Below are 138,711 nucleotides of genomic sequence, written 5' to 3'. Positions count from 1 at the left end.
AACTCCACGTACCCTCCTGCTTAAATTTAGTTTATGATTTTGATTCTTCACTGGTTTGAATTATTAGAAATTTTACATCATTGGGGCTGGGGTTTTGGCTCAGTGGTAGAGTATTCACCTAGCATGTGTGAAGCCCTGGGTTCGATCCTCAGCACCACATATAAATAAATGAGATAGAGATATTGTGTCCAACTAAAAAAATAAACATTAAAAAGAAGAAATTTCACATCATATTTTCTCTTTTCAGCTCATCCTGTAATATTATCACCTCGTTTAATGTTAGCTATAAGTTTTTCAACAGAGGTAAAATTTTCTAGTTAGTAGTCTAAGGCAGTGCTGGTGAGTACAATAACTACATGTGGATGTTTACATTTAAAATAGTTTCTCCTCCACGTCTGTTGGGCCCATGTCCATGAATTCAAACAATTACAAATTGAAAATATTTGAGAAAACAATTCTCTGTATTGAACATGGACAGACTTTTTTCTTGTCATTATTCCCTAAACAATACAGTACAGCATCAGAACATTTACATTGTATTGGGTATTATAAGTAATCTATAGAAGACTTAAAGTATATGGGAAGATGTGCATAGGTTATATGCAAACACATTTTATATAAGATACTTGAGAATTCATGTATTTTGGTGCTGGGGGTGTTGGGGGATCCTGGAACCCTGGGGATACTGATTGATGACTGTAATTCAAAAATTGAATTCCTTGTCACAGTGGCCACATTTCAGGTGCTCAATTTCCAGATAATAGAATGTGTCTGGCATTGTAGAAAGTTCTATAGACAGTGCTGGCCTAACAAGGGGATCATTAGTTTAAATGTCTGTAACTGCCTTTATGTTAGGGCATGGAGCTGAGTAATTGTATCAGAAAACAGTCTGATCCACAAACCCCAAACTATTTAGCCTCTGGCCCTTGGTGGAGAAAGGTTGTTAGTCTGATCTGAAGGAAGAGCACATAGAGCAAAAGTTTAACTATTATGGTCATATTACACCAATAAGGTATTAAAAAGCATTTCAGTCATTATTGGGTCCATCATGTGTACGAGGGACTGTGCTGTATGCTGTCAAGATGAGGAGGGTTTAAAAGACGTAGATCCCGCTATTATGTACGTAGAGACATACTCATTAGCTTATGGAGTTTCTTCTTTCCTTATAAACATAAAATTAAAATTCAAGCCATGCCAACTCAGTAGAGATCAGACTGATTCTGGTTCTAGGACTTTAAATTTATTCATTTGATGGATATTTAAGTTTAAATCTATAATAGGTGTCAATGGTTATCAAACTAGGTTATATAATATTCTATATACCTTCAGATATGTTAATGTTTTAGAATTACAAAAAATTAACATTAATTTATATAGATATGAAACTATGCCGATTTCTAAATTAATTAAAATGTATTGTATGGACATACATATATTCACATATGTTTACATTTACATTGCAAACACTTTAAAAAGAACAGCTTTACTGAAAGTATAATTTTATAATTTGCCCATTTTTAAAATATACACTGAAGTGGTTTTCAGTATATTTACAGTTTGCAACCTTCACTATCTTAATTAGAGAAGATTTTCATCATCCCAAAAAAGACATTTTGTACCCATTAGCGTCAATCCCCATGCTCCCTTCACCCTGCCCCAGCGCCTGACAGTCACTAATCCACTTTCTGTCTCTATGAATTTGTCTATTTGGGGCACTTCAAATAAATGGAATCATACGATTTAAAATTTTTCAGGAAAAAAAAATATTGCATCTTTACCGAACATATACAGACTTTTTTCTTCCTTTATTCCATAAAAAATACTGTATAATAACTATCTACATAGTATTTATATTGCATTTACATTGTACTCATAATGTATTGGTTTTTGCAAGAACATGGATAAATCTGGAGAACCTTTTGTTAAGTGAAATAAAGCAGACATAAAAAGACAAATTGTTATGGTTTACATACGAGATATCCCCCAAAAGTTCTTACCCAAAAGCTGCTATGTTAATGCAGGAGGTGAAATGATTATGAGAGCTGTAATCTAATTGGTTCATCGTGGTTTTAATGGACTAATTGGGTGGTAACTCTAGACATGTGGGGCATGGCTGAAGGAGGTAGGTCACTAGACTTGTACCTGGAAGGATTAAGCTTCCCCATGATCACTACCCCGCCCCACTCTTGATGTGGAGAGCAGTGACTTGGACCAGAGTCTTTGACCACCTCGGAGCTGTGGCTATACTGTTTCATGAAAAGACATGGAATAATAACAGTCTTGACCTTGAGTTCAGACACCAGCTACCAGGGACAGAGTTCTCAGCATAACAAGATAACCACAATACTTTGCAAGTGCTGCAATCTTCAAGCCTGTCTGCTTTGCAGAAACTTTCCCACAAATAACATTTTGGTGATTAAAACCTATATAATAAATGTACTGGGCTAGCTCTGGATCACTGTTTCTCCATCTCTGATGGAGAAAGGGTGCCAATTAGTACTACCTTTTGCTTTATAAATGTTTGTGTGTCTTTCTTTATCCCCCATCGGCCCTCGCTGGACTCTAGGGGTTTGGCCGTGAAGGACGCAGCACTCTCTCTCAAATCTCTGCTTCCTGGCTTCCATGAGCAAAGCAACTCTCCTCTGCCTTGCTCTTCTGCCATGATTGCTTTGCCTTATCATGGGCCCAGAGTGATGGAGTTGGCTAACCATGGATTGAACCTCTGATACCATAAGCCAAAATAAGCTTTTCCTCCTCTGAGTTGTTCTTGTTAGATATTTTGGTCACAGCAAGGAAAGCTGACTAACACAAATGGTTCATGATCTCACTTATATGTGGGTTCTAAAAAAAAGAATTGAACTCATAGAAGTGGAGGGTGGAATGATGGTTACCAGAGGCTGAGAGAGGGAATGTTGGGGAGAAACAAAAAGTACAAAATTCATTTAGGCAGAAGGAATAACTGCATAAGATCTATTTATAACATGGAGACTATGGTTAATAGCAATGTATTGTATTCATTAAAATTGTTGAGATTCTAAGTGTTCTTACCAAAAATATATATATATTAAAAGTATGTAATATTTAAATATATTAAAATATATTAAGTATATATTAAAAGTATATGTTAATTAGCTCAGTTAGCCATTCCACATTGTATACATACTTCAAAAAAACCTGCTATGAGCCGGGTATGGTGGCACACACCTGTAATCCCAGTGACTCAGGAGGCTGAGGCAGGATCATGGTGAGTTCAAAGCCAGCCTCAGCTAAGCAACTCAGTGAGATCCTGTCTCTAAATAAAATACAAAATAGGACTGGGGATGTGACACAGGGGTCAAGTGCCCCTGAGTTCAATTCCCGTTACCAAAAAAAAAAAAAAAATGCTATGCATAATAAATATAGACAATTTTGTCTATTAAAACAAGATTGAAAACTTTATGTTAAAAATAGATTAATAAATTAATTAATTATAGCTTATTTCTTTATTGAATCAGCAGAACAATCACCCATTGAGTCTCTGACCAGGTTCAAAGCAAACAGGGTTGACCTAGGATGACCATATAAATAATTGGCCAAAAAGGAATGCTACCAAATTAGACCACTAAATAGACAAACTTGGGGGCTGATTACCCAATTTGAATAGCTGTTCCTTAATATGTTTATAATATTGCAATAATTGAAATATAGCTTAAGATACAATTTATTTGTTCTATAATGCAAAAAAATTCAAAAATATAATAAAGGCAAAGGCCTTAGTATGTTTTTAAAAAAAAAAATCTGTCTGCTAAGAATTACCAAGAAACCCAGTTGTTTCTTATTAATAGAATTTCAACATCTTAATTGTAAAGGGATAATTTTAACTACTTTGTGTGCCTTTTTTATGTCATATTCTATTTTTTAGACTAGAACAAATGTTAGAATTATTTCATCAGTTCCTCAAATGGCATTCCATCCTTTATATAGTAGTTCTAAAAATGAAAGTTTTTTTTTTAATTCAGCATTTCAAATGTGATAAGAATGTTTCAGGCATTTAAAGAAAAAATTCCAACCAAAATTCATATGGAACCTCAAATGACCCAGGACATGCAAAGCAATTTGAGTATGAAGAATAAAACTGGGGGTATAAACACTTTGTGATTTCAAGACTCCTAAAGCATAAAAAGTAAAATGAAGAACCAATAAATTAGACGATATCAAACTAAAAAGCTTCTTCCCAGCAAAGGAAACAATCAAAAGATGGAAGAAAGAACTTACAAAATGGGAGGAAATCTTTGCCACTGCTCCTCAGATACAGCATTAATCTCTAGGATATATAAAGAATTCAAAAAATTTAACACATACATGCACTCAAAAAACAAATAACCCAATCAATAAATGGGCAAAGGAACTGAACAGATTTTGAACAGAAGAAGAAATACGAATGACCAACAAATATATTTTAAAAATGTTCAGCATCTCTATCAAATAGAGAAGTACAAATTAAAAGTACACTGAGATTTCACCTCAGTTCAATCAGAATTGAATTGCAAACATCCAGAATACAAGTAGCAATAAATGTTGGTGAGGACATGGGGAAAGGGGTAAACTCATACATTGCTGGTGGGACTGCAAACTGGTGCCACCACTATGAAAAGCGGTATGGAGATTCCTCAGAAAAGTTGGAATGGAACCACCATTTGACCCAGTTATCCTACTCCTCAGTATATACCCAAAGTCATAAAATCAGCCTACTACAGTGATGCAGCCACATCAACATTTATAGCAGTTGAATTCAAGCTATGGGACCAATATAGGTGCCCTTCAACAGATGAATGGATAAAGAAAATGTGGTGTATATATACACTATGTAATATTATTTAGCCATTAAAAAGAATGACTTTAGTAAATTTGCCAGTAAATGGATGGATCTAGAGATGGATCATGCTCAGTGAAATAAGGCAGTCCCAAAAAAGCCAAATGTCAAATGTTCTTTCTGAAATGTGGATGGATAGAAGTTCAGTGGAGCAGACAAAGGGGAATAAAAGGAAGGGGGTGGGATTAAGAAAGACAGTGGAATGAATCTGACATAATTTTCCAATATAGATATATGAATATATCACATGAATTTCCACCTCATGTACAACCACAAGACTGGAATCTTAATTAAAATAAGATCTATTCCATGTTTGTATAAACATGTCAAAATATAGTCTCCTGTCATATATAACTAAAAAGAACAAATTAAAAAAATCAAAAGTATATGTATTATAAAGTTATAGTTATCACAATAGGATGGTTCCAATATAAAAATAGACACATCAACCAATGGAACAGAAGAGGAAGCTCAGAAATAAACCCATGCACATACAGTCAGGTAATGTGCAGGAACACACACTGAGGAAAAGAGAGTCTCTTTAATAAGTGACATTGAGAAAATTAGATATTCACACAAAAGAATTAGATTGGACCCTTAGTTTACACCATACACAAAAAAAATTAGCTTGAAATAGATTAAAGACTTAGATGTAAGGCCTACCAAGCAAAAAAATTCTTAGAAGAAAACATAGATCATTAAAAAAACTCATCAACATTGGTTTTGGCAACATTTTTTTTTTTAGATATGACACCAAAAGCACAGGCAACCAAAGCAAAAATAACTGAGCAGGACTATGTCCAGCTAAAAAGCTTCTAGAAAGCAAAGCATTCAGCCAAGAAAATGAAATAGCAACCAATGGAACAGGAGGAAATATTTGAAAATCATATATTTGATGAGGTATTATTGTCCAAAATGTATAAGGAAATTATACGACTCAATAACAAAAAAAAAAAAAAAAAAAAAGTCAAAACTCAAAAATAGGCCCAGGGCCTGAAATGACGTTTTTCAAAAAAAGGTACATAAATGGACAACAGAAATATAAAAATGGGCTCAACATCAATAATTATTAGAGAAATACAAACAAAAACCATAGTGAACCATTACCTCAAATCTGCCTGGGTTATTATTTTCAAAAAGACAAGGGATAATAAGTGTCATGTCATCAATCATATAATAAAAAAAAAAAGAGTGTAGAGAAAAGGGAATCCTTTTACACTGAGGTAGAAATTGGGGTGTCAATTGGGACAGCCATTATTTGAAAAAATACTATGAAAATTCCTCAAAAAATTTAAAGTAGAGCTACCATATGACCCAGATCCCATTTCAGGAGATATCCAAAGGAAATAAAATCAATATCTTGAAGAGATATCTACACCCCCTATATTCATTGCATCGTTATTTAAAGTAGCCAAAATATTCAAACAACCTATGTGTCTGTCAATAGACATATGAATGAATAAAATATAACAGAATATACATGTATATACATATATGCATGTAAACATATATCTATACATTTATATATACATAAACACACACATATAAAGTAGACTGATCAAAAGCTAAAGAGAGGGGCTGGGGGTTGTAGCTCAGTGGAAGAGCACTTGCCTAGCATGTGTGAGGCACTGGGTTCAATTCTCAGCACCATATATAAATAAATAAAATAACAATCCATCAACAACTAAAAATTATTTTTAAAAAACTAAAGAGGGAAAAGTGAATAATGATATGTCATAGAAGCTTGGAAATGGTTTTACATATTCCTGGAAATCCAGAAGTCCACAAGACTTTCCTGTACATGATCAGGAAAGACCTAAAAAGACTCTAGACTCTCCTTTCTGGCTGAACTTGAGGGTCTGTGCAGGCAAGAAATGAGACTTAGGCCTTTTTGTAATCTTCCTGCTGAGTATTGAAGGTAAACCCCAGCTCATATGAAGAGGTCCTTGGCAAACATTAGGAGATTGATTGTCTCGAGAAGTTTAAGAAAATCTTTGTCCATTCACTATCTGACCATACACTGAGACTTCAATGGCCTCACACAAAAAATAATATAGACTTTAAATAATTATTTCAGAAAGTCACTAAACAAACAAACCATACCTACAATAATAAGTAGCAATAATAAGAAGACCCAGGGATAGAAGAAGAAAATTAGATTTCCAGAGTTGCCACATTATGTTATTTAAAATGTCCTGTATTCAATAACAACACCACCACCAACAACAACAAAAATCACAAAGCATGTAAAGAAACAAAAAGTAACCCATACAAAGGAATGAAAAAGCAACCAATAGAAAAAGAAACAAATGTTAGACTTACTAGACAAGGAGTTTAAGTCAGCTATTTCAGATACATTCAAAAAACCTAAATGAAATAATGTCTAAGGATACAGAAACTATAAAAAGGAAACAAATAGCTTTTTGAGTTGAAAAGTACAATAACTACAATGAAAAACCCACCAAAGGAGTTTAACAGCAGAAGAGAAAATTAGTGAATGTGAAGTTAGGCCAGCTGAGATTATTCAGACTGAGGAGCAGAATCAAAGGCATTTTTGTTTCAGTCCTGGGGATTGAACCCAGGGGCATTCTGCCACGGAGACCCTACCCACCCAGCCACACACACACACACACACACACACCCTATTTTTATTTGATTTGTGACAGAATCTCACTAAATTGTCCAGGGCTGGCCTTGAACTTGGGCTCCTCCTGCCTCTGTCTCCAGAGTAGCTGAGATTACAGATATGTACCACCACACTCATCCAGATTAAGAAATAAAAAGAAAAAAAAAAAAAGAATGAAGAAAAGTTAACAGCCTAACTGACCTGTGGCACACCTTCAAGCCTATTCACATACACATGATGGAAGTGCCCAGAGAAGATGAGGAGAAAGGGAAAGAATGTTCAAAAAAATAGTGACAAAAAAATTCTCAAGTTTAATAAAAAAAATTATACAGGAAGTTTGACAAGCTTCAAATAGGATAAACTTAAACATATTCACACCTAGACACGTAATCAAACTGATAAAAGACAAAGACAAAAAAAAAAAAAGATTTTTTTTTCCTAAGACCTTAACAGATTTCAATTTGATTCATATAGTCCTGTAAATCAAAACAGCAAACAAACAAAAATTGTTTTTGTATACTTAACCATTTTTTTAAAAAAATATTTATTTTTATGTGGTGCTGAAGATCAAAACCGGGTCCCGCCGGTGCTAGGTGAGCACTCTCTACTGCTGAGCCACAATTGCAGCCCCTACTTAGCCATTTTTAATAATCCACACAATTTGGGAGCTATTTAGGCAAGCAAATATTTATTAAGCAAAAAGACAGCATTAAAACCCCTTAGATTTAGAGAGAATGCTGTCAAGTCTTTGGTACACATTTATTTGTAAATGAAAAACACAAACATTTTAATATAATATACAGAAAAAGCATTAGACAAAATCTAACACCCCTTCATGGTAAAAGCTCTCAGCAAACTACAATATAAAATAACTTTCTCAATCTAGTAAAAGACACCAACAAAAACCTCAAAGCTATATTGTATGTATGTATGTGTGTGTGTATGTGTATACACATGTGCACACACATGTGAATATGTGTGTGGCACTGGGGACTGAACTCAGGGGCACTCTACCACTGAGGTACAACCCAACCCTTTTTGATATTTTTAAATTTTGAGGCAGGGTCTCATTAAATTGAAGAGGCTGGCCTTGAATTTGAGAGCCTCCTGCCTCAGCCTCCCAAATCACTGTGATTATAGGCATATAGCACTGTGTCCAGTCTAACCTCATAGTTAATGGTGAAATATTGGCAGATTTCACTCTAAGATCAGGAGGAGGACACAGTTGTCTACCTTCACCACTTTCATCCAACATTGTACTGGAGGTTCCAACTAGTACACTTAATCAACAAAATTAAATAAAAGGCATCCAAATTAGGAAAAAAAATCCAAGGTTGCAACTTTATTCGATATACAAATAACATTGTTGTTCTATTCAACAACAATGAACAATCCAAAAAATGAAACTGAAGAAACAATTCTATTTGCCATAGCATCAAAAAGAATGCAATGTTTAGGGGGAAAAAATTAACAAAATAAGAACAAGATTTTTACAAAAACTCCAAAACGTTGCTGAAAGAAATCTAAGAACTAAACATATTTATAGATCCTGTAGTCATGGTTTAGAAGACTTAAGATGACATTACTTTCCAAATTGTTCAACAGATTCAGGGAAATCCCTATCAGAATTCCAGCTTCTTTGTAGAATTCTACTTCTTTGTAGAAATTGGCAAACTGATCCAAAATACATATGGAATCTCAAGGTACACAGAACAGCCAAAGCAATCTTGAAAAAGGAAAACAAAGTTGGAGGGCTCACACTTCTCAATTTCAAGGCTTCTTACAATGTTAAAATAATCAATATAGTGTAGTTGGCATAAATATGGATTTATGAAATAGAGACACTGAAACAAACCCATGTATTTATAGTCAATTGATTTTTTTAATATCTTTATTTTTAAAAAAAATTTTAGTTGTAGCTGGACACAATAACTTTATTTTATTTATTTATTTTTATGTGGTGCTGATGATTGAACCCAGGGTCCCACACGTGCTAGGTAAGCACTCTACTGCTGAGCCACAACTCCAAACCCAATATCTTTATTTTTAATTATTTATTTTTATGTGATACTGAGGATCAAACCCAGGGCCTTACAGGTGCGAGGCAAGTGTTCTTCCACTGAGCTACAACCCTAGCCCTGGTCAATTGATTTTTGACAAGGGTGCCAAGTCCATTCAATGATGAATGATGAATGATTTAATGAAAGAATGATCTTTTCAACAGATTCTGTTGGAACAATGGATATCTACATGCAAAAGAATGAATTTGAACCTGTCCCCACACTATTCACAAAACCTAAAATGGATCAAAAATCTAAACATAAGAGCTAAAATTATAAGACTCTCAGAGGTGTAAATCTTCATGTTCTTGGATTAGGCATTAGTTTCTTAGACATGATTCCTAAAACATAAGGAACAAAAGAGAAAATGGATAAATTGGACTTCATGGAGTTCATAAAGATTAAAAACTTCTGCACTTTAAACAACACTCTCCAAGCAGTGAAAAAAGAAAGAAAATCAACCAATGGGATGGGGGAAATATTTGGCACACCATAGATGTGTTTAGAATAAACAACTCAATAATAAAAAGAATAATAGCTGAATTAAAAATGGGCAAAGGAGCCAGGAATGGTGACACAATCCTGTAATCCCACCTGTTCAGGAGGTTAGGGCAGGAAGATTGCAAGTTCAAGGCCCATGTGGGAAACTTATCAAGACCCTGCCTCAAAATAAAAAAATAAAAAGAGCAAGGGATGTAGCGCAGTGATGATACAGAGCCCCCTGGGTTCCGTTCCAGTACCACACGCACACACAAAAAAAGGCAAAGGACCTAAATAGAATTCTCTCCAAAGGTACACAAATGGCCAATGAGCACATGGAAATATATTTAACATCATGACTTGTCCAAAAAAATAAAAACCTCAGGAAAAACTTCTCCTTACCCTGTAGGATAATTAATCCAAAAAGTCAATAACAAGTACTGACGAGTGTATGAAAGAATAAGGATCCACATACACAGCTAACAGAAATGTAAAATGGTGTAGTCACTGTGGAAAACAGTGCATCTGTTCCTCAAATGACCAGAAGTTCTACATATAGACCCAAGAGAAATGAAACATAGCCACACAAAAACCTGTACACAAATGCATATAGCAGCATTATTTAGCCTGAAGGTGGAAACAACCCAAATGCTCATGAATGAACAGACAGATACATAGAATATGGTATATCATTTGGAATCTCATTTGGCAATAGTAAGTCATGAAGTACTGATACTTGCTACAATATAAATAAACTTTGAAAACATCATACTAAGCAAAAGAAAACAGACAGAAAAGGCCGTTTGTGCAATTCCAGTGATGTAATATACCCCCAAATAAGCAAATCTATAGACACATAAAGTAGATTAGCGGTCACCAGGAACTCAAAGAGGAGATATGAGAATAATTGGGATTGACTACTGATAGGTATAGTGTTTATTTGGAGGGTAATGAAAATGTCCTGGAATCAGATAAGAATAACAGTTATACAACCTGTGAATATTCTTAAAAAAAAAAACCCACTAAATTCTACTGTTTAAAATGGTAGATTTTTAAATTAGCTCATTATAGAGATACATAGCATTGGGTTCATTTTGACAAAATCCTACATGCAAGGAATTTGATATCCACCCCTTCTCCCCTTTCTTTCCTCTCCCCCTTCTCCCATTCTCCCTCCCTTTATTGACCTGCCTTTTTCTTATTTACTAATTTTTAAAAATATTGTTTTAGTTGTTGATGGACCTTTGTTTTATTCATTTATTTATAAGCAGTGCTGGGAATCAAACCCACTGCCTCACACATGCAAGGCAAGCATTCTACCGTTAAGCCACAACCCCAGCCCCATATTTATTGATTTTTTATTGGTATTTTCTACATATACAGAGAAATGAAATTCCATTTGGTACATTTATACATGCATATAGCATGAATTTGTTAAATACATTCCATATTTTCTCCCCTTTCCCATCCTTCCTCCCTCCCTCTCATTCTCTCCACCACTATCTCCCCCCACTGCCTTCTTTCCCTTATTTTGCTGTAGCTTTCACATATGAGAGAAAATGTTCCACCCTTGATTTTCTAAGTCTGACTTATTTCACTTAGCATGATGTTCTCAATTTCCATCCATTTACTGAAAAATGCCATTATTTTCATTCTTCTTTATGGCTAAGTAAAACTCCATTGTGTGGATATGCCACATTTTTCTTGATCCATTCATCTACTCTTGAGCATCTGGGATGATGTCATAATTTAGCTGTTGTGAATTGTACTTCTATAAATATTGATGCAGCTGTATCGTTACAATATGCTTATTTTTGTTCTTTTGGATAAATACCAAATAGTGGGATAGCTGAGTCATATGGTGGTTCCATTCCTATTTTGGGGGGAACTCTCCATACTGGTTTCCAGAGTGGCTGTAGTCCTACCAACAATGTGTCAGTGTATCTTTTCCCTGATATCCCACCAGCATTTATTATTTGTGTTCTTGATCATTGCCGTTCTCACCGGAGCAAGATAAAATTCCAGTGTAGTTTTGGTTTGCATTTCCCTGATTGCTAGAGATGTTGAACAACTTTTCATATATTTGTTGGCCATTTGTGTTTCTTATTTTGAGAAGTGTCTGCTTAGTTCTTTTGCCCATTAAATGGTGTGTTTTATGGAATGTAAATCATAATTGCAAATAGATCTGGAGCTGTAGCTCAAAGACAGAGCACCTGTTCAACATGCTCAAGGCCCTAGGTTCAGTGCCCAGCATAATAAAAAAATAATAATAATAATTAATCAAGACTTTCACAGACAAAATTCTAAAACTTGATAGAAGGACATAAAAGAATTTCTAAACAAATGGAGACAGTCCATGTTCTTAGGAGGAAAAAAAAAAAAAAACTCTGTTATCCTAAAAGATAGCCTTTGTTCCCCAACTCTATGAACTTTATGAATAGTCAAAATTCCAGCATGACATTTCAGGAAATTAACACTGGCTCCCCAAAATATGCTTAACAGAAACGTTTATCTTTTAGAATATCTTTGAATAATTTGAGAATTGGAAATATCTAAATTGATAAGTTTTGGACATTTGGATTGGATCTATCTGGTTTTGATGCCTTATTAATGGTGGCTTTTTAATGGCCTTCTCAATAATTAAGTTTTGCACATTTTTTTTTTTCAGTTAATGTTGGCAGGAAATTTTCAGTTACTTTTGCCAGGAAATCATTTTCTCTTAGTGTTCAAATGTAACCATAATATTCTTTTATATTAATTGAAATCTCCCTATGGAGATCACCCAGGTTTCTGAGATTATTTCTCTGTAATACCAGTCTTGTCAAAATACTGCCTTTTAAATGTATTTTCTACTCCTCATTGCTGTTTGTGCCATTTAAGTTTTTAAACTTTATTGTACTGCTTTCTAGATTCATCTGGTCCATCTTTTTCTAGTTTCCTAAGGTGGAGCGAGGGACCGAAGCTTGAGTCAAGGCAAGACAGGAAGTGGAGAGGTGTCTGGAGATATGTGGCCACAGTTCCTCCTGCTCTGTCACGTGACTGATCACCAGTGAGAACTGTGGGTTAAACTTCACATTAAAAGACCCCTGGCTATTCCCTATTTTTCCATCTTGAGCTCTGGCACATCTCTTGACAGAGCAGTAGACAGATGGTTTGGGTTCCCATGGAAGACTTTATTCTGAGGAAGACTCAACTCTATGGCCAATACCTTAATCCCTATGTCATAATGCAATTGTGAATTCATAGCTTTCCCCTCACTCATATTACTAGTGGCCAGGCCTTAGGAGCAGAAAAATCAGGACAATTGAACCATCTAGAGACAGGCCATGGGGATTAAATTTTGTGTAAGATACATGGTCAGATCTTCCTATGGGGGTGATGGGATATGTGGGTATCACCCTGGGACCTTACACATCTTGGGTGGGGAAAAGGACACTTGCAGCCGTGCGTGCCTGTGTACAGAGCCATAGAAAGAAACAGCAGTCTTAACTAATGGATGCATTTCCCATTTTATCTGCATGACAGAGTGAAGGCCGTCTCATTTTAATTAAAACTAAGAAGAAAGATAAGAAAAAAAAAAAGAAGCAGTCACTGAAAAAGACAGATAAGGTGGGTAGAATTCCACACAATTGAGAGAAATCCAGACCATTTAGGACATGAGGGTGTGGGATTCTGCCTCTTATGGATTCAGAGTATAAACCACCCAGCAATCAACTCAATATTGGCTCATTTCCCGTCTGTCCCCTTATTAACCTGGGCTCTCTGGGTCTGGCTCTGTGGCATAGAGAGTAATTGGAAAGAATGGCATCCGTCAAAGGATGCAGGGACTAGAAGCAGGAACGCGAGGACCTGAATTAGAAGGTAGAATGTTCCAAATATAGGAAGACTGGGAGACACATTATATGGTGAAGGTGCTGAAAACATAAGACAGCATGGGCTGAGGCTGTGGCTCAGGGGTAGAGCTCTCACCTTGCATGTGTGGGGCACTGGGTTTGATCCTCAGCACCACCTAAAAATAAAATAAAGGTATTATGTCCACCTACAACTAAAAAATAAATGTTAAAATAAAAAAAGCATGCTTGTGGCAGAGAAAACTCAGCCAATGTGTTTTGAGATAGGAAGTATTCAAAGAAAAACAAGCTCGGGCTGGGGATGTGGCTCAAGCGGTAGCGCGCTCGCCTGGCATGCGTGCGGCCCGGGTTCGATCCTCAGCACCACACACAAACAAAGATGTTGTGTCCGCCAATAACTAAAAAATAAATATTAAAAAATTCATTTAAAAAAAAGAAAAGAAAAACAAGGCTGACGTGTTGGGAGGCCAACCTCAAACCCAAAAAGTCCGGAAGAGAAGGATGGAAACAAAGTCCCTCACCTCCTTCCTACACCTCTCTATTTGCTCATTGTTTTTCTCTTGATCTATTCACTAGTGAGGTAGTCAAGAGAAGGACACTGTGACTGAGGCTGAGGTCCCAAGTGGCAGTGAAAGATCCCAACCAGGTCTCCTGGCTCCTGGTTGGTGTCCTGCTAACTCCCCTGAACTCTCCAAGAGAGGGCTGAAGGGATGACAAGCTGACATTAGGAAAGAGAACCCAGGCCCCTGACAACGTTCCCTGAGTGGTCTCTCTTATCTCCATCTAGAAAAAGCAAACCAAGGAAGCCATCAAGATCCAGGCCTGGTGGCGGGGCACCCTGGTGCGCCGGACATTGCAGCATGCAGCCCTCAGGGCATGGATCATCCAGTGCTGGTGGCGGGCGATACTTATGCGGGTGACAGAGAGGAAGCGACGGACGGCACTGATTGACTTTGCATGCAGAGAGAGGGCAGTGGTCAAGCTCCAGTCTTTGATTCGCATGTGGCGCATCCACTGGCGCTACTGCCAGGTGCTCAATGCCATTTATGTCATTCAGTGCCATTGGCAATGCCACAACTGCCAGACATGTGCTTCCCTCCGGGGCCACTGTGTGATCACCTCCACTCACCTGCAGTTCCACATTGAGATCATCAACAACTAGAGACTGGCGGAAAAGGGCACTGTGTCTCCTGTCCCCAGTAAACATCTAACCTGGTCTTTGTCTGTCTTATGGTATCCCCAGATAATTGGAACCTTGAGACTTAGGTCTTGCTTGTTCTCCCTTGGAAAAAAAATTCAACGGAGTTTCCTCCATGTGTCCACTGACCCTGGAATTGGATTGGAAATGGTCCTATGCTGCTTACTCTGTTGTCAAAACAGAAACAGAAGTCCCAGTCTTCCCTGACATATGACAGAGCCAGAAATCCAAGTTTTCCCACTCCTAGCCTCATTCCTTTCTTCCCACCCAGGGATGGAGAAGACAAGAAGACATCCGCCTGAAAACTCAGCATATATGGATGAACTACGAGCCTTTTCTCTGTTTGCCTGGGATCAGAGTTGATTGCAGACTGGGGTGCCTCAGTTTCCTCTTTTGAAAGCATCTAGAGAGAATGCCAATGTATTTGGCTGACTCTCCTGGGAAAAGTGCCATGTGGGCCCAGATGAAGGATAGAAGGTTGGCTTTAGTAGTGGATGGTCCTGGGGCCGGGCATGCTAATGAGGAGGTGATGACTCTGGTGACTAGTGAAAAACAAGTTCACGGCACCTCAATTCTTTCTTTACAACTCCTTATCCCAAAAGTTGTACAACAAACAGTGCTCCTTCTTGTTGTCCCTATTCCCTGGTCTTTTCTCAATTCTCAGTGATTTTATCATTGACCAAGATGATACTATCAAAATCTTTCATTCTCACCTCAAACTATTCCTGCTCCCCTCCTCAGCCACTCATGTCATGGTCATACCAAAGCAGCACTATTCACCAGAACCTTCTGTGATGATGAAGGTATTCTTTTTTTTTTTTTAATATTTTTATTTTTCAGTTATCGGCGGGCACAACATCTTTGTTTGTACGTGGTGCTGAGAATCGAACCCCGGGCCGCACGCATGCCAGACGAGCGCGCTACCGCTTGAGCCACATCCCCAGCCCAATGAAGGTATTCTTTAGCTGCCCAATCCAATATGGAAGCCCCTAGCCACATAAGGTTGTGGAGCTCCTAAAATGTGCCTAGGGTGGCTGAGGAATAGTCACTTAATTTTATTTAATTTAAATTTAATCACTTGTGGCTAATGGCTACCCCCATTGAGCAGTGAAGCTCTACACCTCATCATTACCAATAATAGTCCAATTTGCTCTATTGCTTTCTCTAATGTTCCATTCTCTAATTTCTTCTTTTCTACTAGTTTGCCTTTTCAATAACCTCAATAGAACATTTCTTCAGATGTGATAAGTTCTTCTGATCTATTGACAGTTCCATTTTTTTTTACAGCCATCACCCCTGACATGAACTTGGATATTTTTTTTATCTAATTCAGACTCTGTGGTTAATTGTTGTAATCTCTCCCCTGCACAATTTGAGTTCCATTGGTTCTCTACCCCCACTCCCACACATCTCTCCCTCTTCCCCCCCCCCGCCCCCCTGCCATCTCTATCTCCTCTCTCCCTCCCTCTCTGTAAGCATGTATGGGATGAATCCAACCATCTCCCTGTTCTATGCCTGCAGAATAACAGAGCATAGCTTTAACGAAACAACCATAAAGCAGTCTCAGTCTATATTTAGGACTTCATATTTTAACTGGACAAATTTCCCAATAAATTTCTCACATGCCTGCATTTCCATTGTATGGGTTGAATAATTCATACCATCTCCTCTCCAAGTTCTCCCCTTGAACTTGGTTTATAATGTCACCACCCACTCAACTGGAGAAATGGAACAGACTAGATCCCCTTCTTCCTAACAACTCATTCTCCATCCCACTTGCATCTGGACCACCCACACTACATTCAATGACCAGCTGAATAAATGAAAGGCCTTTATCATTGGTCAATGATAAAATCACCCTGCTGCCTTCTCAAGTCATTTGATCCCAATTACAAAGCCCCACTATCCAAAGTATCAACCTCTCCCATCTTTAAAAAATACTTCCTAGACCAATCTTCATTCTAGTTCATAACTTCTCCTCATAGAAAAAAAAAAATGTGCTGCCATTAGATCTGTTTCTATTCTTCCTATTTTTTTCTCCAATCCATTTTAGTCTCCCTTTCATTCCACTGGGACTGCACTGATCAACATCATGAATGTTCCATCTGGCCAAATCTGATAGTTATTTCTCTGTTCTTACCTTTATGCATCCTCTCTGAGGCAGGGTGCAGAGTTGACTGCTCCTTCCTTATTGAAACATGATTTTTTAAAAGGAAAAAAACAGGAATTACACGATTTCATCTATATTATTTGGGGGTGGGGGTACCAAGAATTGAACTCAGGGGCACTTCATCACTGAGCCATGTCCCCAGCCCTATTTTCTACTTTATTTAGAAACAATCTCACTGAGATGCTTAGTGCCTCACTGTTGACGATGCTGGCTTTGAACTCGCAATCCTCCTGCCTCAGCCTCCTAAGCCACTGGGATTACAGGCAGGCACCACTGCTCCCAGCTAGAATATATTAATATATTAATTATATTAATATTAAATATTAAATATTAAAAATATCTCATTAATATATTAATGAGATATTTGTGAAAGTAGAATCACAATATTATTATATCTTTCAAAATTCACAGTAATTGCTGGGCATTGTGGCACATGCCTGTAATCCCAGTGGCTCAGGAGGATCACAACAAATATATATATATAAAATTTGTTGTTGATGTTGTTCATTCTATTTCATGTTCATTCTATATCATCCAAATATGAAGAGCTTCATTATAATGAATTGAATCACATAATTTTAGAGTCTGAGAAGTCCCAGGATCTGCCATCAATGTGTTGGGGACTCAGGAAAGCCAATGACATATTTCAAAGGCCTAAGAGCCACACAGCCCTTGGTGTAGATTCCTCTTGTCTGAAAGCCTGGGAACCAGGAACACTTAGGCAGAGAACTAATGTCTCACCTCAAGTAGTAAGGCAGAGTTAATTTAACTTTCTTGCACATTTTTGTTCTATTTAGGCCCCCTGGATAGATTAGATAATGGCCACACATACTAGAGAGAGCCATTTGCTTTACTCACCAATTTAAATGCTAATCTCTTCCAGAAGCTGCCTCACAGAGACACCTAGAAATCATGTTTTACCAGCCATCCCATGGCCCAATCAAACTGACACATAAAATTACCTAGTATATATGGAAAGTCACAAGCCCTGTGTTAGCTAAATAATCTTTAGAGGAAAAACTAAAGCAAGAGGGATAATTCCTCTACTCGATATTGGGCTTAGTAGATAGTTACAGGAGTCAAAAAAAATTTGTTTTATGAAGGGATGGTCATGTAAACCAATGGAATCAAAGAACTCGGAAATAAACTCACACAAATATACTTAACTGATTTTTTTTGCAAAGAGGCAAAAGTAATTAGATGGAAGAAAATGGCATTTTCAACAAGTGATGCTAAAGCAACTGGATATCCATACACACCCCAAAAATAAACATTGACCTAAGTCTCACCATAATGCAAAAAAAAAAAAAAAAAAAAAAAAAAAAATCAAAATGGATCACCAATTTAAATATAAAATGTAAAACAATAGACCTTTGGAAAATGCAGTATGTTTAGACAGAGTTCTTACACTTGACATCAAAGCAAAATCCAGAAAAGTTGGACTTCATCAAAATGAAAGACCTTTTGCTTTATAAAAGACTTTGTTAAGAGGATGCAAAGGCAAACTATAGGATGGTAGAAGATATTTTCAAATCCCATATCAGATGAAGTGCAAGGAAAGCCAAAAGGAGATAGAGGGAGCTGCAGAAGCAAAGCAAAGACTGCTCTTGGAGCTGCCAGCTTTATTTATATCAACAGGTTACAGTAGTTCATTGGCATGGTTAGTACATATTGTTCATTGTATCACAAGCAGGTTACAGAGTTAGCAACACTATACAGTTTATTCCTTAGTTATATACTAAGTTGCAATGTGCAATGTTAGGAGATTTGTGTAGCCCTCAAGAAGGTCCACTGTATAAAGTTACTGTTATGTGAACAGGTTTAGGCTCAGTGAAACACTGTGGTTGTCTAACAAGAGCCTCTTCATATAGGGTATTATCATAGCAGCTGGAAACAGAACCAAGATCTCTGGGTCCGCAGCAGAAGTTAGTGGCCCTATGCTCTTCAGTCAAGATAAGAAAGGAAAACTCAAGTTTTCTGGGGGTTTTAGATAATGTAATCCACATGACGATATTTCCAAGCCCCCTTAACGGAAAAGTTAAACTGATGTCAAGAGGTTTAGAGAAAAGTACAATGACCCCTGGTGCTTATCTGTTTGTAGGCAGGAACCTTTGGGCCATTCTAGATGTTGGTGACCATGATTTCCACTGCTGAAGGCATTGTAGATATTGGTGGTGCCTACAACATCACCACTTCCTGAGGGTGTATGACCATCCACAGATAAGAATCTGAGCCATAACAGTGGCAATCACTCCTGCCTAAACCTCAATGGGTTATTCAACAAAAGAAGCAGTGCATACCAAAAAGAAAAAAAAAGACATACTTTGTTAATCCAGGACTAGTTACAGATAAAAATATTACAACTCATAATCACCCATAATCTAATAGTCCAGTTTGGCTCATCAAAAAAAAAAAAAAAAAAAAGGCTTCCAGAGCCTGAAGACTAATAATGGACCACCTCAGGTTGCATGCCAAGGCCATGTGGACAGGAAACCAAAGAAATACTCCATATATAGTCAAGGAAAAAATGTTGCCCTAGAGGTACCCACTAATAAAAGAGAAGCCCAACTGCTACTAGGCCTCTGTGAGTACTGGGAACAGCATGTACCCTACCTTGGGTGTTCTTTTGGCTCCCTTAGACAAGGTGACCAGCAAAGTCATCGACTATAAATAGAGCCTTTGTAACAGCAGGCCTTGGAAACCATTCCATAGGCCATGGCCCATGCTTTGTCTATGGAACTTTTAGAACCTGCTAGCCTGATGGAATGATAGGTGTCCTCAACATCCATGCATGATGACTGCAGTTTGCAGCAACAGAAAACTGTCACTGAGGTACACCAGCCTCTTATATTTTGAAGGCCTGAAGCAGTCACCAGATACACTCCTCTTGAAGAGCAGTATATCTGCTTGGTTTTGGGGTACTAGTGGAGACTGAGCACCTTACGGCTAGAGCCCCACATGGAATGCTGCAAATTTACCTGTCCGTTCTTTGGGTACACCCAAATCCAACCAATGAAATTGGCCAGGCTGCCACATCTTTCTTTTTTAGGGGAGTATTGGGGATTGAACTCAGGGGCACTCAACCACTGAGCCACATCCCCAACCCTATTTTGTATTTTTATTTAGAGACAAGGTCTCACTGAGTTGCTTAGCGCCTTGCTTTTGCTGAAGCTGGCTTTGAACTCACGATCCTCCTGCCTCAGCCTCCTGAGCTGCTAGGATTACAGACATGCACCACCACACCTGCCCTGCTGCCATATCTTGCCACATTTTTACTGACTATTCCTGTTGGAAGAATGGCAACTGAGTGACTGGATTATCAAAGGATTCCTTGTGTGGAAACAAGACTATGGCAATAACTTATTGCCTGGAAGGGGAAAAGGGTGACTTGTGGTTCAGGCCACCAAGACAGGGCCCTCTAACTCTTATCTGAAGGTGATACTTCTCCCAGTGCCCCCCCCCCACTCTATGGGATCTCAAGGGGATGGCAAATAGAACCAAGGAGAATAAGAGTGCTAGGGTCCCTTCAGTGACACCAGGAATATGTTCTCTCTCCAGTTAGGTGGGCAACATTATAAGACATGTCAGGTTTACAAAGCTGGACTAGATGACTGAGCCCCAAAGTGTCAAGCAACAAAGATAATGGGTGTGTGCAGAGGTAGTTATCTCAGGGCTGAGACAGACCGAGACAGACCAGTATACACCAAAGCAGCTCAATCCCTGCCCAATAGGTGGAAAACACTTGATACCCCAGGAGAGAGAGAAAAGGGACACTACCCTATCAATCTGGTCTTTCAACAGGGACATTCCAGAGGAGACCTGAAGTGCCTTCTTTAGGCTCTTTCAAGCTGTGGCTACCTCTGGTAACCTGATGAAATCTTGAATCTCAATCCATCACGGTGCTCTCTCATCCTGTCAGTGATACACCTGTGCTATAGTTTGGATTTGAAGTGTTCCCCAAAGGTCCAAATGCTAAAGGCTTGATTTCCCAGTCCACAGGGATGGAACCTTTAAAAGGTGGAGCCAAGTAGGAGGAAGTTAGATCTTTGGGGACAGGACCTTTAAGGGCCCCAGTCTCTCTTTCTCTTTGCTTCCTGAGTGTCATGAGGTGAATAACTTCTCCCACCATGTGCTCCCACGAGGCACTGACTCACCATAGACCAAACAGCAATGAGGCACTCTGGAAAGCAGTATGAAGATTGAAGGTTCCATATGACCCAGCTATCCCACTCCTTGGTATAAATCCAAAAGGTCTAAAATCAGCATACTATAGGGATGCAACCGCAACAATGTTTATGGCATGCAATTCACAATAGCCAAGTTATGGAACTAGCCCAGATACCCATCAACAAATGAATGGATAAAAAAAAAAAAGTAGTATATATACACAATGGAGTTTTGCTCGGCCATAAAGGAGAAAGAAATTGTGGCATTTGCTAGTAAACAGATGGAACTGAAGAACATCAAGCCAAGCGAAATAAGCCCAACCCCAAAAATCAAGGATTGAAGTTTTCTCTCATACATGTAAGCTAGACCAAAATAAGGGGGGAAATGTGGGCATCCCATGAAAATAAAAGAGATATCAGTAGAGGAAAGGAATTGAGGGGGGAGGAGGAGGAGGGGAGGGAAAGGGAAGAATGGTGGAATTAAATTGGTTAAACTATTCTATGTACACATGAATATACCGCAGTGAATTTTACCTTTAGGTTTATCTGTAATGCACTGATTTTTTAAAATTATAAGTAAAAAGAAGAAAGACTAGTGGAACAGAGGAAAGAGAATGGGGAGGGAGTAGGTGAGGGGAAGGGAAAGTGCTGGTGACTGAATTGAGCAAATTATATTCTAAGCTTGTATAATTATGTCAAAATGATCCCCTATATTAAAAAACAAAAAGCAGTGGAGCCAATCAACCATGAACTGAAACATCCAAAACTGTGAGTCAAAAATCATCTTTCTTATTTTTAAGTTGATTGTCTCAGGTATTTTGTTACAGATATATAAAGTAGACTAACACAACCAACATTCTAACATCACAGTGTATACCAAGCCCTGGTTTACCAAGTGAGAATTTGGTATCTGTTATATGGGAGGGAACCAAAGATGCCCTGTTTTAACCTGACTCTGGCAAAATGCCATAACCACAACTAACGAAACCTTGCTGGGCTAGTACTTTGATGTGTCATGCTCCTTTGATTATATGGACAAGAGGTCTCCCAGGGCTGATGATGAAAATGACTAGACTATTGTTAGTCCTCTGTGTAGGATCTTCATGAGCAACATTGTATGGGCTTATGCAACCATACCAAAAATGAGTCTTGGCCAGTGAACACCAATGCCTCCTTACCATGAATAGGTTACTTAAAAATGAAGGGCACCTCAGGGCTCTTTCTTTCTCTGTAGGCAATCTATATGCAAATAGAAGACAGAAAATCTCACACCTGGAAGCTGGCAGACAGTGGGATCCTGCACATCAGGCATACTGGGGATGCTCCTAGGTGTCACCTCTGGGGAGGAGTCACACTGTTGTGCCAACAGCCTAAACCTAAATACCAGGCTTATTAGGACCTGACAGTAGGTGTGTGACTGATTCTGGTTTTGTGTCCTTTATGAGAGCTTCGGTACCAAACATAGGAGTCAATGCCCAAGAAAAAAAATATAAGAACCCACACCTGACTATGGCAGACATCCACTGGCACTGCCTTGATGCCCAACAGACATCCCTTAATCACCTCAGGAAGGTTGTGTTAAACAACAGAATTTCTCTAGACTTTCTTTTAGCCCAGCTGACAGAGCATTAGGGGATTGAGCCTCAGCGTGAGTTTAGTGGGACAAATCACATTCAAATCAGCAAAGAGGTAATCAGCACAATCTAATAAAGGCCACACATGAAAGGCCCACAACTAACATACTCAAAGGTGAAAGTCTGAAAGCTTTTTCTCTAAGATCAGGGTGAAGGCAGGGATGCCTTTCACCACTTCTATTCAGCATAATTTTGGAAATCCTATCCACAGCAAGAAAAAAAATAGAACTGGATTACATCAAAATTTAAAACCTGTATATCCAAGAATGAAAATAGTAGACTAAAAAGGCCACCCACAGAATGGGAGAAAGACCTTTGCAAATTATATATACCTATCTGATAAGGTATTAAAACCCAGAATATATAAAGAACACCTACAAATCAACAGGAGAAAAAAGTCCAAACTTCGGGGAAATGGCAGCTGGTTGGGCTAAGTGGGTGGCAGCAGGCAGTCCTGTGATCTGCAGCCAGGCTCAAGCCCTGAGGATGAAGGGGCAGACTGATTGGCATGAGCTGTCATCTCTGCTCCTCTAGCCTGAAAGTGTTTAAGCTTCTAAAATGTCATCTATCAGGCAACTAGTTTATGCAGTTACTTGTTTCCTGAGTGAGCAAAGTCAGATGGATGCTTCCCACAAACTGAAAGTCGCGATTCAGTGCTTGCGGTTTTAAAGATCAGCCCAGAAGACACATATCTAGCAGTTTCCCAACCTTTGACAGAAATGTTTACAAATCCTTCTGTAAGAATCACATTCTGTGGATAAATTATGGTATATATATATCATGGATTTTACCAAAGCATAAAAAAAGAATGACTTTATGACATTTGCTGGGAAATGTGTGGATCTGGAGACTTATCATGCTAAGTGAAATAAGCCAATCCCAAACAACCAAAGGTTGTTGTTTTCTCTGATTTGTGGAAGCTAGCCCACAAGGAGGGTTGGGGGTGAAGAATAGTAGATTAGACAAAGAGAAATGAAGGGGGAGGGATACAAAAAAGAAAGACAATGGAATCAATCTGACATAACTTTCCTTGTGTGTGTGTATATATATATATATATCACAGTGAATTCCACCATTGTGTACATTCATAAGACTGGGGTCCTAATTAAAATAAGATATATCCCATGCTTCTAAAATTACATCAAAATGGATTCTATTGTGATTTATAAAACTAAAAAGAATCAACAAAAGAAAAGAAAGAGAATGACATTCTGGCTCTCTCACACCCAGTGCCTGAAGATGTGTGAAAAGCTAACCAACTAAAAGATAAAGGCGTGCCCAGCATAGTGGGTAATCTCAGCTACTTGAGTGGCTAGAGGATAGTAAGTTTGAGACCAGCCTCCACAACTAGATGAGATTGTGTCTCAAAATAAAAAATAAAGGCTGGGGTTGTGGCTCAGTGGTAGATCACTTGCCTAGCATTTGTGAGGCACTAGGTTCGATCCTCAGCACCACCGAAAAATAAATAAAATAAAAATAAAAGTATTGTGTCTATCTACAACTAAAAAATATTTTAAAAATAAATAAAATAAGTCAGGCATGATGGCCTATGCCTGTAATCCCAGCGGCTTGGAGGCAAAAGATAGGAATTTAATCGAGGCACTAAGCAACTCAGTGAGACCCTGTCTCTAATTTAAAAAAAAAAATATATATATATATAAAATAGGGGTAGGGATGTGACTCAGTGGTCAAGTGACCCCAAGTTCAATCCCTATTATAAAAATAAATGAATAAATAAATAAAATGGGTGGGTGGGGGCTGTAGCTCAGTGGTAAAATGCCACTGAATTCTATCTCAGGTACTGAAAAAAAGGAAGAAAGAAAAGATAAAGATAATAACCAATCATAGGCAAAAGTGCCATTGTGAGAGCTTTGGGATTCTGATAGGAAGTTGTAAAACCCCAGTGGAACCTAGGACCTAGGAAGGCCAATTTGAGAGGGTATCCTTGTGCAAGTTCACTAACTGTAATGCCAGGTTCAAATCACAAACATCCCCATTCCCCTCAACTATGGCCATATTCAGACTGAATCTTGTCATCAGGATCTGTTGTACATCATGGTAATTATAGTTAACTACATATTGTATACTTGAAAATTGTTAATAAATTTTATTTTCTTTTCAACTAAAAAAAAAAAAAAAAGAGTATGCACATTTGAAAGTTTGCTGGATATTTCCAAAGTACCCTTTCAAAGATGCACCAGTTTGTACTCACTTTACATGGGGTTGTAAGAAGGACAAATGATCCAGAATTTTGGAATTGGGTGAATAAATATTTAATATTAATTAACAAAAAATGTGTGGATCTGGAGACTTATATCTTATTAAAAAAAAGATAATAACCATATGAAAGAAGGAAATCACACTGCTGCAGTGGATCATTCCACACAACAAAATGCAGTTTCTTATTGCAATAGAATCGCTGCCCAAAGTGAATTAATTTACTACACAGATGCAGTAAAGATTATGACAAAAACAAGATTATGAGAAAAACAATAGCAATTGATTCAAAGTATAGCAAAGGCCTACAGGAGGATGGCGTTTGCCCTCATTGCCATGAATAAATTTGAAGAAACAGTTATAATTATCAAAAGCATTATATCTTGACCTTGAAAATGATTCCCATAAGTCAAATCTGAACATAGAACAAAGGTTAAGAGAGTTAACTGCATTGAGCTTTGATATAGCTAGCTTGATAAATGATCCAGTTTTCATTAGCATGGCAGCAAGTTTAATGCAAAACCTTCAAGTTCAACAACTAATGTCAGGAATGATGACAAATGCCACTGCATACCTGTTTCTGGGTTTCAGAGCCTACCCAGCCTATCTGGGACTCATCCATACGGGACTGAAAGTTTGATCAGCAGATATCACCACAGAATCCTGAATTTATAGAGCATCTGAGAATTATATCTGGAGCAGATCATTCAATAGGAGCACTGAAGAACACTTGTGATTTGACCAGGGACCCTAGCCCAGAATGCAAAAAGTTTGTGACTCTAATACTCGCTATAGACAGAAGTGGAAAAAAAAAAACACATAAACAAAACAACAATAAAGCACTGTATCTGAGGCTTAAAAATAATGGAGGAAACCCTCTTGTATACATTCTTAAAGAACACATCTATTTAAACAATAGGCTTATCACAAGCAGATATGAACATGCAGTGACTCTTTTTGAAAGGAAATGATCAATTGCTTTCAGAGCCAATATATCACTGAGATATCATTCTATTTTCAAATTTTTATCATCATATTTGTATATTAGACTTAATAGCAGAATATATATATATATATATATATATATATATATATATATATATATATATATATAAATGTGTGTGTATATATATATATTTTTTTTTTCTTACAGCCCAGGGCTGCCTCACACATTCTAGGCAAGCACTCAACCACTGAACTGCATCCCCAATCCTTTTATTTTATTTTATTTTATTTTTTAGACAAGGTCTAGCTAAATTACCCAGATTGGCATTGAACTTTCAAACCATCTGCCTCAGTCTGTTTTATGGTCAATACGAAACTGTTGGCAAAACTGCTGAAAAGAAGAGCTAGTATAAGCTGGTGCACTATCAGTCTTTTTATTATTTTTTAGTTGTTGATGGGCCTTTACTTATTTTTTAATTTATATGTGGTGCTGAGAATTGCACGCAGTGCCTCACACATGCTAGGCAAGTGCTCTACAACTGAGCCACAACCTCAGCCCATGCATTAGCAGTTTTAATCTTCAAAGGACAGCCTAATACTGCAAAAGTAGCTAGGCAATGAGAAATAGCATGTTGAGTATTTTCTTTTGCATGGGCTGTGGCAAAGATAAATCTGGAACAAGTATCCACAATTACATGTACATAACATTGTTTGTCAAATTGAGGAATGTGGGTTACATTCATTTGCCATAACTGATTTGGTGGTCAATGAGGATTTACCCCAGATGGTAAAGATGGAATGTGTATAACACATTGTGGGCATTGATGTACAATTTGACGAGCTTGTTCTCTAGTAATATTTAATTTTTTATGCAAGCTAGAAGCATTATTTTAAATTTAATATCATGAATCATAATACAGCATAGTTACCATGCAAGTCTGGAAATAGTTATGTTTTAAGATAATGGATTGAAACAAGCCTTTTGGTTTCTGACCTCTTAATAATATTTAGCTACCAATGTGCTCTTACTTTTTTAAATTTATATATGACAGCAAAATGCATTACAATTCTTCTTATTTGTATACAGGACTATTTTTCATATCTCTTGTATATTCATACCAATTCATGTCTTTATACATGTTCTTTGGATAATAATAATCATCACATTCCACCATCATTTATAATAAACTAGAAGCATTTTGATGATGCAAAGAATGTGAAGCATGTGCACAGTCATACAAAGACATTTACTGACAAACAGCAACCAGTTTACCAATCTTATCGTTACCTGATGATAAAGGTCCTGGGAGATTGGTGTGGGCCTGTATATGGCCTATAAAACATGAATGTTAACACATTTGAATTGTCTTTTGTAAAGTATGGAACAAATTGAATAACTCTGGTGATGGTGTATACCCAAAAGTTGAAGTTTCAATATTTTTTGTAACTCCAACTGCATATAAACTATCAGAATAAATATTAATCAGCTCATTTGCAAAATGACTTCAAGCACAAATGAGAGCTTGAAGTTCTGCTTGTTGTGCAGAAGTATATGAGGTTTGTATTACCTCTGTGTGAACATGGCTATAAAAACCTGCTTTACCTGAGCTGGAGCCATCAGTGGATATCAGTGCTCCATCTATTGGTTGTGCCTGCATAATTTTTGGAAAAATAAATGTAGTTACTAAGGCAAATTGAATAATTTTTATCATGAGGATAATGACCTTCTATCTGACCAGGGAAATTAGCGCTATTTGCCAAGTATTGGAAGTTTGGAAAAGCCAATCATTCTGTTGAGTAGAAAAATGGGATGATTACAATACTAGGTTCTGATCCAACCAGCTATAAAACTCGCATTCTGCCTTTAATAACCAACCAAGCAACAAAATCATGAAAAGGAGTCAATGACTTTTGAGGAGAATGAGCTAAGTGGAGCCATTCAATAACTCCCAATGATTGCCATATTGTTCCTGTGGGAAATATTAATAAATATATAGGCTCCTGTGGGTTAATTCTGGTAGCTGAGCATTTTTAATAGCAAATTCAACCTTTCTTAAAGCCGTTCTTGCTTCTGCTGTTAGCTGATGAGAAGTTGGAGAAGGATTCCCCTGTAAGATCTGAAACAAGGGACTCAAATCTGCAGTAGTGGGCTGGGGATGTGGCTCAAGCGGTAGCGCGCTCGCCTGGCATGCGTGCGGCCCGGGTTCGATCCTCAGCACCACATACAAACAAAGATGTTGTATCCGCCGATAACTAAAAAATAAATATTAAAATTCAAAAAAAAAAAATCTGCAGTAGTTAGTTTTAAAGATGGTCTTATTCAATTAATAGCACTCAATAATTTCTGAAAATCATTAAGGGTATGCAATCCTTTGACCTTTATTTGTAAGTTTTGAGGACAAATTGTGCATCCTTATATTATGAAGGTATCAAAAGGGAGATGGTTTTTGCAGCTTTGGGGGCACTATGCACAAACCCATTGTAGTAATTGAGCAAAGACTTTCAAAAGTACAGCTGGACTAGCATGAGCTAAAAGTACATCATCCATAAAGTGAATAAAATATGCATCAGGGAATTTCTCCCTCACAGGTGTGATTGCCTGTTCCACAAAATTTTGACAAAGAGTTGGACTATAACACATACCCTGAGTAACACCTTCCAGCAATATCTCTTAACTGGTTCTTTAAAATTTATTGCTGGGACACAAAAATCAAATTTTTTACAGTCATCTGGATGCAAAGGTATAGTGAAAAAAACAATCCTTTAAATATATCACCATTAGATGATAATCCCAAGGAATAACTGTAGGAGAAGGAAGCTCTGGTTGTAAGGCTCCCATGAGCTTGATAACACGATTCATTGCCCTGGGATCTTGCAACAAGATTTTTCTTAATTACAAAAATGGGTGAATTCCAGGCACTGAGAGTAGGTTCTATATGGCCAGCCTGAAGTTGTTCCTGGACCAACACACTGACTATTTTAAGTTTCTCCCCTGTTAAGGGCCACTGACAAACCCAAATTGGCTCTTCTGAAAGCCAATTAATCTTTTCTTCTGTTTTTTGGGCCAGGAAGAAGGTCAGTGCCCCTGCCAAAAATTCTGACTGGGTGAATAAATTAGTCTTTGCTGGGGAGACTGGGTTATATATAGGTAAACACCCTTCTTTTGAATTCCCTTCAAATTCCTAGGAGAAATAAATTTTTGATTAAGTCCCTGAGGTGACACAGTGGAATTTGGAGCTATTAATAACAAACTCAGGCTGCTTAGAATATCTCCACCCCATAAATTTACTGGCAAAGAGTCTAGGATACAAGACTTAAAAATTCCAGAGTTACCACCTTTATTCTCCCATCGAAGATATTGAGCACTCTGTGCAGTTTGAGAAATCTGACCAATCCCTTCAAAGCTGGCAGGTGCAATGTGTAAAGGCCACTTATTTGGCCAGTACCTGCTAGAAATTACTGGCCTGTCCGCTCGGTTGTCAAGCACAACTTTGAAATTTTTATGGTTGATTTTAAGATCCAATAGAGGGCGCTCCTGTCTAACCAATTGAGCCCAATATTCCAGGTCCTGGGACCCAGAAGTCAGGATTTTACCCAGCCCATTGGCAGAGATACAAGGCAAGAATATTAATTGTGCTAACTCATCTTTTGGAGAAAGATGAGTAATGCAATCTGTTTGAACTGTGATCTTAATCTCTCCTTCAAAATTTGAATCAATAACACCTGGCAATACTTGGATTCCTCTTTGAGTTAAATTGCTTCCTCCCAAAACTAGGCTTATGGTATTTGGTGGTAGTGGCCCATGAATCCTGGTAGGGACAGGTTGTGGGCCCATTTCAGGATTTAAAATTAGTTCCAGGGCTGGTCATAGTCGAAAGCTCTCGGCCCCTGGGGCAGAAACATCCCCGAAGAATAGTAATGCCGGGCCAGCTGGGCTAGGCTTGATGATGTCTGACTGTGAGTCTGCAGCAACTCTTCCAGTGTAAACTATAAGTCCCCGACTGTTTGGCGGGCCAGGCAGGCCCCACCTGCAGTTTCCTGGCAGTGGTGAAACAAAGTGAAACTACAAATGGCAGCAGGCCACTCTGCCAAGCCTGTGGAGCCTCCCATGCCATATGGTCACCTTTCCAATGGTGCTGGCGCGAACCAGGTGGTGTTTCTACCTGGTGACGCAGCGACCGCAGTCCCTAGCCATGCACCCTGTTTTACCACAGTTAAAACACTACCTTTAAAAATGGTGCCTCCTAGGCTGAGGCTGTAACACTTGCTTTAAAGACACAGTGATAGTCAAACCTTGCAATTGCATTAGACCTGTGTCAGAGCAAAGGCGAATAAATTCAGCAACAGTTCTTTTTTTCCCAATGGGGTCAGATGATTTCCTGACAAACTTCATTGGCATTTTCAAAAGCAATTGTTTGACCAAAACCTCTGAAGCATTTGAGTCACCAATGGTCCTATTAGCCACCTGGTAAAGGCGTGCCACAAAAATACAAGAATTTTTCCTCTGGTTTCTGCCGAATCTGACTAAAGTCCAAATTTTTTTCACCTTTATTTGGTAGTTCTCTCCAGGCTCTTCTAGAACACGTATTAATTTGATCATAAATCAGCAAATCATAATTTATTTGCTGTTCTAAATCTGCAAATGGTCCGGATCCAGTTAACATCACTAAAGGAGCTTCAAAAACCATGCCTGTGACTCCTTTCAGCTTGTTGATTGCATCAATCTGTCCAGTTCAATCTCCATAATAAAAAATCACTTCCAGACAGACACACTTTGGCTAGCGTAACCCAGTCATGAGGTGTTAGTGGCTCACTACAGATTGACTCAATTAAACTCTGAACAAATGGTAACTTAGGATCATAAGTACAGCAAGCGTTTTTCAGCTCCTTCAGAGTTTTAAAAGGAACCACAGTGTGAACTTGAACATGCTGATTTTGCTAGTTAACCTGCTCCAAAACTTTTTGAAAAAGTTGAAAACCTGTAACATCTTCCCCTTCTCCCAGTGGGGCTCGGAGGCCTCACTGGAGCAATGAGAGCCTGGCCACAGCCATGCTGGAGAGACTAAATCTCGTTCTCCTGGAGGGGAGTGGCTGTATCCAAATGGGAGAAGCTCGGCCTCCCAACCACAACCATTTCTAGCTCACTTTCTCCATCGGACTGAGAATCCTCCAAATCCTGCAGCTCTACTTCTCCGGGATTTCCCTGCGGAGCCTCCCATGCCATAGGGTCACCTTTCCCTGTGCAGTCTCCTCCCTTCCATCTTGGATTTCTCTTCCTTGAAACTCCATCTGGGCTGGTCTCCTCTCTACCACACACCCCTACCAACTAGTTTCGTGAATCTTTCTCTTGACCCTGATCTGCTGTAATTTTGAAGAGTCTTACATCTTGTTCAGAGGCTTTCTGTCTGAGTTTTACAGCTAAAGACTGGGCATGACTTGACTCCACCCTTAGTCCAGCTACAAGCAGAGAAAATTGGCTTGAAACTGCTCTAGGCTGTCTGGCTTGTTCTAGGCTCCTAAGTGCGTTTTGCAGCCCTTCCAATAATTCCTCAGAGGACCACTGATCCTCCTCTCGTTCAGCGAAAAGACACATTTCTAAGGCAGTCCAGACTTTCTGAATATTCTCTATTGTACTTCTAGGTAGTTTAGCAGAGAGGCAACCTTTAAACAGCTTTCTACCTAGCTTCTCCCAAGTATGCAAATTAGGTGAGTCTTCCTCACAAAACCACTGACAAACATTGTTGACTATTTTTAGAAACTGAGCAAGCTGGATTCTTTTGATCTGTTTTTCTCCATGATTAATTAAAGTCTCCAAGATCATTAAGCAGATTTCTTTCTCTGAAGACAATGAATTGCCCGTGTTTTGATAAGCATCCCTTATTCTTCTACTGCAATCGGTTTTCTTCACCATCCAATCTAACTTACTCTGTATTTCTAAAGCATGCTCAAACCAAGTCAAACTGCCAAACTAGTGTCCCTCCCTTGGGCACCAACTGCTGCCCCCGTCCAATGTGGGCAGTTGTACTGAAGACACTTGTGTGAATTTGGGGTGACACAAAATACCACACAGACACAGAATACCTTTTATAAGCTTCAGGATGACTTTCCCAGCTCCCAGACTCAGATTACCACAAGGGGAGCAAGAGCAAGTCACAAGAAGCTAAAGAGAGAAAAGGAGCACGTTCAGAAGTGGGCTTTTATTTGGGGGGATGCCGTTTCTTAGAACATTCTATCTGAAAAAGGCAGAAGGGATAGAATTACAAAGGAACAGCTGAGTGTAAGTTAACCCCAGTGGGTGATGCCTACTCCTGGAAATACACCTCGTTATCTGAGCTGGGTTAATGCCCAAGTTACTGCGACCTGGCACTACTGTGCCAGACTGAATGCAATAATTGTTTAGAACCCCATGCATCAGGACTTAAAGGTATGTTCAATTCAGGGCAGCTTCCCACATTATCTCTTTTTGGGGGGTTGCTAAGAATTGCTTTGTGGCCTAATATATGGTCTATTTTAGAGAAGGATCCATATGCTGCTGAGAAGAAAGTGTATTCACTCATTGAGGGATGAAATATTTTATATATGTCTGCTTCATCTGAATTATTCATTGTATTTTTAGTTCTATAATTTTCTTTTTTTTTTAATTTTTTTTTGTTGTTGTCAATGGACCTTTATTTTATTTATTTATATGCAGTGCTGAGAATCGAATCCAGTGCCTCACACATGGGAGGCAAGCACTCTACCACTGAGCCACAACCCCAGCCCTAGTTCTATAATTTGTAAATAAATTTTCCATTGTTTGGGGCATAAATATTTATTATTGTTATGTCTTGTTGATGTATAATTCCCTTAAGCAGTATGAAAAGTCCTTCTTTGTCCTTTCTTATTAACTTTGGCTTGAAGTCTGCTTTATGTGATATGAGAATAGAAACCCCTGTTTGTTTATGAGATACATTTGAATTATATGTTTTTTCCCATCCTTTTATCTTCACTCTGTGGATATCTTTGCCTGTGAGGTGAATCTCTTGGAGTCAGCATATTATTGGGTCTTGTTTTCTAATCCAATGTGCTAGTCTTTTGATTGATGAGTTTAGGCCATTTATATACAATGTTATTATTGAGAAATGATTTTTATTGCCTTTCATTTTTATTTATTTCAGGTTTTTTATTTGAATTAGTTTCTCCTTTGATTGACTATTTTTCTAGTGCAGTTTCTACCTTTGCTGGTTTTCAGTTTTAGTTTTCATTTCTTCTTCATGAAATATTTTATTGAGTATGTTTTGTAGTGAAGGCTTTATAGTTGTGAATTCTTTTAACTCTTGTTTATCTTGGAAAGTTTTTATTTCATCATCAATTTTGAATCTTAATTTTGCTGGACATAGTATTCTCTACTGGCATCCATTTTCTTTCAGGGCTTGGTATATATTATTTCAAGACCTTCTAGTTTTGAGGATCTGGGTTGAAAAATCATTTGAGATCCAGATTGGTTTACCTATAAATATTACCTGCCATTTTTCTCTGGAAGCCATTAAAATTCTATCCTTATTCTGTGTTAGGCATTTTCATAATAATGTGCCTTCATGTGGGTCTGTTGCAATTTTGTATATTTCGGGTCCTATAAGACTCCTGTATTTGGTTTTCCATTTCACTCTTTAGGTTTGGAAATTTTCCTGATATTATTTTATTAAAAAGATTGTGCATTCCTTTCATTTGTATCTCCATGCCTTCATCTGATAAACCTTAAATTTGTTTGGTCTTTTCAGATTACCTCATATTTCTTTTTTTTTTAATTCTTTAATTGATTTTTTAAAAGTAAATGACACAGAATGCATTACAATTCTTATTACACACATACAGAACAATTTTTAATGTCTGGTTTATATAAAATATGTTCACACCAATTTCTGTCTTCATACATGTACTTTGGATAATGATGTCGTTCACATTCCACCATTCTTGGTAACCCCCTTCCTCTCCCTTCCCCTCCCACATCTCTGCCCTATCTAGAGTTCATCTATTCCTCCCATGCTCCCCATTCCTACCCCACTATGAATCAGAGAAAACATTCAGCATTTTTTGTGGGGGGGCGGGAATTGGCTAACTTCACTTAGCATTCTCTTCTCCAACACCATCAATTTACCTGCAAATGCCATAATTTTATACTCTTTTACTGCTGAGTAATATTCCATTGTGTATATATGCCTCATTTTTTTATCTATTCATCTACTGAAGGGCATCTAAGTTGGTTCCACAGTTTAGATATTGTGAATTGTGCTGCGATAAACATTGATGTGGCTGTGTCCTGTAATATGTTGTTTTTAAGTCCTTTGAGTATAGACCGTGGAGAGGGATAGCTGGGTCAAATGGTTGTTCCATTCCCATATTTCCAAGGAATCTCCATACTGCTTTTCATATTGGCTGCACCAATTTGCAGTCCCACCAGCAATGTATGAGTGTTTCTTTTTTCCCATATCCTCTTCAATACTTATTGTTGTTTGTCTTCATAATAGCTGCCATTCTAACTGGAGTGAGATGATATCTTAAGAGCAGTTTTAGTTTGCATTTCTCTAATTGCTAGAGATGATGGGCATTTTTCCATATATTTGTTGATTGATTGTATATTTTCTTCTGAGAAGTGTCTGTTCAGGTCCTTGGCCCACTTATGGATTGGGTTATTTGTTTTTTGATGCTTAGCTTTTTGAGTTCTTTATATACCCTAGAGATTAGTCCTCTCTCTGATGTGTGTGTGGTAAAAATTTGCTCCCAAGATGTAGGCTCTCTCTTCACCTCACAGTTTCTTTTACTGAGAAGAAACTTTTTAGTTTTAATCCATCCCACTTATTGATTCTTGGTTTAAATTCTTACACTATAAGACTCTTATTAAGGACGTTGGGGCCTAATCCCACATGATGAAGATTAGGGCCTACTTTTTCTTCTAGTAGACACAGTCTCTGGTTTAATTCCTAGGTCCTTGATCCACTTTGAGTTGAACTTTGTGGATGGTGAGAGATAGGGGTTTAATTTCATTTTGTTGCATATGGATTTCCAGTTTTCCCAGCACCATTTGTTAAAGAGGCTATCTTTTCTCCAGTACATGTTTTTTGCACCTTGTCTAATATAATTGTAATTCTGTGGGTTAGTCTCTGTGTTCTCTATTCTGTATCATTGGTCTTCCAGTCTTTTTTAGGCAAACACAGAAAAAAAAAACACAGAAAAGAAAAAAGGAGGAAAGAAAAAAAGATCTTCAATGAAAAGTTAACAAATTATTTCCATTGGAGTTCAAAAGTTCTCAGTTTCCCTTCAGGTGGGGTCATCTGGAATGTGATGCTTGCTCTACCCTCAGAGTGGCATTGCTAGAGGGAGAGAGGTAATCCTTGGGTGGAACTCCTGGAGATGGGGTTTAGGCTTAGGAGGGCTCCAGGCTGATTTAAAATCTCCTGGTCAATTGCTGAAAGCCAACTGGCCAGGAGATTTTAAATCAGTGCACCTTCAGGGCCCAGCAATGGGCCCAGTCCATCCTGGAAGACTGCACCCCAGAGTTCTCCTCTGGGTTCCCTCATGTGGTGGAGCCACCAATTCTTAGTCCACTATGTCACCTGAAGATCCCATGTTTTCTGGTCTCAGGTTCAAATTCAATCTGTCCCACCCCTACCCTTTCAAATTCCTGGCCAGATGCATCTCTCCCATGCAGTCCTGCAAGCAGCCAGAATAGAGGGGGAAGGGGAAAGCCAGGTGGGTTTCCTGAACATGTTGTCCCTTGTATAAACCTCTCTCCACAATTGATTTTCTCCTGGTCACTTAGACACACCCTATGTCGTGCAGTGTGGTTTTGCCAGACCTGTGTTTTGGGCCAAACTAGGGTTTGCCAGGAATCAGCTCCCTCAGCTGCCAACTCCCTGCCACAGCTGCAAAATCATTCCTTCCTTTGTCCTCCACATGCAGCTGGGAGAGATGGGGTTTCTTTCCTGCACAAGGATGTTGTAAATTGTGCCTTTCAGCTTAGTCAGGCAGTGTCTTTGATCTTTTAACTCTGTCCCCACAGGCATCAGACACCCTAAAATTTTGGGTTCTTTTAATTCCCTTATCCCTCCATGAGCAAAGTGGAGGGACCACTCTGACTGGTGCCTCTAGCTGCAGCAGTAGCTAGGGCAAAGGGTTTTTCTTATTTTATTATATCCAACTGCCTGAGTCTCCAATATGCTTTGAATGTTCATTATTAAATTTCAGTAAAGTATGCTCCCCCCCATTTTTTTGTTCATCCACCTTGTTGAGAAGCTGCTTATCTGCTTTCTTGCTTTCATGCCATGGACCAGCCAGAAAAGCAACCTTCTCTATTCCACCATTTTAAAAATTCCCCCAGCACTATCTTTAATGCAATTTATTCTGATAAGCTCCTTTTGGTACTGAGGATTGAACCCAGGGTGCTTTTACCACTGAGCTACATCCCCAGTCCTTTTTATTTGGTTGGTTGGTTTTTTGAGACAGGGTCCTGCACAGTTGCTGAGGTCTCAGTAAATGGCTGTCATCAAACTTGAGATCCTCCTGCCTCAGCCTCCTAAATCACTGGGATTACAGGCATGCACATGCCCTGTTATTGATAGGGAATCTTAAGAGCTGGTGGAAAGTAGCATTTGGCCCAGGAGATGGTTTGAAGAGAAAAAATAGATAATGTAAATGTACAGAAGGTAAAAATAGGATTCTCAGATTTTCTATACAGTTCTTTTTTTGGGGGGGTGGCTACTGAGGATTGAATTCAGGGGCACTCGACCCATCTCTATTTTGTATTTCATTTAGAGACAAGGACTCACTGAGTTGCTTAGTGCCTTGCTTTTTGCTGAGGCTGGCTTTGAACTCATGATCCTCCTACCTCAGTCTCTCAAGCCACTGGGATTATAGGCATGCCCAGCTTCTGCACAGTTTTTAGCTTATCTTGTCTGCAATTTAGTACTGATAATATTAACATGACAGTATTATACTAAGTACATGATAAAATACATTTAAAAATCCTTAATGGTACTGATTAGGTCAGTTTATATAACTGTTCAACCAAATTATTAGAATTTCCCTAGTGGTGAACTTACCTTGGAAACTATCAAATACATCTATATTTAAATAAACCAATTATTGACTCTAAATTGAGGATTCTCTTTTTTGAGAGAGAGAGAGAGAGAGAGAGAGAGAGAGAATTTTTTAATATTTATTTTTTAGTTTTTGGCAGACACAACATCTTTATTTGTATGGGGTGCTGAGGATTGAACCTGGGCCGCATGCATGCCAGGCGAGTGTGCTACTGCTTGAGCCACATCCCCAGTCCCTCTAAATTGAGGATTATCTATGTACAGTTTAATTATGTGCCCATAAACACTTTTTAAACTTACTAATTATTTGATATGTACAAAAACATCATGCAATCCTCTGCTAGAATTTGGTTTGGAATGCCAATCTCATGCTTAACCTTAATTTGATGCAATTTAAACATACCAGGAGACTTAAGATATTTTATACCATATTATTTGTTGGAGAGAAATGACATTAAATACTAATACTTTAGTTCAGCAATGGATAAGACAGTGTAAATTCCAACCGGAATTTTTTGTTGGTTTGTTAATCGCGAAAGGGTGAAATGAGACCTTAATGTAATTATAAGTGTTGACAAAAAAAAAAAAAAACTAAAAAGAATGTAATTTAAAATTAAATAAATTAAAATGAAAAACAAAAGGGCAAAAAATTTAAACATTTTTCCAAACAAGTCAAATGCCCTACAAAAAATGCCCTACAAGAATATGAAAATATGGTGGGCTGAGGATATAGCTCAGTTGGTAGAGTGCTTATCTTGCATGCACAAGGCCCTGGGTTCAATTCCCAGCACCAAAAAAAAAAAAAAAAAATGTTCCTCATCACTAATCATTAGGAAGATTCATATCAAAACCACAATGAGATTAGCTGAGGCCCACAAATATACTTCTTTTGTGTCTAATTAAGTGCCCACGCAATTATGCACCCACCAGTTGAGAGATATACTTACCAGGGGGTTATCGTTTGAATATAAGTAGTCCCCAAAAAAATCCTTTCTCAATGCAGGAGAGGAAGTGATTAGATTATGTGAACCATAACCTAATCAGTAGATTAGTCAACTTGATTGCTTAATAATTTGGATGGATTACTAGGTGGTAACATAGGCAGGTGAGGCAAGGCTGGAGGAAGTGGGTCAATGAGGGCATGACTTGGGGGTTAGATATTTTGTCCCTGACTCCTCCCACTCTGTCTGCTTCCTGGCTACCATGAGGTAAGCAGCTCTCCTCTGCCATGCCCTTCTGCCCTTCTGGGCCCAGAGCTATAGAGTCAGCCAACTGTGGACTGAACCTCTGAAACTGTGAACTCAAAATTACCTTTTCTTCCTCTAAATTATTCTCATCAAGTATTTTGTTTAGAGCAATAAAAAAGTGACAAACATACACAATTATTTGTGTTGATTCCCAAACTTGTTTATGTCAGCTATATTTGTTATATAATTTTTTAAAATACCAAGTAATTAATGAAATATAAGTGTGAAAAGATAGTTACTGTTTCTATGAAAATCAGTTTAACGCTTTGCAATCAGTGATGCCAAGTTGTTAACACACACACACACACACACACACCAAGAAACCTTTTGGAGGACTATATGGAGAAAGCAGAGACAAGTGTGGATGAGGATATGGAGAAATTGGAAATCTTGTGTACTGTTGAGGGGAGCACACAATGATGCAGCAGCTATAGAAAACAGCACAGCAGTTCCTCAAAAAAAAAATCATAATAGGATTACCATATGATCCAACAGCAATTCCACTTCTGGGTATCTATCCAAAGGAATTGAAAGTGGGATTTTTTTTTTTTTTTTTTTTTTTTTGGTACTGAGGATTGAACCTGGGGCCTTGCCCATTCTGGCAAGTGCTCTATCACTGAGTTACATCCCTAGCCCTTCTTTATTTTATTTTGAGACAGAATCTTGCTAAGTTGTCCAGGCTGGCTTGGAACTTGTGATACTCCTGCTTCATCCTTGTCAAGTAGCTGGGATTACAGACATGCACCACCATGCCCAACCAAAAGCAGGAACTTGAAGCAATATTGGTATAGCCATGTTCATAGTAGCACTATTCAAATAGGAAAAAAGTGGAAGTAACACAAATATCAATTGACAAATGAATAGCTAAATAATAAGTGGTGTATGCATTCAGAGGAATATTATGCATCCTTAAAAGGGAAAATCATGCTACAACATGGATGAACCTTGAAGACATTACAGTAAGTGAAGCAAGAAGTCAATTTGGATGATTCTACTCTCATGAGTGATCTAGATTAGTCAAATTCAGGGACAAAATAGAATGGTGGAGCCTGGTACGCCTGTAATCCCAGAGGCTTGGAAGGCTGAGGCAGGAAGATCAGGAGTTCAAAGCCAGCCTCAGCAAAAGCAAGGCACTAAGCAACTCAGTTAGACCCTGTCTTTAAATAAAATATGGAATAGGGCTGGGGATATGGCGAAGTGTTCGAGTGCCCCTGAGTTCAATCCTTAGTATGCCCCACCAAAAAAATAAAATAAAATAAAATAAATAGTGGTTGCAAGGGACTGGAAGGATGAGGAATTGTTGTTTAATGGGTACAAAGTTTCAGTTTTATAAAACCCAGAAAAGTTCTGGAAATGAATGGTGGTAATGATTACACAATGTGATTGAACTTAAGTCGCTGAACTGTACATTTTAAAACATAATTCTTAAAATAAATCTTAGAAAACAGTACCCCCAAAAAGAGCAAAGGATGATGCAAAACTCCAAGGGGCCACAAGGAGCACTATTTACATAGTCTCCCTAGCATTGATCCGCTTGGGTGTCTCCCACCTGTGCAGACAATGCTAATCCATCACTGGTCCTGTTCATTCAACACCCAGGCTCTGCAAAGGGTGATTCACTTGTAACCAGACTACCCCTGCTGATTCCCCAAAGCTGATTTGTGAGTTGCCTACAGTATCTGCCATCATCAAGCTCCAACGATGACCTCCTGGAAATATGTCAAATAAAAAGACAGCTGGGAACGCAGATAGAGCAGACCTGATCATTCTTTTAATGGAAGGGGTATGTGTTGTTGCACCTTACAAGCCTGTGAACCCAGAGAGATTTCAAGTTGAATATTCAATTGGTTTTCTTTGAGAGCATAGTCTCCCTGAATAAAACCACGGGTATGACAACTATGCCAACGCCAATAAACCTGGATGATGCGGACAGCATTTAGCAATCGACAGTATCGTGTGCGGATGCGCCACATTCGGACCCACGCCTGCAGCGTGACGACTGCCCACTCTTTCCGCGCATAGAAATCCAGCGCATTACGCCGCCTATTTTCCATGAGCTTCACCCGTATCTGCCTCCACCATAATTGGATGGTCCACGCCCTGAGGGAAGCATGTAGCAGTGTGCGTCGCACCAACGTGCCTCGCCACCAGGCCTGGATGAACACAGCCGCAGTATCCTCTGTGCTTATGATGACCTTCTCATCCGCGGCGTCGTCGTCGGAGCCTGGCAAGAGAACGCAGAGAATGTTTAGGACACTTGGGAAACTCAGGGTGTGCCAGGAGCATGCATGTGTATCAACAATGGCCACTTCCTTAAGATTTCAGGAGCACTGGGCATGGCCACAGCTAGACCCAAGAGACCAGGTAGGTGTCCTGTTTCTGCTAGTTTCTGGCTGATGGACATGGAAGCATCACATTGACCTCTGAGTCTAAATGTCACTGTTTGTAAAATTGGGGTATGCCTGCTCTAGCTATTTCACGCAGTTTTCCTCATTTAGTTGGCCAGTCTAGAGCAAGAATATCATGATTTAGAGGTAAAAGAGCTTCATTTCATCTGGACAGGACAGCTTATCTGGAATCCATGACCTTCTTTTCAGATCCTTCCCACCTGCCTTTGCTTGCCCTGCACCCTGCCTCTGACAACCACGATGGTCTCCAACAATGATATTTTAATAGAGGGAATAGGATAGACTCCCTCACTGTAGCTAGACCCCCAGAGTTCTGGCCTATGGGCAAATTAGCCATTGAGCTGTTTAACCACAAACTGTTGTGTCCCCTCTGCCTCACCAGAGTAGTCAAAGATTCCTCCACCTCACCATGTTATTGACAGGTTCAACATGTATTAACATATACATGGGTGCAAACAAACATTCATCCACACTAACACATTTTAAAACCTGGCTTCCCACACCTTGGCCCTTGCATTCCTAAACATAGCCTCACGACAGCTCCCAATTCTATGTGGTCTGGGTTTACACTCCTTGCCACCACTCCCTGCTTCTTATCTCAGCCAGACCCAACTCTCTCTGCTTAAGGGTGAAATGGAGAAAAGAATAAGAGGAGGAGGAGACAATCTCTGTTCATCCCAGCTCTGTGTACAGAGCCATTTACCCTAGTTTGCCTGGGATGGCCTGGGTTTACGCCTGGTGTCTTGGCATAATGATGATAAGTGCCCCTCTCAGTGAAACATCTCTTTGGACAATAAATAACATTGCCATGGTCTTTGAGTCATGCCACTGGACTTCGAAGGTCAGAGATGTCCACAGCAAAACCTTGACCTAGCTACCTTAGATGTTGAGGACCTAGGGAGGCAGTGAACATGGTATAGAGGTGGCGGGGTAGTGAGTGAGGACATGTGTGGAGTTGATTCCCTCTTCTCTCCTCTGCTTCCTCAAGTTCTGTTCTATCAATGTGATTTCATCATCATCATCTTCGATGATAATTTAAAATGGGTTGCTGTGTTTATACACTGGAGTTCAGGGGGGAAACACAGGATAAGGTAAAAGGTGCTCTCCTATCACCAGGTGCCAAATCAACCACAACCCCAACTTCTGCGCCTTTCCCAGGACTCCAGACACGAAGAGGGATACCCTCTCAAAGAAACTACAGGAAACTTACCCTGCCCTCTCAGAAAGTTTGGATGAATCCATCTGTTAAAAATCAATGAATGGTTAGCAATGATGGTGGAATGTGATGGACATCATTATCCAAAGTACATGTATGAAGACATGAATTAGTGTGAACATACTTTATATACAGAGATATGAAAAATTGTGTTTCTATATGTGTAATAAGAATTGTGATACATTCTGTTGATATGAATTTAAAAAAATAAAAGCAATTTAAAAAATAAAAGTATTATATGATAAACCCAGACTAATTCCCTCTTAAGATTGGGAGCCATCTCACCACAAAGGCATGAAAAGCTAATTTCGGCTTTATTATAAATTACTGCGATTTTTAAACTTGTTTGGAATGCCTGGCTTTCCTTGACCAGATAACAACCTTCTCTAAAATTTAGTGATGCCTCATAAACCTTGGCCTTCTCTGGCCAGATAACAACCCTCTCTGAGGCTCTAATGACCTTCATAAATACAACCTTCATAAATTCTGATGTTGGAGCTAGCAAAACTATAAACTAGCTTTTGTGATATGCTCATCAGATTTTTGTTATCTGTAAGTTCTCAAACCCCCCTTGGTGTAACTTTCTGAACTATAAAGCTGTGCTCCTGGAAAGCTGCAGGGCTGCTTTTATTCCCACGGTTTTTGTTGAGAGAGGCAGCCCAGCCGGTCGAAATTATAAGCTTGCTTTAATTTGATTCAATTGGAGTCGATGGTATTTTCTTTGTATGGTTGGTCTAACATTATATTATAAAAAAAAATCAATGAATGTGCTGGATGTGATGGTGCACACCTGTAATCGCAGTGGCTTGGGAGGCGGAGGCAGGAGGATCATGAGTTCAACTCCAACCTCAGCAAAAAGCAAGGCGCTAAGCAACTCAGTGAGATCCTGTCTCTAAATAAAATACAAAATAGGGTGCTGTGGTTCAGTGGTTGAGTGCCCCTGAGTTCAATCCTCAGTACTCCCCCAGCCCCCACCAAAAAAACAATTAATGTCCCTAACCAAGGGATGGATGGTCAAACCCCCACAGGTCTGTACTCTACAAAATTACCCATAGTTGTGGGCTAGATGTTTCCATCACCCTCCGGTCTGCCCTCCAGCCAAAGCTCCAGTGAAAGAGTGGGGGTGGCGGGAGTAGAGAAAAGGTTGTGTTTATGGTGATGTCATAAGGGCACCTATGATGCAGGCACGAGCATGGCTTCCAACAGTTGAGCCCTTCTAAGGGAAGCCTAGAAGACCTGTCCTTTTCTGCCAAAAACCTACAAAAATAACACCCCAAGCCAGATGGAGCGGCACTTGCCTATAATCCCATCAACTTGGGAGTCTGAGGCAGTGGGATGGCAAGTTTGAGGCCAGCTCAGGCAAAATAGTAATACCCTGCCTTAAAATAAAATTTGAAAAAGGCTGGCAATGTCATAAGGTCATGGGTTCAATTCCCAGTACCTAAAAAATTAAAAATAAAAACATTTCAAATAGTGATTGACACAAAAGCATATGATGATGCTCATTATCACCTGGCTGATGTTCATTATCACCTGGCTGATGTTCATTAAATGGGTTTCAGTTGATTGAAACAGTGGTATACTAAAAAACAATTAGAATGAGTTTGTTCTCTAGATAGCAATATAGAAGGGTGCACACAAGATCTAGTAATTAGTAAATCAAGATGAAGAAAAAGATGATTACCAAGAAGAGTGAAGCAGATGGCATCAATATGCCAGACCTTAAACTATACTACAGAGCTATAGTAACAAAAACAGCATGGTATTGGCACCAAATGGTACATGTAGACCAATGGTACAGAATATAGAACACAGAGAAAAACCCACATAAGTACAGTTATATTAGACAAAGGCACCAAAACATGTATTGGAGAAAAGATAGTCTCTTCAACAAATGGTGCTGGGAAAACTAGAAATCCATATGCAACAAAATAAAAGTAAACCCCTATCTCTCACCATTCACAAAACTCAACACAAAGTGAATCAAGACCTAGGAATTAAACAGAGACACTGTGTCTATTAGAAGAAAAAGTAGGCCCAAATCTCTATCATGTCAGATTAGGCCCTAACTTCCTTAATAAAACTCCTACAGCACAAGAATTAAAATCAAGAATCAATAAGTGGAATGGATTCAAACTAAAAAGTTTCTTTTCAGCAAAAGAAACAATATGTGAGGTGAATAGAGAGCCTACATTTTGGAAGCAAATTTTTGCCACACACACATCAGATAGAGCACTAATCTCTAGTTATAAAGAACTCAAAAATCTTAACACTGAAAAAAAAAATAACCCAATCAGTAAATTGGCCAAGGACCTGAACAGACACTTCTCAGAAGAGGATATACAATCAATAAATAAATATATGAAAAATATTCAACATCTCTAGCAATTAGAGAAATGCAAATCAAAACTACTCTAAGATTTCATCTCACTCCAGTCAGAATGGCAGCTGTTATGAAGACAAACAACAATAAGTGTTGGTAAAGATGTGGGGAAAAGGCACACTCATATGTTGCTGTGGGGACTGCAAATTGGTGCAACCAATATGAAAAGCAGTATGGAGATTCTTTGGAAAACTGGGAGTGGAACCACTATTTGATCCAGCTATCCCACTCCTTGGTTTATACCCAAAGGACTTAAAAATAGCACACTACAGGATCATAGCCACATCGATGTACAATTCACAATAGCTAAACTGTGGATCCAACTGAGATGCCCTTCAGTAGATGAATGGATAAAGAAAATGTGGTGTATATACACAATAGAATATTACTCAGCCTTAAAAGAGAATAAAATCATGGCATTTGCAGGTAAATGGATGGAGTTGGAGAATATAATGCTAAGTCAAGTAAGCTAATCCCAAAACCAAATGCCGAAAGTCTTCTCTGATATAAGTATGCTGATTCATAATGGGAATGGCAGGCAGGAAGCATGGAAGGAATAGACAAACTTTAGATAGGGCAAAAGGGAGGCTGGGGAGGTGAGGGAGCATGGGGTAGGAAAGACAGTGGAATGAGATGGACATCATTACCCTAACTACATGTATGAAAACACGAATGGTATGACTCTACTTTGTATGCAGAGACATGAAAAAATGTGTTTTATTTGTGTAATATGAATTGAAAAGCATTCTGCTGTCATATATAACAAATTAGAATTTAAAAAATTTTAATTAAAAAAAAAAGAAAAAGATGGCCCAAATATAAGCGCTTATTTATATACAAATGGGTTCAAGTGCTTTTCTGTCTTTCACTGTCTTGGAGGGCATCAAGGTCACAAATGGATGGATGACCAGTAGCTCAACAGACCCACCTTTACCCAACCTCTAAAGACCCACCTGGACGTTATTTCCCCTCAAAGTCACAGTCCAAGGGGTCACTGAGACATGCATTTGGAATGTATAGGGTGCCTAAGGGAAAAGCCTGTGTGGATCTATAAGGAGAAAGCAGGGAAGGAAAGGAGGCCATTTGAGGCTAGGGAGCATGTTGGTGTGAAGTTAGTGGGGTGAGTGGGTGAGGAAGACAGAGGATGGGGGAAATAGTGGGGACAAAATGTGTGGGACAGGGAAGTTTATGGAAGCATACATTTGAAGATGAAAGTGTTGGCTAGACCCTGTGAGACCTGCATAAGTTTAGAGCCTTCATCTGTCTGGCTTCAGAGGCAAGGCCCTCATCACCAGAATCCACTGTCCATGGTGTTAGACCAGGATGCAAGAAAAGACCACTGACTCCAATTTAAATCAAATTAAAGCAAGCTTATTATTTCGACCGGCCAGGCTGCCTCTCCCTCCCAAAACGGCAGGAACAAGACAGCAACCCCAGGTTTCCTGCAGCCCAGCTTTATAGCCCAGAAAGTTACACAAAGGGGGGTTACAGATAACAGAACTCTGACAAGCATCACACTAATGGTAGTTTACATTTTTTTTGCTGGCCCCAACATCAGAATTTATGAGGACCATTAGAGACTCAGAGAGGGTCGTTGTCTGGCCAGGGAAGGCCAATATTTATGAGGTGTCACTAAAGTTTCAGAGAGGGCTGCTATCTGGTCAGAGAGCCAGGCATGGGTGAGTTCAAGGCACAGGCAGGCATTCCAAACAGGTTCAGAATTTGCAGTAATTTATAGTAACGCCAAAATTATCTTTTCATGGCTTTGTGGCGAAATGGCTCCCAATTTTAAGAAAAGATCAGGTTGGGTCTATCAATGGGAATAACAATGGAGTGACATTAGTCCCACTTTACAGCTGAGGAAAAAAGAGAGAAGGAGACTAGGGTTCCACAATCCCCCCAAAAAACTTTCACTGCCCCCACCCCTATACTTTTCACTACCTCCCAGTAGTGCCATGTTGGGGAGTACACCTTTGTGTTAGGCCTTCAGGGGACATTCCAGATCCAAACTGTAGTGGTCACATTCTTAGGTACTGGGAATTAGGACTTCAGTATATCTTTTTGTGGGGACATAAGTCAACCCCCTCTAACCACAAGTCAATCACTGGCTATAGTATTCCCCTGAGGAGAAGACACAACTGGTCAACTCTTTTCCTTGTGGCCAAAGGCAATTCTCAGGAAGACAAAGCAGTGACCCAAGAGCAGCCAGTATTCCCAACACGTGTGGGATGCATCACCCACTATTCAGCAAGGATCCACTACATCCACATATCTTCTGTGACCCATCCCTTTATGCCACTCAGATCTACCTGCTTCCTGTAGTAAGTTTTCACCACTTCAAAATAGCTTCTTCAAGATTCCAGAGAGACATCTTATATCAGAGAGACACACTGAAGTCTCCACTACTACAGTTGACCTTGGGGCCATTACTTACACTCCTTTCTCCCCCACCCCCATCATCTACCACCCTTTCTAGATTTCCTTCATCTTTGGCTAGCATCTCTGACAGAGAGAGAGCATTAAAGCTATGACTATGACCTGTTCACATCAGCCTCCTTTTGCCAGGAAATGTGCTAGTACTAAAAGGAGTTACCATATTAGCAGGAATAATAACCCTGATTATTGGGATGGGGTGGGCTATACTATGGGGGCAGATAATACCCTTTGAGTGAGTCACTGGACGATCTCTTGGTGCCTTACCCTCAATTGTAATGGTAGATGAACCCATACGGTAGTCATGGCCTAAGAAGCGCAACCAGAGAATGAGATTCCCCAGGGATAAGGGTCTAGATCATCATACCCCACTGTATATCTGAAATAAATCCCCATTCATGGTTGTGTGAGAGAGATACTTTCGGATATGTGGCAAAGTTGGATCTGATGATAATTTGTTGTTTGTTTTGTTTTGCTTTGTTTGCTTCTACTTTCATGAGGCACATTGGTCCATAATTTTCTATTGTAACACTATATTCATCTGGTCTTGGTATCAGATATGCCACCATGCTCAGCTTAAATTCAGTTTTTTTAATGGATGTAGTATAACTCAGGTTATTTGTTTCATCTTGGACAAGTGTTTGGTAGTTTTTGGTTTTCGAGGAATTCATGCATTTCATCAAATCAATGGCTGTATGGTTGTTCATCATACTCCCTTACTAAGCTTAGCAGGTACCATATGAAGCTATGAGGATGAAATGACCCAGCAGAATTGCTCCAACCAGAGTTCAATTCCCAGGTCTCTGTTCACCTGGATCAGTCACTGTAATTGGCATATAGAAGGGCTTTGACCTCAGACAAGGCAGGCTCTCTGCCACCCAAGTGACCCCTGAAGGAGCTGACAGTTACAAACCAAACTGTGAATTAATAAAGAAGTTTCTACATGAGGTGGGAGGGAAAGGGAGAGAAAAGGGAAATTGCATGGAAATGGAGGGAGACCCTCATTGCTATACAAAATTACATATAAGAGGTTGTGAGGGAAATGGGAAAATAAACAAGGAGAGAAATGAATTACAGTAGATGGGGTAGAGAGAGAAGATGGGAGGGGAGTGGAGGGGGGATAGTAGAGGATAGGAAAGGTAGCAGAATACAACAATTACTAATAGGGCATTATGTAAAATTGTGGATGTGTAACCGATGTGATTCTGCAATCTGTATTTGGGGTAAAAATGGGATTTCGTAACCTACTTGAATCTAATGTATGAAATATGATATGTCAAGAGCTTTGTAATGTTTTGAACAACCAATAAAAAAAAAAAGAAACTGGATTGTTTGGGGGCTGGGGTTGTGGCTCAGTGGTAGAGCACTTGTCTAGCACATGTGAGGCCCTGGATTTGATCCTCAGCACCACATAAAAATCAATAAATAAAATAAAGTTTAAAAAAATGGAAAAAATAAAATAAAATAAAGAAGTCTCTAAATTAATAAAAATGCCTTCTATTCTGCTATTGTGCTTGAATGGCATTTGAGATAGCACATCACTCGATGCTTAAATATGTTTTCTTTCAGAGCATGAGGGTGTTGCTTCACTCTCTCCTTGGACCCCATGTTGCTGCTGAGAGCAGACATCAATCTGAACTTATTCCCTACTTGGTAATTTGTTGCTTTCTCTCCTCTTTAACTTTTGGAGTGTTTTATATTCCTCAGTAATGACACTGTGCTGCAACCTCTGTGGCTCTCCATCTGTTTTCTTTCACCTTTTGAGGGCAAGTGAGTTCCTATAAGCTCTGGGAGTCATTCACGCTGTAATGTTGCTGCCATTCATTTCTGTACTTTCTTTCTCAGGAACACACAATCAACCATGACAGAAACTTCTGGATCACTGCTTATTTTCTCTAACCTTTTCATTTCTCTGCCCTGTTGTGCTGCAATCCAGGATTATTCTTCATGCCAAACATTGCACTCACTAATCTGCACTTTAGATGTCCTTTTTGCTACTCATCCCATCTGTTAATTTTGACAAGCATTTTTCCTAAGGTCCATAAATAATGGTTTGCTTTTTTCATACTTAAGATGTTTTCCTCTGTCCATTGAGCATATTAAATTCACTCTTTAAACCTTTCTTGGCCATTGTGTTTCCGCTTATGAGGTTTAGGGATGGTTTTTTTCATGCTGTTGCTTTCCAAAGTTTGATGGTTCTTGTTTGGGTGTCCCTCTTTGTGTTTTGACTTCCCCACAGCTGGTTGATAATTGCCATGTCCCTGACTCTGAGGATTACAAGGGAGGTTTGGGGCAGGCTCATGGTGATATATCAGTCTCCTGGTTAAGGTTACCACATGACACCAGGCCCTGCCACTCCTCCTCAGCACACACACAAGAGAGGGCCACCTGGACACAAGCCCTCTCTTTCCAGCTGCCTGGTTCCCTGGAGAGTTTGTTAGTACATTTCGACCAGCCCCTGTAGCAACCAAAGCCAGCTGTTTGGACAGCCTCTGTAGCCACTTTTTCCTTTTTGCCCAAGACCTTTTTTAGAACTTATTTTCTTTCAGTCTTTTTTCACATATGCCTTCTTTTAAAGATTTCACATAATTTCTATCTACTGATTATCCCTTCCTATGTAGGTACAATTAGAGATTTTGGAATTAATATATTATTTTTCTGTTGTTCCTATGAATTCATAGAAGGAAAGGAAGTCCTGAACCTGTGCTTATACATTTGGATCCATTTTCTCTTGGATGTTTTCTGAGTTTTCTATGTGGTTATGTTTCCTTCAGGTTTGGGATGAAAACCTAAACAAATTTTAGCCAGTGACTGAGAATTTTCTTCTGCAGATGGTTTGTCTCTGATTTTTTTTTTCAGTTGTTAATGGACCTTTATTTCATTTAGTTATATGTGGTGCTGAGAATCAAACCCAGTGCCTCACACATGCTAGGCAAGCACTCTACCACTGAGCCACAACCCCAGCCCTGTCTCTGCTTTTTAATTAGAATTTTAGTTTTCTCTTGTCCTTTCTTTCTTCCTTCCTTCCTTCCTTCCTTCCTTCCTTCCTTTCCCTCCCTCCCTCTTTCTTTCTTTCTTTCTTTCTTTTTTTCTTTCTTTCTTTCTTTCTTTCTTTCTTTCTTTCATCTTTCTTTCTACATTTCAATGTAAATGTACCTGGAGAGGAGAGAACAGCCATGGCACAGAGCCAGTGAGGATGCCAAGAAGGGTGCCCAAGGCATTGGTGTGAGAGGGAGAGAACCTGGAAGAAAGAGGAGTCCACACAGGGGTCCAAGGTCATATCAATAATGTGTATCATATCCCATGGAATGAGGAAGGCAGCCTTGTCTCATAGTTAAGTCAGAACTTGAGCACTATACAGAGAATTGATACATAGAGGGTGTCCTGACATTTCCTGACAGCTCTAGATGGGCGAGAGGGGCATTTCCACAGAGTAGCAGAACAATGAGGGGACAGAACCACATGAAGAGAACAATCGTCCACTGAGGTATCAGAACCCAAGCAAGGTAGAGAAAGTGTTTGTACAGGAAAGAGATCAGCAGAAACCATGGAAAATTAGCTAACTGTAAGGAAGATCAAATAAGAAAATTAAGAGAGGTGCAGTGGCACATGCCTGTAACCCCAGCAATTGGGGAGGTCGAGGTAGGAGGATTGCAAGTATGAGGCCAGCCTGGGCAACTCAGCAAGACCCTATCTCAAAATAAAAAAATAGAAAGGGCTGAGGATGGATGTAACTCTGTAGTAAAGCACCCCCTGAGTTCAATTCCCCATATATATATATATAGGCAAGGAGGGAAGAATATGGAAAGGAGAAAACTAGAATGAACTCAGTGAGTTTAGATTGGGATTGAAGGTCTCAAAGTGAACTCACAGATTCCAACATAGAAAGATATAGAAATAAACAGTGATGTGAGTATTGTTTGTGAGTATATGCAAACATATACTCCCCAGCCCTGCCCACTGAGAGGGTCTGGGAGCAGGGGGTGGATCACCTGTAAGAGTTTTGTGGATCATTCCAGCCCACCCCAGAATTTACTTTTTCCATGTCCACCAGCATTTAAAGTCTATGTCTGTTTTGTGGATGATGCTGATTTTTTTTTAGCTTTATTGAGTTTTAATTGACATGTTAAAAATATATAAATACAGGGGCTGGGTTGTGACTTTGGGCTGGGTTGTGGCTCAGTGCGCTCACCTAGCATGTGCAGGACCCTGGGTTCGAGCCTCAGCACCACATAAAAATAAATAAAGATGGGGCTGGGGATGTGGCTCAAGCAGTAGCGCACTCGCCTGGCACGCATGCGGCCCGGGTTCGATCCTCAGCACCACATACAAACAAAGATGTTGTGTCCACCGAGAACTAAAAAATAAATATTAAAAAATTCAAAAAAAAAATAAAATAAATAAAGATATTGTGTCCAACTACACCTAAAAAATAAATTAAAATATATATATATATACACACAATCATATTTAAGGTGTACAACCTTCATGTTTTAAAGAACAGCAGAACAATGAGGTATCACAGTATTTGACATTTATCCTAAAAGGAGGGGGTCATTAGCCCTGCTTCACAACTCATGAAACTGAGACTTAGAGAAAGGAATCAATTTGTCTATAGCCACATGGCAGTGACAGACAGAGCCAGGGTCCTGACCTAGATCAGAGAGTGACAGAAATCCTTCAGAGAGAGAGTGAGAGACCCAGGCACTGAGGCACAAGAACAGAAAACAAAGAGTTAATACCTAAGTACAAGACAGAGAGAGTTGGAGCCTGAGACCCCAGGCATTGTCTCAGAACCTCTGTGAGCTACAAGATCGGGTCACCAGGGAAGAGTCAATAGAGCAGGGCTGGATATAAAGCTCTGAAGGAAAGGACTCTTCTTTGAAGCAAACAACTCAGACCTCAGACTCCTCCCTCTCTGCAGGGACCTGTGAGATAGCAGTATCCAGGCAAGAAGAGGGGCAGACTGGCTTTAACCTCTTAATTGGCCTTTTATTACCAACTAGCCCCATTTCCGCTCCCAAGTAGCAGCATGTCACAGGAAGGGACTTTCAGTTCTACCTGGATCATCCTGTACAGAGACAAGACAAAGCTAAGGCTTCCTCAGCTCCAGGGTCTGTGATAGCTTGAGGTGTGACACTCACCTTAGGGTAGGGCTGGCAGTAGAATGCCATCTTCCCCGTCCCCGTGCTGTGAGACCTCTCACACTGGCCATGGGTGGAGGAAAATGAATCCTAGCCTCCATCTGGGCTGAAGGGTAAGGGACACATGATGTTTAAGGTGGGAATGAGAATTTGAGGGGTTGGGGGTATAGCTCAGTTGTTGAAGTGCTTATCTTACACGCACAAGGCTCTAGGTTGAATCCCCAGCACCACCAAAAAATGAGAGAGAGAGAGAGAGAGAGAGAGAGAGAGAGAGAATTTGATTGGGCTCTCTAACAGCTTCCTGTTTGGGTCTCAGATTCTTACAAGCTGTCCTCAGGGATACAACCCCAGTTGTGCAGGGAGACAAGATTATGGGCTTGTGGTGGGTGGGCTCTTCTTAATCATGGTGATAAGGAACAAGTCCTGAGCAACTAGGCCCAGCTGGGTGAAATTCCTGGCAAATGTACTGCCATTGCTATGACCTCCACCCTGAATTTCTACTTTACACAATTTTGGAGAGAGTGTGCCACTTCCCTAGACCAAACATGAGTGATGCCCCCTGGGGTTTGTCAGCCTTATTAATCTGTAAGCCTTATTAATCTGTCTTGTACTTAGGTATTAACTCTTTCCTACCTATGGGAGTCATTGCTAATCAATTATAGTCTGCTCAGTCTAGACAAGGAGCTTAAACCCTTCTTTACACAGAGCTTCAGATAACCCCTCAATTCTTTAGCACTAACATACTTGATGTCAAGTATCTCTCATCATCTACCATGTCCTTCCGCAGTTTGTCAAACAAAGGAAGTATTTGGAAGATCACTTCACTGCTTTATTGGGAGGGGAATACACTCTGTCACAACACAGGGCCCTGAGCCCAGCAGGATCTCCAACTCGAGATGCAGCTGGCTGGCTGTGACTCGGTATTGGCCTTTGATGAGACCCCGGGAAGCACAGGTGTGGCACCTCCAGTAGGCCTGGATGATTCGAACAGCATTGAGCACCTGGCAGTAGCGCTGACGGATGCGCCACATGCGGGTCCAGGACTGCAGTCTGACTGCTGCCCACTCCTCCCGTGAAAATCTATCAAGTGTCACCCGGCGCCTCTTCTCTGCAAATTTTGCTTGCATCAGCCTCCACCAGCACTGAATGACCCAGGCCCTGAGGGCAGCGTGTAGCAGTGTCCTACGCACCAGTGTGCCCCGCCACCAAGACTGGATCTTTATAACTGCCTTATCTTCTTCGGAGATCTCATCCTGGATCACTGGAGCCTTGCAAGAAAAAAAGAGGAGACATTCAGAGAATGTTCCCCACCCATTTCAGTCTAAGGTGTTCCAGGAAAGATTCTGAGTCCCTAGAAACCCTTCTAAAATTGGCTGGAACAAGAAGAGCAGGTCAGTGACCTGCCTCTGGCACCTTCTGCTTAATGGTTACAATCATATCACCTTGCCCTTTGAGTCCTAGTCTCAGTCTGTAAAATGGGAATACGCCTTCCCTGGCAATCAGTTTTCCCATAGATCAGGTTAGCCAGGCTACAGCAAAACTCTACGATATGAATCAAAAGACTATCATGATCTGCCCGAGCCTACCCACTACCTAACCAAGACCCATATCCCTTTAGACCCTCCCACCAACTGCTGGGGAGGGTGGCATCCTTAAGTCATCCTGCCCTCATTCTTGACCCTACCCCGTTTTACAAACTACTCCCTCCCTGTCAAGTCTGGGTATTAAAAGTTTTACCCAGCCAGGTGTGGTGGTGCACACCTGTAATCCCAGCTGCTCAGTAGGTTGAGGCAGGAGGATCACGAGTTCAAAGCCAACCTCCAAAACTTAGCAAGTCCCTAAGCAATTCAGCAAGACCCTGTCTCTAAATAAAATATAAAATGGGCTAAAATATAAAATGAGTTCTATCCCTGGTACCAAAAAAAAAAAAAATAAGTTTTATCCAACACAGAAATATCAACCTCTCATCTCTTCTCCCATCTTCACTTCTCTTGACTTTCATAGTTTGAATTAGTTCAACACACACACACACACACACACACACACAATTCTAACAAAGCCAAGCTTCTCACATCTTGGTCATTCCATTTCATAAACTCAACAGCCCCAGCCCCAGCCCCAGCCCCAGCCCACTATGGTCTGAGAAGTCATACTTTTATTAAGTATGACTTACTTCAGTATCCTCCGTTTTCTGTGTCTCAGCCAGAATATCAGTCTGAAAAGGAAACAGGGGAAAAGGATAAACAAGAATGAGTTTATTCCTCTTTGCTTAGGACCATACAAAAGACATTAAGCACAAGCATTAGGACCCAAGGATCAGTGACACTTAAGGCAGGACTCCTCCTACCTCTAACTCTGATGGGTTCTCTGATAATAAGGGATTTTCATCTTTATCTTCAGGCTGCTCCTCCTCCTCCTGCAATCAGCAGTTAGGAGAAAAGAAAGAGTTAGGCTGTCATCCCTCTCTCCCTCTCTCTCCATTCAATAGCCCACACATCCCCAGAGTCTCCCAGGGTCTTCAAATGTCAGAGGGTCCCTTCATCCTGAAATATCTATGGGGGCTTCCTTAAAAAGCCTAGTGTATCTGACTTTCTTGTATTCACCATTGATCACACAGGGATTGGGTGTAGATGGTTCAAATCCCCCTCAGGTCTGAATTCCTCTAGCCATGGCATAAGCAGAGAGAGTTGAGGAGGGAGATCTATGATGTCATAAGGGCTGCTATGACTTGACACCAGATGAATCCAACAGTTGAGCCCTTACCAAGGAAAAGACAAAAGTGCTGCCTTTTTTTTTTTTTTTTTTTTAACCATAATGGGGCTGGGGTTGTGGCTCAGCGGTAGAGCACAGGAACTGTGAGGCCCTGGGTTCGATCCTCAGCACCGCATAAAAATAAATAAACTAAAAAAAACAAAAACCATAAATGGCCAAAGCCTGGCTTTAAAGCCAAGGCAGCACAAATATTAGCCCATTGATATACAAGCATATAAAGTTTAGTCAGTTATTGGCAATAACATTTAATTGAAAAACTTAAATATCCACCAATCGGGGGTTACTTTGGTGATTTATAATCTGTTTATATCTTAGAATACTGTATATTAAAAATGATGAGTTGATCTATTATTACTGATGAGGAATTATATCCAAGATGTATATATAAGTGAAAAATAAAAGATCACTATGATCCCATTTACATGATTTGAAAATGAATATAAAGGAGAAAGGTAAATACACAGAGTGTTATCAAGTTTTTCATTACTGTGACAAAGTACCTGGAAAAATTAACCTAGAGGAGGAAAGATTTATTTTGACTCACAGTTTCAGACATTTCAGTTCATGACTGGCTGGTTCCATTGTTTCTGGGCCAGTGGTGAAGCAGTACAACATGATAGAAAAGCATGACAAATAAAAACCAATTAACTTATGGCAGCTGGAAAATAGAAAGGGGCCAGGACCCCAAGAACATGTCCCAGGAACCCAGTCCCTTCAGCTAAGTCCCACTTCCTATAGTTTCTTCCCCCAGAAAGGAGGAAGAAATGCTACTTCATGAGAATATCAAGAATTTTACCACCAGTTAGAAAGTAGAGGGCCACAGAGACTATAACTTGGTCAGTAACGATTACAACATGAAAACACTGGATGAACTAAAAAAGAAAAATAGAAATTTTCTTTAAGTTGTCAAAGAAAAATAGATACAAAAAGTGTACATAAATTCAATTTCGGGCTGAGGTTGTGGCTCAGTGGTATAGCACTTGCCTAGCATGTGTGAGGCACTGGGTTTGATCCTTAGCACCACATAAAAATAAAATAAAGGTACTGTGCCCATTAAAAGAAAAAAAAGGAGAGAAATTAATTTTTTAAAAAAAATTCAATTTCAATCTTTTTCTAGTTCATGACTGTGGTTATTACCAAAACTCTGGACACAGAGACAGAGAGCTGTGAGCCTTCCAAATGCAGAGTAATATTGTGGAATTGAGGAGAAATCAGTTGAACATTCAATGACTGCATGTGAGCTGCTAGAGTAACCAGAATCTGCAACCATCATTTTCTCCTTGGGACTTCTACTCCATCAGCAATAATACAGGGAACCGGAGACCAGTCTAGCAGGCAAAGCAAGATCTCCAGTCTAATAGTGCAGTGATTCCATACTTATGCTGGAACCAAAGGGTCTAATCCCACCCTCAAGACACCTGAAACCGAGATGAATGAAAACTAGGTAGTGACAACTCAGTCCCAAACTAACTGAACTCCTGTTTAATGGGAAAATGGCCTAGCTCAGTCTCTAATACATTTATCCAGTGTTTGGCATATATTTTTAAAAAATGAGACACACGAAGAAGCTGGGAAAAGACTGTGACTTGTAACCAAAAGGGAAAAAATTAATAGAAGCAGACTCACAGATGACTCATATGTTCAAATTAGCAGACAAGGACTTTAAAATATCTAATATGATATAAATATGGATGGAATGGATAAATATTTTAGAGGAAAAGGTGGAAAAAATGAAAGAAAAGATGTAAGATTCTGATGATGCTGTGGTTTGGATATGGTTTGTCCCTTAATACTTGTGCATTAGAAGTTGGCCCCTACAGAGGCAATGGGAGATCTTTAAGAGGTGAGGACTACAGGGAGCTCCTCAGGTCCTTGGGGTCACTGCCCTTGGAAGGGAATGATGTTTCCTGGACTGAAGTTCTCTCAAGAGGAAGTTATTATAAGAGTGAGGCTGACCCCTGACTTGCTCTTTAACTTCCTGTTCAGTGATATGATCTCCCCCTTTCATACATGCTCCTGCCATCCTCCATGAAATGCTCACCAGAAATAAGGTGATATCAGCACCATGCCTCTGAGCCTCCAGACTGAGCTAAATAAATCTCTTTTCTTTAAAAAGTTATTCTGCATCAGCTAATTCATTATAGTAACAAGCCATTACAGGCAAACAAATGGAAACTCTTTTTTAAAATAACGAAAGAACTAAGTAAAAAAATCCTAAAACTTAAAAATAAAGAATTTAAAGAGAAAAGTGGACAATATAACTAAAAAGATGAAGGATATTGGCAAACAAATGGAAGTTCCAGAAAATGGAACAAAAGAACTATATGGAAATTCTAAGATTGAAAAATACAATGTACAAAATATTGGATTATAAAACCTCAAGGCAGATCAAAAAATTATGCAATCTTGTGCTAGTCAGCTTTCCACTCCCATGACAAAATACCTGAGAAAATCAACGTAAAAGGAAAGATCTGGCATGCTTCTGGAGAGGTTGGCAGCATGGTGCTGGAGGCCTGCAGGCAGAGCAATTATGTCACACAAACAAATTTACTATTCAGACAAATATGACAACAAGGAGTTCAAGTACTGGCATGTCATGTTGCCCAAGGACAGAGCCAAACTGGCCCCTAAAACCCACTGAATCTGAATGGAAGAATCTTGGTGTTCTAGAGAGTCAGGGATGGGTTCATTATATGATCCATGAACCAGAACTTCATATCTTGCTATTTTGGCAGCCACTACCCAAGAAGCCAAAGAAATGAAGCCTCCAGCTTTACATAGGTGCCCTAACTTTCTGATATCTTTCTGATAACATGATCATGTTGCCTTCTTGTTTTCTACTTTTATATTTAAAAGATGCTCAATACACTGTTTGAATGTGCTGATAATGGCTTTGTTTGTGGAATAGAGCCACCACTGCCGGCCCAGACGAGTGCTTTGTGGCCCACAGCCTTAGCTACAGTGTGCTTTGTATCCAGCAGAACACACTTGGCAGATGGATGGAGCATCTGAGAATCAGACCGTGGCTGTTACAGGGATTGTATAAACTTGCTGTTTTGTTTTTTCCTGCTGGGTCTTGTTATGTATGGTGATTTATGTTTCATTGTATTGGAAACTTTCCATTTTAATTGATAAATCTGTTCCGTGTTAAAAGCCTTGATTAAAGTGGAAGTTTTTTATAATCTAAAATAAATTAATAGATAAATAAATAAATAAATGGAAAGATTTATTATGGCTCATAGTGTCAGCAGAGGTTTTAGTCCATGGTCAAGTGGCTCTATTGCTTCTGAGTTGTGAAAAGCAGAACATCAAGGCAGGGAGCATGTGGTGGAGCAAAGCAGATTACCTTGTGGCAGTCAGGAAGCAAAAATAAAGTGAGAAAAGGGCTGGGGATATAGCTAAGTTCAAGCATTTACAAGGTCAGATTTGATTTTATCTCATGATTCAATCACCTCCCAAGACCCTAACTCTGCATTGGAAACCAAGCCCTAAACCCATGAATGTAATAATCACATATAGGCACAACATAGTCAAATTGATGAAAACCAAGGATTAAAAGAAAATTGTAAACTCAAAGAGAAAAAGGCCATATTACATTTAAAGGAATAATAATAAAAATGATAGATGACTTGTCATCAGAAACAAATGGAAGAAAAAGGAATGATGTTGTAAAGTGCTAAAGAAGAAGAAAGAAAAGAAAAACCAATCTAAAATTTGATACCCAGAGTAAACATCCTTCAAAAATAAAAATGGGAAAATAAATATAAGAAGATCTGTTCTTATCACTTCTCTTTAACAATATACTAAAAGTTCTTACCAGTGTAATCAAACAGAGAATGAAATGTAATGTCTTAAAGAAATAAAATTGTGCTGGGTGCAGAGGCACACACCAGCAACTCGAGAGGCTGAGACAGGAACACTGCAAATCCAAGGCCAGCCTCAGCAACTTAGGAAGGCCCTAAAAAACTTAGTGAGACCCTGTCTCAAAATAAAAAATAAAAAGAGGTGGAAGTAGCTCAGTGGTAGATAACCCCTGGTTCAATTCCCAATGCCAAAAAAGAAAAAAAGAAAGGAAAAGTATGCTATTCATATATATCATGGTTATGTGCATAAAAATTTTCAAAGAAGGAGCTGAGGACATAGTGCAGTGGTAGAACACTTGTCTAGCAGGTACAAGTTTTGCACACTACAAAAAAATTCTAATAAATCTAAAAATAAAAAAACTACTAGAACTAAAAAGAAAATTTGGTAAATTTGCAAGATGTCCATTGTGATTGTTACATGTATCTGTGGATATAGTAAAAACCATTGAAAGGTACACATTAAATGGGTGAATTGTATCATGTGAATTATATCATAATAAAATTAATTAAGAATAAAAAAGGCCCAGACTGGTGGCACACAAAACCTGCAATCCCATCTGCTTGGGAGGCTGAGGCAGGAGAATCACAAGTTCAAAGCCAGCCTCAGAAACTTAGCAAGACCCTATGCAACTTAGCAAGACCCTGTTTCAAAATAAAAAATAAAAAGGGCTAGGGATGTGGCTCAGTGGTAAATGCCTCTGGGTTTAATACCCAGTATCAAAAAAGAAAAAGAATAAAAGAATAAAAGGCATCATTTTTTTTTAAGATACAAAGGTAATATACAAAATTCAACTGTATTTCTTTCTATACATCAATGAACTGTTGGGAAATTCTTGATATAGTAGTAAAAAGGTGAAGGAGTTACATTATCTTATTTTAAGACTCATTATAAATTGACAGTAACCAAAACAATGTGCTGTAAGAATAAACAAACAGATCAATGAAACAGAATAGAGAAGTGGAAATACACTCACATTTATATGGTCTATTGATTTTTTAAAGCATACCAGAATAATTCAATGTAGAAAGAAAATGCAGTTTTTGATCTTAAAAAAAAATTTTGACCCCTATTTAACACCATAGACTAAAAAACATATATTAATTCAAGATGGATCATGGACCTAAACAAAAACTAAAACTATAAAACTCCTAGAAGAAATTCTATGAGAATTATTCTGTGTCCCTGAAGTTGAAAAAAATTCCTTAATCAAGACAGAGAAAACACTAATTATTAAAAAAAACTAATTATAAAATATTGATCAATTGGACATTGTCCAAATTAAAACATTTTGTTCATCAAAAAAATCTCTTGGGCTGGGGATGTGGCTCAAGTGGTAGCGCGCTTGCCTGGCATGCGTGTGGCCCGGGTTCGATTCTCAGCACCACATACAAACAAAGATGTTGTGTCCGCCGATAACTAAAAAATAAATATCAAAAAATTCTCTCTCTCTCTCTCTCTCTCTCCTCTCTCACTCTCTCTTTAAAAAAAAAATCTCTTAAACTACAGGTTGAGGAAAAAATATTTACAATCCATATGTCTGGCTGAAGGGAAATCGAGGAACAAGAGACAGGTAAGCAAGAAATGACAAATAAAGGCCATCTCTCTATAGTGGAGAGAGGCAAAACAGGCTTGGGTTCCCAGGCTTTTATGGGGCAGACTCAGGAATCAGAGCTGGGTTGGTGTGAAGGAGTGGTAAGCCTTTCTCAGAAATGCTGGGAAAGCAAAACTTTTTCCTTAAAGTGGCAGCTGTCACTTAAGATGGCCATCCAGATGTTGAGCAAGAACCTTATAATGGCAAAGGACTTATTATCATATTATAAGAACTTCTAAACTCAAAAAGAAAAAGATAAGAAACCAATAAAAGTGGACAACAGACTTAAACCAATATTTCATAAATGAAAATATCCAAATGGTCATTATACAAATGAAAAGTTGCTCAACATCATTAGCATTAGGGAAAGATAAAATTTAAACCACAATGTCATACCATTCCACATCCATTATGATGGCTAAAATGACAGGAAAAAATACCAAATATTGGCAAAAATGTAGTGCAATTGAAACTCTCCTGTAATTTTTATGGTACTTCCAATATGGAAATTGATTTGGCTATTTCTTTGAAGATTAAACACAAACCTACACCTACATCAGCAGTTCAACTCCTAGATATTTATTCAAGAGAAACAAAAACTTCTGTGGGTAATGGCAGCAATTCTATGGGCTAAGGCAATTCAACTCCTAGATATTTATTCAAGAGAAACAAAAAACTCTGTGGATAATGGCAGCAATTCTATGGGCTAAGGCAGGAGAATAATAAGTTCAAAGTCAGCTTCAATAATTGAGCAAGACCCTGTCTCAAAATAAAAAATAAAAAGGGACTAGAGGTAGCTCAGTGGTAAACAAAAAAAAAAAAAAAAGAAGAACTAAAAGAAAGAAAGAGGGAAATGAAACCAAAGATTCACAAAAAGGTTTGTATAGGAATGCTTTTAGCATTGTATTCATAATAGCCAAAAACTGGAAATAAGTCAATTATCTAAAAACAGAGAATGGATAAATTGTGGTATATTCATAAAATGAAATATTACTGAGCAACGAAAAGAGAAGTAATGATAATTGACATGGATAAGTCTTTTTTTTTTTTTTTTTTTTTTTGAGACAGGGTCTCCCTAAGTTGCTTAGGGCCTGGCTGGCCTTGACTGTGCAATCCTCCTGCCTCAGCCTTCTGATATTATAGGCATGTGCCACCAAACTCGGCTCTCAAGAAATCTTGATGTTAGAAATAGCAAAGATTGGGGCTGGGGTTGTAGCTCAGTGGTAGATTTCTTGCCTTGCACGCATGAGGCCCTGGGTTCGATCCTTAGCACACGTAAAAATAAATAAATACAAATAAAGATATTTTTAAAAAGAAAGAAAGAAATAGCAAAGATTTTGGGGCTAGGGTTGTGGCTCAGCAGTAGAGCGCTCGCCTAGCACGGGTGAGGCCCTGGGCTCAATCCTCAGCACCACATAAAAATAAAATAAATAAAATGAAGTTATTTTTTTAAAAAAGAAAAGAAATAGCAAGGATTTCAACAGTTATTATAACCATCATCCATGAGGTAAAGGTGAACTCTTTTTAAATTAATGAAAGGTACGCATTCTCAGCAGAGAAATAAAAACTAAATTTTTTTTAAAAATGAATAGAAATTTTAATAGTGAAAATACAATATCTGAAATTTTGAATTTACCGACAGGCTCCTTAGCAGAACAGACATGATAGATAAATCAGTGAGTGAACTTCAATACAGAATAATAGGAATTAGCTATTCTAAAAAACATAAAAAGAAAATGTTAGAAAAAAATAAACAGCTTCAGTGAACTGTGGAACAATATCAAATGGACTAACATCCATTTTGTTGGATATCTAGATGGAAAGGAGAAAAAACTTAAGTGCTGAAAAATGATTTGAAGAAATAATGGGTAGCTGGGTGTGGTGACAAACACCTATAATCCCAATGACTCAGAAGACAGGCAGGAGGACTCCAAGTTTGAGGCTAGCCTCAACAATTTAGCAAGGCCCTAAACAACTTAGCAAGATTATGTCTCAAAATGTAAAATTTATCACCAGAATAATGGTGATAAAGCCTATTTACCCTCCATTCCTATTATCCAACTTTCAATTTAAAAAGTTGAATAAAGGGCTGGGAATGGGGATGTAGCTCCGGTGGTAAAGTAAACCTGTATTTGATCCCCACTATGAAACAGTGAGAGGGATTGGGGGTGCGGAGGAGAGAGAGGAAGAAAGAAGGAAAGAAGGAAGGGAGAGAGGGAGGGAGGGAGGGAAGAGGAGAAGGGTTACAACTTCCCAAATTTGATAAAAGTTTTAAATTTAAGGATCAAGAATCTAGACCAACACCAAAAAGGATATACACAAACAAAACCATGCCCAGATAAATTTTAATAAAACTATTGAAAAGCAAAGAAAGAAAAAAATCTTAAATGTAGACAGAGAAAAATGAAGCATTCCTTGCAGAGAAATGATTTAAATGAGTGTGGACATATCATCAGAAACACTGAGGGTGTAGCTCAGTGACAGAGCACTTGCCCAGCATGTATGAGGCCCTGGATTCCATCCCCAACACCAAAAAAAAAAAAAATATATAGAAAAAAAAGAAAAGAAACCATGAAGACCATAGACCAACATCTTTAAAATGCTTAAAGAACTGTCACCTAGAATTATATGTCCAGCAAAAATATCCTACCAGTATAATGGTGATATAAAGACATTCTCAAGGGCTGGGGTTGTAGCTCAGTGTTAGAACGCTTGCCTAGTATGTGTGAGGCACTGGGTTCGATCCTCAGCACCACATAAAAATAAAATAAAGGTATTGTGTCAACCTATAACTAAAAACAAATATTTTTTTAAAAAGGACACTCTCGAGTGAAGAAAACAAGAGACTGCATTTCAGCAGACAAGCTCTTAAATGTTAAAGGAAATTCTTTAGGAAGAAGAGAAATAAGAAAAGGGGATTACCAATGATGAGGCAACATTTAAAGTGATGGATTCTAAACACAGTCTAAATCCTAGCAGATTAAAACAAATTCTCACACTTATTCTTATTATCCAACTTTCAATTAAAAAAAAGTTAAACATCTCTAACAATTAGAGAAATGTAAATCAGAACTACTCTAAGATTTCATCTCAATCCAGCCAGAATGTTTGTATTAAGAATACAAACAATAAGTGTTGGTGAAGATGTGGGGGGAAAGGCACATTCATATGTTGCTGGTGGGACTGAAATTGGTGCAACCAATATGGAAAGCAATATGGAGATTCATTGGAAAACTGGGAATGGAGTCACCATTTGACCCAGCTATACCATTCCTCAGTCTATACCCAAAGGACTTAAAAACAGCATTCTACAGGGGCACAGCCACATCAATGTTTACAGCAGCATAATTCACAATAGTTAAACTATGGAACCAACATAGATGCCCTTTGGTACATGAATGGATAAAGAAAATGTGGCATATATACACAATGGAATATTATTCCATTGTGTGTATTTTGCCTTTAGTATACCTTGTAATTGTAAACATTATAAGAGAATAAAATCATTTACCTGCATTTTCAGGTAAATGGATGGAGTTGGAGAAGATAATGCTAAGTGAAGTTAGCCAATCCCCAAAAAACAAATGCTGAATGTTTTCTCAGATTTAAGGATGCTGATTCATAATGTGGTTGGGGCAGGGTGCTTGGGAAGATCAGATGAACTCTGATAGGGCAAAGGAGAGGTATGGGGATAGGAAAGATGGTGGAATGAGATGGACATCATTACCGTAAGTATATGTATGAAGACACAATGGTGTGACTCTTCTTTGTATACAACCAGAAATATGAAAAAATGTGCTCTATATATGTAATATGAATTGTAATGCATTCTGTTGTCATATATAAGAAATAAAAATAAAAATAAAAAATTTGTAAAACTAAAAAAATAATTACAAGGTATACTAAAGGCAAAATACAAGCCATTTTAAGAGACAAAATGATCATTAGAATCAAATTCAGATACATAGATGTTGAAATTATCAGATGGGATTTAAAATAACTAAGATTAATATGCAAAGGGTTCAAATGGGAAAGTATGCCAGAATAAATAGGTAATGCAAGTAGAGAGACAGAAACCCTAAGAAAAAATCCAAAGAAAATTCTGGAAACAAACACCATCACAGAAATAAAGAATGTCTTGACATGGCTGAGAAAAGAATTAGTGAACATGAAAATATGACAATAAAATCTTTCCAAACTGAAATTGAAAGGGAAAAGAATGAGAAAAACAAAACAGAAGATCCAAAAACTGAGGGACAATTTTTAAAATGTGTGACATAAGTGTAACTGGAATACCAAAAAGAGAGGAAAGAGAATGGAGACAGAAAAATATTTGCAGAAATAATGGCCAATAATTTTACAGATTAATGGTAGATACTAAACCATAAACCCAAGAAACTCAAAGAACACCAAGCAGAATAAAAACCAAAGAACTACACCCATGAATACCATATTCAAACTACTGGAAAGACAAAATTCTTGAAAAGCTAGGAATGTGAGGGAATATCTCATGGAGGAGCAAAGATAATAAATACAACAAACTTATCATCAGAAATCAAGTAAATGAAGGAGAATGGAGTGAAATATTTAAACTGTTGACTTAAAAATAATCAGTGAAATTACTCTTTAAAAGTGAAGGAGAGCCAGGAATGGTGCCACATACCTTTAATCCCAGTGATTTGGGAGGTTGAAGCAGGAGGTGTCAAATTTTTAGAGACCAGCCTCAGAAACTTAGCAAGACCCTGTCTCAAATAAAAAGGGCTGGAGATGTGTTTCAGTGATTAAGTTTCCTGGTTTCAATTCCTGGTGTGTGTATATGTGTGTATGTGTGTATATATATTCCTCAGGCACTTGCCTAGCATTTGTGGAGCCCTGGGTTTGAACCCTAACAACCCCCATAAAAAATAAAAAGAGGCAAATACACTGAAAGTCCCAAAGTACCAAAACTCACTCAAGAATAAATAGACAATCCAAAATAGTTTCGTGTCTATTAAAGAAATTAATTTTGACATTAAAAATTTTCCAATAGGGCTGGGATTGTGACTCCGTGGTAGAGCGCTTAACTTACATACATTAGGCACTGGATTTGATCCTCAGCACCATATAAAAATAAATGAATAAAATAAAGATATTGTGTCCATCTACAACTAAAAAAATTTTTTTTAAATTCCAATACTAGACCACGATACTGTCATATTCTACCAAATATTTAAGAAAGAAATAGTAGCAATTCCACACAATCTCTTCCAGAGATTAGAACAGAAGGGACCAATTTCCAAGGGATTTTAAAGGCCAGAATTACCCTAATGCCAAAAGCATTACAAGAAAATAAAATACAGACTATATTCTCTGTAAACAGAGAAACAAAAATAATCAACAAAATATTGGCTCATCAAATATTTTTTTTAAAAAATCATACACGTGGCCAATAGAAATTATCCTAGGAATATAAGAATGGTTCAATAGTTGAAAATCAACTAATATGTCAGGTGTGGTGGTACATGCCTATAATCTCAGCAGCATGAGAGGCTCGTGAGTTCAAAGCCAGCCTCAGCAATTTAACAAGGGCCTAAGCAACTCATCAATACCCTGTCTCCAAATAAAATACACACACACAAAAAAAAAAAAAAAACACCAAAAAAATAAATAAATAAAATACAAAAAAGAGCTGAGGATGTGGCTCAATGGTTAAGTGGCCCTGGGTTCAATCTTTAGTACTAAAAATAAATAAATAAATAAACCGATATAACCCATCATGTATGTGAACAGACTAAAAATCACATGATTGTATCAATTGATTCAAAAAGAGCATTTAAAAATTTTTAACATGATTAAAAACTCAGCAAATCAGAAATAGAGTACTTCTTTAACCTTATAAAGAGCTCCTAAAAGGGCTGGAGATGTGGCTCAAGAGGTAGTGCGCTCGCCTGGCATGTGTGCTGCCCGGGTTCAATCCTCAGCACCACATAGAAATAAAGATATTGTGTCCGCCGAAAACTAAAAAATAAATATTAACATATTCTCATTCATTCTCTCTCTCTCTCTCTCTCTCTCTCTCTCTCTCTCTCTCTCTCTCTCAAAAAAAAAAAAAAGAGCTCCTAAAAGAACTGATAAAAGGGCTTGGGTCATGACTCAGTGACAGAGCACTTGCCTATCACAGGGTTTGATCCTCAGCACCACATACCAACAAGTAAATAAACTTTAAAAGAACTGATAAAAGAACTCTTAATGATGGACAAATAAATGAAATAAATGAAAACTTGTGCCTACAAATATTGATAACCATTCTATTCATAATCACCAAAACTTAGAAATAACCCAAATGTCCATTACAATATGAATATATAAATAGACAGGTGTGGTGGTTCAATCTGTAATCCCAGCGACTTTGGAGACTGAGCCAGGAGGATAGCATGTTTAAGGCTAGCTTCGGCAACATAGTGAGAAATTGTCTCAAAATAAAAAGTGAAAGAGAGCTGGGGCTATAGCTTAGTGGTTAAGTCATCAGATTGGGGCTCTGAATTTGTAGACACTCTGCCTCCTGGGACAGATTGCAAATAAACAAAGTGCATCAAGACCTCCCCCAGAAAAAGAAATAAGCCCCTCATGACCACTGTGGATGACCCTGGCTAGGTAGTTCGAGTACTCTGCAGTCTATTTCCCTTTACCATCTCCATTATTCTCTGATCCTCCTTCCATGAGTTCCCCCAGATAGATCCTAATTAGACCCCTTTGGGGAGGGGTAGAGAGATGAAAGGAGAGGTCATTGAGGTCCCAATGGGATCAGACCTCTTTACATGCCCCATTGCCTGAAGAGGAAAACATTAGGTTTCCTAGAGTGAGTTGTACTAGGATGTTCCCTCTCCATCAGCCCCTGCCCTGGTCATTTCTTCTGCAGCAGCCCCACCCCCAGATAAGTGACTGTTGCCTATAGATTCCAGCATGGCAGGCCTCCCAGCAGGACCCAGGAGTTGACTTAGTGGATCCTGCTCTTGGAGAAACCCCAGGGCCCTTTTATAAATCTCTGTCCATTATGGTCATCTGTGGGGAGCCACTCTGAATGATTCGTGGTCTTCCATCCTAGAGCGGAGAGGCTTTGACCATCACAACATCTCATGGTGACCTGGACATTGCCCTAGTCCCAGAAGTTTGAGGACTTATCTTCAGACGAAGCTGTGTCACACTATAGCTCCTTGGCTTGAATTACACTGACCTGTCCTTTGTAACCCTGCCCCTTCTGACTTTTTTTGTATGGAACTTTCTAAGGATAAGGGTCCCCCAATAAAAGCCCACTTCCAAACGTGCTCACTCTCTCGCGCCAGTCTCACGACTTTCCCTTGCTCTCCCATTTGGGGAGCTTGAGGCTGAGAGCAGAGGAGCCATCCCGAAACTTGTTTAAAGGTAAAGTATGTGTCTGTGTTTTATTTGGTGTCCCTGTAAATTCACACGAGCGACCTTAAATTCAGCTGCCCATGTGGGTTGGGGGCAGCAGTCACCACCTGATCTTATGCCATCACCTATTGCTAGCCTTTGTCTTTTCCTGTCCAGCTCTTACTGGGCAAAGTCTGAGCATTTTCCTCATTTGTGTCTCCAGGTGCTGAACAGTGCTGGCACATTGCAAGTACTAAGTAAGTATTCATGAATGAATGAATGGGATCTTGTAAAGTACACCAGGACCAGACTGCTTTTCTAGAGAGGGCTGAAGTCCTCAGGTTCTGAGATGCTTCACTTCATTCTTAAGGAAGATCCTGTCATTGTTCTTCCTTGTGCCCAGTGCCCCCATAGGGGTAGAGGTGATCAGGACGTGACTGGCCTGTGATTGCGGAAACCTTCTGCATCAGGAAGGTGGATTCAGCACTGAGATCTGGACAGCGACCAAATGAGCAAGCACTGTAAAGTAAGAGGTGGAAGAAAGAAGGGGAGAAGCCTGAGACGACGTGGTGCATTAGCAGGGGAGGGAGAGGTGAGAGAGTGGAACAAGCACTTGGAGAAGAGCCAGCAACCAACCCCTTTCTATCCCAGCTGTCACTGCCTTCTCTCTTGAGTGGTAGGAAGGCCTGGGAAGCATATCTTTGAGGAAGATCCTACCTGCATGACCCCTGCATGACCCAGGTAGGTCCCAGCATCCCTAGAACTGAGTGGAGTGGATGCCCTCAAGAGCATCTACCTCACTGTTTCTTGGTGCCCCATCTACGGGTGATTAAGACCTAGGGCAGGAAGGGAACCCAAGTTTGCCCCATATGTGAGAAACTTGGCTCAATGCCGTGTTAGTACTATCACTGGGACTCTTAGCTTTTATGAATGACCAATGAATGGTGACGTCTGGTACCTTTCATTAGCCTTCTCACTGAGGACCTAAGAATGCCTCAAATGTGCCCCTCTACACTCCCTCCTTCCTGTGTCCTAACCTACCCTTTCAACTGTGTGCACATATTTTTTAGGATATTGTTGGAGAATAACGTGAGAAGAAACTCCAACTGGTTAGAAGGAGGGCTGGCCAGCAGAGGCATGACTGAATGCAGAAGATCTAACAATGCTCTCCTGGCTCCACACGCTCCCTCATGCTCCTTTTCCTTTTCTCAGTAGATTACCCGCCTCTGTCCCTCTAACCCCCTGCCTTTCTCGCTCTAATTTCCCCAACACACACACCATGATGATAAACTGACTACTGGCGCTTCCCACTTCATAGCCTCACAGAACTTTTTCCAAAGCTTCAAATAAGAATCCCAAATTTGAATCCAACTAACTGGATTAACAAAATTTATGTGCCCACCCTTCCAAAATCATCATGGCCACAGAAATTTGAAATCCAATTGGCCAGCTAAGAGCCCCACCCAAACCCCTGAATAGGGGTAGTGCATATAGCCCAGAACTCCATGGCTTCAGTCAGGCAATAATACAAATACACAGCAGTGAGCTCATAGTACACTCAATTTCCCTGTGTCTACTGGACCCTGCAAACAGGAGGAGTCCTCCACTCAAACCATATGTCACCACTGTTTCTCACATTCCACAATCAATCCATCAGTAAGATGTGTCAACTCTGGGACGAGTGCTCACCTAGCATATGTGAAGCACTGAGTTGGATCCTCAGCACCACAGAAAGATAAAATAAAGGTATGTGTCCACAACTAAAACTAAATATTTTTTTTAAATGTGTCAAAAAAGATGTGTCAACTCAACCTCCAACACCCATCTCACACGTGGCTTTGTGTTCCTACCTGCTATTATGCCCTGAAGACACCATCATCTCTTACCTGCTATAGTACTACTATAGCTTGCCTCTCTTCTACCCCAAAACCTCACCCTTAATCAATTTTCCATACAGCAGCCAGAGGATTTGTGTGTGTGTGTGTGTGTGTGTGTGTGCGCGTGTGTGGTGCTGGGGATTGAAGCCAGGGGCTTGTGTATGTGTGTATGGTGCTGGGGATTAAACCCAGGGGCTTGTGCATGAGAGGCAAGCAGTCTACCAAATGAGCTATATCCTCAGCCCACTGTTTTTTTGTACAGGAGACTGAACTCAGGAACTCAACCACTGAACCACATTCCCAGCCCTATTTTGTATTTTATTTAGAGACAGGGTCTCACTGAGTTGCTTAGCATCTTGCTTTTGCTAAGGTTAGCTTTGAACTTACAATCCTCCTGCCTCAATCTCCCTTGCCACTGGGATTACAGGTATGCACCACTGCACAAGGCCCCACTGTTTTATTTTTTAAGTTTTTTGTTGTTGTTCCATGTTTTTTTTTTTAATATTTTTTTAGTTGTAGTTGGACATGATACCTTTATTTATTTTTATGTGGTTGAGGATTGAACCCAGGGCCTCGCACATGCTAGGCAAGCGTTCTACTGCTGAGTCACAACCCCAGCCCTTATCTTTTTAATGTGAACCAGATCCAGTCACTTTACTCTCAATCTTTTCATGGTCCCATTACATGTGAATAAAATCCCAAGAGTCTCCCAGGACCCCAGGTTCCCACCTGAACTGGGCTGCCCTCCCCAAGTCACTCTCCCATCTTTCCATCATCTCATCCACCACACTGGCACCCCTCTGCTGCTTTTATCTTGGGACCTTTGGTGGGGCTAACCATGGGGATGTGCCCTTTCTTCCATCCACCATTATTCAGGCCTCACTTACATCCCTTCTCCAGAGATCTCAGAACATCTACTCCTGTGAGGCCACCCCAGTCATTTTACTTTGTTTCACTCTTCATACCACTGGTCATCTGAATGTTATGTGTTTGCTTGTTTACATTTTTTTAATGATTTCCTGGAAGTGAGCTTCTTAAATGCAGGAACCTTCTCCAGTTCAATTCTGTAGCCTCAGGGCCCAGAATAAGAGCTGAGTATCATTGGAATTCAAGCTTTGTTGAATGGATGTATGGACAGACAGGCTATATGGGCAAAGGGACAGTTTTCCAAGAGAAATTGGGGTCCCATTTCCAGAAGAAAATGAAAATAAGTAACCTGGTACATAAAACCACAGGGGTCCAGGACAGGTATTATCACCAGCTCCAAGAAGTGGCCTCAATCATTGTCACTGCCACCAGAGGATACACCCCTGGGCTGCAAAAAGATAAAGCCCAGAACAGGTCCAGGACCATCCTAGAAAGGTGGTCAGTTCCACTGCTTTCCACCTCCTGGATACTGTTTCTTTCTTTAGAGTCAAGGCTTGTGACCAGTTCTAGTACAAGGACTAGATTAGATTCAGAGGTTCAGACATAACTCCTAGGCCCATTCTTGGGCAGAAAGGAGAGTAGCTTAGTAACATTCATTTGCTCATCTGCCATATCACCATCCACTTGGGCCTCTACATGACTTCCATGTTTCTGCTCACTGTCCTAGAATCTTCTCCAGAGCTAGCCTGCAGGTGAATGACCAAACACCTTTCAGTGTTCAGTTTTCCTAGCCTATAGCTTAGACAGGCCCACTGCCAGACAGCCTCCAAATACAGATCAAACAAGGTCAGTGCAGCCTCCAGCCCAGAGCTACAGTTCAGACCAGAGGGAAGCACTTAGGTGACCTACAGACACATGAGCAATAACTGTGCTAAGACCCTAAGTTTTGATGGCTTGTCTCCTAGCAATAACTACACGATGCAGGGGACATTTTGAACACCCCCTCTACCTCTGAGAGCTGGGTGGAAGGCACATCCTCATGGTATAGCTGGATCTTGGCCAAAGCAAGTGAAAAAAAGGGCCTGGGAAAAGGCTGAAGGCATAAGGTTCGGTGATGGCAGCTGCTGCTCAAGAGTCCAAGTGCAGCAAGGAAGCCCCAGCAGAGCAAGGCAGAGCAGAACAGAAGCCACAGGAGAAATTATCTTCACAGGGCTGTTCCATCTCAAACTGTAATTCCTCCCTGGGAGTATAATAATAGGAAAGGGTTCACGTGCTCAGGAGCTTTTCATGTTGCTTCCCAAGTCATTTAGAGGATATATTTGCCACTGCTGAGCTCAAATGAGGCAGGATATACAACAAAATGAATTCCACCGATATCTTCTGATCCAAAAACGGGATTTTCAAGGGCTCAGTAAACATCACCCCCTGCTGGCCCCAGGACAAATGCAAGGCATGTCAGTGTGAGGCGGGAAGCCTCTTGAGCATGGGAGCTGGGAGGAGCTGTGGCTTCCTTTCCTGAGGGGACCACATCACCCCTTGAGAGGTGAAGCTGTTGGGTCCAAAGAGCTAAAGATTTCCTCAACACCCCCTTCTCATTTTCCTGCTAAGAGGAGGTGCCATCGTTGCACTCCTACACCTCTCCAACTCCTTGTCAGTTTCACCCAGTAAATTACCTAATTTTATAATTAGAGAAAGTGAACATCGGGCTGGGGATTTGGCTCAAGTGGTAGCGCGCTCGCCTGGCATGCATGCGGCCCAGGTTCGATCCTCAGCACCACATACAAACAAAAGATGTTGTGTCCGCCGAAAACTAAAAAATAAATATTAAAAAATTCTCTCTCTCTCTCTCTAAAAAAAAAAAAAAGAAAAGAAAAGAAAGAAAGTAAACATCACTTTGATACATTTATCCAGCTGGGTTCTTGCTGTGATGGGTGATGTGCCTGGCTCTGCCATTTGGAGATAGAACAGTGCTCTCTCCACCTCTGACCTTGTTCTCAGGCAATAGGCTTCAGTCCAGGGTCCGACCCCCACAAAAGACCCCTATCTCAGCTTCCTGACCTGGTAGGTCAGCCTGACTGGCAAACCCAGCGGTCTCCACTTCAGTTTTCAGGCCCCAGCACCATTCCTTATACATAATCGGATGGTCAATTACATTTGAAGGATAAGCAGCTTCCTCCTGCTCCAGCCCAGAGCAGAGTGGGGAGTGAGCTTGATGAGGTCATACAGAATACCCAGGGACCAGAAGCTAGAAGTCAGCTGAAAGCTCCTTCCAGAGTTCTTTGGAAAACAATAAAGGGTCTCAGGTCAACAGAAGGACAGAGTTGAGAGCCCATGGGAGTTCTGCCCCTCCCCAGGCCTCTGCCAATTCACAGTCCCTGTCAGCTTCACCCTCTCAGAAGCTGTAAGACACAAAGTACACAAAGGGAGGCATTTAATACAAAAAGTGGGGCAGGACCTGGTAAGAACTTAAATAAGGAAGATGAGAGCATCAGGAGCTGGAGGCTGGGGGTCCGGCAACCCTGCGGAGTGGGATGATGCAGACTGAGTTCTGTGCCTCTTTGATCCGCCACCATCGGCCAAGCCTAGAGAACCAGAGAACAGCTGAGACTGCTCAGCCCCCACCCAGTCTTTACTCCCATCCCCACCAGGCTGCCCAGCCAGCACCATCTTACCCCTTAGTCTCAACCCTTTGGGGTCATAATGTACCTGTGTTCCTGTCCTACTCCAGCTACCAGGAAATCCCCAGAACTGGAAAACTTGAGACTGTTGATAAAACCCACCTGAGGAGAAAAAGGAACATGGTTAAAACATTAGAGCTAACAACACCTAGCATCACAGTCACAGGCTTGAGAATGAAATCCCTGCTTGGTCAGCCCTTTACCCCTCAGGGCCTCTGCCTCCATATCTGTGAAACAGGGAGGTAGAGCACCAGTTTGGCAGGGGGTTGGGGAGGATTAAGAAGATAGTGTACACTAATTCCATCAAGAGCAGCGCCTGGGGCCTGGCTCCTGGTTGTGGGGCATCAGTGACACCAGGATCACCTTCACTGTCCAAGGCCTACACTCAGCACATCACTGACAGATCCTGTGGTTCTCCCTCAGGTCACTCAGCACAGATGGTCAATTCCACATGCTCCAGTCATGCAGAACCAATCACAGCACGAGGCCTGTGTGCTTTTGCCCTTGTACCTGACACCCAGAACATGTCCTGGGACAGGGAGAGCAGTGGAGGAAGGGAAGGGGCAGAGGAGGAAAGAGAGGGTTCCTGTCAGACTCTGTGCTAGGAACTGGCATAGCCCCTAATAAGGGTTGCTTCTGTCAGGAAGAAGTCAATGAGCACATTCCAAGGACCAGGGACTCCAGGGGCCCAGGGAGTGTGGCAAAGACAGGCTAAACAGTCAAGTCCCACTTACCAGGGGGATGTCAAAGAGAGGGTCAAGACACTGGAAGCCCTCCCCGCATTGCCAAAGCTTCACACAGTTGTTGTGGGAACCTGAGGAATAAACAGACAGTGAGCAACCCCTGTAGCAGCCACCCTGGACCCACCCCACTCCCCACCTCACAGGTCCCCACCTGTGGCCACCAGGTCCGTGTTAAGTAAGGCTGCCACTGATGACACCCAGAAGGGCTGCTCCAGGCCTGGCATCCCCTGCAGTCCGTGAGCTTCACGATGTAGGACAAGTGGCCGCTTCTTAGAGAGGCTCCATAAGGCCACAGAGCTGTAGACGGGGCATGCAATGAGGGGTGGGGCAGGAGAGAAAGGCACAGAGCAGGTAGGAATCAAGTGCACACACAACAGCTGTAAGGTGTAAACAAGTCACCAGCACCTCGTCTATGAAAACAATTACACCTGCTCTATAAAGGGTAGTCTACTAGGTAAGTTCAGGGCCCAGTCACGGACAGTAATCAGAAGCATCAAAAAGGCAAAAGCGGGATCAGGTATGGTGGCGCATGCATATAATCCCAGGAGCTCAGGAGGCTGAGGCAGGAGGATTGCAAGTTTAAAGCCAGCTTCAGCAATGGCAAGGCACTAAGCAACTCAGTGAGACCCTGTCTCTAAATAAAACACAAAATAGGGCTGGGGATGTGGCTCATTGTGGTCGAGTGCCAAATTCAATCCCTAATAACACCTGCCCCGCACCCCCCCAAAAAAAAGGCAGCAGGGGACTAGGGAGAGGAAGGAAAAAAGGAAGGGGGACTTAAATGGAAAAAAATTACATTATATGCATTTATAAATATGCCAAAGTAAACCTCACCATTATGTATAACTAATGCACTTAAAAAAAGGCAGCTCTTACCCATCATCTGCACCTGACACCATGTGCCCCTCATTGATGAGATGGATACAGTCAATGGAACCCCTAGAGAAAGGGGCTGTTAGAGGCATGGCCCAGATCCACACCCCATTCATGGAGCCCTCCCATCTGGCATGATGGCTGCCTTACTGATGGCCGTAGAAGACAAGCTGAGACTCCTCAGGGATCTTCCATACGCGCACAGTCCCATCCCGGCCACCAGCTGTCACGCAGCACTCCCGGCTCAGAGCATCCAGTGCAGCCACAGCATCCTGGTGCCCAAAGCTTGAGGGCAGGACAGAGTGGGATGGGGTCACAAATGAACCCACACACCTGTATCCATGCACCCTCTGCCTGAGGATACTCACAGTGTCTCCACATAGGAGTTCTCTGCCACATTCCACACCTTCACAGAGCGGTCATGGGATGTGCTATAAAGCTGGTGGGTGCCTTTGCGGAATGCCAGCCCCTAAGGATCCATGAAGAGAAGGCAAAAGGGGACCTTGACTATAGCAGAAGACAGAGGTCGAGCTTATGTGACTAAAAGCAAGTCACATAACACAGGGAGCCAGCTTTTCCAAGAACACTCTGAGAGGTCCCTCCATGAGGCTTTGTATAAGCCAGGAGCATGCCTGTGTACCCTTAAGCAGATACAGAGTTCTTAAGGCTTCTCTGACCTGACCCTGTGCAAGCTGAACTTGGTCTCCCTTAGCAACTCCCCATGCTATCAACCCATTTTAGTCCTTTACACACCACTCAACTACCCCAGAGTACAGATTCCCTAAGGACAGCAAACCCCTAGCTCAGTGCCAGGCCTACTCCACAGGTGCCTGCTAAAATCCAGGAAGGCCCAGCTCCTCACCGACACAGCATCCCGGTGTCCTGTGAAGGTATATAGGTGCTGGCAGCTCTCAGCCTCCCAAATGAGAATGAGCTTACTGCGGTCGCCTGAGGCCTGCAGGGATGAGAACCATGGCTACAGGCATGCACTACATACCCAGACTCCTACCTGCCCCAGGGTCAACCCAGTCTTACAAGATACTTGCCGTCAGAAGAGATGGCCATGCAGAGTATGTGGGTGCAATGGCCAGGAGTCTGGCCCTCAGTATCCTTCTTGACACGTGGGATCACATGCAGTTTCTGTCCACTCTCCACACTCCCTGTCACAAGAAGAGGACAGAGGATATTGGGATGGGGGACAGGACAGACTGGCAACCCCCTCAAGGGGTAGAAAGGAAAAAGGGAACTCGAGTCAAAGTACCTAAATCAGCTACTGTGAACCTCTGGACAAGTCACATCAGTTTCCAGTTAAGTGAGGATAGTAGTCCCAATCGACACCATGAAGCCCCCAAAAGGGAAGGGATGCAAAAGTGCTCTGGGGACTGATGGCATAGCTCAGTGGAAGAGCTTGCATACCATGCACAAGGCCCTGGGTTTGATCCCCAGAATTGCAAAAAACCAAAAAATAATTTTAAGTATTTTGGGACTGAAGGTATTGAGTTCTTCCTGTGATTACTGTGGGTAGATGAGGACAATGCTCAGCTGTTGATAGCTGGGAACCCAGAAGGACTAGAGACTCAATCCTAGTTTGTGCAGAACCTCAAACATCTTCCAATTCAACCACCCACCTGCAGCTTCATTCCTGTTAAGTCATTGTCCTTTCTTTGCTTAATGGTCTCCAGTTCCACATAGCTCATAAGCCCAACTGCTGATCAAAAGCAACCGCTATTACCCAGAAAGCTCCTCTTTGATAGAAAACCTGAAGACTTCCCCCATCTGAGCTCAGTTTGCCATGATGGCTCCCTCTCCCCAAATCTGCTCTCCAGGCTATCCCCAGGGGCTAATCCTACCCAGGATCTCACTCACACTTAATGATCGTGCAGTCTTTGGCGGCGGAGAATATGGCCAAGTCATCAGGAGTGATGACTAAACACGTGATGGACAGCTGGTGGCCCCGTAAAACTCGAATGTCATCCGGGGCTGGGGCCTGGATCTGGGCAGGCAAAATGCTGGGTCACTGCAGTCAGGGACATTATGAGACCCACCCGCAACACCATCCTTTCCCACCCACATTGGCCAAAAGGAAAACAAGACCAAAGGCTGTCAAGGATGAGAACCTTACCAAACCATATCTGCCCAGATATACACTGTGTCTCAGAACAAAAAACCCCACCACCTGACCCCACTGGACCATCTGCCTGCTAATCTAGGTAGAACAAGTGATTCCCTCTAACCTCAGAGCAAGTGGCCTGCCCTCTTACCTCCTTTGCAACTGACTTCTGCAATTGGCCTCTCTGCTCAAGCTGTATGGAGAAGAAGAGAGGACTGAAGTCCTGGGAGCAGGACCAACCTCCCCCAGAACTCACCTTCCCTCCACACTCACCACATCCTCTTTCAGGCGCCCTGCCACCTGGTCCTCCTCAAATTCACGAGCCTCAGCCTTCTCCTCCTCTGTGCAGGACAGATCGATTCACATAAACCAGGGCTAAGGTCCTTCTTTTCCCTTTCCATTTCCACCTCCACAGCTCCACTCCAGGGCTGGGCCCTAAATGCTTGGGCTATGTCCAGTGGGAAGTTCAGTCCACCTCCAGAGTGGATGCAAGTTTGAACAATCTCCTCCTAATTTATCAGATGGGTCTAAAGCCCCCTGCAGGTCTAGCCTGCCCCTGGAGGACCACTGGAGCTCTCAGCCATGCCCACAAGGCAGCCAACACTGGCAAGCCTTGGCAGCCACTGAGCAACTGTGTCAGTCGCCTGTCAGGTAGCTGAGGCTGTAGCAGGGACAGGAGGAAGGCTTCAGCAGAGTCCCTGGCCATTGGCTGGCCTGCCCACGGCTCACCTTGCTGCCTGAGCTGCTCAAGGTAGAGTTTGGCCAAACGCAGCTTCTTCTCTTGCACAGTCTCCTCCAGCTCCTCCTCTTCTTCCTCCTCAATCTTCCCTTGAGCTGGGCTGTGGGCATAGGAGGCTGGGTCTGAAAATCTCACATCACTCTTCTGGTCACTAGGACTGTGCCTTCTTAATACTCTCCTGCCATTCAACCTTCCACATCCCTAGAAGCCCTCAGGACCAGCAACTACACATGCTAGAAACTAAAGAATATGACTTACCAAACTAAAACACATAGGGCCCTGGAAAGGTAAAATTACCCAAACTCCAAAGAGATCACTCAAATCTCTCAACTCTAGGGAAAGAGAAGGTTCTATAGGCTTCCAAGAGAAAGGATCAAGAAATCAAAAATGGTTTCAGACATTTCAACAGCAATGTTGAGAACAAGACAAAGGAGACTTATACACAAAGCTCAGAATGAAAATGTCAGTCCCTGACCGGGCACAGTGGTACACATCTATAATCCCAACTACTTGGGAGGCTAAGCAAAGACACAGCCTGGATAACTTAGCAAGACCCTGTCTCAAAATAAAAATTTTAAAAAGGGTTGTGGTCTAACTCAACGGTAAAGCATTTACTTAGCATGTGCATAGCCTTGGGTTCGGAAGGAAGGAAGGAAGGAAGGAAGGAAGGAAGGAAGAGAGGGTGAGCCAACCCCTGGGATCCCCTGCCCAGTTAAGGCACCAATTGACAAATCAGGATATTGCCAGGAGCCAGGTGCAGTGGCACATACCTATAATCCCAGCAATTTGGGAGGCTGAGGCAGGAGGATTGCAAGGTCAAGGACAGCCTCGGCAACTTAGCAAGGTCTTAAGCAACTTAATGAGACCCTATCTCAAAATAAAAAATAAAAAGGGCTGGGGATGTGGGGATGTAGTTAAGTGTCCCTGGGTTCAATCCCCAGTACTTAAAAAAAAAAGGGGGGGGGGGCAAGTTGCAAATCCAGCCTTGACAATTTAGTCATATCTTGACTCAAAGGAAAAAATTAAAGGGCTGGAGGTGTAGCTAAGTTGTATAGGACTCTTGCCTGGCATGTACAAGGCTATCTAGGTTCAAAAACAAATTGTCAGATGAACAATGTGACATAGAATCTTTCTCCTTTTTTCACAAAGGATAGAGAATGCACTTCCCAAACAAGAGGGTAATCTAAGAAGGATGATGAAATGGGGTACAAGAAACAACAGATCAACACAGAGAACAGAGAAGGCAGATTCCCAAGGTGACAATCACCCCAAAAATGGGGAGAAACCAGTCCAATCTGACACAAGGACCCAAGCAGACACACAGGAATTGTCATTACCCTAGACTCACTGCCATGACACCATCCTGCCCCATGAGCACAACCTCTGGTGAATACTAACTGGATTTGGCTTGGCCTTGTGCTGATCAAGTTCCTGCTGTCCCTCCTAAGCTCCAGACCCTGAACCAACTGAACTGAAGGCATTCATTACATTCAAAGATGGGTCCTGCTTTGACCTGCTCCTGGGAGATGAAGGTAGGTCACAGGAACTCCAAAACAGAAAATCCAGAGGAACCCATCCCTTGTAATCATATACCTGCAGATACCGAGTCTCTGTCAGGTACTCAAATTGTGTTTCCTAGGACTCACTCATGACCTCACTCTCAGGAAAGCCAAGGCCAGACCAGGCCCCTTCCTTACACATCCAGAGTTGAACTTCTATTTAACAATCAATTGTTGTTTAAGGATTAACACACAGGAGATAGAACTCTAAAGGAAAGCAAGGGCATATGCACTATATGATTCCATTCATAAGGCATTCTGGAAAGGGCAACTTAGAGACAGTGGTTGTCAGGGCTCAGGGTGGTAGCAGCAGGATTTTGATGGGGTTGAGGAGACCTTCTATTTCTTCATAGTGATAGTAGCTATACAACTCTGTGCTTGTCAGAATTTACAGAACTATAAACTAAAAAAGTTGAATGTCACAGTATATAAATTATACCTGAATGAGAAAAAAATTTTTGAAGATTTTTTTTTCTTTTGGTAGTGGGAATTGAATCCCCGGGGTGCCCTACCACTGAGCTACATCCCCAAGTTTTTTTGTTTGTTTGTTTGTTTGTTTTTGAGACAGGGTCTTGATAAGTTGTTCAGGACCTCACTAAGTTGCTGAGGCTGGCTTCAAACTTGCAATCCACCTGCCTCAGCCTACAGAATCACTTGGGATTACAGGCATGCACCACTGTGCCAGGCCTTTTAAAAGATTCTTAAGCTATACATGGTGGCCACTCCTGTAGTCCCAGCTACTCAGAAAGCTAATGTAGGAGGATGGCAAGTTCTAAGTCAACCTGGGCAACTTAGTGAGACCCTGCCTTAAAATAAAATTAAGAAAGGTGTAGGGATGTAGCTCAGTGACACAGTATCTGTCCATCATGTGTGAGGCCCCAGGCTCAATCCCCAGTACTACCAAAAAAAGAAGAAAGAAAGAAACCAAAGAAATGATTAACTGGAATCAGGAATAATAGTTCTAGTTCTTAACCTAAGTGGAAGGTGAGCAGAGGTTCACCATTTTATCTTTACTTTTCATATACAAATATGTTTTTGTTTTTGTTTTGCAGTGCTGGTACTCAAACCCAGGACTTTGTGCATGTTAGGTAAGTGCTTTGTCACCAAGCTACCTCCCCAACCATATAGTCCATTCATTCTTTGTAGATAATGTATTTCATAATAAAACATTTTAAATACTTACAAGTGCTTAGCACAGGGCCTGATGTATACATACACAATTGCACTTGTACACACACGTACACTAACACTAACCTTAGGATTAAGAAAACATATTAAGTCTTTGTGGGCAACTTAATGCAACACATACTCAATTTTAGAAGCGGAATTTCTGTATCAAACTCATAGGAAGGCACTAGGATTCCCTGAAATGAAATCCTCCAACCAGTAGGGTAAACTGCCTTGCCTGCCCTTTCAGACTGTGCTACCATCACATCACTCACAGAAATGAGGGAAGCATTCAAAGCCCTCCACATTCTGGATGCACCCACCACCTGCCTTTCCATTTTTCCCCTCCCATTCTGGCACACTTACCCTCCCAGACATTTTTCTGATCCCTGAATGCCCTCCCTATGTCTCCATAAAACTCCTCCTCATCTCTCAGGCCCTATTTAAATGTCCTTTCTCTGTTCTCTGTTCCCAGTACACACCACTGGATGATGTATGTATGTCTCACTAGAACACATTCTCTTCACCTGCCTGCTCTCATTGAAGCCACTGCCTAGCATGTCAAAAAGACTTGTGGGAGAGCACAACGTGCCAATAGTCCCAGCTATCCAGGATACCGAGGCAGGAGGATCACTTGAGCCCAGTAGGTTGAAGCCTCCCTGAGCAACATAGTGAAACCCATCTTAAATCAAAAGAATAAAGAAAGACCAGTAATTATAACGCTGTGAGAAAACAGCGAACTAGCAAGTGTGCCTTGAATTCTTCTCCCCTTTGCCTGTCAGTCCAGCCCTGTGCTTAGCGCCCTATCTTGAGCCCAGGAGTTCTCAATGGTCTCCCATTGGGGCCTCCGCACAGAGGTAACGCAATGGAGGTGCGACGCAGTGGAGGTGAGACGTTGCAGGGCCAAAATTACAGAGGGAAAAGCCACGATCTGAAAGCCATGGCCTTAAGTCATAGGTCCTCGGCCCAGCTCTGCCCGGATTCACTGAGTCTTCCATTCAGGATAAGCCTCTTTCCCCTTCCACTAAGAACAGCTTACCTCTCAGTCTCAGAGTCGCTAGAGATCTCCTCATTCATCTTGCCGCCATCCTTGAGCTTCTTCCTGTCCCCCGTAGAGTCGGCCTAGAAGATAGGACCATTTCTTTGGCCAGAGGTCTCCCGCCACCCTGCACTAACCAAGAGCCCCTGTGGGCCCTCAAGAGTCCCAGCTGCGAAAGGCTGCAGCTCCTGGCCTGGGTCAAGCGCAAGGCTTTCCGGGATTTGGCTAACAGAGAAAGGGACGAAGCTGGCTCCAGCTGGGGTCTTGGGCTAAGAGCTGGGGAAGGAGCCTGGTTCGGGTCCTTCGAATACATGATCCGTGTCTCAGAAGTAAGACTGACCACGGCCCACGGAAACCCCACGATCACCTTTCGTCGCCGCTTGCTGGGCTCTGCAGCGGCCCCGGCCCGGGAGGCCCGCTTTCCAGGCTTACGAGCTGCCGCCGTGGCCGACATGCTGCAAAGAGTTGCAGACGCTGCTGGAAAGTTCACGTGGCAACTAAACCCCCGGCTGCACCGCAAGTCCCCGCGCCATGACAGGTTTCTGCCGCCCGTCGAGTCCCGCCTCCCGCAACTTCATTGGGTCCACCCGAGGGTTATGTCACGCCCCCAAATGTCCATAGGACAGAGGCTCGTGGCCACGCCTCCCAGAGACTCCATAGGCTCCGGCGCTGGGCTACCGCAGGAAGCCACTCTCCCGGCGCTTCCGGCCAGCGGCTGCGGCGCTTGCGCTCTGCTGCTGCCTGATTTATAGGGAGGGGTTGGGCCAAAAAGGCCTCCTCTGCGCTTGCGCCCCGTAGTCGCTGGGGGGCGCCAGAGATGCGGGTTTCTGCGTGGCTCCTCCCCTTCGAGTGTGGAGGCAAGAGTAAAGTAGCTGGGCTCTAGAAAACAGGGGGCTATCCAGGCGGTGGAAGGCATTGCCCTTACCCCGGATCAAGACACTGGGCAAACTGGTCGATAAGTGCTGCATGCCCCAGTCTGGACGAGCAGCGTTAAGAGCGTGCCAGTCTCTTGGGCCTTGGATGGGTCCATATCAGTGTCCCCCTCATCCGTGGAACAGGCCACTGACTTCAGCCTGCCCAGCCTCTGACTCATCCCACTGGTGGCCCTGGAATTCTACACCACCCTACTTCCCCCCTTCCTGGTGATTGCTGGGAAGTCCCTCCATAAGTCAAACCTAAGGTCCACAGAGGGTTGCTGAGACTGCCGAGGGAAGTTCACAAAGTGTTCCTAATACCAGGCTTGGTGGCAGCCACTTCTCCCAGGTTCCTGTTTGTCTTCGGTGAGTATCCTCTGCAGGGTAGGGCAGGACAGGGTGGGTAGAACTGGCCCCTGATCCTTGGTAATTCAGAGCCACTGATCTAGACTTTGGGTGGCACCCCAGAACTCTTTTTTTTTTTTTGGTACTGGGGATTAAATTCAGGGACACTCACCACTGAGCCACATCCTCAGTCCTATTTTGTATTTTATTTAGAGACAGGGTCTCACTGAGTTGCTTAGTGCCTTGCTTTTTGCTGAGGCTGGCTTTGAACTTATGATCCTCCTGACTCAGCCTCTCCAGAGCTGCTGGGACTACAGGTGTGCGCCGCTGTGCCCAGCCCAGAACTCTTTAAGTATGTTAAGAAAAGGCTTCTGCATCAATGGGGCCCAAGCTCTAGAGAGAGATTTGATCCAAGGAGTGCTGTCCATCTTCCAGCTGCCGATGCCCACCCTCCCCCATAGCTCAGTGACTCAGCCCAGCAACCATGCCAAGTCTAACTTGCTGACAGGAAGGAGTGTTCTGAACAGGGTGGAGCCCACAAGTGGGAGGGAGAGATTCTCCTTTCACTTTCTGTACAACCTCAGGACATACTGAAGAACTAGAGAGAGTAGGAAACCAACCTGTTCCTTGGTCAGAGCAAGCAAACTGGACAAGTCCTGACCTTGATCTTATAACTGAAGGAAGGGGCATGTGTGAGGCCCAGAGAGCTGGTTTGGGTCCAGACTAGAAATATAGGTAGTGGGGAGTAATAAGAGGCCCCCAGAGGGCAAGGTCATGGTGGGCCAGTCTGTACTGTGAGGTTGGGTAGGGAACAGAGACCATGGAAGCCTAAAGACCTCCTGTGCTCCAGGACAACCATGGCTCCAAAACGAAAGGCTGTGGAGCAGCCTGAGAGTCCCAAGAAGAAGGGACGTCAAGGGACAGGAGAGGAAGACAACTTCTGCTCCATGGCTGAGGCCCTCAGGGCTGCACCCAAAGAGAAGCGTGTAATCCGCGTGGACCCCACTTGTCCACTCAGCAGCAACGCCGGGACCCAGGTGAGCTACATCCCTAGTCAACTGGAGCCTGCTCCCTTCTAAATACAATTACACCCCTCCTCCTTGGGAGCTGAGCTGTGGCCAGGTAACTCAAGGCCCAAGTAAGTTTCAGAGCAAAGCTACATTTTCCCAAGACCAGAGAGGTCAGGGCTATATCCCATTAGGTCAAGAGAGGTCAATGTCTGCCCATCAGACCCCCAGGAGGCTTCCCCCACCACACTCAAGAAAGGGCTCTGACTCCTTCCATGTTCCAAGAGCTCACCCATATCCCCTCAAATCAGCCCTCAGGGCAGAGCCATGTCCCCCCTTGAACTCTGCTACCTGGAGCAGAGCTATGTCCTTCCAGAACTCCCCACCCCCATGCCAGGGCTTAGCTATGTGTTTTCAAAGAGCATCCCTGAATGCAGAGACATGGTTCCTCCAGCTCCAGGACAAGGCTGCCTCTGATGCCCCAAAGCAATCAGACTCCTGTTCTCATCAGACCCCTCTTGGTGTTCAACCAGGCACCCCATCCAGCCTCAGTCAGCACCCCCCTCCACTTGCCTCTGCTCAGGTGCATGAAGACTATGACTGCACCCTGAACCAGACCAACATTGGAAGAAACAACAACAAGTTCTACATCATCCAGCTACTGGAAGAGGGTGGCAAGTTTTTCTGCTGGAGCCGCTGGGGCCGGGTGGTAAGTGTCCCTTCGTCCCCATCTCTTCCTGATCAACACATGCTCCCCAGGGTCCCCAGAAGGCCACAGCTGCTGACTGTCTCCCTTCACCTCCAAGGCTCCAGGGGTACTTAGCACAAGGCCTGGCTTAACATAGAGGTGAGCAAACATTTATGGTGGACACACCCCTGAAGGCTGTCACTTGCAGGGAGAGGTGGGCCAGTCAAAGATCAACAACTTCACCTGCCTAGAAGATGCCAAAAAGGACTTTGAGAAGAAATTTCGGGAGAAGACTAAGAACAACTGGGCAGAGCGAGACCACTTTGTGGCCCACCCTGGCAAGTACACTCTTATCGAAGTACAGGGAGAGGACGAGACTCCGGAGGCCGTGGTGAAGGTAAAGAGGCTGAGAAGGGCGGGTGGGCTCTGGGTAGAGGAAGGAGACTGGTTGGACCAGCTGTGGGGCTTTGTCACTTTCCAACTATGCAACCTCAGGCACCAACCTCCCTCTCTGGCCTCTGTGTCTGGCCAGTCTCTATCTAATGCCATGCCCTTCTCCAAGGGCAGCTGCTCCTGACTAATGGGCCCTCTGTCCTCAGGTGGATGGAGGCCCACTAAGGATTGTGACTAAGCAAGTGAAACCCTGCTCCCTGGACCCTGCAACCCAGAAGCTCATCACCAACATCTTCAGCAAGGAGATGTTCAAGAATGCCATGACCCTCATGAACCTGGGTGAGGGTGAGGGGTCATGCAGGGTGGCAGAGCCCTGGGATGGCAGGGCTGCGAGGCTGAGTCCCCCCATTCTCCCATTCCCCCAGATCTGAAGAAGATGCCCCTAGGAAAATTGAGCAAACAGCAGATTGCACGGGGTTTTGAGGCCTTGGAGGCACTGGAGGTGGCCTTGAAAGCCCCTACGGATGGTAGCCAAAGCCTGGAGGAACTGTCCTCCCACTTCTACACTGTTATCCCACACAACTTCGGTCGCATCCGGCCCCCGCCCATCAACTCCCTTGAGCTTCTTCAGGCAAAGAAGGATATGATGCTGGTGAGGGTTAGCAGGTGGGCAGGCAGGAGGGGGACACCAAACGGACAGACTGGGAAAGAGATGTGGGGGACAGAGGGTCGAGAAAGTCCAGTGGGATGGACTGCAGTGGGCAGGCTGAGGGACAGGGGAAGGGAAGGCCAGACAGATGGAGGGTAGGGATGGACAGGTGGACAACAGGTCGGGTGGCTTTGGGAACAGACATGTGGAAGAGGAGGGGGAGGCTGGAGGTCCAGTGGACAGACAAGCCGCCAGTGCCTATCTTCTTAGGTGCTGGCAGACATCGAGCTGGCCCAGACCCTGCAGGCAGCCCCTAGGGAGGAGGAGAAAGTGGAAGAGGTACCACACCCTCTGGACCAGGACTACCAGCTCCTCAAGTGTCATCTTCAGCTGCTGGACTCTGAGGCTCCTGATTACAAGGTAGGTTGGGCCCCGCAGAACACCATCCCTCTTCCTCTGCCCAGCTACCCTCAAGGTGCCCAGAGGAGACCTGGCCTTCAGCCTCCTCTCCCTGTGTTCTTAAGACCCAAGGAGAACTCTGGGACTAAAGGATCAGAGGGGTTGGTCCTCGAGTCTCCCACCCTTGGCATCCAGCTTCTGCTCTCCCACAGGTAATACAAAACTACTTAAAACAGACTGGCAACAAACACAGATGCCCTGTTCTGCAAAACATTTGGAAAGTGAACCGAGAAAAAGAGGTAAGAGAGTCTCCCAGCCCTTCCCCCACCTTAGAGAGATAATCTTGGCTTATCTGCCCCTTGGTGAGCTGGCTAAGCAACTCTGACCAGTTTCTGCCAACCTAAGTGTGAGTGACCAGAGGGGACTAGGCCTTGGTCACACCACCTAAACAACAGAAGAGGCACCTGGGTCCTTGCATGGCAGGCCTCTCCTATTTCCCACTCCTCCCCCACCCAGGGAGATAGATTCCAGGCCCACTCCAAGCTGGGTAATCGAAGGCTGCTGTGGCATGGCACCAATGTGGCCGTGGTGGCTGCTATCCTCACCAGTGGGCTCCGCATCATGCCACATTCTGGTGGCCGTGTTGGCAAGGGCATCTACTTCGCCTCAGAGAACAGCAAGTCAGTTTGCTATGGTGAGTCAAGCCCTGTGTGGGTGTGAAGGTGGTCTTGATCCACTGGAAACTCATGGTGGACCTGAGAGAGGAACCTTTAAAGGGTTACTAACCATAGTGCTCAGTGGGGCATCCTGAGGCTTGGAGAGCCTCAGAGGAGACACTTGGTGGAGGTTAGATAGACAGGATGAGTGCACCAACCAGACCTGCAAGGGGTGAAAGAGGAACCTTCGAGGCAAGGGGACGAGGCTGCAGCAGGCCAAGATTTCCAGGCACGTTCTGATGCTGAAACTCAAAGCAATGCCTGTTGGAGCCAAGGGCTGGGGATGCAGGATCATCAAGGGGGCCTTCTCCAAAGAGCAATGAAAAACCCAGTTGAACATGTACATAGCAGGATTTCAGTGGCTGCTACTGGGGAGTTGGCAAAGGTTGGAGACTGCAGGAAGTCTGGGCTCTCACTCAGACCAGATGTGGTGGGCACCCTGCCCACGGCTATGGTGATGGAGGGGAGAGAATCCATGTGAGGGATATGTGGGTGGTGGGATGAGCAGCAACATGTGGGGGGACAGTCAAAGGTATCTCCAGTGACTTCTGAGTTTGGGTCCAGGGGTGTCCTCATTGAAGTGACCTCCCCAGCCAGGCTCCTCAGACCAGGGTGACTGCATCATTGGAAGCCACTACTACTCACCCATCCAAGAGAAAGAGATGCAAGGATTTGTCCCAGGAAAGATGAGGCTGAAAACCGAGGGTTCCACTGGAAGGGCAGAGAAGCCTAAGAAAGAGTGGCTGAGGGCCTCAGGAGAGCTAGCATGAGGGGTCCCAGCGGGGGGTCTGAAAGATTCCAGCAGCAATATCAGCAGAGCAGACCAGGGAGAGAAAGATGCCTCCCTGGGTTTGGTCACTGGGAAGACTTTACTGATTTGGTGAAGACAGAGACTGGCAATAGGGGGCAAGGAGTGAGGAGCAGGTGAGGTAGGGAAGAGCAGGGACAAAAAAAAGCCAGCAAAAAGTACCCTAACCAGGAGTCAGTCAGGGCTGTTCCCCACTGAGCCTCCCTATGTCCTATAGTTACTCCTATGCGCTGTGGGTCCAAACAAGTGGGCTATATGTTCCTGGGCGAGGTGGCCCTGGGTAAAGAGTACCACATCACCATCGATGATCCCAGCTTGACGTGTCCACCCAATGGCTTCGACAGTGTCATCGCCCGAGGCCACACAGAGCCTGGTGAGCCCCCCACACACACCTGGGAAAATAGAGAAGCCTGAGGATAGGGGAGGGGCTGAGATGGGGCACTGGGACACTTTTAGGGAGGAGGGAACTATGGAGAGGGACAAAAAGAAGAAGCCTCCTTCACTGGAGTCCTTAACTTCGTCATCCAACAACTGTCAACAGATCTTCCTGGGCATCTGAGAGGGTTTTAAAAAGTGGCGTCAGTAATTGAGCATTGAAGTAGGAGTAGGAGTTTCCCAGAGAGAAATGGGGGAGGATATTCCAGGCAGAAAGTCCAGCCTGTACAGTGGCTTGGAGGTGGGTACAAGGGGAATGAGCAGAGTTTTCCCAGTATCAGAAGTGGGGAGTGTAAGGGGACAGGACAAACTGGTAAGGCCAGGGGCCAGTGACCCTTGGGTTACCCATGAGCCTTTCTGTGCCTTGCAGATCCAACCCAGGACACTGAGCTGGAGCTGGATGGCCAGCGAGTAGCAGTGCCCCAGGGCCCGCCCCTGCAATGCCCAGAGTTCAGCAGCTCCCACTTTAGCCAGAGCGAGTACCTTATCTACCAGGAGAGCCAGTGTCGTCTACGCTATCTGCTGGAAGTTCACCTCTGAGCTGCCTGCCCTAACTACCAGGTCCTGCTAGGGGCTGGACCATGATCTTAAATCTTCCTCCCATCTCTGGTACCTCCATATCACCCCTTCTCGACAGCTCCCAGGAATATAATTCATGCCTGGCCCACTGGCCTGTAGTTCCAGCTACTCAGGAGGCTAAAGCAGGAGGATGGCTTGAAGCCAGGGGTGCAAGGCCAGCCTGGGCAACATAACGAGACCTGCACCCCTCCCCCGCAAAAAAAAAAAAATACAGTACAGGGGCTGGGGATGTGGCTCAAGTGGTAGCGCACTTGCCTGGCATGCGCAGAGCGCTGGGTTCGATCCTCAGCACCACATAAAAATAAAATAAAGATGTTGTGTCCACCAAAAACTAAAAAATAAATATTAAAAAAATTTTCTCTCTCTTTAAAAAAAAAATACAGTACAGTCATGTTCCCTATAATAATGTTCTGGTCAACAGTGAACTGCATATACTGTAATGGCCCCATAAGATTATATTGCCTAGTAACATTGTAGCCATCTTAGTTTATATAAGCACACTCATAATAATCACACAATCACAAAATCGCCTAATGATGTGTTTCTGAGTACATATCCTCATCATTAAGCAAAAAATGACTATACGTTGTCAGTACCTATATAATAGATTTTATAGTCAATCTCTTGAACTGATTCCTCCTAGGTGAATTTTGTATCCTTTGACTCACATCTTCCCAACCTCACTTCCCTCCAGCTTTTGACTTCTATGAGTTCAATTTTTTTAGATTCCATATGTAAGTTAGATCACATGGTATTTGTCTTTCTGTGCCTGAGTTATCTCACTTAGCTTCACATCCTCCAAATTCATCCATGTTGTAGCAAATGACAGGGTTTCCTTCTCTTTTTTTTTTTTAAGGCAGAATAGTATCCTGTTATGTGTATATATCACATTTTATTTGCTCATTCATCCACTGATGGATGATTGGTTCCTTATCTTGACTATTGTGAATAGTACTGCAATAAACATAAGCATGCAGACATCTGTTCATACTGATTTCATTTCCTTTGGACTAGTGAGATTGCCCACTAATTCAATCACCCTTTCTTGTCAGGCCCTCCTGTGTCCCAGAAAGTAAACCCCCTTTCCTCTAATCCCTGTTAGCCTTGGTATGGCTGTGACCCAAGTTTTTCCTCCTAATGTGATGGGCAAGGCAGGGGTAGGGATGGATTCATTACTGGGACCCAAATGCAGCAGCCCATTGAAGGCTGTGTGGCTAGAGGGACAGGCTGAGAGTGGGCCAGATTCCACACACACCAGGGCTATCCACACTGGCCTAGTCTATACATCTGATAGGTATGTTCTTCACAATATGCTAAAATTCTGATGTTCATAGGCAAGTTTATTAAACATGAACCTCTGGACTCTGCTTGTTTGTGCCACAATTTTCCAGGCCTGGGCCTCCTTTCTCTCTGTGGTGAACCAGCACATGGCAGCTCTAGTTCTACTCCAAGGAGTGGGCACTCACATGGGCTAACATGGATCATACACTTATCCCAGCCCACCCAAGGGCCACACTGAAACACTCTGTCTCCTCTAATCATTGAGTCTCCAAAGAGGACCCTCACCACTAACTAAATTGTTTATCATTCAGGGACCCACCTGGTGATTCCGACCTTTACCCTAGACATTGCCAGGTGAATCAAGCATTCTTCATGTCTTAGCATCAGATATCCCAGTGTCTCATCTCTGAATATTACAAAAAAGTTATGCATCTGTTGGAGGGGAATAGCTCTGCAATCATGAAAGCAATAGCAGTTATCACCCCAGGTGACCCTACCCCTAGGTGATACTGGTGCTGGAGAACAGGTCAGGACCCAGTCTAGGGTCATGTCTGTATTCAACTCTTTTTTTTTTATTTTTTTTTAATATTTATTTTTTAGTTTTCAGCAGACACAACATCTTTGTTTGTATGTGGTGCTGAGGATCGAACCTGGGCCTCACGCATGCCAGGCGAGCGCGCTACCTCTTGAGCCACATCCCTAGCCCTGTATTCAACTCTTATGTCTCTTTATTTTGTTACTATTTTTTTTTTTTTTGGTACCGGGGATTAAACACAGGGGTACTCAACCCCTATTTTGTATTTTACTTAGAGGCAGGGTCTCACTGAGTTGCTTAGCACCTTACTATTGCTGAGGCTGGCTTTGAACTTGGGATCCTCCTGTCTCAGCCTCCCAAGTCACTGGGATTACAGGTATGCACCAGTGCCTTCTTGTATCTCTTTAGTGTCCATTAATCCAAAGTTTTTCCTCAGTCCTATTTTTCTTTTATAACTGACATTATTGACAGTCTCAAAGAGTGTAGGCAAGATGTTTCATATAATATATCTTATTGAGTTTCTCTGGAATTTTGTCCTTAGTAGATTCAGGTATTTCATGGGCAGGAAACTACATAAAATGATGTGCCTTCCGAGAATTATATCAGGAGGGACATGTCCTTTACTTGGAGACATTAATTAAATTTAATCACTTCATTGAGGCATATCCACCAAGTTTCTCCACTGTAACATGCTACTTATGCCCTTTGTAATTAGCCAGTCATCTTTGGGGAAATGTGAGCTATAAATACCCATTCCTCCCCAACTATCACCCACAAACTTCAGCATCCATCAATATTATTTACTTGAACTCAATCAACTGACTCAATTTTTACTAAGATGATTACAAATAGAAGTTACTGAGCTCCATTGTGTATTTTATACTTATTTTTTCCTTTCCATTTTTCCTTTTTCATTTTAAATTTCTTTTGACAGTACTAGGAATTCAATCTACTGACATTCTACCATAGAGCTACTTCCCCACCCCACACCCCCCACCTTTTTTTTTTTTTTTTTTGTACCAGGTATTGAATAGGGGCACTTAACCACTTGACCACCGAGCCACATCCCCAGCCCTTTTTTATAATTTATTTAGAGACAGGGTCTTGCTAAATTGCTTAGTGCCTTACTAAATTGCTGAAGCTGACTTTGAACTGCACTCCTCCTGCCTCAGCCTCCCCAGCTTCTGGGATTACAAGCGTGTACCACTGTGCCCGGGCCCCCATCCCTTTTAAAAATATTTTTTATCTTGAAAAGTGTCTCACTAAATTGGGTATGGAGGCACATGCCTGTAAGCCCAGCAGCTCAGGAGGCTGAGGGAGAAAGATTTCGAGTTCAAAGCCAGCTTCTGCAAGTAACTTACTGAAATCCTGCCTCAAAAATTTTAAAAGGGACTGGGGCCATAGCTCAGTGGCAGAGTGCTTGCCAGAGTGTGAGGCACTGGGTTCAATCCTCAACACCAACACCGCATAAAAATAAAAACAAACAAGGGCTAGGGCTATAGCTCAGTGGTAGAGCACCTGCCTCACATGTGTGAGCCACTGGGTTGGATCCTCAGCACCACATAAAAATAAATAAAGATATTGTTGTCCAACTACAACTAAAAATTTTTTTTAAAAAATAAACAAATAAAAATAAACAAATGCATTCAATCCATCCACAACTACAAAAAAGTTCTTTTTTAATTTAAAAAAGTATAAAAAGGGCTGGGGATGTGGCTCAGTGGTTAAGCACCCCTGGATTCAAGAAAGAAGAAAGGAAGGGAGGAAAGGAGGGAGGGGTGGAGGGAGGGAAGGAGAGGGGAAAGGGAAGGGGAGGGAGAAGGAAGAAAGAAAAGGGTCTCATTAAGTTGCCCTGGCTGGCCTCAAATTTTTGATCCTCCTGCCTGGTCCTCCCAAAAACTGGGATTATAGGTGATATTACCATGCCTGGCTCTTTCTTTCCTTATTAGTACAGATTCATGGATTCTTACTTTATCCAATGGATTTTAATCCATTACTATCATTATTTATTTTAATTTTCAAATTGTCCAGATTTGGTCAGAAGTTCCATTGCGTGCCCCTGTCATCTTTTGAGCATTTCCTTACTTTCTAGCATCACAGGATGTTCCAGGTTCATCTTATACAAATCTGGAATTAGCCATTTCTCCAAGGAGACTTGGCTCTCTGGAGCAGGCAGTGGTGTTTAGAATTGAAGACCTGGGAAATAAATGTGCTCCTTGATACTGGAGTGTCATTGCTTTTAAGTCCTTTTGGAAAACATGGCTCAGAACTTACAAAATATCTACTTTTCCAATTCCAATTTAGTTTTTTTTTTTTTTTTCTCTGTGTGTGTATGTGTGTGTGGTACTGGGGATTGAACCCTGGGCCTTATGCATGCAAGGCAAGCACTCTACCAACTGAGCTAATCCTCAGCCCTCAATTCCAATTTAGTAACTGAGTCCATTCTTCCCCAACTCCATATTTCCTCCCATCTCAAACAGTAAGAACCTGGATTTCCATCAATATCAATATTTTTTCTCATTTGCCCTATCCCACACAAAAGGTAATTGCAGGATTTCTATTCCCATATCATTGTGAAAAATTAAGTAGAGCTCAAGATTTACTTAATATCACTCAAAAAACAACCAGCAGTTGCCTGCCAAGGCCTCCTCTCATTTATTCCACTCAACATCATGGAGCACCTATTCTATATCAAGATCCTATTACCTGAGCACCTACTACATACTATACCCTGGGACTTTTCCAACATGCTTTCTGAGAGAACTAGCCCTTCCAGGAGCCAGAGCATACATAAGAGTCTTCCTACTCCCGTTTTTCTGACTGGTACCTCAGTTTCTTTCAGTATATGGATCAACTGATCTGATTACCCCCACTTCCCATCCCTGGGAAAGGCAGAACTGAGTCTGGTTGCCTCCAAATCTACACACCTGCTGTGCCTCCCCCATACCCGCCCCAACAGGCACCCTCAGGCGCTTTCACAGCAGAGCCTCCAGCCTCCAGCTGGCAGCTGCTAGGACCCAGGGGGCTGGCACCAGGCCCTGCCCCTCCCTTGCCAGCTCTGTGTCTCCAAAGTGCAACATCAGAGTGACAGCCAGTACCATCTCCGACAGAAGCTGAGTTGCTGAATCTGGGCTGGGGCAGGGGGAGAGAGCCGGCCAACTTAGCCTTGCAGCCCTCCATGAGGCCGGCCAAGCCCCCAAGAGGATGGCAGCCTGGGCGTCGAGGCCACCTTCTGGGCGGCCTATGAAGTGAGGGGCCGGAGGAGCAAAGAAGGGACAGGTGATGGGAATCCTGGAGCTGGAGGCTCGAATTTGCTCTCCGCATACCAACACAGGTGAAGCCTGAGCGCTCAAATGGCCAACACCACAGGGCTGAACGCCACAGAAATCGCAGGTTCGGTGGGTTTGATCCTGGCGGTTCTTGTGGAGGTGGGGGCACTGCTGGGCAACGGTGCGCTGCTGGTCGTGGTGCTGCGTACTCCAGGACTACAAGACGCGCTCTACCTGGTGCACCTGTGCATCGTGGACCTGCTGGCAGCCGCTTCCATCATGCCGCTCGGCCTGCTGGCCGCACCACCGCCCGGGCTGGGCGGCGTGCGCCTGGGGCCTGAGCCGTGCCGCGCTGCACGCTTCCTCTCCGCAGCGCTGCTGCCTGCCTGCACGCTCGGTGTGGCCGCGCTCGGCCTAGCGCGCTACCGCTTCATAGTGCACCCGCTGCGGCCAGGCTTGTGGCCGCCGCCGGGGCTTGTCCTTACCGCCGTGTGGGCGGTAGCCGGGCTCCTGGGGGCGCTCTCCCTCCTCGGGCCTCCTCCCGCACCGCCCCCTGCCCCAGCTCGCTGCTCGGTCCTGGTCGGTGGCCTCGGGCCCTTCCGGCCGCTCTGGGCGCTGCTGGCCTTCGCGCTGCCAGCGCTCCTGCTGCTTGGCGCCTACAGCAGCATCTTTCTTGTGGCCCGCCGCGCAGCCCTGAGGCCCCCGAGACCCGCGCGCGTGTCCCGGCTGCGCTCTGACTCTCTGGACAGCCGCCTCTCCTTCTTGCCACCCCTCCGGCCTCGCCTGCCTGGGGGCAAGGCGGCCCTAGCCCCGGCGTTGGCCGTGGGCCAATTTGCAGCCTGCTGGCTGCCTTATGGTTGCGCGTGCCTGGCGCCTGCCGCGCGGGCCGCAGAGGCTGAGGCGGCTGTCACCTGGGTAGCCTACTCGGCCTTCGCGGCACACCCCTTTCTGTATGGCCTGCTGCAGCGCCCCATCCGTTTGACACTGGGTCGCCTCACCCGCTGTGCGTTGCCCCGGACCCTTGGAACCTGCACTTTGCACGCCTGGCAACCGCGGGCACTCTTGCAACGTCTCCAGGGACCCCCACAGGGCCCTGCCCTAGGCCCTTCTGAGGCACCAGATCCTGCCAGGGAATTGGCAGGAGGACAGAGTCCAAGCATGCCAGAGGCCACCTGAGAACTCTCCTAAGCTGGAGAAAGAATAGGATTAGAGGGGGCCCATCCAGCCCCCTGCACAGGTCAAAGCAGGTGCCTTGCTTGGACTTTCAGCTCTGGAACATGAAGAGAAGATTGCCTACAGTTTGGCAAGGCCCAGAGGCTTCTCTGGAATCCTGGGTTGGGACCCAACATTGCATGGCCTTATGCCCAAACCTACCCTCCCTAAGGCTTCAGTTTTCCCTTTTGTTCCCTGTACCATTTCTAAGGCGCCCTCCACTGTAGGCTGTGGGATTCATGGATATCTCCAGATCCAGGGAGGAGAGAGAGGTGGGCAGGGTCACAAAGAAGAGAATCCTAAGGGCTTCCAGCCAAAGTGATGGACCAAACAGGGCAGGTGTAAGTTACATCCACAGCAAAAGAAACCAATAGAGAAACTTAGGACTTCCCTGATGTGTGCAGCAAGAAGTCTGGACAGAGCCACTGAAACTCTTCTATCTGCTTCTAAAATGCCCAGAGAACAACTGGATCAATTTGGTGCTCATAGCAAGGCTGGACAACATGACCCACACCAAAGAGTCTTGGAATCCCAGAACTGGCATGTGAAAGGGGCTGTGGCCCAACTGGGGCTGGTGGATTCACAGATGGGAGGTCCTCTGGGGCTTCAGCTATACCCCTTTTCTGGAGGTTTTGCCACCCCAACACCAGTTATTTCACAGCTTTCTGGTCGCTGAGAATATTTATTCAAAAACAGGGATTGAAAAAACTGTACAGAGTGTCTGCTGCTGAGAACTGGGCCCCTGCCCCCAGGCCACTCCCCCAGCTACCCGGCAGAGTCGCCTCTTTGGGTTGCCCCCTGACAAGCCCAACCAGTCCATTCCAGTCAAAAGGAGATCAGTGGAAGCAGCAGGAATCTGCAGGGAGGTGAAGAGAAACGGCCCCAGCCGACCCTCAGCCCTCCTCCCTGATTCCTACAATGGGGCAGTAGGCCAGGAAGCCCTAAGGGTTGAGAGTACCTGGGTGACCACCCTCCCTGGTGGAGCACTAGGGAGGCCCCTGGCTGCTCCCTGAATCCAAGCACAGAGCTGAAGGGGTACTGCCTCCTGTCCTGGGGCTGTCATAGCTCCCAGAACCCTGGGCCAGAAACTGCCCCCTCTCCAAGAGGGGGGAACTCCAAAGACCAGGGCAGGGTAGGGGGTGCATCCATGCGTCTGGCATTAGCGGTGTTTGGGACCCCAGGGTGGAGTCTCCATGGGCAGGTAGGATGCGGAGGCAGCCCCCTGCCTGTGGTCCTGCCTGCCCCCGCCTGTGCCTCAGCTGGCCTCAGTAGGGGGAGAATTTCTGCCGCTCAGCTTTCTTGCTCCCATTGGCCGCTGCCATCTTGGCAGTGTAGGCTGCCAAACCCGGGGGTGGCCCTGGGGAAGCAGGTGGTAGAGCCAAGAAGGGCACAGGCTTGAGACCGATGAAGTTGGAGAGGGAGATGGCATAGGGTGTGCCCAGCAGGCCTGGGGGAGCTGTGGGCAGGGCCGTCAGGGGCGGCGAGAAGGGGGCGGGCAGGTCTGCGGGGGCTGAGCCAGGCGTCCCCCCAGAGGTAGACTTGGCCGTCTCTAGACTGGAGAGAGGGATATAGAGGGGAGATGAAGGGAAAGTGGAAATGAGACAGGAGTAATGAGGGCAGATTATGGCATTAGATTAGCCAAAGGACAGGAGAGAAGAGACAGGTTGAATGTGTTTGGGAGGAAGATGGGCAAGGTGGAAAGGTGAGGAGGGCAGAAAGGACAAGCAGATATAGTATGGGGAGAGAGCAGAAATGGGGTGACCAAAGGTCCAGGGAAAAGAGCAGTGGAGAAAGAGGATATGAGAGATGGGTACAGAGTAAAAAGATGAGGCAACATGGGTGACTTAGGTAGAATACCATGAGGAAAGGGAAGGATGTTAGGGAAGGCAGAGGATCAGTCCAGAAGGAAAGGGGGTCAGCTCTCCCCTCCCCACCTACAATCACCCCACTGCCGCCCACCCCATGCTCACCAGGCAGTGATGAGGTACTGAGCCAAGGCGATAGAGACTGGCGAGCCAGTGATGGTCACGTGCCGCTCGCCAGCACCCTCGGCTTGGTTCCCTATCTTGATGTGTGCCCCTGACATCTGCCGGATCTCACTGATCTTGCTGCCCTGACGCCCGATCACACAGCCAATCAGCTAAGGAAGAGGCAGAATTTAACCCTGGGCAAAGGTCAGATTCCCAGATCCTTTACCCATCCTCCAGCCACCCCATCCCCTGCTCACGTCATTGGGAACCAAGAACTCCTGTGAGCTGGTCTGTGCGCCAGGATCCAGTCCTAAGGTGGAGAAGAGAGACTGAGTGTGGTTCTAGGTCTCTCAGGACCCCCATTTCCATTCTAGGGGGCTGCCTCGCCTCATGGGATCTGCCCCCGCCTCCTTGTGCAGAGGCTGCTTACCTGGCACCACACTGGGTGAGGCAAAGGGGACTGCATGGCCCGAGAGCTGCTGGAGCTTGGTGACCTATGCCAAAAAAAGAGGGGTCAGAGGTTAGAGGAGGCTTGATTTAGGAAGGCATGCTTGGGCTGTAGGTCACTTACCTCAGCAGGAGTCACAGCTCCATACTGACCCTGGACAGAAAAGCCCTGAGGGGACAAAGTGATGTTAAAAGGTGGTTACTGCGACAAGCCAGGGCAGGACCACTCCTCCCCATCTCCTCCGATACCCAATTCCCTTTTCCACCCCCTCCCTCCATCTTGATTCCCCTTCTTCTGGTAATTCTTCTTGTCCCTCCCGCTGTTCCCCTTACCTGGTTGGCAGAGAGAAGGACAGTACCTAGAGAGAGGCTCGGATGATAGGGGATAGTGGCTCCTTTGGGTGGGGACTAGAAGGCACAAATGGGAGACTCTGTCAGAATCCTCTCGGGCCCCAGTTCTCTCTCTAAAGGTCAAGTGGCCTCAAGGCCCTCCCCGTGACCCCCAGATAAATGCATCCCTACACTCTGGAGCTCAGACTCCATCCCTGAAGCCCTGCCCTACCCCATCTGGTGTCCTAGGTATGGGCTTTTGGGTGCCCGACAAAGGAGGCCCAGGGCCCATCTCCTGCCCCCCTCCCTGATCACAGGCAGCACCTCCAGGATGACAGCGCAGATCTGGCGCACACACAGAATGATGGCATCAGGCACCCCGGACACAGTGACAGCACGCTCTGTGGAATTGGGGAGCAGATCCCCTGCCACTTGCACTTGGGCACCTGTAGTCTGCAAATAGAAAGCCGGGGCTATGTCTGGCTACTCTGAGAGCCCAGAGAAGGGCTGCCCAGCCTCAGAGCTCCCCAGAGGGTCTGAAACCATAAGCCCAGCTCCCCTCTCACTATTAGAGGGTGGGGACTCCCTCTAGGTGGCGTCCTTCTTCCCTCACCTCTCGGATTTCCTTGATCTTGGTGCCAGCCTTCCCAATCAGTGAGCCACACTGGCTGGCAGGGATGACAAGGCGCAGGGTCACCGGAGGTCTGGAGACATTGCCACCATTTGCAGGAGCAGCACAAAGGTCCTGGAGCAGGGAGATGGCGGATTGGCCACACACACACTCCCACTACTCCTTCCAACCCTCATCACGCCCTGTTCTGCTGAGGCATAAGGAGGTAACCCTCCCCAGTCCTCCTCCAAGGGAACACTGCCCTGGGCTTGACCTTCCCTCCCATTCATTGCTGCTATCTTGAGTAGGAGTCAAGTTTCTCCCAGGGAACCACCCTTGGACTCCCACCCAGCCATCCACAGACCTCATCCAGCTTAAAAGCAATCATGGAGACTGCATGGAAGACAGCTGCTGTAGACCCAGTGATGGTGGTGATGCGTTCAGGGCAGGAGCCCTCAGAGATGGTGATCCGGGCACTGCTCTGCGGGTACAGGACAAATGCTGGGCAGCAGGGTACCTTCCCCACTCTGGGGCCAGGAGTCTTTCTGCCTGTCCAAGTCACCAGGCCCCAGCCAAGCTTGGAGGCCACCACCCTCTCAGGCACTCACTGGTCATTGCAGATGGAATGGTTCAGGGAGAAGATGGGACAGGGGTCTCCCCTCCCTTCTATTATCAAGTACCCTGTATTCCTCCCCCAAACTCCATCCTCACCTGTTCCCGGATTCGCTTTACAGTCTCGCCCTTCTGTGGGATACAAAGCAAGATAATTGCTCTTAGCCAGAGTGGTCATGGCCTCCTACCCTGGGCTGAGGCCTCAGGTTGAAAAGGACATAAAGAGCAGAACTAGGCACCTACCTTCCCAATTATGCTGCCCACCTCCTGCAAACAAGACAAGAATATAGTTAGCCAGGCACAGTGGCACACGCCTGTAATCCCACTGGCTTGGGAAGCTGAAGCAGGATCATGAATTCAAAGTCAGCCTCAACATTTTAGCGAGGCCCTAAGCAACTTAGACTCTCTCTCTAGAATATTTTTTTTTAAAGGATGTGGCTCAGTGATTGAGCCCCTGGGTTAAATCCCCATACCAAAAAAGAATACAGTTAGATGGACACCAATGTCTCATGGATGACTCCTCCCCTCCCTCAGACAGGGGATCCACAGAAGACAAGATTCCTGAGATCAAATTTGCTTTGGCCCAGCTTTGCCCTGCCTTGCCTCCAACAGTCCCAAGCCTTGGCAGCCCCACCCACTCACCTTCCCGTGCATCAGCATCCGCAGTGTGAGGGTGATGCTAAGCTCTGGCTCCTCCTCCAGCCCCGCATCTGAGCTGCTCATCCTGTCAGGCGGGGCTGGGGCCACAGTAGCCAGGGAGTGTGTCCACGTCCACGTTCACGTTCACGTTGTGGCCTGGCCGGCTCTGGCAGAGGCAATGAAGAAGGGGTTTCAGAGAGTAGCCCAGCTCACCCTGACCCTCCCCTTACACAGGGACCCCAGAGCCAGACTAGTTCCAGAAAAGGGAGATAGAATAAACTTTGATTTGTAAATGTCCCTGGCTGAATATAGTGGTACATGCCTGTAATCTCAGTAACTTGGAAGACTGAGGCAGGAAGATCACAAGTTCAAGGCCAGCCTCAGCAACTTGGCAGCCCCTAAGTAACTTAGCAAGACCCTGTCTCAAGCTAAAAAAAAAAAAAAAAAGAAAGAAAGAAAGAAATTATAGAGCTAGAGTGTAGCTTAGTGGTAAAGTACCCCTGGATTCAATCCCTAGTATCAAAAATAAATATCCCTCTGACCAGTGTGCTTTGTGTGTCTTGCTAGCTGTGTAATAGGTCATTTAATCCTTCTGAGCCTCAACTTCCCCATCTTCAAAAGGGATATTAATTTTTACCCTCAAGTTATGAGAATTAAAATGAGATAAGTGCATTCATAAAGTACCCCATTTCTCTCATATATTAGAGAAAGGCTGGGGTTGTGACTGAGTGCTTGACTAGCATGCATGAGGCTCTAGGTTCTATCCTTAGCATCCCCCCCCCCAAAAAAAGAGGAATTAACTAGGAAACTTATGAGAATCAAAAAACGGCAGCCCCTTCCCTGAAAGAGAGGGTCCCTGTGGATAGGATCTTGAAGGTGGAATTAAGGTTGAAAGTTTAAGTAAAAGGAGGAGAACTGGGCACCTCCCTTCCCAATTATATTGCCCACCTCCTGCAAACAAGACAAGAATGGAGTCAGATGGACACCAAAGGCCCAACTATGGCTCCTCTCCTCACCCTGGCAGGATGAGGCCAGAGCACACTGGCTTTTGTGCAAAGCAGCGGCTGGAGAGTAAGCTGATGCAGACAATGGAGATCTTGAAGGGAGGGTGGCCAGGTGGGTGGTGAGGCTCTAGCCCTCCTGCCCTTCCTTCCCCCTGTCTGGCAAAGGCCACCCCCAGAGGCGTCCCATCTACTAGAGGTCACTAGAGTTGAGGCTCCTTGCAGATAGCTCTGGGCAGGATGCACTCAGCACTCAATAGGGGCGGGGGTTGGTCAGCAGTCGGCACAACAGTGTTTCCAGTCCCTTTCCTATTTGTGGAGAATGGCCCTGGGCACAGAAGGCAAGAAACATCCAGGCTGGCCACATTCCCTGCCTTGACCACTTTCTACTGTATCACAAAAAACTCGTTTTGAATTCTGGGGTCTTGGTTTCCTCACTTATAAAACAGATGATGTTTCCTTGGGACTGTACTTGGTAAGAAAGGTATTTGGTGGGCCGAAAGAATGTCAAGGCCATTAACTGATGGAGGAAGGTGGAGCCTGAGATTAGCTACTGGGATTAGCTCAGCCACCAACCCTCCCCACCCGACCCCTTTTCGTGCCCCAATTTAATCCTGAACTTAATCCTGCTTAGAAATCCTTCTTCAGAGGCCATCTCCCTCCAAGGTTCAGCTTTTGATGAGGAGCTCACTGAGGGACCAAAACACATGAAAGACAGGGAGTGGGACCAACTGATGCCAAGTCTGGGCCCAGACTAAGCCCTCCCCCTACAAATTTCTTCTGCCTGGAAGAACATGGGGGCAAAGGATGAGTGTACTGGATATGAAGCACCTGGAAGGCCTCTCGATATCTTTCTCCTCAACCCCCTGTCCCATTCTAACATAAGGGTCAAGGGCACAGAGCTCTGTCCAAGGCCCTCTTCTAAACTCCCCTCGCACTAGTGGAGCATAGATGGGAAGTGGGAAGTGGGGCTCTCTGCCTGTTTTTTCTCAGGAAACCTGAGCAAGCCACTGTACAGCATGCAGTATCCTTTTCCTCATCTATACAAAATGAGGATGACAGCCCTGTTCCCCGGCTCATTTCCCTAGGCACCTGCTCCTCCTTCCATTTGAGTCCTGCCACAGGCTCACCAAAGGGTAGAGATCAGCAGTAGACGCAGGGACTGTGCTCTCTGGACATCCTGGCCAACCTCATGCTGGCTGCCCTTGCTAGACATTCCCCTGGCTGCCTGCACTTCCCCCATCAAAGCACTGTGATGACGTGCTTGGTTTCTGTCTCCCTGGGCAGCCAAGCCTGGGAGCCCCTTAGAGTAGGAGCCAAGGCTGCCACCTTCTGCTTGTGTCCCCTGGGGCTCAGTTCAGAGCTGGGCCAGAGAAGGTGCTCAAACATCCTGGTGATCTGAGATGATTTCGCTGCACAGAAGGGGAACCTGATACCTAAAGAGGGTCTTAACCTGCCCAAGGTCACAGAGAGAAGGGGAATTAAGAGACTAGCAGGGTCCTACCTGCTAGCATGGGCCTGAATCAGGCCCCATGTGTGTCCCCTTTCGGGTTGGTCTGCTAGTCCTCTTTCTGGAGTTTGGGCTTTTCAGGGTGGGATTGCAGGCTTTGGTTGTCTCAGAAACCCCTGCTTGGCTAGTGGACAGTGGCTAGTGGGTCTTGTTTGGAGAGGACTGACAGGTAGTCCAAAAAAACAGTCCTGAACTCCAGAATTTGGGGGTGGGGCAAAGGGATCTCTTTGGGGTGGTATCCTTTGGGAGAAATGACACTGTCCCCATACTGTCTCATCACCTCTTGTAGCCCCAGGAAAAACAGGGCAGGAGGGCTGGAACCTGGCCAGAACTGGAGCTCCGGCCATGAAAAAGACACCTGGGTCTGCAAAAGAGACTCACTGCCCTAAATTCAACTGGTGACCTTGGCCCAGCCTTCCCCTGATCTCAGGACCTCAGTTTACCCACCTGTACTATGTTTGGGGGATGGGATGGGGGAAGACTTGCTGGTTTCTTTGTGTCCTTTCTGTTCTGAGAGACCCTCAAGATCTTTCCTGTCTTTCAGAGAGAACAAGGGATCCTGATCTATGTCTTTCAGGTTATTCTCCTATGGCCCTAAAAATAAGCAGCCCCGTTAAGCTTTACTGGCTCCCCTGCCCTCCCTGGGGCTCTAGCGAGTTACTTGCTGCTCCAATCTGGTGGGTCTTGGGTCTCTGCTGGGCCACCCACGTGGCAGCCACACATCATGCCACACTGACCTCCAGCTCACCTCTGAGGGTGCCCAGCCCCCTCTGGTCAGCAGGGCTCCCTGGCAGAACATACCAAGCTCAGATCAGGCCTCTGACCTCGGGCTTTCCCTCCTGCTCCCCAGGCCCCTTCCCCAGACCCGGTGCCCACTCCTTCTGTCCCTGGCTTTCTGCCACTCAGGCTGGAAGGGGTGGGGGGGTGACAGCTGTGTAAGCGATGGTGGCTGCCCCTTCCTGCCCCTCCCCCCCAGCTGTCTCTCTCCCATGACAGCTGCCCAATCAAAGGGCCGGGGGCTTAGCCAGCTCCCCCCACATGCAGGGATCAAGTGTCCACCCTGGCTTTGTTCTGGAGCAAGAACAATCCGGGGGAGGGGAGGGCTCCTGGGGCTAGGCAACTCAAGTAGACTGGCCCACCCCTTGGGGATTCCCTTGTCTCTTCTGGCCAGAGTATCTGGACCAGTTGGGGCCTGTGGACCCACCTGGATGAGAGAAAGGGGGATCCAGTCTCAGCTTTATCCCCCACCTCACATCCCTCAATTTCTCCCTCAGCTCTCCCAGCTCCCAACCTAGCAGCTTACTTCTCCTATTCCAAAAGCTGTCATGCGGGCCACACCCAGTGATGCTAGGGAATGGCTCAGAGCATCAGGCAAGGCAGGGTGTGGCAGAAGGTGGACACTGGGCAGGGGGCAGGGGGTCAGCATGGAGGGCTACTGGCTCCCCTGCCTGTAGCCTAATTGAGGGATACTCACCCTTGCTGATTAGCTAGACCACCACAAAAACTGCCCCTCAGACCACGGGCCCAGCCTCAGCCTTTCAGTCTCCCTTTGGAGGGAGAAGGGGAGTATAGGAGAGCAGCCTGGGGTCTATAAGCTCCAGACTCTGGCTTCTTGCTTTGGGTCTATTTCATAGACAAAGTAAAGAAGGAGGAGCTTGGAAAGGGGACCTCTGATAAGGTCCCCTTATCAGAAGCTATAAATGCTACAGCCTCCCCTCCTCAGGGCATCATTAGATAGCCTCCAAAGAGTCTTCACAACCAAGGGAAACCAGATTGGGCTCAGGAGAAAAGCCACAGCACCACTCACTGGTACCCACTCCTGCATGATCTCGCTCAAATTGAGAAAGGTCTCCGGCTTCCATTCTCCATGCTAAAGACAGCGCACTTTCTCTGCTGCTCAGTAGCCATGATTCCCAGAACCCAAGGAGTAAACCCATAGACAGGCAATCAAGGCCCTTCATGGTCCATCCCCTGCTAACTCTTCTTGTCTCATCTCTACCCCATCCCCCATACAGGTCAGGCTGCAGAACCACCTCCTACCACCTCCAGGCCTCTGGGCCTTTGCCCAGGCTGATGATCCCAGTTTGAAAGGCCCATCCTCCTCACTCTCTATCAAAATCTTTCCCAAATGCCACCTCCTCTGTGGAGCCTTCCCCACACTCAGGCCTCTGTGCCCCCAAAGATATGGCTGTAACTCAAAGGAATCCCAGTTGAGCATTTCAGAGCCCATCCTTCCACTACCCTGAGAGATGCAGGAGGATAAGAAATTTGAGACAGGACCAGGCTCAGAATACAGGCAGAATTGTTAGGGCTCACAGGGCCTGAGATCGCTAGAGACCATGAGGCTCACCTAAGGTCCCAGGGTTGAAGGACTAGCCACATGGGCAGAGAGCCAGGCTCTACCTGGATAGGATTCTCAATTCTTTCTCAGAAACCAGTAGCCCCTACTCCTGCTGTTTTGGGGGGTCTAGAGGCTCCCTGGGCATGTTGCTGGAATGAAGTATTTGGACTGTGTTTTGAGATTTCTAGGGAATCAGAATAGGCCACCCAAGAAGGGGGGGTTGTAAGAAGCACTAGAGCATGGGATAGGTTTCACAGAACTGAGTTGGGTTCAGCCTATCACAACTAGAAAGGCTTCACCAATCAAGAGAAGAACCTGAGGTCCAGAATATAAGGGAATTGTTTGTAAGACTACATGCCACAACTGGCAGACTGTGAGAACCCGGGGTCCACCTGGGCAGCTCAGTGCTCATTCCTCAAGAGGTTGGTGCCACTGGGCAATGGTGATGGAGACTGGAGGAGAGAGGCAGTGATGGGAGTAGGGTAAGTGGACAGAGCCTGTCTGGGGACACAGGGTGGGGCAAGTCAGCCTCCCCACGGCCTGGGCCTGCCAGGGTGTGTGGGCCGCCTGCTCCCAGCCCCCCACCCTGGGCATGCAAGGAGAACAATCCCCTTGTGTTTGGGCAGTCTGAGCCTGCATGCTGATGAAGGCTAGGGGGTGGGGGCAGGGATGGGGGTGCCTTGCAAGTTGAAGGGGTTCCAGGACCTGGAGGGGTTAGGAGATCTTCAGATGGGGAAACAATAGGGTACCAGGTACTGGTCCTGAGGCCATGAGGGTGACCCCAAGGGCTAGATCTCAGCCCCTGGGGAGTGCCTGGGGTCTAAGAGCTCTTTGTGGGGGAAGGGGGAGCCCTAAGGACACATGTCCTGTTGGTCCAGCAAGAAGGTGATCATCTTGGGCTTGTTGTGGACCCAGAGCCCCATATTCTGGGAACAGGGGATGCAACTGGCTTAGGGTACATCCCCTTGAAGACCACTCCCTTGGGTGTTGGGGTGGGGCGGGGCCCTGGGTGCCACAGGTCTCAAGATGGCGGTCCTGGGATAGGGGAGTGAAGAGGCAGGCACCTCCCTCCCCAGGCCAGGCAGGCAGAAGCTCCAGGCTGAAGTGAGTAGCAGAGACCCCCACCCCCCAGGACCCCAAACAAGAAGCTAGGTCAGAACCTAGGAGTTGAATAGGAATAGAGCCAGGAGGGACCACTTTTACCCCCAACTACCATCTGCATACACCCTTGGCCTGGAGGTCTGTGTCTGGTGCCTCTGAGGACTGCAGAGAATGGGAAGGGGTGTGTGCAAGCCAGGAGCTGCAGGAGAATAGCAGATGTGGACAGAACCCCCAACACTGGGCAGGCTCAAAGAACAAAAAGCGCGAAAGGGATGGGGTCTCAAATCTGGTACCTAAGGTCCAGGAAGCCCCTGCCTGGTGCTGGGGGCTCTCCTGGCAGACCAGTGCCCCCCACCTGTGCAGGCCTCAGCCCTATGGGGCAAGGAACGTGTTCCTCGCAGTCTCCCAGGACCCCAACCCACGTACTCGGGCATCAACTCTCCGCCCCCAGCCGAACCCCCAAACTTCGCTGCCCGCCGTGCCCCGCCCGGCCCGCGCCCTACCTCGCTGGGGCTGTCCTGCGGCGGCGGCGGCGGCGCGGCGGCTGGGCCGCTCAGTCCCACATTGTCCCCGGGAGAGGCGGCCGCTCACAACTGCGAGTGACATCAGCTGCGAACAATGAGGGGTTTGACAGGCGCGGAGCCCGGCCGGCCCGGAGCCCGGCTCCGCGCCCCCCCCACCCCCCGGCCCGCCTGGCCCGGCCCCTCCCCGCCCCCTCCCCGGATCCGATTACAGCGCGGCGGGCCCGCCCCAGCCGCCCCAGTGCCGCAGCCGCCTGCCCCGCCCCGCGCGCCGCGGTGCGCCCCGAGCGGCGGCCGCTTCCGGGAGGGCTCCGGCGACCCTTCCCCTGCAGCTCCCAGAGCCCTCGGCCGTGGCGGAGCAGGGGGTCCAGCTTGAAGCGCGGTGCCCAGCCACGGTCCTCCCCGCGCCCCTCACACTGCGCCAGGCCCTGGAGCCCCTCAGCTCCCACCCGGCCAGTCCTTCCGACCCTGCGTATCTGCTGAGCCCCCTGCATCCTCGATCCCGGCCTCGGCACTAGTCCCTGCGCTGCCGGGCTCCCAGTTCTGGTCCCTCGGACCTCAAGCTTGGACCCTCTGCCCCGCCCCCGGCTCTCCTCGCTTCTGCTCCATCCTCTGCTCCGGGCTCTCGCCCACCAAGACCCGCTCCCCTCGGCCACCCACAGCTTCCGCACCGCATGTCCCGGCCCTTATCCGCGCAGGACAGGTTACCCGACCAGCCGGAGGAGGGGCCTGAGAGCCGTGTGGCCCTTATGCACCCCGCCCCGTGATTCCCCCAAATCTACACCCAGAAATCCTTTTGGGGTTAGGGGTCCAAAGGGATGGGGCACCGTTTCAGTTCTTTACTAGGGAAAGAGTAGGGGGAGGAGCCGAGCGGTTCCCAAGTCCCCTGCCCCTCCCCCACTCCATCGGGAGCAAATATTCCTCCCCCTCTCCTCTGTAATCGGCTCAGCCTGGTCCCACTGACCTCCACCTCCCCCCGCAGCTGAGTCTCTTGGCACCTGGGTGTGTGTGGGTGGGGAGGGGAATCCAATCTCTCTTTCCTTCCATCTGGTCTGGTGGACAAAGGGCAGGGGGACCATCTGGTCCCGCCAAGGTGGGGGAGGGGCCGACAGTGGCAGTCCCAAGGGGCGGAGGTAGGGGCGGTGCTCCGGAGACAGCAAGAGCCTGTGGGGTCTAATTGCAGCACTTTATTTCACCGACCTTTACAATCCATCTTCCTACCCCAACCCCCAAACCTCAGGGCAGGAAGCAAGCTTAGCTGAGAAGACCCAGGCCTGATAACCTGGGAAAGTGTGGAACGCCCAGAAGGAAGGGGGCAATTCTGGGCTGGGACCAGTTGCAACCTATGGGTGGAGCCTCGGGCTGGCCACATCCTGAGCATAGCAAGAGAGTCACCAGAAAGGGATGGCAGTGTGAGGTCCTTAGTGAGGTCTGCATGTGTGGAAGTGTACATGTGTAAGCACTTGTGTTATAAGCATGCAATGCACACTGCACATGAGAATGTGCATGCCAGTCGAGTTACATATACCTGTATGGTTTGGCTCTCAGGTGAAAGGTCCTATTTGGGAACATAGATTCAAATGTGTAAGCATGCAAGTGGCCTAAGAGGGCTAGAGAAGTGGAGGAGGGAGTGGCTGGCCTGTAGGGCTTAAAGAAGGAGGTGGAGGTGGAGGGGAGGAGAGGGCAGGGGAGGGCAGGGCAGGGGAGGGCAGGGCAGAATAAGGAGTTAAGGCCAAGCAGAAAAGCCTGCAGGAGAAACTCATCAATTACCCTTCACCAGGTTATGTTCCTCAATTCCTGAGGGTTTTTTTCCCCCTCTTGATTTTACCTTCTCAATCTGTCACTGCAAGAGAAAGCAGAAAAAAGGCAGACAGACCCAAAAGACAAGACTCCATATAGACTTATAGACAGACAAACCTGTTGCATGTGCATAAGCCAGAGCCCATGTAGGAGAAGAGAGAGATTCCCAAGGCAGGCAGGAAGGCAGTCCACCCCCATCTGCAAGGCTGAGCCTCATGCTAGCCCCTGCAGGAAGTCCAGCAGCCCTGCATGCCACTCCTCAGGCTTATCCAGGTAACAGGGGTGCCCAGCCCCCTCCATAACTAGCACACGGTGGTTGGGCAGCTGCTTCAGGTGCTCAAAGCTGGTGTGACCCATAGGGTCCTGGTCTCCATATACGATTAGGGCCGGAGTCTGAAAGGAAATGGGAGCAGAGTCAACATGGCCTGCCATTCCAGCCTCCTGAAGGTCAGTTCTAGCCATCAGCGGAACTGACACACTGAGACAAGCTGGATCAGTAGGCTGGGGGCTTGGATTTGTGTCTGCCCCAGCACACAATTTAGAACAGAGCTTAGTACAGAAATCTAATAAGTACATCAAAAGGATGGAATTTGGCAGTCATTTCCCCCCAGAGGCCACCCATTGGTTACCCAGCCCCCAGATGAGGAAGACTCAGGGATGGACCCTTCCAGGCTCCTGGCAGGGGTGTCTCAGCTTCCCACACAAGGGTACCTTCACATTGGCATAGTCGGCAGCACTGATTTTGTCAGTACAGATGGGGGCCACTGGCACATAGCCCCGGAGCTGGGAGACAGGGGCCGTGAGGAACGGCAGGGAGTACATGCCACTTAATGATGGACTGATCACAACTGGGGAGCCCAACTCCAAGGCATCCACAACAGCCTTCAGGAAGCTACCAGGAACCAGCTCACCAATAGGAGCAGGGGCTACTGCTTCCTTGGAGTGGCCCAGACCTGCAGAGATTCAGGTATGGGAAAGGCAAGACAAGGATAGTGAGTGGGAAAACAAAGGTCTCTTCCTCCAGGAAGCCCTCCCAGGAAACCTTAATCTCTCTGTGCCCAGGTTCCTACTTATACCCAGTAGCTCAAGTTTACAACTATGGCGGCCTAATCTATCATAAGTGTGGCAAGCATAAGCATTTCCCTCCATACTGTGCCCACCTTTCCCACTAACAGTATCCTGGGAAAAAAATCAGGATCTGAAGTCTAACAGTGCTGAATCCAAGTCCCAGTTCTCCATTTACTGTCCATGTGACCATTAACAAGTCCCTTCAACCCTCTCTCAGCTGCTCAGTGTCCCCTGATAAAAGAGGATAACAAAAGTACCTGCCATTGAAGACTATTGTGGGAAAATAAGTTGATTAATTAAAGGGCACCTGGCTGTGAATTAACACAGAGTGGGGTCCTAGAGGACAGTGGCTGAGGGGCCGCTTTTGCACTCATACCTTCCCTCTCCAATCAATCAGTCCCACCTCCCCACCACCATACTGTGGATTGAACCCAGGGGCACTCTACCACTGAGCTACATCCTGCCATTTCTTTTTATTTTGAGACCTAGAACTTGCGATCCTCCTGTCTCAGCCTCCAGAGGTGCTAGGATTATAGGTCTGCCCCACTGCATCCAGCCAGTCCCCATCACTGGCAATTTAGCTCCAGACCTTTGCCCTGAAGCTCAGCCCAACCCACTGTTGGAACAATTCCTACAGGCTGGAGGCCTGCCCTTGAGCCCTGAAACCTTACCAACCCTGGCCTCTGAGGGGATTAGATCAGCCAGGCCTCCTTTCCCACACTTGACAGCAGGGCTGGGGTCTGCAGTCCAGGTTTTAACAAGCTCTCTGGAGGCTGTCCCTACCTCCTCCAGAGCCCAACTCAGAGATCTGCATGTGGGATGACAACTACCCATCAGGTGCTGCCATGCCCTTCATGTTGCCAGGAGATTCAAGTCTCACTCCTCAGATCTTCTAACAGCCTGTGAACATGGCTCTGTCAAAATACTTTAACTTCCAAAGAACTGGGTACCCATTTCTGTATGTCAGACACTAGCCATATACTCACATGGATAGTCTTATTCCATTCTCACTAAAGGCAACCCCATACATGAGTGCAGTATCTCCCATTACAGATGAAGAAATGAGGCTCAGATACCTCAGATAATAGCGAGAAGCTGAGTGGTGTCCAAGCCCCATCTAGATCAATAGTAGAGAAGCTCAAAGGCGCTTACAATGTACACCCAACTCTTAGGTCCTCCTAGTCCTCCCATCCCAGGCCCTGGTCATATCCCAGATATGACCTCCCCAACCCCTACCCAGAAGCCTGCTCCAGAAGTACCTGGCAGATCAATGGCCACAGCCCGGTAGCCAGCCTGGGCCAGCCTGTGCAGTGTACCAAGGTTCTTCCAAGTTTCAGAGGAGAAGCGGATACCATGCAACAGCAGCACCGAGAAGCCAGTGGCCTGCCCACTTCCAGGCCGTGCCTCCCGGAAAAAGAGGCTCTGGCCCTGCACCTGGATGGTGCCCTCTCGCTGCTCCACACTTGCCATTTCTGCTGCTGCTGTTCTGAAGTGCCTGTGGTTCAAAGCCAGACTGATGAGGAGCCACAGAACATCCTGCCCAGGTGGAGCAGGGAGGCTCTCAGAGAGGGGTCTGGAGTGGGTAGCAGGGAGGCCTCCAGGGCTTTAGAAACAAGCTTCAAGGTCATTTTTGCCTCTGCCACTCACTTAATTGTGTGACCTTGGGCCTCAGCTTCCTCATCTGGAATATGGGGATAATAAAGCCTACCTCAAGAATTATGAATTTTATTAAGAGTTTAAGAAAATAAATAACAGCGGAGCTCTTCTACAGGTTATTGTTCTCATCGCTATTATCCTTTTGTACAAACGGGGAGGGGACAATGCATAGGATTAGCTTATAGGTGGTTAGGATTACCTGAGGCCACGCATGTAAAATGCTCCCATCAGGCACCATGTTTAGCACACAGTAAGTGCTCAATAGACAAAAAGTAATTTGCTTATCAACCTTATCTTCCCCAACGCTCTGGTACAGGTGAGTTGGCATTGCAGGCGGTAGGAGCCAAAGTTTACAATAGAATGCCCATTTTCTAAAGGCCAAAACTCAAGTGCCCAGCGGGCAAGAGCTTTGGAGTTCCAGCCTGCAAGGGGCGCAGGGTGCTCAGTGTGCTAATGGCTGGGGCCCAACGCGTTGGCCAGGGGCGCTGTCAAATCCTCCCCGCTATGGTTCACTCGGTCTACTCCCGGGTCCAAGGTTCAGCTCCCTAGGTCTGGAGGACCTATGCGGAAGCAGGGCAGCACAGAAGGAGGGGATCTGGGAAGCCAGATGGGAAGACTTGGGGTAGGTGGGAGTGGGTTCTGACCAGAGAGAGAAAGAGTGCGTCGGGCTTGCAAGTTGGGTACCTGGGGAGCGGCGAAGTCTCGCGCACACCGGAGGCAAGCGAGTGTCCGCAGCGGATGGGGAGGGAAACCGGGAAGAGGTTGACTCCAGGGCGGGGGCGGGAACAGGGGCTGGGACCCGGGCTGGGATTCAGGCGGGGACCCGGCCATGCTGCAGGGCGCCCTCTTGTGGCCACAAGCTGCCTCCGGGTCCGTCCACGCCACTAAACCCTCTTGTTCTTATAGGGACCTTAGTTTCCCCAAGCCACTCGGTCCCACATGCCCCAGGCGCGAGACTGGAAGCGGTCCCGAAGCCCTCATGACATGCCCACTGTAGACTCGGTACACCTTGAGGATGCGGGCTCTTTCGGAATTGCATCCCTGTGCTGCTCCCTTCTTGCCCACTATCACCCTCATCCCCAGTCAGGTCTGCCCAAGCAGAGTTGTATGTCTGGCATAGAGTTAATGTTCTCAGGTTTGAGTGCAAGGCTCCGTCAAAGTTCACCCCGGTCGGGGGCTGGGGATATGGCTCAAGCGGTAGCGCGCTCGCCTGGCATGCGTGCGGCCCGGTTGGATCCTCAGCACCACATATAAACAAAGATGTTGTGCCCGCCGAAAACTAAAAAATAAATATTAAAAAATTAAAAAAAAAAAAAAAAAGTTCAGCCCGGTGGCATTGGTCGTTTTCCCAACTTCTCCAAGCCTGTTTCCTCACATGTAGAATAGGTGGGATGTTGCCCACCTCTGCAGGGTACCAGTAAGAATCGAGTTCTGTGCACTGTGCACAGCTTCTTCGCGGAGTTTGGTTACCACGCGGAGCCCTGAGCCTGGGACAGAACAGACTATGGTCACACATCGCCAAGCAGGATAGGTTGCATGATAGACAGGAACTCAAGCCTGACTCGTGAGTGTGTGTGTGTGTGTGTGTGTGTGTGTGTGTGTGCCTGTAACAGCTGCATAACAACAAATAGTATCTGCATTTACACAAGGAGGCCTCTGTGCCAGGCTGAGACTTGGAGACTTGACCGGTCTTAAATCCTTCCCATTGTATCCACAGAGATAACTGAGCTAAAGTGAAGATGTTCTGGGGACAAGAATCTGGTGGCTCTCCGCCAGTTCTTATGCCCAAAACTATTCGGAAATTCTGGACGGGGAGGGTCCGGCCGGGTCTTGGTGCTTTGAGGCGCCACCCCTAGTCCCCTCCTTTGGAACTATTTGCTGCGTAGGAGCCCCGCCTGCCAGCTGCAGAGTGCGCAGGCGCACTTCGGTGGCCTCACTTACCACTGCCTAGTCACGGAGCAGCCGACCTAGTGACGGAGGCGACGCCATGGCCGCGGCGCTGTTTGGCTCTTGGTTCCGCCGGGGCGGGGCCCGCCCCGCAGTAGCTTGCCGGGTCGTCGGGGTCGGCCCGGTGAGTGTCCCCTGGGAGGAAGGAGGAGGGCTGGCCCCGGGGGCGGGCCACCTTTCACAGGCCTCCTGGGGCGGAGTCCTACTGAGGGGGCACGCGCTGGGTCTGGGAGTGTATTTGTGATCGCGTGTTGTGTGTGTGAGCACGCAAGTGTCTGCCTGAAGGCTGTATTCTTGGGAATCCGGGAATATGTATGTGTCCGCTTGTGTATCTGTCAGTCTGTTTCTTCGTACTGATGTGGGGGCGGTGTATTCGTGGGTCTATGTATGTCTACTTTGGGGTATTTCTCTATGTGTGATTATCTGTGGGAGTGTGATTATCTGTCGGTGCTTGTGTGTTTCTTATGTGAGTGTGTAGTTTTAGGATTATGTGTGACTGTGCGCTTGGGTATTTCTGAGTGTCTGCATGTGGGTTGTTTGAGGTTTTTAATTTATTATTATTATTATTATTATTTTGCCATACTGGGATTTGAACCCAGGACCTCGCACATATCATGCAATCGCTCTACCATTGAGCCACATCCCCAATCCCTTTTTATTTTTACTTTGAGATAAAGTCTTGCCCAGGCTGTCCTCGAATTTGTAATCCTTGTACCTCAGCCTCCCAAGTGCCTAGGATTACAGGCATGTGCCAGAGCGCCCTGTACAAATCCTTCTGAAAGACTGTGCCAGTTCACTGACCGCCTTCCTGATGCCTGACTGTGTGCGCGATTTTGAGAGTGTTATTGCAAGGGATTGATTGTGCAAGGACCAATAAGTGTGCAAGGACTCTGCATGTACGTACAGGGAATAGTTCGTGCAAAAGAAAAGGGTACAGGGGCAAGACTGTGTGCACGTATGGACACGTGAGTGTCACTGTCGACACGTGTTTCGGTGGCCTAAAGGGCAGCTTGTTCTCCACCCCACCCCATCCCAACCCCATCTCTAGAGCCACCGGTTGCAGCTGCAACAGTCTAGAAGGGCTGCACCCTGGATTGCCAAAGCAACGACCAAAGCCCTGCCCCTCCCTCCTGCAGGCGCTGCAACCTTTCAACAGACCCGACAGCCAGGAGGGGTCCCACCCTAAAGCTCAGTATAGTAGGAATCCAGACTAAGCTACGTTGTAGGTGCTAGGTTGTGGGTATGCGTCCTAGGCTGTTCGTGACTAGGAAGAAGAGCCCGCTGTTTCTCCACCTGGCTCCTGGTTTTCCATCAGCACCAGTGCAGCTGCCATTGCCTACCCACCGCCTAACTCCGGAACCGGAGGGTAGGCGTGGGAGCGGGGGCAGGGGGAGGATATCCCTCCCAAATGTCCCTCAGAGGTGTGTGAGAGACCCAAGACTGGATTCCAGCTAATTCTAGCTGGCACCTAGCTGGTGCTCAATAAAGATTATTTACTAGATGGGGCTGGGGTTGTGACGCAGGGGTAGAGCGTTTGCCTAGCACATGCGAGGCCCTGGGTTCGATCCTCAGCACCACATAAAAATAAATAAATAAATATATATATCGTGTCCAACTAAAAGATAAATATGAAAAGAAAAGGAAAAAAAAAGATTATTTACTAGAATCCTAGGAGAAGGCAGGCTGTGCTCATCCTAGGCCCAAGAAATGATAACAGGGACAGAGCCCACCTTCTCTTAAGTCCCCTGTATAATTTAAATCTCACAGGAGACTTGAGAGAGCAACCAGAATTATCCCACTTTACTGACATACTGAAGACTCAGGGTCAGGAATTGGCAGAGACCTGTTTTAAAGCCAGCTCTACCTGACCTCCTTGGGCTCTGTCCCTGGGCTGGCAAAGTCCCTATACTGGAGGAGTCCATGAAGCAGGTCATTTGGTGTGAAGCTGTATGTGTGTCTGTATATGGGGGTGGGGACATTCATCTCTCCAACCTCCAGCTGCCTTTTCCATTTCTAGGTGAACCACGCTCCTCCCTGGCCCCACACCGACTCAGGCCTCTGCATTTCCTCCATCACCAACATTCTCTGTGAGCTTCCCCAAAACAGCTGTGGTCAGCCATTAAATATTCCCATCAACCATAAAACACATTCTGATTTTAGCGGTATTATATACAGAATAATAAAATGAACTATTTCCGAGCCTGCCCTCAGAGGGTGGTCTCTTCAAATAGTCTTCCTCCTTGGATAGCCCTCACCACTCTATCTAGTAGGGGGGCTTCAGTTCATCCATTGCCTCCCATTTCCATGCTTTCCTTCTTCCAAACCAAGTGTGACCTGATGGTTAGGAGTCCAGCCCTGGGTTCAAATCCCAGTTCTCGCTTTGTGCTACTTGAGCAATAGAATTCACCTCTCCAAACCTGAATTTCCTCATTTGTAAGAGACCTGTAACTTTATCTTCTTTAGTGTTCTTTATGGACCTCCTTGTTGTGGGGGGCTGAGCAGGAGCCTGCTGTCATCAGTGCTTGAAGTAAGTTTAACTGTCAGGGATGATGGTCACTGAGCCTGCTGTGCGCTAGAGGGACAACTCAGATGCACCTCCTCACACTTTGAACCTTTGTCCTAGCATATGGAGTGGCTGGGTATTGAACCCCCAGTCTTTTGTCCAGAGCAAAGGAAGGGCCAGGGTTGCAGATCTTTCTCTGTAGGGACTTCAGGTTGGGGTTTGGGGATGGGTCCAGACACCTTGTAGGGACTCAGCCTTGCTTCTTTTCCTTCTCCCTCCTCCTCCAGACTGCGGTACAGACCTGCGTGAGCCGGTACAAGGCTGCTCTGCTGGGCCTAGGTGTATTACTGATCATGCTGCTATTGTATGTAGGACTGCCTGGCCCCCCTGAGCAAACTTCCTGGCTCTTGGGAGACCCCAATGTCACAGTCCTGGTTGGTCTTACCCCAGGAAACTCCCCCATCTTTTACCGTGAGGTGCTTCCACTCCATCGGACACACAGGTGGGTGTAGACCTGAAGGACCCCAGCCTGACTCAGGGTGCTCGGGACCTACAAAAGCAATGGGAAAAGCTTAGGGAGAAAGAACAGTAGGCTGCCCCAGGTTTCAGGATATATTTCCCTGTGTGCTTGCAGGGTGGAGGTGGTGCTGCTTCATGGAAAGGCCTTTAACTCCCACACATGGGAGCAGCTGGGCACACTGCAGCTATTATCACGGAGGGGCTACCGGGCTGTGGCCCTTGACCTTCCAGGTGAGCACCCCCACCCTTGGATCTAGGGAGGCAGGACATAGCAATTACAAAGGGGCAGCTTCCCAGAAGGGGAAATTGGAAGGGTAGGGAAGCCTTAAGGCATGGCTTGGGGGCCTCTGGACCTCAGTGTCTGGATAAGCAGTAGCAGGTCACAACATAATATGTCACCATGAAAATGTGTATTTATATTGTTTTCCTTGAAAATTACAGTGTGTTTGAATGTCAGAGCAAATAGAAATATGACTCACAAAATCTGTGGCTTTTTGGTTTTTTTAACTACACAAATGATTTGTGCAATCAATTCTTCATCACCACCATCCCTGTGACACTTCCTCTTTCCTTGGTGCTGGGGATTCAACCCCAGGCCTCATGCATGCATGCTAAGCACACGCTCTTACACTGAGCTACACCCTTAACTGAGACTGTCGTTTTTGTCATTAAAAAAAAAAAAAAAAAAAAAGTGAAGCCTTCAGAGATTGTGCCACATTTCACTCCCTCTCTAAGCAGTTGGCAGGGGTGCTAGACCCCTCTCCTCAGCATTTCCACACATAGAAACACAGATGGTATGCAGGATAGTGTGGTGAGGATTGAAAACATGATTAGTGTCTTGCTGGCTCTGCAAGTCTGTCTGCAATTTGGTTTTCTCCCCCTACACTATGACTCTTGGATCATGCTGGTCTCTGCAAATCTCCTTTGATCTGCCATTCCTCTACTGGTGGATATGTAGATTAATTTAGAGTTTTCAATGTCAGTTGAAATCCTCAAGAGTAAAACATTTTTGGACATGCTTCTTTAAGCATGGAGGCAATACTTTTTTTAGGGTAGTTATTGAGAACAATTGATGGATCAAAGGATACACATTTTAAAATTCTGAAAAATACTACCTCACCCTCCAAAGAGCTGCACAGATTTATTCTCTCATTAGTCATATATGAAAGTGCCTATTTTTCTACATCTTTCCCCCAAACTGGGTATTGTCAGGTATTTTTTGTTTCGGGTACTGAGGATTGAGACCAGGGTACTCTTTCACTGAGCTAGATCCCTGGCTAGAACTCACTAAGCTAGATCTCACTAAATTGCTGAGGCTTGTCTCAAACTTGTGATATACCTGCCACAGCCTCCCAAGTGGCTGGGATTACAGGCATGTGCCACTGTGCCTGGCTAAAAGATATTTTTCTAGCAGGCCTATTACATTACAAAAAAAAAAAAAAAATTGCTTCTGGGAAGTTTGGAGTAGCGTGTACCATGTGCCACTGGTCCCCATGTCTTCTAGACTGTGGTGGGAAAGAAGTCCAGATTCACCTTCAACTAGTACTTGCTGCCATTCCCAGGTTTCGGGAACTCAGCACCTTCAAAGGAAGTAAGCACAGAGGCAGGGAGGGCAGAGTTGCTGAAGCGAATTTTGCGGGACCTGGAGGTGCAGAATGCTGTGTTAGTGAGCCCCTCACTGAGTGGCCACTACGCCCTGCCCTTCCTGATGCAAAGCCACCACCAGCTACGTGGATTCGTGCCCATCGCCCCCACCTCCACCCAGAACTACAACCAGGAACAATTCTGGGCTGTGAAGGTACTAGAATAAGGATCTTCAAAGGTCACTGTGGCACCCTCTCCCTAATTTGTGTCATGGAGGGGGCGGTCAGGACTCAAGTTTTACTTGGTGGGACATGTCTCTAACGGTGATTTTGAATGGAGGAAGTGGGGATTCAGAAAGTCTTCCTAAAATTATAACTTGGGGATCAGATCCTCACCCGTCTCCAGGATCACAGCCTCTTGCCTTGCCCTGCAGACCCCAACCCTGATCCTGTATGGGGAGCTCGACCACAAACTGGCTCAAGAGTCACTGCAGCAGCTCCGACACCTGCCCAATCACTCTGTGGTGAAGATACACAACGCAGGCCATGCCTGCTACCTCCACAAGCCACAAGACTTCCATCTCGTCCTCCTTGACTTTCTTGACCATTTGTCTTGAACTAACCCACTTCTAAAGCCCTAGGCCTGTCCTGTGCTAGGAGGGTCTGGACCACCACTCTCTCCCCACCAGGGATGCAGGCCCAGCCAGGTCCAAGGGGCAGGCCCAGCCAGAACGTCTCATTTCACTTCACAGGCACAATAAAGAAAAGCATATTTGTTTTGCCTAGAGAGTAACAGGCTCTCTTTCCTGGTGTGCTTCCAGAGAGGTGGGGTGGGAGGCAAGTTTGGGACTGTTTAGGGGCGGATGCTGGGGTTGGGGGGTGGTGTTCCAGAACCCTGTGGATCCAAGAGTGAGCCACTTCCTCACTGTATGACTTACTTCTGTATGCCTTAGTTTAGTCATCTGTTAAACAGACATGATGGTAACATCTAGATCGGAGGGAAGTTGTAGGATTGAATGTGTCTGGTAAGTAAAGCATTTGGTCATGTGGAGATGGGGAAAGCAGGGGTGCATATTAATGCTGCTGTATGACCACTGAGATTGGTGGGAAATCCAAGGTCTGGGTAGCTGAGCTGAGTTTGGAATGTAGAGTGTGTAGACAGAAGTATGGGGAAACTGGTTTAAGAATTAAAACAGCATTGTTATTGAATCACAAGCCTGTTTGCTCCTTTGTTATGTGTGGGTGAACATCCAGAGACTTCAACCCCAGGAAGGATGGGATGGGCCGTTCCCTTACCCTTCCAGACTGCTTTCTTGGTCCAGGGGTTGAAGTTTTCCACTCCTGTGGGCTGCCAAGCTGACTCAGCCACTGGAGCAGAGAGCAGAACTGGTTGAGAGTGCAAAGAGCAGCCACTTACACAAGTGTGCACATGCAGGTGGCCAAGGGTACCTCTATGTCTGTTTCTCCATCTCTGGTGGGTGAAGAAGAGCCAGTTTGGCACAGGGACAGCCAAGAGTGTGATGTTTCCCCCAAGTCTCACTGTCATATGGCGTCAGGATTGCATCTTTTTCAGTGACATCCCATCACACTCACTCACTCACATTCATATTGTCACACATATGGTCATGTCCACTGATACACAGGTTTGCCCACACCGTGGCACATTCACACAGTCACACATATTCCCAACAATGTCATGTATCCTTCATTCCTGGTATCTGGACAGTTGTTCTGTGCCTGACCAGGGTCAGAATCCTGCGGACACGTGGACCAGCTTCCTGGAGGTCACAGTGTGGAACAGGTAGATATTAACCAATAACCTTACTAAACATGGAGATGAGGCACGGGAGAATCTTCTTGATCCGCTAAAGCACGAAAAGGAGAGCGGTTGAAGTCTTGCGGAAGGGGGTGGGGAAACAGGCCAGGCCTTTGCAGCCCTGCGCCCTGAGAGCCACTTCTTACTCAACACCGCAGCGGCCACTTTTAGCGTCAGGGACCGCCCACTTCTCCTAGGGCCTCCTCTGGAGGCTGGAGGGGAAGGAGGTGTCCTCTGGGGGCGGAACCTTCTCGGGGTGGAGCCAGCCCCCAACGTGCCGCCTGTGGGGAGGAGCTGGCGGCGGCCAGAGCTGCCCAGGGGGCGGGATCCTGGATTCAAGCCTCCAATAACTCAGTGGAGGTCCTGCTCGGTGGAGGACCCGGACCTAGGCGCCTACACTGCCGCAGGGAGTGGGAAGGTTGTTACTTGCAATCTGCGGTATCCGCCCCGCGACCGGGCTTTGGGCCAAGTGGTGAGCGGATTAGGGCAGTTTTGATCTCGGGACCTCGCTGGACCCGGAGTCCCCGCCACATTTCGCAGCGGGAGCTGAAAGGCGAACGCGGGCCCAAGACTAGGAAAAAGAAAGGTGGTGGTGGGGGGGGGGGTCTTGGCTAGGGCTAGAGGTGTTTGGGGTTCTTGAGGAGGGCGTGGGGAACAAAGTCCATCTTCAAACCTGGCTCAGCAACTCTCTGGCTGTCCCCGAACCTCTGTGAGCCTCAGCTTTCTTCTCTATAAAGTGAGCATTGAGAGACACAGAATTCCTGGAGCTCTTTGGGGAATTAAATAAGAATAAGCGTTGAAAGCGGGCAGCACAGCGTCTAAACAGAAGAGGGCCTCCAAAATAAGGTGTCCTCTCCCTTAGAACTTCCGGGGAGCCTCGGTGGGGAAGCCCTTTGTGCAGGTAGGGTCAGTTCTCCATTCACTTTGCCCTCAGCTTACCACGATCGGAGCCATGGCCAGCAAGGATCCTGAGTCTGAGCACCCATCTGTGACGCTGTTCCGCCAGTACCTGCGCATCCGCACTGTCCACCCTAATCCCGACTATGGTGAGAACACGGTGGTCCCAGGGCCTGTGCTCTAACCACCTCCAACTCTGTCATTCCCTGTGTCAATAGATGAGATGTCACTTCTACTGTTGACCGCCCTTTTCCCAAAAGCTGTGTTGCTCCAAATGTTACTCCTAGCAACTGGTTAGGGAACAACTTCCCAGAGCAGGAGTGGTTGGGGAGAGGCCCTTCAAGGAGCTTATTGGGGCTGGATAAAGGCCCTCAGGAATCAAGCTTGGTAGCTGGGATTGTGTACATGGGTCCAAATTTTTGCTCAATAGTTTGTCAGCTGAGAGATGTTGGGTGAATCTTTTCAAGTCTCTGGGCCATAATTTCCTCATCTTTTAAAGAAGAATAACACCTGCGGCTGGACATGGTGGCGCACACCTGTAATCCTAGCTCCTCAGGAAGCTTAGGCAGGAGGATTGCAAGTTCCAGGCCACCCTGTCTAAAAATAAAATTTTAAAAGGGCTAGGGATGTGGCTCAGTGGTAGAGCATTTGCCTAGCATGAGCAAGGATCCTGAGTTCAATCCCCAGTATCACATACATACAAAGAAAAACACCTGCTTCCAATCCTGGACTTTACCCTTGTCTTCCACAAAGTTGCACACTGGCCAAAAATATCTTTTTCCTTGGGGATAGAAATGCAGGTGTCTCTGAGGGTTATGAAATTGTGATGGGGAGCAGAAGCCCATCTCTGGATCTTTTTTTTTTTTTTTTTTTTTTTGGCTGCTTGGACTGGTGGGAGCCATGGGTAGGCAGAAACAGCCCCAAAATTCTCTGTACCCCCAGGCACTGCTGTGGCCTTTTTTGAGGAGAGAGCCCACCAGCTAGGCCTGAGCTGTCAGAAAGTGGAGGTAAGCCTGGAGCCCTGGGTGGAGAGGGGCAATGGGCCTGGGGCACCTCCTCACCCTGACTAGACCAACTTCTCTTTTGACTGTTTCTAGGTGACACCTGGCTATGTGATCCCTGTACTGACTTGGCCAGGCACCAACCCTACACTCTCCTCCATCTTGCTCAACTCCCATATGGATGTAGTACCTGTCTTCAAGGTATGTGTGGAGGGGTACATGCATACCTAGAGGACTCACAGGATGTAGACCTCAGAAATCCATGCTGCTGGTCCCAGCACTAACTCTTAACATCTGTATGCCATTTCTCCACTCAGTAATCTTTGTCCAGCATTGATTCTCTGCCGGATGGTGATCAGCCACCTTCTTCAGTACTCTTTTGTACTCCTTACCACCCTTTCTGTCACCTCTTTTTCCCATCCCTATCCCTAGGAACATTGGAGTCATGACCCCTTTGAGGCCTTCAAAGATTCTGAGGGCTACATCTATGCCAGGGGCACCCAAGACATGAAGAGTGTCAGCATCCAGTGAGTATCTTTTATTCCCAGTCCCCTGCAGTGTCCTCACTGGACCAATAGCCTGACGCAGGAATGTGATTGGAGAACTTCAGTGCTAAGAGTCATCTTGACCCCTAGCTTGGGCAAAATTATTTCCATGACCATTGAATAGATGGGAAGACTGAGGTTCGGAGATGGGCAGGGACTTTCTGGAGCCCTTGCTAGATCATGGCAGGGTAGGACTGCACCTTGCTAGCCCAGCTTGGCCCTGCCTGCTGGGCCATTCTAATAAGCATCTGTAGCTCCTGCAACACTTGGCTTGTGCCCCCTCAGGTACCTGGAAGCTGTGAGAAGGCTGAAGGTTGAGGGCCACCGTTTTCCTAGAACCATCCACATGACCTTTGTACCTGGTAGGAGTGGCTTATAAAGGAGGGCAGCTTTGGGGTTGAAGGGGAGTGTCAGGGAGCAGCCCCCTTATCACAAGTCCCTGTGCTTTTACAGATGAGGAAATCGGAGGTCACAAAGGCATGGAGCTGCTCGTACAGCGGCCTGAGTTCCAGGCCCTGAGGGTGGGATTTGCCCTGGATGAGGGTGAGTAGGTTGCTAAGTCTCTGATCAGCCAGGATGGGGGTATGGAGGCTGCTAGTGGGGGCTGAGTCACTCCATTCTCTGAACCTCCTTTTCCCCTTCAGGCCTGGCTAACCCCACTGATGCCTTCACTGTCTTTTATAGTGAGCGGAGCCTCTGGTGTGAGTATGGGTGGGCTTGGAGGGAGGGTTTGCTATATATGTGGGTGATCAAAAAGAGCATCAGCCTACAAAGGATCACAAATCCCGTTGAGTCCTGAATAGGCCTTGAAGCCAGAGCCTTTGCCTCTCACCTCTTCCTGCCTAGTCTCCTCTTTCCTGAGCTTCTGAGGGCAAGTTCTGACTATATGCAGGAATAGCTGTATGCTGTGATTCCAAGCAGGTCAGGGTCCTGACAGAGGTGCTTGGAATAAGGGGGATACCTGGGATGACTGCATCTCCAGCCCTCTCATGTGCTGGAAATATTCTCTTCCCTCTACATCTCCCCAGGGGTGCGGTTTACCAGCTCTGGCAGGCCAGGCCATGGGTCACGCTTCATTGAGGACACAGCAGCAGAGAAGCTGGTACATGGTCCTTGGAGAATCTGGGTGTTTGGGAGGTTCCATCCTGGGGCCACTCTCACATCTCACTTCACGCTCTTCTAGCACAAAGTTGTGAGCTCCATCTTGGCATTCCGGGAGAAGGAAAGGCAGAGGTAAGGCAGCCTGGCAATGAGGTGGGGTGGAGGTGGCCCTTGGGGGACAGTGCAAGAGGAGAGGGAGGCTGAGCCACTTTCTTTTATCTGTTTCCCCCCCAAATAAAGGCTGCAGTCAAACCCTCATCTGAAGGAGGGGGCCGTAACCTGTGTGAACCTGACTAAGCTAGAGGGTGGTGTGGCTTATAATGTGGTACCCGCCACTATGAGCGCCAGCTTTGACTTCCGCTTGGCACCGGATGTGGACCTGCAGGTGCTGACTCTGCCTGGGTTAGAGGGAGAGAACCTGCATCTTTAATCATATCTTTAATCGTGCCCTAGAGGCTCAGAGAAAGCCTAAGAAATCAGCTTGCTTCCCTTCTCTCAGGCTTTCGAGAAGCAGCTGCAGAGCTGGTGCCAGGCAGCTGGCGAGGGTGTCACCTTCGAGTTTGCTCAGGTATCACCTTGGGACCTATCCATGATGGGGTAGTCTGGGGGCTGGGGACAACTGGGCTACCAAATGTGTGAGTGTAGGAGTGTATGCTTGGTGTGTCTACATATATTCAGGCATTTCTTTAGCCACAAGAGACATTTTATCATTCAATGAGCGTTGGATGTAAAGGCCATTGTGGGTGCTGGGAAATACAGTGGAAAAAAATTAGGCTTATTGCTTGCCTTCATGGTCCTTAGAACATGAAGGGGAGAGATAGACATAAGTCAAATATTTACTTAATATTGCTTTGATATGAGTGTGTACACATTTGATCCAGGAAAAGGGGGTAACTTAGAACATTTAATATGGCATTAGACCATTAGTCTAGGGGAGCTGTCTTAAGGAAGGGGCACTTGGGCTAGGCTCTGAAGGATAGTCAGAAGGTAAGTGGATGGACGTTGTGGAAAGGTCCCAGACCTAGGGCATTTGAGGTCCTGGAAGAGGGCCTGTGGCTGCACTGGCCTCCTGGATGTCTCTGGTAGATGGAAAGAGTTGTGCTCTGTGCCAGACATGGCTTACTCTTAGAAACAGGGCAAGATGCCCAGGCCTCTGTCCTGATCCTGCTTTCCTTCCCCTCCCTTAGAGGTGGATGAAGCCCCGAGTGACACCTATTGACGATACAAACCCCTGGTGGGTGGCTTTTAACCGGGTCTGCAAGGACATGTAAGCATACCCACCAGCCCTCACCCAACCCAGCAACCTGCTCCTCTCCTTCTTGCTACTCCTCCCCTGCTTTTCTCCCTGCCTTCCTTTACCCCTTGAATTCTTCCCTTGCCATCTCCTCTGTCCCCCTTTATTCATCAGGCTCTTCCCTCTGCAGGAACCTCACTCTAGAGCCAGAGATCTTCCCTGCTGCCACTGATAGCCGCTATCTCCGTGCGGTGAGCTGATTGCACTGGGGGATGGGCAGGGGGCTGGCCTGGATGCTGGCTTCCCCCTAACAGCTCCTTCTTGCTCCTTCAGATGGGGATCCCAGCTCTGGGCTTCTCACCCATGAACCGCACACCTGTGCTGCTGCATGACCATGATGAGCGGTTGCATGAGACCGTGTTCCTTCGTGGGATTGACATATACACACACTTGCTATCTGTTCTGGCCAGTGTGCCTGCCCTGCCCAATGAAAACTGAGCCCCATACCCTCCATCCTGCCCCAGAGCTTTCATCCCAACCAGTGCCAAGGACCTCCTCTTCCCCTGACCAGTAATGTAGCCTGTGTGGACAAAGGCAGCCCCTGAACTGCTAACACTGCACACATTCATGGAGAAGGGAGTCATTACTCTGGGGACATGCTGTTACCAACCCAATTTCACAGATGAGGAAACAGCTTGGCTCTGTGCCCTCATGACATAACACACTGTCCCAGCCACATCTGCCTAGCAACAAGGGGCCCTAGTTCAGTGGCCACCATATTCTGACTGTGAGGTCAGGGATACTGTTCCCATCAAAAGGGCATAAGTGTAATGCTGGTAACTCAGGAGGCCAAGGTAGGAGGATCTCAAGTTTGAGGCCAGGCTTAGCAAGACCATTTCAAAAGAACAAACAAACAAACAAAGCCTGGGGATGTAGTTATGACATAGAACACCCCTGGTTCAATCTCCAATACCATAAAGGAGCATACCAAGATTAGCATCTCAGGGAACTACACCTGGCTTTGTGGGGATATACTCAGGATTCTGGGACCAGAATGGGACCAGATGGGCCACTGCCAGATGTGGGTAGGCAGAGACAGCTTGCAAGGTTTGAGCACCCTTTTTTTTGTTGTTCTGTTTGGTCAAAACCCACTGACTCTTGTGTTGGGAGTAGGGCCCTGATAGATCCAGCAGACTGGCCAGTGATCATGAATCAGTGTGTGTGCAGAGGGGCCCAGGAGTTGAGTTTCAATCTGTCAGCCCTTGTCAGGATCCCATTTGATATAACTAAAGCCATCTTGATTATAACCATTTGCCTGCCTGGTAACCCTGCTGTATACTCCAAAACCTATAAGATATATCAAGTCATTAAGGTAGTCAGCTAGCTTAACTGACATTTGACATATTAGTTTTTGTTGCTTTTTCTCCTCCTTCTTTTTGAGAAAACCCAGGCAGATCCCAGTTGACTGTGGGTGTGGGCTACCTTTATTTAGTTTGACATATAAACCCCTTCCTCCTGCCTCAGGGTGCAGGGATCCTCCTGTTGCTGCCCAAGACCTGCTTCTTTCCTTAACTCTAATAAATTGCATTTTATGCAAACCTGGTTGCCTTTTTCTTTGGTCTCTTGGCACCTTCTACCTTTGGTGGCTTGTTCCCATATATTTATACTATACTAGGGTTTTTCTTAAAGTCATGGTAGTGCCCCAGGCTTAGCTATGGCCCTAAAAGCTGAGCTTACTCCTTTCCCTGATTGACCTGTCCTGCCTCCATGACCATGGGACAGAGGAGAGAGGGATGACTTTAAGTACATAGCTGTGGTCAGAAAGGAAGTCTGCAGATTATCAACAGTAATGACCCCTGCTCAGTTCCAAAGACCAAGGATTCTGCTTCACTGAACCCCCAGGGTAGCCCTTGGGACATAGGTCACACTAAAGATGCACAATCTGAAGCTCCACTTCAATAGGGTGGCCTAACTGGAGCTTGGAGATGGAGTCAACTCAGTGATGTCTAGCTGAAGCCCCTGACCTGGAGTTTCTTGAGGTTGGGGGTCTGGCCTTTCTCTCACCCTCAATTGGAGCCGATTATTTTCACTACACCACCTATCTGGGGCATTTGGACAGAGGTCTTGCTTTGCAAGTCATCAGCCACCTTCAGCACACAAAACCTGCTCCTACTTCCCTGCATTTTACTCCCTGGCACCGGGCAGGTGGCTACCCACAGAGCTAGCATACATTCTTGGTTGGATATTCTAAATAAACTAGGTTTAAGTGCTACCACCTGGCACTGAAAAAACTTCCTGAGGTTGACATGGACCACCTGGGTTCAAATGCTACCTCCAGCCTTTCTTAGCCACCTATGTAACTCTACTTCAGGGGTAGTGAGACAAATCACCCATAGGCAGCCAGGAAAAGTAGAGAGAAGACTGGGGGATCAAGCTTCCCATGACAGCTGGTCCCAGCTGTGAGAACAGCCCCTAGACACAAACAATTGCAAAAGGTACTTTCTCTTTTGCCAACAGGCCCTCACCCCCACCCTTGTGCTAATGAAGGATTAGAAATCACTTTTCTCCAAATTTTTCTGAAGATGACAAAATATGTTGATTGGCCCTCTTTCTGAATCTTATATCCCACCAGTTACCAATAGGAACAGATCTAGGCCCATAAAACACCAACAAATACCCTTCACTTGGGATCCCTCCCTCAGGAGCTCTATTACTGTGTGTGTGTGTGTGTGTGTGTGTGTGTGTGAGAGAGAGAGAGAGAGAGAGAGAGAGAGAGAGAGAGAGAGAGAGAGAGATTATTGTTTTTGGGCTGGGGATATGGCTCAAGCGGTAGTACACTCACCTAGCATGTGCTGGGTGCTGGGTTCGATCCTCAGTATCACATAAAAATAAAATAAAGATGTTGTGCCACCAAAAACTAAAAAATAAATATTAAAAAATTCTCTCTTGGGGCTGGGGATGTGGCTCAAGTGGTAGCACGCTCGCTTAGCATGCGTGAGGCACTGGGTTAGATTCTCAGCACCACATTGAAACAAAATAAAGATATTGTGTTCACCTAAAACTAAAAAATAAATATTAAAAAAAAATTCTCATTAAAAAAAAGTTTATTAAATTTACAAATAATCCCAACACAACACTTATTTCTAGCTATAGGTGACAAAAGATGTTACAGCAGGGATCCTGATGTCTACATAGAAATGGAATCATTGGTCACCATCATTTCAAGCACAAGAATCAGCTTACTTTTTGCCGGATTTCTTAATTCCACTTGTGGCCAGGGGGCCCTTTCCCGCACTTTTAGCTTCTAAAGTTTCTTCTGCTCCTTTTTTGTTTGTCTGAAAGCCTTATCTCATCCATCTCCTTGGCCTGCTTCTTAGGTTGTTTCAGGGGCTGCTTCTTGCCACCTTCCCAGCAGGACATGGCGCCTATTACTCTTAATTAAACCCTGTTACTTCACTTTCATTCTCACAATCATGAATTTCGTTCCTTGAATTCACAAGACAAAGAACCCACCTGACATCCATGCTCCATATAACAGAGAGGACATGTCCCAGGCTGCACCCATGACTCTTGACAATAAAATGGGGTACTGTTGTACCCCATCTGAGTCTCCAAAGTGACCAAGGTTGGGCTATGCTTTTTTTTAATGTTTATATGTGGTTCAGGTTGAACCAAGGGGCACTCCACCACTAAGATCTTACTAAATTGCTGAGGCTGGCTTCAACTTTTTTTTTTTTTTTGAGAGAGAGAATTTTAATATTTATTTTTTTTTAGTTTTTGGCAGACACAGCATCTTTTTAAGTGGTGCTGAGGATGGAACCCGGGCCGCACACATGCCAGGCAAGCGTGCTACTGCTTGAGTCACATCCCCAGCCCTTCAACTGGTTTTGAAGACGAAATGTACACAATCACAGCCTCTGGGACAGGAGTCCCCTCCTTTGCTAGCAAAGCAAAACTTCTTTGTCCTTCTCCCCTCTCCCCAGAAAAAAAAAAAAAAAGTATAAGTGGCTTTACTTGATACTATTTTTTTTTTATACCAGGGATTGATCCTAGGGTCATGAACCAAGTCAGCCTTTGAGAAACAGTGTGTTGCTAAATCTTTCGGGCACTAAGTTGCTGAGGTTGGTTCAGAACTTGAGATCCTTCTAGTTTCAGGATTCTAAGTGGCTGAGATTACAGTTATGCACTACTACACATGACCCAAATGGTACCTTCTATAAGAAGCCTCTGGAGATGTTCATTACAACTACTTATTCCCCTAACTTCTCTGAGGATTAAGACCCTGCAGGCAGATAATCGGTCACAATGGCACACACCTGTAATCCCAGCAGCTCAGGAGGCTGAGGTAGTCTCAGCACCTTAGTGAGACACTAAATAACTCAGCAAGACCCTGTCCTTAAATAAAATATTAAAAAGGGCTGGTACCAAAAAAAAAACCTAAACAAAACAAAAAGCCAGCTCAAGTAGAGAATTCTTCAGTGGGGCCCGTTCCAGACTCCTTCCTTTCTTTATCAGCTTACCCAACTAGGCAAAGAGGTGTCCTACCTGCGCTGAAGCTCTGGCCATTTCCTGACTGACCCACATTCCACCATCCACAGAAGGCTCAAGTCTGTTCCCATACCAAAGAAGGCAGCAATCCCAACCAACCCCAGGACAACAGACACAGGCTAAAAGATCCTGCCTCTGGATTTATTTGTACAAATAGCACAGGAGGACACCAGTTCCCATAGACAGAGGCTCAGGGGTCACACCAGTCCTTCTGTCCTCATACCCAGAGGATTTTATTATGGAGCCTTTGCAGGGACCTGGGCACCCTTGGGGGCCTGGGTACCCTTGGGAACAGGAGCTGGAGCCGGAGTTGGAGCTGCAGCTGGAGCCGGAGCCGGAGCCGATGCTGGAGCTGGAGTTGCAGCCTGGGTCTTGGCTTGGGCTTTGGCCTTTGGCCGGCTGAGCCTGCGTTCCCTGGCCATGTGGGCACGAGCACGCTTCGCATGCTTGGGATGGGCTAGCAAGGCGAGGCGATCAAGCTTGCGGCTGGCACCCTTTGGCATCTTGGGCTTAACTTCCTTAGGTTTTGCAAGGGCCTTGATAGCCTCGGCACGTGCACTCATGGCCTTGGCGTTGTTTGCCTGCATTTTTTTCAGGCCCTTCTTATTGTGCTTCTTGGCAAAACGCATATTTCTCAGGAACTTGGGGTCTACCTGGAAAGTAGGAGAGGTATAAGTGGCAGCATATAAAGTCCCCAAGTCATGCCTTGGTGTCTTCTTCTATAAGGGTGGCAGGCACTCTAAAGATAGCATCAAATCAACCTTAAATATGGAAATAGCCAATCCTTTAACCACCACCCACCCTCAAGGAGCCAATATTCCACCTGGCTAATGGTGTGCAGTCACATTTTCAAGGCCACACCTCCAGAGCCTAGTAGAGCTAACAGACAAATGTGAATGCTGATAGAAGGAACAAAGGAAAGCTGACCTCTCTGCCAAAGTTGTAAGGAATGAATTTCCTACAGGAGTTCAGCTAAACCACCCACACACCTTGACAACCCCTCAGGGATACCCCCACCCTTTCCCCTTTAAAGGAAGCTATCAAATAACAAGCCTAGTCAAACAGATTCACACCAAAGATCAGAGAGCAAGAGTACTGGGGAGGAACAGAGTAGGGAGAGGCTCAGCTCTCCCCTAGAACTTCCTGGCAAAGGGAGTCAAACTGTCCCTAAGCATAATACTTGATCAGATAAAGATCATAAAGGACGAACACAGTGGCACAAGCCCGTAATTCCAGCAGCTTGGGAGGCTGAGACGGGAGGATGGCATCGAAAGTTCGAAGCCAGCCTCAGCAAAAAGTAAAGTGCTAAGCAACTCAGTGAGACCCTGTCTGTAAATAAAATACAAAAAAGGGCTGGGAATGTGGCTCAGTGTTCAAGTGCCCCTGAGTTCAATCCTGGGTATCTCCCCAATAAAAGATCATGGAAGAGGATCTTAAGGTACCCACTACAGGCAGGACTCCTTCCCCTAAGGGCTCTGGCTGGGAAAAGGAAATCGCCATTGTACCCTCAGGATGCAGGTTACATGGAGGGCTGGGAAAGCCAAGGAAAACTTTATTAGGTCTGGCATATAGAGAACGAAATTGTGTCCTTAACAGGGCAGGAAATTCAAGGGACAATTAACAACAGTACTTAGGCAGAGGCTGAATTGGAGGTGTGGGGAGGGTACTACACAAAAAGGTCCTGGACATGCACCTGGAGCGGGGAAGGGACATTTTATGTTATTCAATGCATATACTTACCCCCTTAAGAGATTCATATCTTTGTGATCGGGGTTTCTTGATGCCATTTCTGTGCCATTTTCGGGCTGGGCGTGGTGAGGAAGAAAGAAATTAGAGCAGAAATTTTCTCTAATATCGCTACTCAGTATCAAAGCTGGCAGGCTTGGGAAAACCATTATGTCCCAGAGCAGATCTTCTTGAGAACTGAAAAACTCCTTACCACTGAATACAAAGTACCCTGGGTTTCTCAACTGGATACTTGGCTCCAAAACGTATAATCTCAAAACACTAATAACAAAATAAGCTCCAGAATGGTAAACCCTCACTGTGCTCTAGTATCTCCAAACCAATCTTTGCCAGGGTATGGGGAAGAGAGCTGGGGCCAAGAAACTTACACTGGTTGTGTGTGGTGTGGTTCTTAGACTTGGCCATGTCTGCACCTACAGGAAAAGAGCAGAGTTAAGGGGGGATAATATATTGACCAAACTACATTATTATAAAGTGTGCATGTGCGAACACGTAACAACGAATCCCACTATTACGTGTAATTATAATACACCAATAAAAAAACACAAGGGAGAAAAGTAGCATTAAGGACTGGGGGAGGAAGGGCCTCTCCGGGATGGGCCACCTCTGCTGTCCTGATCTGATGGAACATGAGGGTGCAATACAGACGCATTATATTTGCGACTTCCACCAGTATGGATTCACTTAACACGACCCAAAGTCAGTTCCTGCCTACCAAACCCAGGTAATGATACCTTGAAACCAACTCCCCGCACTCAAAACATTGAGCTCCCCGACCAATTCCGAGGTCCTCCCTCAGCCATCCACCTCTTGAGCAACACCCCCACCCTGTAGTTTTCACTCTCCACAGCCACAGAATCGATCCCCCTGGCTTCCCCGTGGCCGGCACCCCAAGCTCCGCGCCCCACGTCCGCCCGTAAGCCGCGGATGGCACCAGATGCCGCGCAGACAACACACCGCGAGACGCCGCTCCCGGAGCGGTTGAGACCGGAAGAGGAAGAGAAAGGTCTCGGCGCAAACCCGAGGAATGGGGCCGACCACACCGGAAGGTACTACTGGAAAAAGGTTCCCCGCGGCATCAGGAAGGAAAGTTCCGAGGCCCGGAAGGGCCCCAGCTCGAGGGAGAGGCGGTGCTACGAGTCTTGTCCCGCCTCCCTCCGTCGGTCTCCACCCATTTTCCTTTGCCTTCAGTTCTTCCAGGACCTGCCTCTTGGCAGTTGGTTTCCTTAAAGATCATGGAGTGCTGGATGTTAGGGAGTGACAGGAGATCTGTGTCTGGCCCCTGCTTAGAGAATAGACTGAGGCAGACAGAGGGGAGGAGGAAGAGTGAGAAAGAGGCTTGGGTGGAACACCATGGGAAGTGATGGCTGCCTTAGGATGGAGAGGAATGGATGCAGACGATGAGGGAGAAAAAAGAGGCATGGAACCAAAGACTTGGGTTTAAACGTCTGGGTGAACGGTCCTTTTTACAGAGATGGGGAAAAGTGGGGCTTTAGTCGTTTTGTTTTGAAGAGGTTATGATCCAAATGTCTCTTTTCACATGCATTAAATGTGAGATGACATCCAAATTGAATAAGCATTGCCTCCTAACAACTCGGTTGCCCTCTCTGACTCTCCCCACCCCCTACAATTCATTCGCCACACATCCAGGGAGCTTGAAGGTCTTTTTAAAAGATAGATACCAGATCCTGTCTAAGGACAACCCTTCTGACCCTTGCAAACTCTCCTTGTCATTTGCTTTCCTCCAAACCTCTAGGCCTTCTTTTTTTTTTTTCCTGCCAAGTATAAATGCTTTTGCTGTCTCAAAGTCTTTGCACTTCTATCCCCTCTATCTGATCTGTCCTTTTCCCTGTTCTTTGGATGGTATGCTCTTTCTTGTTCAGGCTTCCCTGGACGACCCTATTTGAAATAGACACACTCTGTCCCTTCTCCCCAGTTACTTTGTGTCCTCTCATTCTATTTGCTTCCTTCAGATAACTTCCCTGACTCTATTTATGTGTTTATTTATTTGTGTATGTGTTCATTGTCCCAGTGCCTTGAGTTTGGGACTGGTTTGGTCACTTTTGTTTTTCTACTGCCTAACTGCACTTGATATAAACATCTGCCACATGAACACTCTTTGGCAAGGTAGGTTCACAGAGTGATGGAAGCATGTTGCAAAGTTTTAGGGAGTAAGGGCAAAGGAGGAATTAGAAACAGGACATGCAAAGACTGACACATTCCTGAGAAAGGAGAGATTATTTTGTGAGGTGCGAGTTGGGAAAGTGAAAAGCATTTGCTGATGGATGACCTAGTAGCAAGAAAGAAACAGTTGGAGGCCAGAGAGGAAGATGTCTCTGAAGGAGCAAAGTCCCTACAGAGTGCTGAGCACAGGTGGAGGAGCTGGTGGGCAGAGCTAGGGACTTCAGATGGTGGAGGTAGCAAGATGCCTGACGGGAAGTCTGGGCCTCAGCCCAGGGAGTGGAAGAAGTGAGGTCAGAGGTTAGGACAAGTCTGACTTCTTTGTCCTTGAGAAAGAGAAGCAAGCAAGCATTTTAGATGTTGGCAGAGGAGGCTATGACAACTTTAAAGGAACTAGGCTGCCCTGCTCTATCTCCTTCCAACAGTTCCTAAAAAGTGAGCAGAGACACCCACTCAGGACCCAATTTTTTCAGGCTGTTATGATGGTGGAAGAATGAACAGGAGCAGAGAGCCTCATCTGATGGAGAAGGAAGATTCAAAGATAATCAGGGGCCAAGCAATATCATTGAGGTTATGATTGGGATAGGCCCATGGTGAAATCCCAACTGCTAGGCAAGCGGAAGGCAGTGACAAGAATGAGGAGCTTTCTTTGGCTGTGACATGAGGAGGCCTGTCCAGGGACCAAAGAGGACCATGAGCTACTGACTTGCCAGGCTTTTTCAAGATAGAATGGATGGTAGGGTCAGTCATGTGCAAAGGAATAGTTTTCTTTCTTTTTGTTTGTTTTCTTCATAAATGCAACCTTATTGTGAACGCCTCTATAACCTGATTTTATGCATAACATAATTTTGTATCTATGTATCTATAACATAATTTGTGGCTGAGCATGGTGTAATTCTGTGACTTGGGAGGCTGAGGCAGGAGGATTGCAATTTCAAAGCCAGCCTCAGCAATTTAGCAAGGCCCTGAGGAACTTAGAAAGACCCCATCTCTAAAAAAAAAAAAATGTGTATATATATATATATATATATATTTGGATATAGATTATAGATATAGAATAGATATAGATACATAGATACATAGATAGATAGAGATATGGCTCAGTTGGGTAAAGCATCCCTGGGTTCAATCCCTAGTACCAAAAAATAATAATAAAATTTTAAAAATAAAAAATAATAATTTATGGACTTGTTTTCTTATCCATCCATGAAACCCTTTGTAATTCTACTATATTTTGCACTTTTGTTTGTGTGTATGTGTTTGTGTGGAACTGGGGATTGAACCCAGCCCTGTTTTACACATTTAACAACATTATTCCAGGGTTATAGAACAGTGGTAGAGCACTTGCCTAGCACAAGTTAGACTAGGATTCAATCCCCAGCACTTCAAAAACAAATGAAACAACAACATAAACCCCAAGACCAAATAACAAAAACAAACAAAAACATTATTCTGAGGTTTGGAGTGTATCTCAGGGGTAAAGTGCTTGCCTAGCACCATTTATTCCCCCACCACCACACAAAAAAGTAAATAAATAAAATGAAAATATTATTCCAAGAAGAGGTCAATAAGCATCATGAAATGCCAAAGAAGTATCTGGAAATATATATATTTCTTCAACCCTGTTACTTTGCTGAGTAGGTCCCACTGGAATTCTCCATTCTCTCTCTCTCTCTCTCTCTCTCTCTATATATATATATATATATATATATATATATATATATAAATTTTTTTTTAAGAACTTACCCTCCCTCGGAGATTGACACACTTCCACCCTTCCTGAGTGAGTAGTTACTACTCTCTCTCCAGTGCACATGGAAGCCTGGGCCCACTTGCTTTCCTCAAAGGCACAGCCTTGAGCAAAGTGCTACCTGGGGTCAGCAGAGCACCAATCAACCAGCCCCCTTAACACAAAATTCCTTGAGCACAAAACAGAGTGGGGGAGAGAGGTGTGAGGCCTGGGTGACAAAATTAATTTGCACTGAGCAGAGTGCTTGTGATCTTCCCCAGCCATATGGCCTGACAGGGCTTTGTTCTGCATAGGCCTTATCCAGACCCTCAGCCCAATCCTCAGACCAAGTATGTCCAGTGGGATCTACTCAGCAAAGTAACAGGGTTGGAGACATCTGGGGTTATTTTTGCAGTGTTTTTCACAGTCCTGGGTATATGTGCAGACCTAATAAATGTTTCACAAATCTAAGCAGATGACAGAATCAGGGGCTGACTGGCCTGCAGGGGTTTCATGGAAATAAGAGTTAGCTGTTGTACTGTACCCAAAGCTCTGCTTGCTAAGCCTCAGTTCTCAGTGTAACGTGGAGATAAAAACAGTCATTGTCTGGTAGGGTTAAACTGGATAATTTGATTAAAGAAGCAGGCTCTGTGCTGAGTACATATTAGGTGCTCAATCATTGTTAGCCCCATTTATGCTTCTTCCCTGCAGAACCTCGGGGTTCAAGCAAAGAAAGTCAGCAGCAAACAGATGCTAAAAATGAGAACAGGATCCAAGGAAGAACAAGGGAGAGCCAGGGTGGAAGAAACTGAAAGTCCTCAAGGGTGCTGATCTCCTTCAGTCTCTGAAGTTCCCAAAAGATAGGGACTACCAGTGTGTTCAGATGGAGGGACTATGAATGGTAATCAGAGCCACAAGAGAAAAGACTGGCGGGTGGGTGGTGGGGAGGCCCCTAAGCATTTGAATGGCCTCACATTGAAGTTCCACCTCATTCTCTGTGTCCACAAGGGAAGTGCTATGACTGGGAGAGGCAAATGACTACTGCATGGAGAGGGTCACTTCTGCAATCAGAATCCCTTCCAAACCCTGGTCGGCTCCCAGTGTTAGTAAGCTCCCTGATACAAGGAATACGCAAGCAGCAGTGAAATGACTGGGCTGGGAGCTGAAATATGCAATGAAGGGTTGAAAAGTACAACTTTTTTTCCCTCAATACTGGAAATTTCACCCAGTGGTGCTCTACTACTGAGTTACATCCCCCTCCTTTTAAACTTTTTTTTTTTTTTTTTGAGACAAGGTCTCAATAAGTTGTCTAAAGCTGGCCTTGAACTTGCAATCTTCCTGTCCCAGCCTTCTGAATATATGAGATTACAAGCATGTGTCCTCACACCCAGGAAGTCTGGGCTTTAAAGTTCCTGGGAGAAGGAAAGGTGCAGTAGGCAGTGTGCATCGCCAGGCTGAGTGAGGCTCAGGGTCTGCCAGTTCCAACACAAGTTGGAGGTGCAGTGGCTCAGGGTGCTCATCTAGCTTGAGGAATAACCTGAGTTGGATCCCCAGCACTGAGAGATGGGGGGGGAGAGAGAGATGGAGAGAGAGAGAGAGAGATGGAGGTGCAACCCCTTGCTCAGGTCATCAAAAAGACCCTCTCAGCCTCAGGAGACTGATTTTCACCTGACCCTGGGGTGATGCAGTATCCCAAACTGGGAGTATGCGCCTGTGGTCCACAAGGGGGCAGTGTGAAACCATGAATGGAATGTCACTGCTGCAGACACCAGCTCTACTCCCTCCCTGGGGAAATCCTCCAAGCCTTCTGGCAACTCAAAGCCATTTCTTGCCACTCACCAACGCCACCACCCCTACCACCAGATCCAGCTCTCTGGGATAGGTCAGATCTCCCCAGGCTCCAAGCTCCTGGTAGGGTGGTGAGTTATTATGTTCCCCTAAGAAAGAAAGGAAGTCTGTGAGCATCCCTGAACAGGGCCCCTCCTTGCCCACTTTGGAGATACCCAAAGCCTCACCCTTAGAGATTCAAGGGACAGGCTTCAGCATCGTATGCACTAGGGTTTTTTTTTTGTTGTTGTTGTTGTTTTTTAATTTTTTTATTAGTTGCTCAAAACATTACAGTGATCTTGACATATCATACATTTGATTCAAATGGGGTACGTAATCTTAATCTTATTTTTCCACGTGTACAGATTGCAGGATCACATTGGTTATACAGCCACGTTTATACATAGGGCCATACTAGTGTCTGTTGTATTGTGCTGCCCTTCTATCCCCCGCTCCCCTCCCCTCCCCTCCCCTCCCCTCTTTCTACCCAATCTACTGTGACACGTTTCTCTCTCTCTTTTTTTTTCTTCCCCCTCACACCATCTTATAGCACTAGGGTTTTAATTCTGACTGCTCCTCACCAGAAGAGTGGTCCCCTCTCTGAACCTCAGTTTCCTTATCTGTTGCAGAGGAGGGAAGAGCTACACCCAAAAATGAGCAGGCAGTGTGTCCTAGTGGCTTCTGGTCGGCTCCTAAGGCCACATAGTGGCTCAGGAGCCCTAGTGGGGTTTTTAATCACCCTGTTTCACAGGTGGGAAACAGGTCCCACATGCAATGGTTTGGACCTGGTGAGGGCATACAGGAAGACTTGTGGCAGTTACCTCCAGGTGACACAGGAGAAGATCATCAAAAAGACCCCCTCAGCCTTTGGACACTGATTTTTCCTCTGGAAGGCATTTTGTGGGAAACAGATGCCTAGAGTGTGGGCTCATCTATGCAGGCCCTGCCTCTACTGAGACCCACCAGCCTACCCTGAGCAAGCCTAGAAAGGAGGTGGTAATGTCTCTGGGCGGAGGGAAGTCTCCAGACAATTCAGGATTGGTCTGGGTTCTGCCGGCTTCAGGTGGGCAGGGGCTGGCAGGTGTGAATGAAAGTCAAGCTCAGCAGCAAGGACCTGAACTTCCAGAAAGGGTGAGAGGGAAAGGATGGAATAGGTGGGTGCAAGAGAGTGCTAAAAAGGGCAGGAAGAAACCCTCAAGTGGCTCTTCCACTCCCACCCCCAGGGACAAAAGGAGGCAAAGAAGACTCCCTTTTAACAAAGAGTATCTGAACAGGAAGAATGAAGCTGAGGGTTGCAAGGGACACCCCTCTCATCTCCCTCCCCAGCAGCCTCCAAAGGACCCAGCAATGGTGTTGCCTTGACAACACAGCCCCCTTCCAGCTCCCCTTTCTCCTTTAACCCTATCCTGCCTGGATGCCCCTCTAGCTTGCTCCGCCCCCTCCCCTCCCAGCCCAGGTCAAGGAGAAGCTTCAGGGGTGGGGGACAGGGGACTCTGCTTATCAAACAGCCATGGGGTTAATGTCCTGGCTGCACCCCAGGACCTCCCCTTCCCAGGGACAGGTTGGAGGGCTCTTTAAGGGAGAGAGAGGGCAGGATGAAGCGACCTTTCAGAGAATTACCGTGAATGAACAAGGGGAAGATCATGTCCCAAAGATTTCAAGTCCCAACTCTCCCAGTCCCTATCCCCCACCCTGCCCCAGCTCCATGGCTCCCAGGAGATGAGACTGTGACCCAGAATATCACCCGCATGCCCTACCCTTTGGGTCAGGCAAAGTTTAAGAAACCAGCACTGAGGCAGGACCTAAAGATACCTAGTTCCCCTCTCCAAGCTTATGAGTGGGGAAACTGAGGTCAGGGAGGAGAAGGTCCTAGCTCAAGAGCACACAGGGACTGTGTGGCAGTCAGGCAGGGAACATAGGCAATGAGGGCCAGTGGAGGGCTGCAGCCCAGCTGCACAGATGCAGGCTGGTGGTGTTTCCCCCAGGGGTTCCAGGAAAGCTCTTGTCCTGCTCTTACCTGCTTCTATTCAGAGAGGTGTCTGCCTCTCCCTTCAGGCCCCACATATGAGGGAGCAAGGGAGACAAAAGTCCAGCCCTGGTCAGGGAGGCACAAGGGACACAGAGAAAGAGGTAGGGGACAAGATGGGTAAACACCTGTAGCATCAAGTGCCCTGACAAAAGACCTTGTGACCATAGGCAATAGATCCTACCTAACCAAGCATGCCCTGTCCTAGTTGTATGTCCACTCAACCAATTCCCCAGGGGCTGCTAGATCTCCCCTCACTCCCTTTCCTAAATCCCATGAAAAATGGCCTCAATCACACAGCCTGGGGAAGATTCTCACAAGGTAGTAGACACAAAGGGTTCCACCCAGCAGATCCGGGGCTGCCCTGTGAGACCCCAAGCCCCAAACTTCTTGTGTCTGCTGAGCCTGGGACGCTCCCAGGATCCAATTGGAGGACCTACTGTGTGAGGAAAAGCTACGGGCACAGCAGGTGAGAGGGAGAACAGAAAGAGCTCTATTCAAGCCAGGCCAGAGGCCCCACAGAGCCTCTAGCAGTTGGAGGAGGGACCTGGGAACCCTTCTGGGAGGGAAGGCATACCCTGTAAGGTCCAGCAGAGGTGAGGAGGGCAAAGCAGGCTGGGGAGGGCAAAGGCCAACATTTGTCCCTCATAGTCTCCCAGCTGATCCCTGCCTCCCTGAGCTGTTGCTGTACCCCTAAAGTCCTAGAGGCCTGACCACAGAGGGGCTCCCTCACTTCCCCAGCACGTAGTCCTAAGTTCATGGATCAGACATGGGAAAGGGGACTGCTGCTGGGACTGGAGCCAGGAGCCTTGCAGGATTATTCTGATCCTTGCTCCACCCTCAGAGTAGCCTCCCTTGTTAATCCCATATTGCAGATAAGGAAACTGAGGCTCAGGAAGGTAAAGTGACTTGTTTATGGTCACCCAGGTTTTTCTCTTCTGCTAAAGCCACTGTTGGAAGCTCCTCTGGGGTTGGACACTGTCTGAGACTGTCACAGCAATGACAGCTTGGGCTTGAGATCCCTTTCCTGAAGAATGTTCCTCTGATGGAAGGTTTGGGATCATCCATGACAGGTGAGGGGCGCTGGGAGGTGCAGACCCACCTCATCCCATGTGAGAGCTTTCTCATACCCCCCCAGCCAGTCTCTTCCTTTTCAATTTGCCTTATTCCCATTAGTTGGTTCTCCTCTCACCAAACATCCCCTGGTGAAGGCTCAAGAGCAGCTTTCTCCTAGCAGCTGGGTGACTTGACCTCCATGGCTTAGCTTCCTCATCTGTAAGGTTGTGATGAGGTCCCTAGACTCATTTATTGCAAGCA

The 138,711-nt window shown here is 45.0% G+C and overlaps 11 protein-coding genes and 3 pseudogenes across 22 annotated transcripts; 7 read left to right on the top strand and 7 right to left on the bottom strand.

Moving 5' to 3' along the window:
* The first annotated feature begins 13,344 nt into the window (after positions 1-13,344).
* Positions 13,345-15,031, top strand: Iqcf2 (IQ motif containing F2). The gene is made up of 3 exons (XM_076867082.2): positions 13,345-13,362; positions 13,544-13,627; positions 14,657-15,031. Exons 1-3 carry the CDS (start codon positions 13,345-13,347, stop codon positions 15,029-15,031), a joined length of 477 nt encoding a protein of 158 aa, XP_076723197.2.
* An 8,564-nt stretch (positions 15,032-23,595) lies between these two features.
* LOC143407955 (small glutamine-rich tetratricopeptide repeat-containing protein beta-like) lies at positions 23,596-25,990 on the top strand (annotated as a pseudogene).
* A 14,294-nt stretch (positions 25,991-40,284) lies between these two features.
* LOC143407954 (IQ domain-containing protein F5-like) lies at positions 40,285-43,198 on the bottom strand. Its single transcript, XM_077110352.1, has 2 exons — positions 43,195-43,198; positions 40,285-40,745 (listed from the first exon to the last, which is right to left on the bottom strand). Exons 1-2 carry the CDS (start codon positions 43,196-43,198, stop codon positions 40,285-40,287), a joined length of 465 nt encoding a protein of 154 aa, XP_076966467.1.
* A 9,728-nt stretch (positions 43,199-52,926) lies between these two features.
* Positions 52,927-58,219, bottom strand: Iqcf1 (IQ motif containing F1). Its single transcript, XM_076868047.1, has 4 exons — positions 55,422-58,219; positions 54,453-54,521; positions 54,279-54,320; positions 52,927-53,373 (listed from the first exon to the last, which is right to left on the bottom strand). The coding sequence occupies exons 1-4, from the start codon at positions 55,431-55,433 to the stop codon at positions 52,927-52,929; spliced, it is 570 nt and encodes a 189-aa protein (XP_076724162.1). The 5' UTR covers positions 55,434-58,219.
* LOC143408376 (cyclin-dependent kinases regulatory subunit 1 pseudogene) lies at positions 57,408-57,639 on the top strand (annotated as a pseudogene).
* A 14,126-nt stretch (positions 58,220-72,345) lies between the features above and the next one.
* Rrp9 (ribosomal RNA processing 9, U3 small nucleolar RNA binding protein) lies at positions 72,346-81,895 on the bottom strand. 2 transcript variants are annotated; one of them, XM_076867844.2, is made up of 16 exons: positions 81,723-81,895; positions 81,356-81,438; positions 77,581-77,690; positions 77,125-77,192; positions 77,003-77,044; positions 76,608-76,734; positions 75,777-75,901; positions 75,604-75,696; positions 75,110-75,210; positions 74,892-75,026; positions 74,745-74,807; positions 74,020-74,165; positions 73,860-73,939; positions 73,154-73,227; positions 72,903-73,029; positions 72,346-72,724 (listed from the first exon to the last, which is right to left on the bottom strand). In XM_076867844.2, the coding sequence occupies exons 1-15, from the start codon at positions 81,807-81,809 to the stop codon at positions 72,936-72,938; spliced, it is 1,428 nt and encodes a 475-aa protein (XP_076723959.1). In that variant the 5' UTR covers positions 81,810-81,895; the 3' UTR covers positions 72,346-72,724; positions 72,903-72,935. The 2 variants fall into 2 exon arrangements, with proteins under 2 accessions (XP_076723959.1, XP_076723958.1); XM_076867843.2 differs by lacking the exon at positions 72,346-72,724 and having other exon boundaries at positions 72,862-73,029.
* Positions 81,896-82,216: 321 nt separating this feature from the next.
* Positions 82,217-89,264, top strand: Parp3 (poly(ADP-ribose) polymerase family member 3). Its single transcript, XM_076867584.2, has 11 exons — positions 82,217-82,635; positions 83,465-83,651; positions 84,205-84,330; positions 84,518-84,706; positions 84,909-85,041; positions 85,128-85,354; positions 85,622-85,771; positions 85,963-86,049; positions 86,267-86,444; positions 87,492-87,647; positions 88,080-89,264. Exons 2-11 carry the CDS (start codon positions 83,472-83,474, stop codon positions 88,247-88,249), a joined length of 1,596 nt encoding a protein of 531 aa, XP_076723699.1. The 5' UTR covers positions 82,217-82,635; positions 83,465-83,471; the 3' UTR covers positions 88,250-89,264.
* Positions 89,265-93,457: 4,193 nt separating this feature from the next.
* Positions 93,458-94,549, top strand: Gpr62 (G protein-coupled receptor 62). Its single transcript, XM_076868910.2, has one exon. The coding sequence runs from the start codon at positions 93,458-93,460 to the stop codon at positions 94,547-94,549; it is 1,092 nt and encodes a 363-aa protein (XP_076725025.2).
* A 698-nt stretch (positions 94,550-95,247) lies between these two features.
* On the bottom strand, positions 95,248-105,811 carry Pcbp4 (poly(rC) binding protein 4). 3 transcript variants are annotated; one of them, XM_076869051.2, is made up of 13 exons: positions 105,650-105,811; positions 99,197-99,359; positions 98,798-98,821; positions 98,654-98,686; positions 98,307-98,423; positions 97,946-98,077; positions 97,657-97,785; positions 97,336-97,410; positions 97,127-97,171; positions 96,986-97,049; positions 96,813-96,865; positions 96,556-96,725; positions 95,248-96,139 (listed from the first exon to the last, which is right to left on the bottom strand). In XM_076869051.2, exons 2-13 carry the CDS (start codon positions 99,275-99,277, stop codon positions 95,851-95,853), a joined length of 1,212 nt encoding a protein of 403 aa, XP_076725166.1. In that variant the 5' UTR covers positions 99,278-99,359; positions 105,650-105,811; the 3' UTR covers positions 95,248-95,850. The 3 variants fall into 3 exon arrangements, with proteins under 3 accessions (XP_076725166.1, XP_076725167.1, XP_076725168.1); XM_076869052.2 differs by having other exon boundaries at positions 95,248-95,942; XM_076869053.2 differs by lacking the exons at positions 99,197-99,359; positions 105,650-105,811 and having other exon boundaries at positions 98,307-98,418.
* Positions 105,812-106,839: 1,028 nt separating this feature from the next.
* On the bottom strand, positions 106,840-110,958 carry Abhd14b (abhydrolase domain containing 14B). 2 transcript variants are annotated; one of them, XM_076869054.2, is made up of 4 exons: positions 110,876-110,958; positions 109,795-110,030; positions 108,179-108,420; positions 106,840-107,860 (listed from the first exon to the last, which is right to left on the bottom strand). In XM_076869054.2, the coding sequence occupies exons 2-4, from the start codon at positions 110,003-110,005 to the stop codon at positions 107,681-107,683; spliced, it is 633 nt and encodes a 210-aa protein (XP_076725169.2). In that variant the 5' UTR covers positions 110,006-110,030; positions 110,876-110,958; the 3' UTR covers positions 106,840-107,680. The 2 variants fall into 2 exon arrangements, with proteins under 2 accessions (XP_076725169.2, XP_076725170.2); XM_076869055.2 differs by having other exon boundaries at positions 110,836-110,938.
* Positions 110,959-112,140: 1,182 nt separating this feature from the next.
* Positions 112,141-117,525, top strand: Abhd14a (abhydrolase domain containing 14A). 5 transcript variants are annotated; one of them, XM_076867415.1, is made up of 7 exons: positions 112,175-112,262; positions 113,392-113,504; positions 114,156-114,225; positions 114,929-115,143; positions 115,276-115,391; positions 116,723-116,958; positions 117,178-117,525. In XM_076867415.1, the coding sequence occupies exons 4-7, from the start codon at positions 114,995-114,997 to the stop codon at positions 117,358-117,360; spliced, it is 684 nt and encodes a 227-aa protein (XP_076723530.1). In that variant the 5' UTR covers positions 112,175-112,262; positions 113,392-113,504; positions 114,156-114,225; positions 114,929-114,994; the 3' UTR covers positions 117,361-117,525. The 5 variants fall into 5 exon arrangements, with proteins under 5 accessions (XP_076723525.1, XP_076723530.1, XP_076723527.1 ...); XM_076867412.1 differs by lacking the exon at positions 113,392-113,504 and having other exon boundaries at positions 112,179-112,262; XM_076867414.1 differs by lacking the exon at positions 113,392-113,504 and having other exon boundaries at positions 112,245-112,262; positions 114,137-114,225.
* Positions 117,526-118,850: 1,325 nt separating this feature from the next.
* On the top strand, positions 118,851-124,935 carry Acy1 (aminoacylase 1). Of its 3 annotated transcripts, none has more exons than XM_076867408.1 (15): positions 118,851-118,977; positions 119,494-119,605; positions 120,399-120,463; positions 120,554-120,658; positions 120,890-120,984; positions 121,288-121,364; positions 121,456-121,545; positions 121,647-121,703; positions 122,031-122,104; positions 122,186-122,235; positions 122,344-122,488; positions 122,603-122,671; positions 123,291-123,370; positions 123,528-123,588; positions 123,671-124,935. In XM_076867408.1, exons 2-15 carry the CDS (start codon positions 119,512-119,514, stop codon positions 123,833-123,835), a joined length of 1,227 nt encoding a protein of 408 aa, XP_076723523.1. In that variant the 5' UTR covers positions 118,851-118,977; positions 119,494-119,511; the 3' UTR covers positions 123,836-124,935. The 3 variants fall into 3 exon arrangements, with proteins under 3 accessions (XP_076723523.1, XP_076723522.1, XP_076723524.1); XM_076867407.1 differs by having other exon boundaries at positions 118,852-119,031; XM_076867409.1 differs by lacking the exon at positions 118,851-118,977 and adding an exon at positions 119,042-119,145.
* Positions 124,936-126,423: 1,488 nt separating this feature from the next.
* LOC143408617 (translation machinery-associated protein 7 pseudogene) lies at positions 126,424-127,916 on the bottom strand (annotated as a pseudogene).
* Positions 127,917-128,012: 96 nt separating this feature from the next.
* On the bottom strand, positions 128,013-130,674 carry Rpl29 (ribosomal protein L29). Of its 2 annotated transcripts, none has more exons than XM_076868504.1 (4): positions 130,589-130,674; positions 130,000-130,044; positions 129,626-129,690; positions 128,013-128,538 (listed from the first exon to the last, which is right to left on the bottom strand). In XM_076868504.1, the coding sequence occupies exons 2-4, from the start codon at positions 130,034-130,036 to the stop codon at positions 128,122-128,124; spliced, it is 519 nt and encodes a 172-aa protein (XP_076724619.1). In that variant the 5' UTR covers positions 130,037-130,044; positions 130,589-130,674; the 3' UTR covers positions 128,013-128,121. The 2 variants fall into 2 exon arrangements, with proteins under 2 accessions (XP_076724619.1, XP_076724620.1); XM_076868505.1 differs by lacking the exon at positions 130,589-130,674 and adding an exon at positions 130,459-130,535.
* Positions 130,675-138,711: the final 8,037 nt, after the last annotated feature.

The sequence above is a fragment of the Callospermophilus lateralis genome, chromosome 10 (assembly GCF_048772815.1).
Source record: "Callospermophilus lateralis isolate mCalLat2 chromosome 10, mCalLat2.hap1, whole genome shotgun sequence".
Lineage (NCBI taxonomy): Eukaryota > Metazoa > Chordata > Mammalia > Rodentia > Sciuridae > Callospermophilus > Callospermophilus lateralis.
The sequence above is the reverse complement of the archived record's forward strand: the minus strand, read 5'-3'. Positions and strand labels throughout refer to the sequence as shown.

What these genes read in the sequence shown, in the direction of transcription:
- Iqcf2 (XM_076867082.2), top strand. An exon ending in CACTGAAAAAGACAGATAAG is followed by an intron (nt 13,628 to 14,656) that starts GTGGGTAGAATT and finishes ATCTCCATCTAG; the next exon opens with AAAAAGCAAACCAAGGAAGC.
- Iqcf1 (XM_076868047.1), bottom strand. An exon ending in AGAACCCATCAGAGTTAGAG is followed by an intron (nt 54,321 to 54,452) that starts GTAGGAGGAGTC and finishes TTTCCTTTTCAG; the next exon opens with ACTGATATTCTGGCTGAGAC. An exon ending in AGAAAACGGAGGATACTGAA is followed by an intron (nt 53,374 to 54,278) that starts GTAAGTCATACT and finishes TTTTCTTGCAAG; the next exon opens with GCTCCAGTGATCCAGGATGA.
- Rrp9 (XM_076867844.2), bottom strand. Translation starts at nt 81,809, where the DNA reads ATGTCGGCCACGGCGGCAGCTCGTAAGCCTGGAAAGCGGGCCTCCCGG. An exon ending in GACACCGGGATGCTGTGTCG is followed by an intron (nt 75,211 to 75,603) that starts GTGAGGAGCTGG and finishes ATGGATCCTTAG; the next exon opens with GGGCTGGCATTCCGCAAAGG. An exon ending in GGAGTAGGACAGGAACACAG is followed by an intron (nt 73,030 to 73,153) that starts GTACATTATGAC and finishes CTGGTTCTCTAG; the next exon opens with GCTTGGCCGATGGTGGCGGA.
- Parp3 (XM_076867584.2), top strand. Translation starts at nt 83,472, where the DNA reads ATGGCTCCAAAACGAAAGGCTGTGGAGCAGCCTGAGAGTCCCAAGAAG. An exon ending in GGAGCCGCTGGGGCCGGGTG is followed by an intron (nt 84,331 to 84,517) that starts GTAAGTGTCCCT and finishes TGTCACTTGCAG; the next exon opens with GGAGAGGTGGGCCAGTCAAA. An exon ending in CTCCGGAGGCCGTGGTGAAG is followed by an intron (nt 84,707 to 84,908) that starts GTAAAGAGGCTG and finishes CTCTGTCCTCAG; the next exon opens with GTGGATGGAGGCCCACTAAG.
- Gpr62 (XM_076868910.2), top strand. Translation starts at nt 93,458, where the DNA reads ATGGCCAACACCACAGGGCTGAACGCCACAGAAATCGCAGGTTCGGTG.
- Pcbp4 (XM_076869051.2), bottom strand. Translation starts at nt 99,277, where the DNA reads ATGAGCAGCTCAGATGCGGGGCTGGAGGAGGAGCCAGAGCTTAGCATC. An exon ending in AGATCAAGGAAATCCGAGAG is followed by an intron (nt 97,786 to 97,945) that starts GTGAGGGAAGAA and finishes TTCTATTTGCAG; the next exon opens with ACTACAGGTGCCCAAGTGCA. An exon ending in CAGTACCTCATCACTGCCTG is followed by an intron (nt 96,140 to 96,555) that starts GTGAGCATGGGG and finishes CCCTCTCTCCAG; the next exon opens with TCTAGAGACGGCCAAGTCTA.
- Abhd14b (XM_076869054.2), bottom strand. Translation starts at nt 110,005, where the DNA reads ATGGCAAGTGTGGAGCAGCGAGAGGGCACCATCCAGGTGCAGGGCCAG. An exon ending in TGTGGCCATTGATCTGCCAG is followed by an intron (nt 108,421 to 109,794) that starts GTACTTCTGGAG and finishes GAATCTCTGCAG; the next exon opens with GTCTGGGCCACTCCAAGGAA. An exon ending in CCGACTATGCCAATGTGAAG is followed by an intron (nt 107,861 to 108,178) that starts GTACCCTTGTGT and finishes ATTTCCTTTCAG; the next exon opens with ACTCCGGCCCTAATCGTATA.
- Abhd14a (XM_076867410.1), top strand. Translation starts at nt 112,179, where the DNA reads ATGGCCGCGGCGCTGTTTGGCTCTTGGTTCCGCCGGGGCGGGGCCCGC. An exon ending in CCACTCCATCGGACACACAG is followed by an intron (nt 115,144 to 115,275) that starts GTGGGTGTAGAC and finishes GTGTGCTTGCAG; the next exon opens with GGTGGAGGTGGTGCTGCTTC. An exon ending in AACAATTCTGGGCTGTGAAG is followed by an intron (nt 116,959 to 117,177) that starts GTACTAGAATAA and finishes CTTGCCCTGCAG; the next exon opens with ACCCCAACCCTGATCCTGTA.
- Acy1 (XM_076867408.1), top strand. Translation starts at nt 119,512, where the DNA reads ATGGCCAGCAAGGATCCTGAGTCTGAGCACCCATCTGTGACGCTGTTC. An exon ending in TAGTGAGCGGAGCCTCTGGT is followed by an intron (nt 121,704 to 122,030) that starts GTGAGTATGGGT and finishes ACATCTCCCCAG; the next exon opens with GGGTGCGGTTTACCAGCTCT. An exon ending in AACCGGGTCTGCAAGGACAT is followed by an intron (nt 123,371 to 123,527) that starts GTAAGCATACCC and finishes TTCCCTCTGCAG; the next exon opens with GAACCTCACTCTAGAGCCAG.
- Rpl29 (XM_076868504.1), bottom strand. Translation starts at nt 130,036, where the DNA reads ATGGCCAAGTCTAAGAACCACACCACACACAACCAGT. An exon ending in CCACACCACACACAACCAGT is followed by an intron (nt 129,691 to 129,999) that starts GTAAGTTTCTTG and finishes CACCACGCCCAG; the next exon opens with CCCGAAAATGGCACAGAAAT. An exon ending in GATATGAATCTCTTAAGGGG is followed by an intron (nt 128,539 to 129,625) that starts GTAAGTATATGC and finishes CCTACTTTCCAG; the next exon opens with GTAGACCCCAAGTTCCTGAG.